The 144179-nt window shown below is 33.9% G+C and overlaps 6 protein-coding genes across 15 annotated transcripts; 4 read left to right on the top strand and 2 right to left on the bottom strand.

Moving 5' to 3' along the window:
- The first annotated feature begins 2997 nt into the window (after positions 1-2997).
- On the top strand, positions 2998-20590 carry LOC148306912 (uncharacterized). 2 transcript variants are annotated; one of them, XM_088264222.1, is made up of 5 exons: positions 2998-3260; positions 8700-8922; positions 15315-15371; positions 18556-18707; positions 18943-20590. In XM_088264222.1, exons 2-5 carry the CDS (start codon positions 8700-8702, stop codon positions 19774-19776), a joined length of 1266 nt encoding a protein of 421 aa, XP_088120348.1. In that variant the 5' UTR covers positions 2998-3260; the 3' UTR covers positions 19777-20590. The 2 variants fall into 2 exon arrangements, with proteins under 2 accessions (XP_088120348.1, XP_088120349.1); XM_088264223.1 differs by lacking the exon at positions 2998-3260 and adding an exon at positions 6796-6979.
- Positions 20591-22202: 1612 nt separating this feature from the next.
- On the top strand, positions 22203-50698 carry SCAP (SREBP cleavage activating protein). 4 transcript variants are annotated; one of them, XM_088264243.1, is made up of 22 exons: positions 22203-22418; positions 26659-26841; positions 28093-28244; positions 29672-29791; positions 30395-30503; positions 31335-31521; positions 31807-31952; positions 32036-33561; positions 34250-34421; positions 35268-35355; positions 35474-35634; positions 37930-38012; positions 38876-38922; positions 39152-39315; positions 39418-39910; positions 40551-40695; positions 40777-40926; positions 42597-42718; positions 44691-44838; positions 46460-46605; positions 47177-47300; positions 48441-50698. In XM_088264243.1, the coding sequence occupies exons 2-22, from the start codon at positions 26720-26722 to the stop codon at positions 48581-48583; spliced, it is 4548 nt and encodes a 1515-aa protein (XP_088120369.1). In that variant the 5' UTR covers positions 22203-22418; positions 26659-26719; the 3' UTR covers positions 48584-50698. The 4 variants fall into 4 exon arrangements, with proteins under 4 accessions (XP_088120369.1, XP_088120372.1, XP_088120370.1 ...); XM_088264246.1 differs by having other exon boundaries at positions 26699-26841; positions 28093-28217; XM_088264244.1 differs by having other exon boundaries at positions 22210-22418; positions 26699-26841.
- Positions 50699-53920: 3222 nt separating this feature from the next.
- Positions 53921-62763, bottom strand: Burs (Cuticle-tanning hormone bursicon). The gene is made up of 4 exons (XM_088264247.1): positions 62733-62763; positions 62444-62553; positions 61216-61341; positions 53921-54173 (listed from the first exon to the last, which is right to left on the bottom strand). The coding sequence occupies exons 1-4, from the start codon at positions 62755-62757 to the stop codon at positions 54039-54041; spliced, it is 396 nt and encodes a 131-aa protein (XP_088120373.1). The 5' UTR covers positions 62758-62763; the 3' UTR covers positions 53921-54038.
- Positions 59837-87043, top strand: LOC148306915 (uncharacterized). 5 transcript variants are annotated; one of them, XM_088264238.1, is made up of 27 exons: positions 59837-59895; positions 64171-64210; positions 64377-66053; positions 66134-66216; positions 66524-66572; positions 67949-68049; positions 68692-68790; positions 69314-69412; positions 69987-70085; positions 71381-71479; positions 73825-73923; positions 74709-74807; positions 75376-75474; positions 75795-75843; positions 75928-76022; positions 76551-76650; positions 77419-77482; positions 77862-77945; positions 78027-78149; positions 78306-78362; positions 79179-79235; positions 79347-79403; positions 81485-82900; positions 83640-83696; positions 84473-84538; positions 85093-85124; positions 85816-87043. In XM_088264238.1, exons 3-26 carry the CDS (start codon positions 64432-64434, stop codon positions 85114-85116), a joined length of 4797 nt encoding a protein of 1598 aa, XP_088120364.1. In that variant the 5' UTR covers positions 59837-59895; positions 64171-64210; positions 64377-64431; the 3' UTR covers positions 85117-85124; positions 85816-87043. The 5 variants fall into 5 exon arrangements, with proteins under 5 accessions (XP_088120364.1, XP_088120366.1, XP_088120367.1 ...); XM_088264239.1 differs by lacking the exon at positions 59837-59895 and adding an exon at positions 60720-60922; XM_088264240.1 differs by lacking the exon at positions 79347-79403.
- Positions 87044-90792: 3749 nt separating this feature from the next.
- LOC148306916 (uncharacterized) lies at positions 90793-94977 on the top strand. 2 transcript variants are annotated; one of them, XM_088264258.1, is made up of 4 exons: positions 90793-90969; positions 93362-93425; positions 93544-93756; positions 93976-94977. In XM_088264258.1, the coding sequence occupies exons 1-4, from the start codon at positions 90909-90911 to the stop codon at positions 94373-94375; spliced, it is 738 nt and encodes a 245-aa protein (XP_088120384.1). In that variant the 5' UTR covers positions 90793-90908; the 3' UTR covers positions 94376-94977. The 2 variants fall into 2 exon arrangements, with proteins under 2 accessions (XP_088120384.1, XP_088120386.1); XM_088264260.1 differs by having other exon boundaries at positions 90794-90969; positions 93544-93747.
- Positions 94978-96745: 1768 nt separating this feature from the next.
- Positions 96746-113458, bottom strand: LOC148306917 (pyruvate dehydrogenase phosphatase regulatory subunit, mitochondrial). The gene is made up of 15 exons (XM_088264210.1): positions 113018-113458; positions 110929-111141; positions 109240-109403; positions 105301-105537; positions 104852-104962; positions 104552-104721; positions 103970-104162; positions 103281-103433; positions 102893-103050; positions 102664-102812; positions 101511-101808; positions 100111-100290; positions 99078-99275; positions 97727-97833; positions 96746-97229 (listed from the first exon to the last, which is right to left on the bottom strand). The coding sequence occupies exons 1-15, from the start codon at positions 113269-113271 to the stop codon at positions 97112-97114; spliced, it is 2703 nt and encodes a 900-aa protein (XP_088120336.1). The 5' UTR covers positions 113272-113458; the 3' UTR covers positions 96746-97111.
- Positions 113459-144179: the final 30721 nt, after the last annotated feature.

Genomic DNA, 144179 nt, shown 5'->3' on the forward strand with positions numbered 1-144179 from the left:
CCATATGACGTCATAAAACGTTCGATGACGGAAATTTGATGACGTACGTTTCGTATTATAAAAATATCTAAAGTTTAAACCCTCATATCTCCCTTATTTCTCTACATATTTCAATAAGAATGCTACCGATAGTCTTGTGATTTTTCATATTAATTTATTAGCCAGTGATCACATATCGTGATATTTATCCATTTTCCTGTTTCGATGCGCGAGACGCGCAAGTACCTACTCATGATTAAACGATCCAGAGAAATACTCTGAAATTCAGATGTAATTCGATTTTCTTCATCTTCTTCTTATTCTGCTTCTTCTTCTAGGTGTAGGCCTTGTGGCCTGTTTTTAAGAGGCCACAAGGCCTTCTGCGATATCGATTTCCAGCTGTCAGTCTATTTCTTTGGTAGTCTGCCCGAGAGTTGTCTACCTTGGGGTTGGCCGTACAGGGCAATGTGGTTGGATCCTGGATGGTCCTTTCTCCTCAGATGCGCATTTAGATATTATTCGATTCTCAAAAATACGTTTAACTACTTCAAAGAATTATAAAATCAGTTAAACCTATTCAAATAGATGCCGCCGGTTTCTTAAAGTGGTGACTGACCGGAGCCATTTGGTCGTAACGTAATACGTTACGATGCGAGCATTTGTATAGTCAGTACGGCGAGCCGAGCGCTCCATCCATAGTTTCGGATGCTCGCTGATGCTCGCCGCGAACGATGTTACGACGTTACGTTACAACAAAATGCTCCGGTCAGTCATCACCCTTAGACACCGATATTCATAAATTACATAGTTTCATTCACACACAGTGGAACTACACGGCTGTCCAAACTCAAAACACAGTAGAGGACATTTTTTGCAGTACGTTTTTTTTTTGCATTTTCGGACTAAGTAGATTCTACTTAGTCCAAAAATGCAAAAAAAACGTACTTAAAAAAAAGTCCCTTACTGTGTGTAAAGTTTGGACAGCCGTACAACTATCCGAATCGGTGATTACCCGAATAGCTTTTAGAATTTCAGAAAAAATACGGAAAAGTACTGTTTCGCAAAATAATATTACATTTTTATCCCTGAAGTAAAAAAAACACCAAAACTCTCTTTGAAAGAGGGTTGTAATGTGTTTTTATTGTTGATAATGCACGTTGTCAATTGGTTCGGACAGTTGGATTTCAACTCTACATGTATTTCTAAAGGTATTTTTCGTACTAAAAACAGTATACCCTTTCCGTTTAAGAATGATAATAGAGGAACACCAAAAAATTAATGGATGCTGCAGACAGACACACGCATGTTTATATATATATATATATATATATATATATATATATATATATATATATATATATATATATATATATATATATATATATATATATATATATATATATATATATATAAATATATATATGTGTGTGTGTGTGTGTGTGTTTTATGTTGCAAATTGTTGAAATGAGTTGAAGTTTTGCTATTGCCACAGAGATACTCGGCGGTTGTAATTACATATTCCACAGGCTTGATTCGAAGCCACCATATAAAAAGATCGGACATTAACATAACGTAAACCCTTCAAAGTTTTACTCGTTCGCAAGATTTACCAGTCCTGCGCCATCCGCCACGCTTCGTTGGAGTACAGAGTTTCTCAACATTTCAGGCGGTATAATCGGTTACATTAAACGTAATTGATTTTTTTGCTTAAAACACCGTTTTTATTGATGAAATAATAAGTTTTTCTTCGAAATAAGTATGTGATTTTTAAAAGAAAAGAGTTATTGAATGTTTTTAAAAATATATAAAAATATTTTTTTTATACACATTTAAAAAAAATCTATTTCCAATATTTATACTTTTAAAAATGTGAGCTGACACGTGTGGCTCCTCACGCTGCCAGTCGTGTACTGAATTGTATATTTGAGAGTTCAACCTTAAGCAATGAGTTAAAATATTTTCATGTGTAATTTTCGATACGTTTTTGAACTTTGAAAATTGAACCGGTGGAAACATTTTTTTAAAAATATCCACGGATGAAAAAAAAATTGAATTACCCGTCTGCAGGAGGACTGTCCTCCCGAAACTAATAGTGTAAATTAAAAATATTACAATATTAATATTTTAATATCAGTCTTTTTAATTAATTCTTACTACTGTCTTATGACCTCTACACTATTTGAATTTGGAAAGCAGTAAAAAAAGTAAACAGTTATTAATTTTTAAAGAAATTTTTTAAACAAAAAAAATCATCAAGGCATAAAATTAGAGAAAAAAAATGTGTTTTTATACCATACAATTTTCACGATTCCACGTAAACAGCGAACATACGGAGGTAACCGACAATGTGCCTTTAAGAATTATTCATTATTTATATGTTTCGATTCGATAATCCATAATTGGACGAGAATTCAGAGTAAAATTTCAAGAACGCGTCACGTTTGTTCGGCACATTTCGTTACGTGAGAGAGAAGAAAGATATAACGTAGAGAGAAGGAGAAAGTGAAGTATACATTCCGACGCCACGGGAATAAAGCAAGAGAGAGCGACATATACACAACGAGACAATGAGAAAGAAAAGTATAGTGTCGCGCATGCGCGCGTTGTATATGTACACGTCAGACGTTATTTTTATGAATAGCTGGGATCTCAGCTATTCATAAGTAGTAAAGTTGTATAGTATTATATTAGCTAGCTATAATGATAGTACCTTTAGTATAGCTATTTACATGTAGTATAACACAATATTTTTAACACCACGCGTTGTGTAAATAATATTGTGTTTTGTGATTATTTACGTCACGGACATACATCTCATATTTGAGATTTTACAAACCATTAATATCAATATTACTCTCTCTCTTTCTCTCTGTTTTTCGCATCAAATCTCTCTTATTCTGTATTTATTAATAAATTTAACATGTATCACGTGTACGGTATTTCATGTGAATTTATTTTCACAACCACCTGTTGCCCACAGTTTGAGAGCTACTGAGAAAACACCTTAACTATTCGCTCATACACAGGTCCATTCTCTACCGACTTCAATTCAAACACAAAAAAACTTTAACGTTGTAGGCTGTGCAGTGCGCTCATTGTGTTAGTCGTATCAGTTCATAATCTAAAAGAAATAAAAACTTTATATGTTAACAGTATCCCATTGCAAATAATCGGTCTGACAAATGTGCAAAAAACCCATTAAAGTTTGTCGAATTATGTGATTTTGAAAGTACTCGTATAATTTCGAGTTTCACTTTTTTGAAAGTTCAAATTATTCACTAGTAAGTACTCGTAAATCTACTTTACTTATAACTTATACTCAATTCAAAATGTTACTGTGTGATTTTTTAAAATTTATATTAATTATATTATTTTGTGTTACTTTTGTACCTGTACCATCTACCTACGAATCTTCTGACAATAGCAAAATGGCGATTATTCATACAAACGCAGGTAGATGGATACTCCCTATGTTAATAAATTATTGACATGTTGAGTATAAAACGGGAAAATTTTATGTATTTTTATTATATATATTTTTCATGGAATGTGAACGATGATATTTTTAGTTTTATTTTTTAAATTGTAATATCTACCAAACAAAATGTTACTTTCTAGCAATCCGAATCCATCTTGAATCTTTTAACCACGTGATTTTCTATCATAATACCAGATTCAAATAAATTATGTTTTCTAGGTGTCTTATCTTGATAAGCATCTATAGTTTTTTATATGAAAAAATATAGAAGTCAGAGCATCCCATGGTTTACGATCTGAAATTTGGACGGATCAAATGATCACGTTATACACTTGTGTAACGTTCACAATTCTGCCCATTATTGAACATCCATATCGTATTGGACAAATTCTGTCCGCCTCCGTGCTGTGAAGATGTTGGAGGTCCCTGGTTCGATTCCCAGGGGGGGGGGCGAAAATAAATATAAGTGATTTAACACTCTAATATGTACTTCAATTACCCTGGACTGGTCTCTGAAGCGCAGGAGTGATCAAATTGCCTTCATGGGCTAGAAGAATATTGCGCTAATTTTTTTTAACTTGTACATATATATATATACAATATTGGCGGCAAAACACCTTTCACATTTTTCTACATATAAAATAAAGTGTCGGGTTGTAGTCCCGTGGTTAGTGTCGCGGACTCTTAAGTCGGAGTTTCTCGGTTCGAACCGAGAAACTCCGACCAAGGAGTTAACTTCTAATAATGAGCTGCTTAGGCTCACAGAAATACTATGAAATTAAAATATTTGTGTAAATAATTAAAACGTAAATATTTATCTTTTAAATAAAAAATAATAATACTAAAAATATTGATATGATTGTATGGTGAATAATCCAGTGTCTGTAAATAATAAATTATTAAAATATTTTCGTAATAATCTTCAGAATAATTGCGCTTAATACCTACTTACAGAATAATCACGGAACGTCATTGACTTTCTAAACGTACAAATTAAATATAATATGATACCAAACAGTACGTACATTGTAACTTATACGCGACGTAAATAAATTGTAATGTTCATTAATATATTTACATAAATATATATATATATATATCGATCCATTCCGTTTGATCATTAAATCACAATGTTTATGACGTTCGATTAATGATACAAAGTATAATCTTGGAACCATAAGAGATAACAGTAATGTCACCTTCTTACATGCTACTAAAGGACGAAAGGTCTGACCATATACATAATAAACGGAGCTATTTAGATAATACATGCATATATGTACACTGAACTCTATATTTATACAAATTCTCGGAATAGAATTTCCAAGAATTTGAGTAGTGTGGTTGTCAATAATGGGTAGAATTGGTGAATGTTACACGTGTGTAAAGTGATCACTTAAACCAGCCTATGACAGTCGTCAGCCCCTTAAGTGCCCAGACTTCCATATTCTTCTTCATCTTTGATGAGATGTCAAAAAATAACATCGTGTTATATGTTTAAACTTTAAAAACGTTCTCCTGAAAAATCAAGTTTTTTTTATTTATGACGTTTTTGAAAGGAGTGAGCGATGTGTGTAAAGTTCAATGCAGTTTTGTTATACTTTTTAATATTCCATAGTCGTATTAAGTTACTTCTTCGGGTTACTTCTTCATTGAAATTATTTTAGTCTCTATTGCATACGTCTCTATACATTATAAACAAACAGTAACGTTCACAGAGTTTAATCCGAGTAGACCAGCGGTTCCCAAAGTGGTCTTACGAAAGACTCCCCAGGGATCTCCGGGATCTTTCAGGTGGTCCCTGGAAAATTAAAATAAATTTTATTATTTAAACCTCAAAGTTCGACAGAGCTATACAGCGCTATTATGTATGGTTGGTATTACTATATGGCTCTGAGACCTGGATGCTAAAGGCGAATAGACAGGTCGGAATATATTACTAACAAATCAATGAGGCGAATGGCAGAGGAAGGCACGTACAGGTATGTCGAATACTTGTCAAATAATCGACGGATATGTATGAGGAGATGCATGAACGTGGAAAATCAAGATCAAAGACAGAGTAGTGTGGCGTTCTATTCTCTCTGCCTGGGTAGGCAACCATCACGCCGCAGACCCCTGCGGCGTGATGGTTGGTTAGTTAGGAATGTATAGCTCTATTTCTCCTTCCCTAGGTTAGATCTTTCTTCTCTCTCGTGTAATGAAATGCGTCTACTAAACGTGACGCGTCCTTCACATTTCACACTTAATTCTCATCCAATTATCGATTATCGAATCACGCCTCAAAAGATTCACTCCAAAAAATTAAGTTTAAGTTATATCAGAATGAAATAAACATAACTAGTATTTATCATGAAAATATAAAAAAAAAAAAAAAAAATATTTTAAGTTGTATTTGGTAAATACTACTATTTATTCAAAAAAAATTGTGATACGTATTTTGATGCATTCTGCATCATTTTCAAACACATGCGGCGCAATAGATTTTAAGAAATTACTAAGCAAAACTTAAATTAAATATGGATAGATTTTACCACAAAGCGACTGCCGAATCAATTAAAGAAACAAAAATAATGCTCATGCTATATACAAAGTAAATAATAATATGTTAACTAGGAATGATCATATCGCTGTTCTTTATATTTATTTACTTATTTCTTTAATTTTATCATATACATAATTACAAACTGCAATAATAGGCCCTCACTGGGCTTTCCCGTGTTATAATGAATGAATGAAAAAAAAAATATATATACATATATATACGAGTATCTCTGCGGCAATAGCAAAACTTCAACTCATTTCAACAATTTTCAACATACAACACACACACACACATATATATATATATATATATATATATATATATATATATATATATATATATATATATATATATATATATATATATATATATATATATATATATATATATATATATATATATATATATATATATATATATATATATATGTATATATATATATATATATATATATATATATATATATATATATATATATATATATATATATATATATATTCTTAGCATCTCGAATTCGAGTGATTAAAACATGCATATGAAACATGCATATGAATTGATTTAACGTAAAAATAAATGGGTTGATCCTAATACATACTTCACCGTACTCGTTTCCTCTACTAAACAAACTTGTACTTCTCGGAAAAGCGTAATGTATGGGTATGTATCTGAGGAAAAGGCCAAACACCTGTATGGAATTCGATTCTACTGTTTTTAATTTAATCGTTACCAGGCAACCATTTTCCGGCCAGGCCGCAAGGATGGAAACCTCAACCAGTTGGAATAAGATCGCAGTATGTCATGGCGTATCGTAATAGAGTAACGTAACACCGTGTGCATTGTTATTTTCTGTCATTGTTATTACTGTGTTGTACCGCGAACATCAATAAATGCATATCATTTTTCGCATAAGTTTCTGACATTCTGGATTATCCACGCTGAGGATTCAAATGAAATCATCCGTTCGCAGGACGCTCTAAGTAAGCTATTCGATCATATTCATAGAAAATTTACAACATTTTGAATATGTCCAAATACTTGTTCACAAGTCTGGATTATCTCCAATTAAGACTTATTTTTTACATTCTTGCTTGACATCTCAACAAAGATTAAGAAGAATATGGAAGTCTGGGCATTTACATGGCTTACGACCGTCTTAGGCTTGGTTGAGTGATCACTTTACACACGTGTAACATTCACCAGTTATACCCTCACTACTCAAATGTCGAAACTACCGCAAGCAAGCGCGTCTATATTTTGTTAATGTTTTGTGTTATTTATTTATATCTAAATAGTGTTTTTTTGTGATTTATTTTTAACTATTTTTATACAACGGACTTTTGGCTTTAACGGACACCACATACTTCTATTTAGTCCGTTATATCGAGGTTTTACTGTATGCACAAAAATGAAATGATATTGACGTTTTACATGTCATTATTTTTTTGCATATTCTGTAGACAATATGATTAAGATAGCATTTAAAAAATAGTTTAAACACTAGCAGAGATTTCTTGTGGCTTTTCAATTCAAATCACCCAAGAATCTTAAGGAATTTTTATGTAATGTGGTAGAATTATATTTTGAGTATGTATATGTCGATCCCTTTCTGGCAGAAAAACATTAGGGAATATATATATATATATATATATATATATATATATATATATATATATATATATATATATATATATATATATATATATATATATATATATATATATATATATATATATATATATATATATATATATATATATATATATATATATATATATATATATATATATATATATATATATATATATATATATATATATATATATATATATATATATATATATATATATATATATATATATATATATATATATATATATATATATATATATATATATATATATATATATATATATATATATATATATATATATATATATATATATATATATATATACTTTGATTACAAGTTACTAGACTGGTCCTCTTCAAAGAATTCACCTCCCCGACGCACACATTTATCCCAACGGAACTTCCACTTTTGGAAACAGTCCTGGATCGCTTCTTTTGTGATGTCCTTCAGCTCCTTCGTCGCATTTGCCTTAATATCGGGAATTCTTTTTTTTTTCAATTCAATTTATTTATTTCAATTATATATTTATATATATATATATATATATATATATACATTACAAACTGTATAAAATTTAAATGGTATATATTAAAAATACATTAAAATAAAATATGTGCAAGAACTATTGCTAAAGGTGTAGAAGAATCCCGCTTCGAACTCCTTCAGACACATGGAACAGATCGATATCCAATGAGATATTGTTCAACATAGCGGTAGCTCTTCCTACAGGCATAACCATCGGCAGGTTGGTCCTGTGTATAGGAATGTGAAACAATCTATGTCGACGCTGCCTTAGGTAACTATTGAGAACATACAGACCAATGTTCCAGATAATTTCAAGATTATCGATCATACCGCGCAACAATCGATAAAAATGCATTGATTAGGAATGGTATTGATTGATCTAGGCAAATATTATTTTTATCCCCTCCCTATGAAGATGGTGGTATTTTCGATTGTCACTCTTTGCGGTCCTTTGACCCCGATAGGGCTTCTGGTAAAGAGAGTGATGTGTGCATCCCTCCATCTCGTCTGGTCTTCCTCACTTTTCAGTTTTGTTTTTCCAGATGATGCGTTCGCTGATGTTGGCCTGCGTCGTGGGCAGTGTGCTGACGATGGTCAGCACAGCTCTGGCTGCAGGGCTGTCTCCCACAGGGCCAAGGTGCGGACAGCTTGTCTGCACCAGCGCGGACTACTGCTCAGACTCGGGAATATGCGAACCTTGCTCGAGCATATGCAACTCGGAGCACCACAACTTCGATTCGGAAACATGCATCAAATATTGTCAAAGTAAGTACCTTATCACATTGTTACGCCGCGTGTGTGCCGCGGCACACTGGTGTACCGTGGTGATTAGTTGGTGTGCCGCGGAAAAAGTCTAGTTTTGTGAAAATAACACAATGGCTCCAAATTTTGATTGCCTGTGCTCAGTTAAGTAGGCTAACATTTCGTATTAACCATAATATGGTAAATACGCACCTAAATACGAAATTTCTTAATTCGGTAGCCTTATCATATAAGTGCAATAATAGGGAAGTAAGATCTTTTCCACGCGCTGAATAGGCTTTTGTCACGATCTTGGATTATTGGCTAATAAATTAATATGAAAAATCACAAGGCTTATCGATAACATTCTTATTGAAATCTGTAGGGAACTCAGGGAGATATTTAAGTTTAAACTTTAGATATTTTAATAAAACGAAAAAACTAAATTTTTATGACGTCAAATGGCTATAGAGCTGTAATAGTATTATGGATTATTTGTTTACCACTACACTACCATTTGTCTCAGACCAAATTTTACGAGAGAGCAAAAACAAACTTGTGAAATTAAATAACTAATTTGTTTTATGTATTTTTATGTACATATCTTAATAAAATTAAACAAGTATTGCAACTACAGCTACATCCCTTAGCCAGATTATGGAAAACACTATTTTAGACATTTTGTGGAATAAACATAGAAAGTGAAAAATTTAACAGAAATACCCCTTTGCCATTACACTACATTATATAAATTTAATACAAGTGAATGCAGATATCATAGCACTATTAAGTATGTCGCGGCGCAGCACTTTTGGATAAGAATCATTTTTCATCAACAAACAGGTTTTATAAACCGCTTTGTGGTGAATCATCGCAAAGACACGCGGAGTTCGTGCTGAGCGCTGAGCCTTCGAGCGGGACTCCGAAGTAGCACGTAGTGAAGTACTAAAGTTATCTCTTTGAATTAGAGCGCTTGTGCACTACACGGAACTTCACCGTCCGGCACTTCAGTTACCGTGGTAAAACAATAATTGGCTTGTGCTTTTGTCCATCCTTCTCCGAATCGGTGCTCTTGATCGGTACGTGAACCCGTTGCGCGTAAATTCGATCACGCTAAACTGTCGTAGTCGCTTTTATTTTTCAAAACCGGACTGCCGAACGGTTAAATTCCGGGTGCACAAGCCCCCTTAGCATGAAAAAACGGATGATTGACTTGTGCACGTGTCGGTCTTTCTACGTATCGGTGCGCTCGATCGGTGCGCGATCACGGTGCGCGTGAACTCGATCACGCTAAAATCTCGTAGTCGTTTTTTTTTAAACCGGACTGGCTGATAGTAAAATTCCGTGTAGTGCACAAGCACCCTTATTCTGGTCGGGCGACCGAGTTGCTTAACGATTATTTTCCACTTACGGCACATATTTGTGGAGGTCCTCACCAAAACGTCACATTTCCATTATAAATGATTTTAAGTCATCAGGAATTCTAGCTTATAAAATGGTTACGTTTTGGTGCGATTTAATGTTTTCATATTGGTTTAACACAGGATTGGTCGCGTTTTGTCGCTACTTTAATTGAGATTTCGATTGAACAAATTTGTATTTAAAGGATTTTTTGTGCAATATTGGCAATGCAACTTTTTGGTGAGGATCTCCACATTTTACTCAACCCATCCGCATACTTTTAGAATATACATTGAAAAAATATTTTTATATATATTTTTTAATTTTGAGGGGCGAAGGAAGGATAAAAGCAGAGTAAAGGCTGTTGAAATGCGCTCTCTCAGACGAATGTGTGGAAAATCATTGTATGACAGAATTAAAAACGAAGATTATAAGGAACGAATTTAAGGCTGAACAAGGAATAATAGGAAAAATTAGGAAGAGTGCTTTAAGGTGGTACGGACATGTGGAGCGAATGGATGGCGAGAGAATGACTAAAACAATACATGTGGCGAATGTGAGCGGGAAAACAGAAAGAGGACGGCTGAAAAAGACTTGGCACGATCAGATCAATAAGAACCTAAAATCTGGTGGTGTTGAAAGTCTGCGTAATCGGAGGGCATGTATGACTAGATGTATGGATGTGAAGGAGGCGAGGAGTGTATGTCAAGACAGAAGAGTGTAGCGTTCCATTCTTTCTGAGTACACCTGCGCGGAAACGGCGTGATGGTAGTAGTATTAAAAAAATATATATTATTTGATCCATAACTTTAAATGAATAGTTACATCAGTGTTTAAAAAATACCATATGCTTCGATATATTAAGGGGGTACTCGCAAACATACAATTCAGTAAGTGACCGACTGCGCGAGGAACCAGACTTATCTCTGCACACAATTTTATTTTTTCTAGAATATTTATTTGCATTTATTTTTTTTCTAGAATGTATATTGAAAAAATATTTTCTTCCTTACCTTTCAAAAACTCTTTTCTTTAAATCGTATATTTATTTCTAAAAAAAACTAACGTCATGATGGAGGATAACGAATCACCAATCCACATTCTCTATAATTGTGACGCATTCGCTCGCAAACCAAGTCACATCCTTGGAGGACCACTACTGGACTCCGAGAAGGTGAAGCTCCTACCACCAAGACAGGTCGTGAGTTACATGACACATATAGGTCTTGAGAGTGAGCTGTGATACAAAGGGAGGTCACAATAGACCTAATATGGTCGCAGTGACATAAGGGATGCAAGATCCCTTGACCTCACAAAAAAACGTCGTGATACCTGGATTTAATGAAAATTAGGTTGCGATTTATTGTACATTTTATGCATTCATTTTTAAAACAAACACAGATTTTTTCAGTCTACCTAAGTTGTATTATATTAACGAAAGCACATAAAAAAAATTATATTGCGACAATTATTTCGTCTAGTTATGGCATTTTCAAACGACATTCGTTTGAAAATGCCATAACTCGGCGAAACAATTGTCACATTATTATTTTTTTTATGTGTTTTTGTTAATAATATACAACTTAGTAGACTTAAAAAAAACTGTGTTTGATTTAAAAATTAATACATAAATTAAAATGGAGTTCTACAAATTAAACGCCAAATCAATAAATAATTTATTGCATAACATTTTACGTTTTGCCGGAACATATGTACCTAATGGGATGTTTTCATGAAATTAAAATTTTCGCATCTCAACATAAATGAAGAAGAATTTGGAAGTCTGGGTATTTACAGGGTTTACGGTCCGTCATGGTCTGGTTAAGTGAGTAAGTTATCATTTTACACACGTGCAACGTTCACCATTCTACCCATGATTGACAACCACAATGCTTAATTTTTTGAAACTCCTAGATATATCATTAATCTCATGACGATGTACGTGTGAGTCCACTAAAGCCATTTAGGGTTGGATTGAGAAATCTTATTTTATTAAAGGACAGACCCTTTTATTTGGATGTATGCAAGATCCTAAACGAATTATTTTGCTCACTGGAAAACGTCTGAAAACATGAGAAATTTCACTCTGTATTCTCGTCCGATTTTCGATAACCGAATCGCCGCCAAAGAAACTTCACTTAAAAAATATGTTTTTCGTCGGGGGAAAATGGAATTACCTCGGTGTTTCCCTTATCCTAACATTCGTTTTTCGAGAGTAGCATCCTTCTCTCCATTCCATCTTGTGTTACCCGGAGTCAATATTAATATTATATCCGTGTTAGTTCATAAGGAACTGTCACGAGAGGTGGTATCATACATGATAAAATAATGAAGACATACACCAAGCTAGGACACAAAATGCTGAACCCTCTTCTAGTAGAACGCAAGATCTGCTCATTACAGTCAACAGTCCGCCTTCTCCTGAGGAGTGCAGCGTGGTTTTCTCCCAGCAATGTGCAAATGCTGGCAAGTTCCTGATTGACCCACACTTGATTGTCCCTCCTGTTCCCAATACAGATTGAAATAAAAATACAATAAGTTAGTCACAAGAAACAAAAATCCACTTAATGATCTATAAACCTTGTATATAATAAGCAGGTTAATAAGATTAAATAGAATGGATCATTGTCAGACGGGAGGAATATCTAATTTAACATATCGCTCACTCCTTTCAAGAACGTCATAAATCAAAATACTTGATTTTTCAGGAGAACGTTTTTAAAGTTTAAGAATATAATACAATGTATTAAAAATAAATATCAAGCCACTTACTGAACTTTTTACTGTGCAACAGATCTTTTTAGGTAAAATCTGAAGTTTCTTTCTCCATTTGAAAAATATTTAGTTTTTTGAAAAAAATAATTAAACAATGCCTTTTCTTCAAAATGCAAAAACAACACTTTCTGCCCTGTAGCGGTTAAACATTAAGTTAAAAATATGCCGCTTTTGCTGGGATATAGTACATTATCTGGGCATTCCAAAAACATGCACAACTGAAAATTTACATTTTTTTATTTATGACGTTCTTGAAAGGAGTGAGCGATATGTACTTAACCTATAAAGGATTGTATTAGACTCGTTTTGTGTTTATAACAGCCGATATAATTTTTTGATTTTTGAAACGATTTGATTCTCTGATATGAATTTTTCAATACGATCCCTGAAATCAAATTACGCTTTATTTGATTAGTAAAGTTGTTTTGTACATGACTTGATAATCGATAGTTCGAATCGTTTTATGATGACTCATCCGTAGTTGTTTTGATCTTACCTGACGTGACTCATCAACTCGAAACCATTTTTTTGCTTCAGAAATACCTACTCCGTCGGAAATAATATGTAAATCAGCATGCATTACTTAAATATTAGTGTTTGATTTTCTAAAATTGATTTTGGTGCGTATGTACAAATTAACCTTTTGGTTACCAAAATCCAATATGTCGGCTTTCTGTACTCCAGCGAGAAATACCGAATCCGTCGGATCTGATGTCATGATTTAAAAAAGTATCAGATACATTTTGGACAGTATGTTAGGGATTCCTTCAGGGTTATGCAAAAAAAACGATTTACATTTTATTTTCTTAAATTAATTGACACTCCCCCTCCCCAGCAGAGAGAAGAGCTGGAAGGACGGGGGTCAAGAAGGTGGGATATGATTTAAATTACGTAATAAAAAAAACATAAACTTAAACGTAATTTAAGCATAAGTGGCATGAGCGGCCGAGTTAAGCTCTAATATTATTTAAAAATATATGTTTTAACGTGTCAAGGTTAATAAACAATATGCAATAATTTGATACAAATATATTACATAACTAAAAAAATTAAAATTCTTTCAACGCCGGACATCGGCAATTTGTTTCATCTCCAGTGTTATGCGTACGGCGTAAAAAGGGGGTAGACATTAGACGAGCGGCATTTACTTGTTAGTCATTTAGTTCGTAATTTTTTATATTGTTGCATACATTTCATTGAATAAAATCCAAAAGATATTTTCGTCGCGCTAAAATTACGAGTAAAACAATGCACAGAGTTTAAAAATTATCAAACACATTTTACATTTAAATTATTTATGTTTGAATCGTGGTTTTTATGGCAAAGTACCCCAAAAATCCTAGTAATTACTTATACATTGTAACATTTTGAGTGTGTCCAAATACTTGTTCACAAAATCTGGATTATCTCCAATTACAGGAGTTATTTTCATATTATTTTTTGACATCCCATCAAAGATAAAGAAGAATATGGAGTTACACGTGTGTAAAGTGATCACTTAAACCAGCCTATGACGGTCGTCAGCCCCGTAAATGTCCAGACTTCCATATTCTTCTTCATCTTTGATGAGATGTCAAACAATAATATGAAAATAACTCCTGTAATTGGAGATAATCCAGATTTTGTGAACATGTATTTGGACACACTCAAAATGTTGTAAATAAATTATCTGGTCAAATTATAAGCTTAACAATAAAAAATGAAAATGGTATTTTCTGGCGTTTCTCATGTGTGTGATTATATTCCCGGATTCGGATCTCACATACTAATATAGTTTCTGCTTAGTAAAAAGCTTCTTTACATCTCACCAATAGATGTCTCTAGTGAAGTTCTAGTGATTCAAAAACAAGGTTTCTAAATTGGTTCATATATATAGAACTTCCAAGAATTTGAGTAGTGTAGTTGTCAATAATGGGTAGAATTGGTGAATGTTACACGTGTGTAAAGTGATCACTTAAACCAGCCTATGACGGTTGTCAGCCCCGTAAATGTCCAGACCTTCATATTCTTCTTCATCTTTGATGAGATGTCAAAAAATAATATACATTGTAAATTTATACAAGCCCGTATTCAATATTTAAATAATACCTACATATTCCCACAATGAAAATAATTATCGCCGTATGGTTTTATTTTTCAGTTTTCTTAGTGAGTTTTAACTTTTTTCCCGATAGCTTAAAAAAACAAAAAATTACCACAGTTTTTTTATTAATTTATAATATGTATTTTTTTTATTTCAGATTACTTACATGATATGCTTTTCTCCAAAAAGAGTGATGATTTCACTGCGTTAAAAGGTGAATATATTAAAATTTTATCCATATAAATTACTGCGCATTTAGTTTTATGAATAGGTACTAAATGAATGCCCCTATCTATATAATATTCGCGTAAGTGTTGTGTTGATTAATATTTTTTATGAATAACATTACTTCCCCTTTCATTTTATACGAGAATGTGGTTGAGTTGGACAACAGTTTTAGGACATTTTACGAAAACACTATTGGCGATCAACGTGTTAAGAACTGTATGGAAAATATTAAACGTGGAGACTGACCGGAACATTTCGTCGTTACGTGTTACGTTACGATGCGAGCATTCAGGCAGTCAGTACACCGAATCGAGCGCTCCATCCATAGTTTCGGATGCTCGGTGATGCTCGCCGCGAGCGATGTTACGACGTTATGTTACGATGAAATGCTCCGGTCAGTCTCCACCTTAAGATTTATTAATGAAACTACTTATATGTTTTTGTTTGTTTGTTGCTCTATTATTTTTGCGAAAAATATTTATAGTTTTTGTTGAATTATTGCTTTTTTCACCCATTATTGTTTTTCAGCCATGTTTAAATGATGTAAAAACCCTATCAATATAATTTCAGTATATTTGTTTGTAAAGCCTTTTTGGCTTCATCTCTGTAATGTACTCTTAGTATTCTTTAAGCATACAATATTTCCTCTTTTCACTTACTAAGATCAGTCATTCCTCCTCCATTTTCTTTCCTAAATAGCAGTAATACCCTTCACTGTTACCTATCAGTCACTCACTCATCAGTTTCCCATCAACTATATTACATTCCTTTTTCTAATATGATTACTGATCAAGTTAACAACAGTGTCAATCCAGTGCATTCATTGCCCTATCAATTTACTTATTTGTTTGAGTTTATATATATTTTTTATTGTTATTATCGTGATTCTTATTTTTAACTAAACTAAGGAAAATAAAACTGTATAAAGAGGCATCACAACATACTATTTTGACATGGCGCTCATTACTTTCAAGAACGTCATAAATCAATAAACTTGATTTTTCAGGATAACGTTTTTATAATTTAAAAATATAACACAATGTATTAAAAATAAATATCAAGCCATTTACTGACCTTTTTACTGTGCAACAGATCTTTTAAGGTTATAAAACCTGAAGGTTTTTTCTCCATTTGAAAAATATTAAGTATATTTAAAAAAATAATCAAACAATACCTTTTCTTCAAAATGCAAAAATAACACTTTCTGCCCTGTAGCGAGTAAATATTCAGTTAAAAATATGCCTCTTTTACTGGGATATAGTACATTTTCTGGGCATTCCGAAAACATGCACAACTGAAAATTGAGGATTTTTGATTTATGACGTTCTTGAAAGAAGTGAGCGATATATTTATTTTGCCAAAAAACAGCTTTACTTACGAATCATGTATTTTTAACTTTGATAAAAACAAATGCATTGGAACCTCTCATAACGAACATAATTCGTTCCAGAATCTTACTCATTCAGTGAAACATTTTTTTAATTGATATTAGTAATGTTAGTAAATAACCACTCACCGACTACTTCTGTCTACCGGTTTCGAGACGTACCCGTCTCTTCGTCAGGACATACACTACAATTTAACAATCATGCGAACAACACTACACCACACCCACTTAGTACTATTCACATACACTATCACTACACATGCAAAACATGCAGAGCGAGTTGTTAGTCCCACCATGCTTTTGGGAAACTGTTTCCCAAAAGCATGGTGGGACTAACAACTCGCTCTGCATGTTTTGCATGTGTAGTGATAGTGTATGTGAATAGTACTAAGTGGGTGTGGTGTAGTGTTGTTCGCATGATTGTTAAATTGTAGTGTATTTCCTGACGAAGAGACGGGTACGTCTCGAAACCGGTAGACAGAAGTAGTCGGTGAGTGGTTATTTACTAACATTACTAATATCAATTAAAATGTTTGACCACAAAGTAAATGCTTTGAATATAAATAATAAACATTTTTTTGTTTTGACTAGCGTGTAAGTCGCGGCTTACAAGTGAATGTTGTGAAAAAGGGGCTTGCCCTTTCTATGTAACTCGTAATGCGAATTATTGCTCGTAAAGGAAGCAAATTATTCACTATTTTTTGGCTCGCTATGCGAATTACTTATTATGAGATGTGTTCGTTATGAGAGATTCCACTGTATATATTTGTAAATCCAAATTAACTAATATACTACTATTATGTCAAAAGACCACTGTTTCCAAATTTTTGAGAGTGCAAATATTGCTCACTCCTTTCAAGAACGTCATAAATCAAAAATCGTCAATTTTCAGTTATGCACATTTTCGAAATGCCCATAAAATATACTAAATCCCAGCAAAAGAGGCATATTTTTAACTTAATATTTGCCCGCTACAGGGCAGAAAGTGTTGTTTTTGCATTTTGAAGAAAAGGCATTGTTTATTTATTTTTTCAAATATATTAAATATTTTTCAAATGGAAAAAGAACCTTCAGGTTTTACCTAAAAAGATCTGTTGCACAGTAAAAAGTTTAATATGTGGCTTGATATTTATTTTTAATACATTGTATTATATTTTTAAACTTTAAAAACGTTCTCCTTAAAAATCAAGTTTTTTGATTTATGACGTTCTTGAAAAGAGTGAGCGATATCAACAATTTTGATAAGATACAATATTCGGTCTTGGTAGCGGTGTATTAATGAAATTTATTTACCTGAATAAATTATTTCCCAGTTTTTAGAAACTAATATTATAGATATATAATCTCTAACTAAAGAGTTCATGGTTAGTGAAAATTCTATAATATACTGTCCCTTAAATTGTATGAAAGAAATAAGAATAAGAGAGATTTAAGAGAAGAGAGAGACAGAGAGAGAGCATCTCAAAAGAAATCATGGCGAAAGCGGTACCTTAGCAATTCACATATAGCATCTTAGTGTATATTTACAATGCGCGCGTGTGTGACACTATCGTATTGTACCTCTTTGTATTGTTGTAAATGCTTCATTCTATTTTGCTCCACTACCATAGTGTCGGAATGTGTAGCTCTCTTTCTCCTTCCCTCTACTTATATTTTTCTTCTATCTCATGTAACTAAACGTGACAAGTAACGCGACAACCTTGAAATTTACATTGTATTGTCTGTTTTAACAATATTCATCCTTGTTTCCGAGTTATTCACACATATTCTCTTTTTGTTACAGGAACGGTTGATCACCTCAAGTTTGAAGTATCTGTTATGACGACCATTGTCGCCTTACTGCTTTCATTTTTGGTAGCATTTTTACTTTTGTGCTTTTTCCGAAACTATAAGAAGTACTGGGGTAGGCTCCAAAAAGTATTTCAGAGTAAAAAGGTAAGCAGGAGAACCGCAATAATTAACAATTTTTAACCAAGAACATGTTGGTAATTTTTTCCTTCAAGTGTTTAACCTTCAAATGTTGTAAGAACAATGAATGACTCTGGAATCCGCATTCGCCCTTTTATAAAAAAAAATAATACACACCAAAATTTGATAACCAATATGAACGACTCAACTCTGACTGAAAATTTTTTAAGTTTTGTAATAGCCTTCTTTTATTTATTTACAGCATGCTCGTAACTTGGCGGGTTTGGAACTGACACATCAAAATCCACACACAGTATCTCCTGTACAACCACGTAGAACAAAACCTCCAACAACCCAACAGCAAGAGCAGATGACCAAACAGGCTGATGAAGTACAAGTCCCTCAATCACAACCGATTCAGCAAGAATCATTGCAAACACGACAGTCGGAAATGAATTTGTCTTCGGGTAATACAGGTCAAGCAACTTCATCACTTTCACGTCTATCAAGTGTTATAGAGGAAGAGAAAAGAGTACTTCGAGCGCAACAGGAGCAGACTTTGGATGCATCTCGACTTCAAAACTCGGCAACTAATAGAAATATGCAGCATAGAGGAAACAGTTATATTCCTCAAAGAGATATACCCAGAGAAATAATTGGTAGACGCATACCCACAACTCAACAACTTTCATCCGAACTAGTTGATGAAAATAGTTCCGAAATGGAAACTATTTCTCAAAGTGCCACCACACTTACAGATGCGCGTTCCCCAAGTGAAGATTGCCTATTGAGTTACGGGGATAGTGACAATATAACTTACACAACTTCAATGCCTTTTACTCCACCTAACGGACCAAGCAGGATCCCAGAACATGCGGGAGGAACATCAGATGTTTCTCAATCAAGAATAATGAACTCAAATACGAGTAATCATAACTCATCTCCTAACCACACCAATGTTCCACCAGGAAATGCGTCGGATACTGAGTATCCTAATTCATCTAACAAAACCGGCAGTCAGTATTCTACGATCTACACAACATCTAGTAGCTCATCTTCAGGACATGTAAATAACAATTATGAAGCTTCACAGTAATTTACAAAATGAACGTAAATACTCAGAACTTTGTGTCTAAGATTTCTTGTCAGTTGAAATAGTAAACTTAAATTGTACTTAAATTTACATCATTAGGAATAAGTATTATGGTAGTTTTATCCAGTATTATTATTTTTTAATTTATTCTAAAATAACAAAGCAATATTTTTTCAAAAGACCATTCATAATTTACTTAGCTCAAAAGACAGATTTTTTCTAGTCCTACAGAGTTCAGAGATGGTTAGGTTCTAATACTTTATTTTGAATTTTATTCATTGAAATAGTACTTATTTCAATCATCTTTATTATTAATCTAAAATATACAGTAGGGCATACAGTAAAGGTATATTTAAAAAATAAATTATTGTAACATAGATTAATCTGATAACCATGTCATACCACACCAGAATATTTGCAAGAAACTCACAATCTGGAGTAACATTCTAGTTTACTTAAGTCCATTCTGAATTCTGAAGTAAATCATAAGATTCTGAAGTAAATTGAATTGTAACGGCACTGGCCGGTTCCGAATACTACGGACTACTACCAAACACTACGGACTGGCCGGTTCCGAATGATCATGGATCGTTCGATTTATGGAAAAAGAAAATGAGCCACGCACATAAGGGAAATGTCGGAGAAGAAGTGAGCACTTTGTGCAACTTAGGGCAAAACTCTACAATTTCTCTGCTATTACCGATAAAAGATGCGGTGCTGATAAATCGTGACTAAATCAATAAGGTTTACCTTATTACCTCTATCTCTACTTTAGTAGACCATCCAATTAAGAAAACATGATTGATATAAGAAATTTTATTTACTGTTTTTATTTTTTATTTTATCAGACTCGAAAAAAATAATGAAAAAAGAGAATTTTAAAACTTTTAATTATATTCTATGTTTAAGTTTAAAATATTAATAAAATAGTATTAATCCTCGGCAAAGAATGGTTAGACGTTATGTTCGGTCAGTACTTAAATCGTGGACCTTCAAGATCAGCTCTATGATCTGATTAGAGGGATATGGTATGTGGGTACATCGTAGAATACTACGCATTCCATGGACCAATATGGTCAGCAAAGTAAATGTGTTCCAAAGAGCAAGAGTAGGAAGACAGTTGCTGACTGATATCAATGTCCAGGAGAAGTCCTATCTGTGGCATGTACTTAGAGAGAAGTATGCTATTGCACCTTATCACAAAATAGAAGGTCGACAAGGTGTGGGTAGAAGACAGATTTCTGGCTCCGAAATATACAATATTGGAAGGGGATCAGAACCGTCGAGGCACTGTTGGAGCTGCCCAAGACAAGGACAATTACTGTCAAGTTATAGTCGATGTCAGAGGGACCTGACATAACACGCACAGAAGAATACTCAATACTTACCTCCTCCCCAAGGATTTCGGAAACAATCTTTCAAAATCGTGTTTTAGGATTCAAAATACTCAATACTAATCCAATCTCCGTCATTTAATGCATATTAAAAAAAAACATGTTATGATAAATGTTATGTAGATAATAATATGTTAGAAATTTTAAAAATTTAAAATTAGAAATTTAAATTAAAAAATTATAAAGAAATATTACCGTTGAAGAACAGAATAATGTTTTATTAATAATAATATTACTTTAAATAAATATTAATTTATGAATCTGTAAATTCAGAAAGGGCAATAGAATTTAGGATAAAATATAATGAAATCAACAAGAACTGCTAACAATACCAGAAAAAAATGATCATACTACTTTTTAGAAAAAAATCCTAGTACTCTGTATGTATTACATAAGGCTATGAAGTAATTTTTTAAATAAGAATAGTCATCTGTTAAGAAAAAAATTGTAATATATATGAGAATTTTTTTTTCAATAAATATTTGTAAAATATTATGTTATTTGTTGTTTTACTAAAAATATCACATTTTGGCCGCCCATTCAGACATCAAATACAGTACTAAAAAAAAATCAGCAGTCGAATCCACAATACAGACTGTAATGAATACTTTGAATCGAATCCTGGTCCGGGTACCGAAAAAGTAAGTGCGTTTGTGCACTACACGGAATTTTACCGTCTTGCAGTCCGGTTTTGAAAAATGAAAGCGACTACGACTGTTTAGCATGATCACGCGCCGATCAAGAGCACTGATCCGAAGAAAGATGGACAAAATCACAAGCCAATTATCGTTTTAAAACGCTAATTAATGTGCCGGACGGTAAAATTCCGTGTAGTGCACAAATACCCTACAAGCACTCGGGTGAGTACTATGTAAGTACTTTTACGAGCATCAAGACGCGGTATCTTCTTTTTTGTCTTTATAAGGCTGTTGAGTATAATTATCAGCTGATTTTTCTGCGTAGGCTATTTTTTAGTGTGAATAGTGAGAATATCTATTTTCTCGACACAAATACTCGGTCCCCATTATAATCTTTGGTTATCAGTATCATATTCATTTTGCATCGGTGTCGGAGAGGTACCTGGCGATAATTATATATATTTGTGCAAGTTTCACCCGTGTATTATGCTTGGTGGTTTTAATTGAATCCCAAGATACCACGCCGCAATCTTCTGATTCGCACGAGAAGTATATTTCGCGTAAATATATATAACATATGATAATATTTCTAAAAAAATACCCAGATTCGTAGGTAAGAAGTCAAGGTTATGTTGTCGTTTTTTTCAATTGTCTAATAAAATTGTTTTATATGAGCTATTTATTAAATGCGAAAATTTAACGCGTTCAAAAATTTATAAAATTATCTCTTAATGTTTTCTATGCATCATGTTAGTTAATAAATATATATTTTTAAGTAATTAAATATCAACATAACTCGTAAGAATTCAAAATGTACCATCATAATATATTGTATTCTGAAAGATTTGTATTGTGTATTGAAAATAGCGTGTATCTTTCATGTGTCGGTTGTATTGTAAACGCGGTATGAAATGTTCGTTTCACAGTAATATAATTTTATCGTTTTTTTCCCATTCACAAAGTTGATGAGTTATGAAACTTAATAATTTAGTCGTTGGATGGAACGGATTGACAGCTGTCAAAAAAATGTAGGAAGAGAATTTGCGCTGCTACAAATTTGCCTGCTCGCATTTTTTTATTTAAAAAAAAAATATAATTTTCATTGAGGTGTTTCGGCCACTGCACAAATTCACAAAAATACACTTTTCAATTTGTCACATCCTACTTATAATCCAGCTTATAATGGATACATTTGTTTAAAGTTCACTACTGTATCAGCCCAAAGAAGGGGATCTCTGTTTCATGTTTAAACCGGAACGAACTTAAGGATGTCGTCTGCAATATTATTTTTCATCAGTTGGTGGGGAAGAAGAGGGTATTATCAGTCACGAGGAATGTCAGATTTAACATGTTCCATGTTAAACGAAGCAAATGTCTTGGCTAAAAATTATTTTTGATGTGAAATTTGGCACGATAAGGCAATTTGGCCTAATCAGACAAAAAAGTGTAATGTTTCTTCTACAAATCCGACCCGCAGCTAAAAGAAAGAGTGGGATTCTCACCGTCACATACGTCATAGACAGCCTACAAGTATACCAGAGGCGGCACATCCCTAACTTCAATTGTGTTGTGCAATTTAAATGTTTAAATGATAGAACTGGATGAGTATCTACCTATAGAAACCCCAATAGCATTACTCATAACATGGATATAAATGTTCATCAAGCCAATGCACTGGGCTTACTGAGTATGGGATTGGCGACATTCGTGCAGCGAAATGTCAATAGGATAATTATTATGGTGGCCATCTATGCAAGAGTTAATGATATCATTGAATCGTTCACGAAGACGTATTGGCCTATTGAAGGTGCAGCGTTGTTGGAAAAGGACTGGACAAAACATCATGGTGATTTCAACATCAACTCAGACGAAGCTCAACCATTGAGAAGACTTTTGAATGAAAATTTAAAATTGAACCCTGACAAAGGTCAGTCTACAACCAGATAAGGCACTGCCATCAACTCCGTATTCTCTGGTTATTAAGAAAATTTATATTCTTAATTATTTGTAGCATCTTCAGCAATCATAAACCTATTATTTCTTTCTTAGAGTTTGAATAAATGGAAATTGATGAATAAAAGAAATATATCATTTGATTAAGATAGATTTTCCTCAATTAAATTTCCCATAACCAACTTCTGATTCTTAAGTGATAAAATCGTCAACAAATGAAAAGAGCGCAACCCAAATCAAGCACTTTTAGTACCTAAAAAGTTTCACTTCTAACGCGCATATTTTTGTAAATACTGACCTCGGAGCTTCATAGCTATTCCAGCTGGCAAGGGACTGATAATACAAGGAGAAAGTGGAGTCACCCATGCCCAATCACAGACACCGCACATCAATAAGAAGACATGTTAAATGATTTATTTGGACTCTTTTTATATATACTTCTTCTAACCCTTATCCATACCCAATGCTGCATAGGACACTGGATACTGTTATCTTAATCACAAATTACATGAAGGCAAGTTTATTAGTCCTCCGCTACCAGTCCAAGAATCGTTAGCTGTTTCCAATCGCTTACAAAAGATAGGCAGATGGACAGACGCAGATGTCAGATATACCATATGAGCTGAACGAGATCCAGTTGGAAAGGTGCAAAAGCGCACTGAAGCATTGCTTGAACAATAAAAAAAAGAAGTCATTTTTGCATCGCATCGTTACTGGGGATGAAAAATGCGTATATTTTGAGAATCTAAAGCTCAAAAAATTATGGATACCTTCAGGAGAACCGTCCACAACAATGGCGAGACCGAAATAATTTGGTGGGAAAATGAAGCTCTGTGTTTGGTGGGTCCAAAAAGGTGTGGTCTATTATGAGCTCTTGCAGCCTAGTAAAATGGTAAATACCAAACGCTACCAACAACAATTGATCGATTTGAATCGTTCACTATTTGCAGAATGTCAGAATAGGAAACACAAAATGATGTTCCTCCATGACAATGCTCCCTCACATATGGCAAAACCAGTTGGTGGCACATTAGAGGCACTCAACTGGGATGTGCTACCCCATGCGGCTTAGTGACCAGGCTAGGCTTCTTGTTTGCATCGATGGGCCACATACTTACTGAGCAGCTATTTAGAAAAAAATGGATCGATGAATTGTTCATGGCAAATAGGAAGATTTTTACTGGCTTACTATTCTTATCCACAAATTGAATAATAAAAAATATAAAATAATAAAATATATTTGATTAAACCACCTTTTCTCATTTTTCCTAATTTTACATTTTTTCTTTGAGAAAAATCCAAACTTCATATTGTACACCTGGTAGATATTTGCAGTGATACAATGAAAAGAATACTAACAATCTGACTACTGAAAATATTATAATATTTAAAATAATAATAATAAAAATAAATAAGCATATTTCAATAATAACAAGTTAAATGAAATGCTGGCATTGCATACATTTTTAATTTATTCCATATTATTTTTTATGTAATTACAGTTTATCTCTTCAACGGTATGGCCTAGAAAATAATCGTGAAATGTTACAAAGTTATCACCGTTTCTGTTGGTGATTATTTAAAAATGAATACATATACAAGTGGTTTATGCATTTATGTTTGTTTTATGTTGTTACGTAATACCTGTTTTTAAAATAATGTTGTTTGTTTGACTTGTTTGCGATTGTCATTCAATGCGTAAAATATCTACCATTTAAAAAAGAAATATCTGGTAATCAGTTTATATGTATGTTTAATTTTAGTTTATTTTTTTATTTATAAGTAATTTTGGCCAGGTTAATATGATGCATAGCAAATATTTATGCTGTATTTAGTCTGAACCATATAAATGAGCAGTACAGTGAAACCTCTATCTATCGTTTTTAAAGGGATCCATTGAAATAAGCTATCAATGCGGGATTGAGAAGTCAATACACAAAGAGATACGATCGAGTAAAGATACCGTCTTGTCAATCTGTATTACTATTGGTAGGTTAAAGTATTCAAGAATACAAGTTTTAGATGTAAATAATGTATATATATATTTTAAATACAGCGCTGAACAGAACCAAAAAAATATTAAAGTTTATTGCATTGTAAATAATCTGTGAATGACATTTGTTTTTTCCACTGTTTTATTTCCGTAAGCTGTATATTTTCGGCTTTGCAAATAATATTTTTTTCGGCATCAGTTATTGAATGTGCGTAGGAGAAAGTGTTCAATCTTTCAAAGATTGTGCATGCTTCTGAAAATGAAGGTACATATGGCTCCTCTTAATTAATATTGACCTCTTTTGTTATATTTTCAACCTTGCGTCACACGAGCTTTCGATAATTTTCTCACACTTTAGAATATTGTCATCAAATGCAACATAAATGAGAAAACTGAGAATAATGTAAAGAACATAGATAAAATATATTGAATATGCAGCGTAATTTCAACAATGAATGGGTTTAATAGTTATATAGAAACAATCGATGCGATCTATTTTTGTATGAAATGAATTCATGGTAGAAGAAATAAACAACACATCCTGGAAAACGATTATTCAAGGAACGATAAATAGAGGTTTCACTGCAGCTGTTTATCTACTTGACTAAATTTGTCTAAAACTAAGTTGAATGCGCCATTAAATGTTTAATATTGTATGCCATTAAGAACAACTAACATGCCACTTCACCTAGGTTGTTAATTTTTAGGGGAAGTATTAGATATGTATTGTTAATCGCTTTTTATTTGGATATTTTTATGTTGAAAAAAAAATTTAAAAGCATTTTTAAAATTATGACCATCTGACAATTTTGGTAACTACGAAATTCAGTCGCTGGTCAAATAAAATAAATGTGTACAAAGCTATTGAGCTGTTGTTTTATTTATTATATAATATCTGTTGTTTCAGGGTTGGCAATGCGATAATGACAACACTTGTTTGTACACAGATCGCCATGTGAAATGAACCTATGATGGGAGGACCTAGCTTGCCGGATCGAGTAGCACAATATTATTACTCTCACGCTTTGTTCTGTTCATCACACCCAATCGTCACGATATTTGTGGCCATTATCAGCTTTTTATTATGCTGGTAAGAATTTTTTTTTAAATTAGATTTTATATAACTAAGCTGTTTGCTGTAGTATGTGACAAACTAAATCAAGCTTGATTAACCTCAATACATTCAGGTTGATCTAGCTTGTTGAGCTGTTAACCGGGCAGGACATATAAATACGTCAAACGTTAACAATATCGGGTAGGACATATAAATATGTCGTTGAAATATCTGTTGCGCCCTGAAATGGGTGGGACCTATATTTTCCAACAAAAGGTAATTAGTCATTCATACATGTCTAGACATTAATTTAAGACATGGAAGGAATCAGCATTATTTCGCTAGTGAGAGTGTTAGACGTCTTCTGGGTGAGCAGTGACAGTCACGTACTTACAAATTATTCCAACCTTTTTAACTGAGTTCTGGTTCCAACCCTCATGTATGGAAGTGAAGCATGGAGTTGGCAAAAGAAGGATGAAAGCAGACTGAATGCAGTCGAAATGCGATCCCTCAGACGAATGTGTGGCAAAACGATTTTTGATAGATGTTCGAATGATGATATAAGGAAAGAATGCAAGGCTGAGATAAGTATTATCCATAAGATTAAGAAAGGTGTGTTGAGATGGTTTGGACATGTGGAACGTATGAGTGAGGAAAGAATGGTTAAACAAATTTATGAAGCGAATGTAGTTGGAAAAAGAAGCAGAAAAAGACCGAGGAAAACCTGGCACAATCAGGTATGTCAAATACTTGAAAGCGGCCGGGTCAGGAGTCGTAATTTAAGTATCCAACAAAATTTGATGATTCCATTTTTTTTTATATTCTTTTCTATTTGTTTATAATTTTGTATTTATCTTTGTGATTTATATATAAATAAACGAAAAAATATATATTTCATAGTCTTACGTCCACCGGGCGTGATTGACACATCCTAGTGAAAGAGTTTGCACCCGTTGTACGTTGCATTAATAAAAAGTGAACTCCCTGATTAACAGGTTAATATTCAACACTTAAATACAATTATTTTTTAATAGTTTCCAAGAGGAGAGTCGGATACCTCTTCACCTTAAAGAAATGTCAAGAAAAATAATATCTCATTTTTGTAATTTTATTAAAAATAAAAAATAAATAAGTTTCATTGATAATTTCAATTTGTTCCCTCACGGTTGCAAGTAACGCACTTTTATGAAGCTGTAGTTGTACTATTATGGTCACAAAATAATTTATAAATTTTTGATCAAATATTTTAAATTATTATTAATATTTTATATCATTTTGTTTTTACAGTTATCCACTTCTGAACATTCCTTTGCCGGGAAGCACTCCGACGAAAATATCTCTGCCTTATAATTCAGTATCTCCAGTAATCAACAATGATACTGGTAGCACGTTGTTTGGAAATCACCAGAAAAGTAATTCCAACATTAATTTCATATTTGGTTTGTCTATTTTCTTATTATTGATAGAATCTACGCCTGACTATACTAGTTTATTTTTAAAATACAGTGGAACCTCTCAAAACGAGTAGTTTGCATAACAAGCAAAAAAAAGTGGCTCCCTTACCGAGCGATATTTTGCATAACGAGAAAGGACGAGTCCCCTTTCCACGAAATTCACTTTTGACTTCCGCGCGGCGACTCAACGCGGATAGCAACGATATTGAAGACCTTGTGAAAGAGCATAGTCAAGCTGACAACCGAAGAGTTTATGGAGTTAATTCACAGCAAGAAATTATGGAGAAGAGCTTGTTAATGGAGGAGGTAGAAGTAGCAGAGCAACAATCTTCTAGCACAATAAGAGAAATACTGACAGCATAGGAAACTATTGCATCGTATGTGCCATGTGCCAGGTGGCCATTCGTGCTACAAATGTATTCAATGATAATGCTGTGACACATTTTTGCCAAATTTTAAAAGCATCGGTAAAAACAAATGTCTTAAAACAGTTTTCTAGTCAAAAGGGATTAATTATTTCTTTTAAATTCATATTTGTATTTACATTATTTTTCAAATCTAAATTAGTTTTTAACTCCTGAACAATTTATAAGTAATTTTATTTGAATAAACGTTACAAAAATATTTTAAAATTTTCTTTCGGCCTGGAACGCATTATCGTATTTGACATTGATTTGTATGGGAAAAATGTTTCGCTTAACCAGTGTTTCGCTTATCGAGTAAGATGCTGGAATGAATTAAACTCGTTACGAGAGGTCCAACTGTATCAAATAAAAATATAACATATTATTTTTTGACATCTCATCAAAGATGAAGAAGAATATGGAAGTCTGGGCATTTACGGGGCTTACGACCGTCATAGGCTGGTTTGAGTGATCACTTTACACACGTGTAACATTCACCAATTCTACCCATTATTGACAACCACACTACTCAAATTCTTGGAAGTTCTATATATATGAACCAATTTAGAAACCTTGTTCATGAATCACTAAAACTTCACTAGAGACATCTATTGGTGAGATGTAAAGAAGCTTTTTATTAAGCAGAAACTCTTATATTAGTATGTGAGATCCGAATCCCGGATTATAATCACACACATGAGAAACGCCAGAAAATACTATTTTCATTTTTATTATTAAGCTTATAATTAATGGGTAGAATTGGTGAATGTTACACGTGTGTAAAGTGATCACTCAAACCAGCCTATGACGGTCGTAAGCCCCGTAAATGCCCAGACTTCCATATTCTTCTTCATCTTTGATGAGATGTCAAAAAATAATATGAAAATAACTCCTGTAATTGGAGATAATCCAGATTTTGTGAACAAGTATTTGGACACACTCAAAATGTTGTAAAAATATAACATGCGCGAGATAGAAGAATCTTTGTTATGTGACATGATGTTTCAGGTAAACAACCTTCGAAAGCCTTTAAACTGTCACACATTATGAATGAAACTTCAAACCTACCGTACATTTGGGCCAAAGATGTTCCTCTTGTCTACATACAACAAATTATTCTAAAAACAGGTGACAATAACCAAAATATAAACTAATTATAGTATCAATTTCAATGTTACATGTGTTCCCTCTTTCAGGCCAGAAAAGGGATATACTAATCTTCAAAGCGCAAAAGAGTGAATTAATTTCCTCAGTAATTTCTACAAAACTTATCGTATAGCGAAACTGCAAATCGACACTTTAATCTTGACCTTTCTAAAAATATATTTATTAATTTAAAAATTATCATTTTCTTGGATAATACCACTAATTGATAAACAATATGACACGCAATGTCATTTTCAAACACCAACAATACACTGATAATAATAAAACATAGTTAATAATTTGTCAATTTTACCAAGCAAATCTTGAATTTTCAACTGCATAGATATTTATATATTAAATGTTGAGTTCATTGTTTGATTTTAACATTCAATATAAATTAAAATGGAGTTCTACAAATTAAACGCCAAATCTATAAATAAATGCATAGATATTACCAAAGTGACCATATTATCCAATATTTAACAAATTTGCAAAATTTCATTGACACCCTAATATTGAATATTGAATGAAAAAGAAGCAAATATTGAGTGATTACTGTGTTGTTAACACGTGTATTTATTTTAGGAGTGTGGCCATGGCGAGAAGAGCTCAAACTGAGTGATGCATTTCGAGCTCCCCTCCAAGAAGTATTCAGAGTGGTCGATCTCATTAGAAATCATCAATTTCCTAAGACGTAATATAAATTATATTTTTTAAACAAAATTAAAGCTATTAACCTGTTAAACTGCCAAAAGCATCTTAAGACGCATAATTTTCTGTGAACGGAGCGCCGCTCATACAGAAATTATGTCTTAAGATGCGCCGTTTTAAATGGGCTTGGGCTTTTACTAAAGACAATCAATTATTTTAAATGTACAAATATATTGAACAAATAGTGACATCTATTGAGAATATCTTTGCATACTTAGAATTGAAACAGAATTTATTTTTACCACTTTAAACGTAAATTAAAGAAAGCTTTGTTGTCGGAACAACTGATGACGCTCAGGGTTGTCCAATAATCCCCAAATTGCTATCGATGTTTTGTGTAAATAATTTTTCGTCTACAGAGTACAGTTTTATTTCGTGATTTTTATTTTTATTGATTTTTATTCTGTTTTATTTTTGTTCTGATTTTTATTTCTGTTGAATAAAATTATTCATAATAACTTTATATATAATTTAGTTTTCATATTTTCTATGACATATTTTGTGACAACCCTGCACCATGAACAATTAATTTTATGATTATGGACATATGACTACATGACTGGCGCTCTCTTCATTTATTTGGTAAATTTTATAAATAAACTTTATTACACTTTTAATAACGATATGTTTAGAAGGTTTTATTTTTGTCGTAAAATTTGCGGCGTGCTGTGTTCCGCCGTACATGTACCTTCCGGCAGTTAAAAGGTTAACAGTGAAATCCGACACTGATTTATTCACCTTGCTGTATACTTCGCAGGAAACTACATTTCGTTTTATGAAATACCATTTTAAAAATAAGCATTTCTTTTTCCAGGGGTACTAACCTAGGACATATTTGTTACCATGTGGAAAATGTAAAGAGAAATTCTGCAGCTCATAAAGCCTCACCGATTTTACCTGAGTATAGTTGCCTTGTTTTATCACCAGCAAACCTTTGGCAGCAAAACTTGGAAAAGTTTTCTTTGGATACAAATATAGTAGGAACTGTATTCAATTACCAGGTATAAATCTGTTTTATTTGTCAAAAACAAGTCTTATTTGTAACAGTGTTATTTTAGAAGCTCTTGAGATAGGCTTTATGCCACAATGTATGGAAAATAATATTGCCAGATAGCCACCGCAGCTTCCCTTTATTACAAATTCCTTACTTAGCTTGGCCGCAATCCTTTCCAAAGACCCTATAAGTATATTTATTTGAAGAAATGCATAATTTATAATCCGTTTAACTTAAGTACCATAGATAGTAGTTAAGTACTATACTCTAATTATTATCGTTTTTTTTTAAGAACTTACAAAAAGGAAAAGTTTCCATGGCAGATATGGTTTTTGGGATGCAAATGAAGGATACTGGAATCAAACGATATCCACTACGAGCTAGAACTCGCACCATACAATATGCCATCACATTGGTTTTTAACCAGCTGCATGAAGGGTAAGAAATGATTTAACATTTTTTTTTCATTTTCAATATAATGCAGAATTAAATAGTTGTATGAATTTTTTATTTTATTTTAGGTACATCGAGTCTTTAAAAGAAAAGCTTTTATCCATTTATCCAACTCAACAGAAAGTGGACCGATCTCTGAATTCAATGGAGATTAACTTAATTTATTACCCTGCTGAATTTAACTATTACGAATTTGTTCCTTTATGCTTATCTTTCTTTGGACTCTTTCTTTATATATATTTCTCAGTGAGGAAAATAGAGTTTGTGAAATCAAAAGTGGGATTGGCTATTTCAGCCGTAGCCTCCGTGGCAGCTAGTCTAATCATGTCCATTGGATTTTGTTTTTTTTTTGGTCTTACATTAAGTTTCCAAGGAAAAGAAATCTTCCCGTATCTCGTGATTCTCGTTGGCTTGGAAAATGTATTTGTATTGACCAAAAGTGTTATGTCAATAGACTCGAAACTCGACGTGAAGATACGTCTTGCACAAGGACTGAGTAAAGAGGGTTGGTCAATAACCAAAAATTTGCTGACTGAAATAACCATTCTTACAATAAGCTTGTTTACATTTGTCGCTGTGATACAACAATTTAGTATATTCATGATTGTGAGTCTATTAGCTGATTTTCTATTACAAATGTTTTTCTTTGTAACTGTTCTTGGAATAGACATTAAAAGAAAAGAATTATCCCGAGACCCACCGACATCTTTTGAGTTTTATGTCGGCCCAGGAAAATATGTCAATCAGGACTTTAATAAAGATCAGAAGAAAAGATTAAAGCCAATTGATTTTTTGTCCGAAAATAATATTCAAACACCATCTATGGCCAGGTCTAAATCACACCCCAAGTTGAATGGATTAGTAAGCAACATGTATACAGATGTTGTAGTCAATGACTTTCAGAATGTTGCTGCTGAAAACTCAGTAAAGTCAGACACAAAAGTTCCTAAACGTATAAGGATTGTCAACATTTGGGCGAGAACAAGATTCTTCCAACGGGCGTTTATGGTTTGGATGGTAGTCTGGATATCTATGATTATTTACAGTTCGGGAGTTGTGGAGACATTATTCTTTAGTGAAAGTATGGGATTTCCAAATGAACACAGCAAAAGTCATCACACCTCTAATCCAGGATTCTCAAAACCTGGGGGGAAAGCTGAGAGCGCTGTCAATAGCAAGAAACCTGGCAATTCTGTAGTTGGTCAGTCAAAGGACACATATAATATATCTGATGACATTAATCACAGCCTACTTAATTATACGCCATTTACTAACTCGTCCAACCCTTTATTGACAAGCGTAGACTTCAATTCGGAATTTTTAAACAAAACTCTCCAGTTCTTTTCTCTAAAAAACTTTGCCTATTCTCAACCTTGGAGGAGGATGTCGGAATTCCATTGGTCGTCAGTGCTGTCCCAATACAACATATCAATATGCGGTCGCTACATAGCAGTGCTGCCCCCGCTGCTTCTCCGGCACCGTGTGACTCCCGACATGGCTGCTGCAGTCCATAATCCTGCAGAAAAGGATAGTTTTCTTCCTCCATCACGATGGAATGCCTTGGCAGCTGCTTTAGATCCTCTAGACTTTACAGGTACTGTTAAAAAACGATTCTGACATACTTATTTTAAGTTTTTGGCTTTTCTTTATAAACTTTATTAATGTTAATAGTGCGTATGTAAACTTGGTTCAATGAGGTCATCAGGCACCAAATTGGTATTGTATTACCACACGTTGATTGAATCCTTTGTTACAATATTTGATTTATTACCTGTAACATATACCACAGTGGTACAATGTTCGTGATTTACATAATGTTCAAGCTGTTACTAAAAAAAAACATCATTTTTTGCACAGCATTAATTTGGTTTTATTTTTTGACATCTCATCAAAGATGAAGTCTAAGCATTTGCGGATCTGACGACCCCGTAAATGCCCAGAATTCCATATTCTTCTTCATCTTTGATGAGATGTCAAAAAATAATTTTAAAAAATAACTCCAAGGATTTGGACACACTCAAAATGTTGTTAATTTGGTTTTATATAAAATAATTATTTTTTTCCGGTGGATCTTAAACTATAACATTTGTTTGGATCTTAAGGCTGGTATTTTGATTAAAAGTGAAATCTGTCATTTGCATACTCATTTACTTTCGAGTAGATATCACTACATAATAACCCTAGTTTTCAGATAATTTGGGTCAGTGAGGAATTTCAAAATAAGGATATTACAATTGGCAGATACACAAACAGTCTATTTAAAATGTATCATTCATTTTCAGATTTTGAAATCGATGACTCTATACAACTTCCTTATTTCCATGGTCAGGCCAACTCTCATTCAGAATCTGAATTACCATATTATCCGACTTCTCCCATGGAGGTCTTTCTGCTTACGATGTTGTGTACTGTCAGTTCGTTGGTTATTGCTTACATGATGGTGGTTTTATATAGGTAATTATATTACATTTATTATATTGCTTGTCCGCTTCCGTAGTGCAGCATGCTCGCCTACTGTTCTGGAGGTCTCGGGTTCCATTCCCAGGGGGAGGTTATATAAATATATCGCTCACTCCTTTCAAGAACGTCATAAATCAAAAAACTTGATTTTTCAGGAGAACATTTTTAAAGCTTAAAAATATAATACAATGTATTAAAAATAAATATCAAGCCACTTATTGAACTTTTTACTGTGCAACAGATCTTTTTAGGTGAAACCTGAAGGTTTTTTCTCTATTTGAAAATATTTGGTATATTAAAAAAAAGAATTAAACAATACCTTTTCTTTAAAATGCAAAAATAACACTTTCTGCCCTGTAGCGGGTAAATATTAAGTTAAAAAATATTCCTCTTTTTCTGGGATATAGTACATTTTATAGGCATTCCGAAAACATGCACAACTAAAAATTGACGATTTTTGATTTATGACGTTCTTGAAAGGAGTGAGCGATATGTGATTTTTTCACTCTAATATTTTTTAATATTACCCTGAAGCGGAGGGCTCACCTTTCCTTCATGTGTTAACAATCAAAATAACACTGTTTTTATATGATGCAGTGCCCTATGCACCATTGGGGTGCGAATAAAGTTTTGAAGATTATATTGCTTACTCTGAAACTTAAACTTGAACAGGAAGTTACTTGATTAATACTGGTATACTACATTTCCTCTATCCACAATTTGTTGTATGTGAAATTTTGAGCAACTATTGCTTTATTCACAGATGACTCTGTCAAAATATGAATACTAATATTGATATTAATTTTCATACTCTTATATATGATTTTTTTTATTTCAAAGGTGTGTTTGTACTAGAAATTACGCTGAATGGCGAAGTAGCTGGACAAAAGATGAAAAAAAGTCATCGAAAAATCGCCAGGCTTTACAGGTTAGCAAAAATTTACACATTTATCGAAATTCGTTAACCAAATTACATGGCTGCATTCTTAGGTGTACATAAAATGGGGACCAACATTTTGGGACACCCTTTTTGCTTCTGCTTTCAGATTGTCATGCAAGCTGTTCCGATAGTGGTCGCTGGACACAACCAAGAAGTGGAGTGTTTAGTGACGGATGGCCAAAGGGTGATAAGTTCATGTTTGCAAGGCACAATCAAAGTATGGGACAATTCTAACGGAGATATGATTACCAATATCAATAGACACATGTAAGTTTATTCTTTTATCATATTTGGAATTAAATTAAGTCTTTTCAAAGAATCTGCATATTTTAATTTCAGTTTACATTACAAGTGAATATTTAGGTTGATGACACTCAAAATAAGTTAATGCTTAAGGGGATATTCCAACTAACACAGAATTTATTCCACCGGAGACCACTGGAGAGATCACATATCGCTCACTCCTTTCAAGAACGTCATAAATCAAAAATCGTCAGTTTTCAGTTGTGCATGTTTTCAGAATGCCCAGAAAATGTACTATATCCCAGCAAAAGAGGCATATTGTAAACTAAATATTTACTCCCTACAGGGCAGAAAGTGTTGTTTTTGCATTTTGAAAAAAAGGTGTTGTTTGATTATTTTTTTAAAATAAACTATAATTTTTCAAATGGAGAAAAAACCTTCAAGTTTTACCTAAAAAGATCTATTGCACAGTAAAAAGTTTAACAAGTGGCTTGATTTTTATTTTTAATACATTGTGTTATATTTTTAAACTTTAAAAACGTTCTCCTGAAAGATCAAGTTTTTTGATTTATGATGTTCTTGAAAGGAGTGAGCGATATCTGTTCACGCCCCATTTTTTTAAAGAATGTATATTGGATATTTTTTGTTTTTTAAAATAAACATATAAAAAATATTATATATTTTTTAACTCATTATTACTTATAATCCTTATCCGCACCTAATAATGCATAGGGCACTGCATCAAATTTACGCAGTGTTATCTTGATCATTACTTACATGAAGGCAAGGTGATCACTCTTGCGCTTCAGGAACCAGTCCAGGGTAATATAAAATAAATATTACAGTGTTAAATCACTAATATTTATTTTCATCCCCCCCTGGGAATCGAACCCGGGACCTCCAGCACGGTAGCTAAACATGCTGACCATTACACCACGGATGCGGACAAAAACTTTTAACTCATTACCTTTCAACAACTTTTCATTTCAAAACCATATAATTCTCAGCAGTTGGCCAGCGAATGAGTTTTGCGAATATCCCCTTAAGCATGAAAAATAAATTTCTTTCCCTTGTGTTTATTTTCTTCCACGGATATAAATACACGAAGTTATGAATGATTGACATAATTATGAATATTTGAAGTTTATTTGCATGCATAAATAATCTTCTTCAGTACAAAACATATCATTAAACACCTACCTTCGGGTTATTTTTAGAAATATCTTTATAAACAAGCAAAAACATCACAACATTTGTTGTCACAGAATATTGTCAGGTATGACACCTGACAAAAATTTGTCAGTGTATCCGGTACGCATTAAATATTTTTGGAACAGATATCTTTTCTCTTAGCGCGTAGGTCATACGGGTTACTGCGGAATGGTAAAGCAAAACCGCGCATATCACGTACGCTCATATGTGTAGGGCGGTTAACTTACTAGCACTAATTAGTAACTATAACTAATATTTCTGTTTTAAATTATATCTTTTGCACTTTAATTCTAAAATTCTCATATATTGTTAGTTTTTTTATGTCGCCTTAATCTTCCCCTCCCGGTGATATGTATTTACTAAAACTCGACTTTAAAAATGTGAATATCAATATAAATTATAGTAGATACGGGCTCAGAATGTTTGTATTCCTCCATAATACTTTTACGTGTTACATAAAAGTAATATAATATAAACTTATTCTTTTGCAGCAACGAAATAAATATATTGTAAAAAAATTATGGATAGAATCACCAATACACAAAAGTTTCTCAGAGTGTGCGTGTGTGCTGTACTTTACGTATACGCCCACGCGGCTTCATACTATTTTCGACGATCTCATTTTAGTTGGGCAGTTGGGTCGTGGTTTGGGGTGGTCGTGTCGCTACACTAGCTACGGTGGCAATTATGATGTACTTACCAGACCTTACATAACATTGTATATTGATACATTTCAACTTGAACTATGCTCAATAAAAGCAACGTTTAGGAATATTTACATTTTTCCCGTTTTTAAATCACATTTTCATGTGGTGGACAAAATACATATCACCGGTGCACGCGGAAGTTTTTAGCACCATAAGAGAAGGGTTAACTCATTTCGTTTACATTTCTAATTGTTTGGACTGGCTTCTTTCTGCTTAATGCTAGCTAATAAATATTATATCTCTAAAACTACAAAATTTATAATGTAGGTGTGAAAAAATCCTTCCGTAAACAATTTTAAATAATCAGATTTCAATTTTGTTCAAACCCTTTTTCTAAACAAATATTTTATTGTTATATTCTTTTTACTCATGTCTAATTTAACCTTAAATCTTTGTATAGGTTTTTTGAACTTCAAAATGAAGCTTACACCAAATTACATTCTGAGAAAGTCAACAAAAGTGAATTCTTCAGTCATGATGAAGGTAAATTGTATTGTAAATACACACAAAGTAATAAGTGAAGCATATTCAGATCTAATCCCTTGTTATCTATGGGCTTTTTCGCATTGTCACATCGTTGGCAAGCTCCTTCCTGTGGTCAGATATCTTCGTACCTTGTCCGCCTCCGTAGTGTAATGGTCAGCACGCTTGGCTACCGTTCTGGAGGTCCCGGGTTCGATTCCCAAAGGGGGTAAAATAAATAAAAGTGATTTTTTCACTGTCATATTTATTCAATATTACCCTGGACTGGTACCTGAAGCGGAGGGCTGATCACCTTTCCTTCATGTGTTAATGATCAAGATAACACCGCGTTTATATGACGCAATGCCCTATGCACCATTGGGGTGCGGATAAGGGTTTTATTATTATTATTGTTTATAGACATCTTAAACATGAAGTCATGTTTACAGACGTTAACTTTTGATGAATTATTTTTACTTTACGAAGACGTCCATATATTATGTCCTTTGATATTCAAGCGTCGTCTATAACGTATTCTGTGTCCAGTTATTCAAGGCAAACATAAAATCAGGCTACATAATATTTAAGAATAGATACATCCAGAATCTTCTTTATCTTTCTCCTTCGTATATATATCTCATTGATAATAATATGATGAGAATATGTTTATTACCCAGACCAATTGAAAATAAATCTGTCTTGAATTTATTTTGCACTTGGCGAGAATTGAACCCGCGACACCGCGATTGAACGAGCGTCTGCCCAATTACGCTACAGCGCCTGTTGTTAGCGACTATTAACGTTAGCAAACTAAGTAACTATTACGTAATAAATTATAAACTTTGTAAAATATAATTCATCTCACAAAACCTCTTTTTTTCCAGCTGAAAATGATGGTAATATTTCACAATATGATGGTAACAAACAAATGGTAAGGATGTGTTTATATAAATACTTTTATAAAATATATACCCATATTTATATATACACACAAATATATATATATATATATATATATATATATATATATATATATATATATATATATATATATATATATGAATAAAAGTATATATACATTAATGTATAAAACATGTAGACTTTTATATGATAAATAATTTAATACGTTAAATTTTCATTTAATTTATTTATTAACTTAGATTTCAGATGATATGTGTGTACTAAACAGCAAGCCAAACAGGTTGGCGCAATCAACGTTTGATTTTAAGAATATCTCAAACCTTAACAAAGCCAAAAGCCAGCACCAATATTCGTCAGTCACAGAAAAGGAAAAAACCATGTTTGAATTCGCATCACAATACAGGTATGTGTCATGTTACCATATATATTATATGTCTATGTAACCATATATATTATAATTATATTTTTTTTGCTCCATGTCTTTTAATAATCATTTTATTTTCAGAAATCTGTACGAAGGCAGCCTAGATAAAAAATCATCACATATTCTGGAAAACAAAAATATGTTTTCCTTACAGCGGGACACTTCATCACAGCAGGAAACAAATTTAAAAAACTGCAACTCTTTGCAAATGGATAAGGATGCACATTTAATGAGTGATATCATAAAGCCAAGCGAAGAATGTAAAGAACATTTTAGAAAGAATGTTTCATTTTTGAACAGTGAGAACATGTCGCCTAGTAAATCAACAGATTCGATTAATAATCAACTACCTTCTATGAGATTTATAAAATCGTCCAAGCAATATAGCCAGTCATCTCATTTGGGTAATTCCAACTCGACTAGCGGTAGTGATTCTCAGGACAAAATCCCCGATGATTCGAGTTTTGTATCTCCTTCTGCTATTTGGTGCATGGACCTGATGGAAGACATTATAGTTGTCGGATGTTCCAATGGAAGACTAGAATTTTGGGAAGCCTCAACAGGAAAATTAAAGGTTTTTTTTTTGCAATTCTTAATTTAAAACATGTCCTTCTCAGCACCGACAATATCCAAATGGAAATATCATTTTAATTTTTACAAATTCATTTGAGAACATGGAATTATCAAAATAAGGTGAAATAAGGAAGGAATGCAATGCTGAGATAAGCACTATCGATAAAATTAAGAAAGGTGTGTTGAGATGGTTTGGACATGTAGAACGAATGAGTGAGGAAAGAACTGTAAAACAAATTTATGAGGCGAATGTGATTGGAAAAAGGAGCAGAGGAAGACTGAGTAAAATATGGCACGATCAGGTATGCCAAATACTTGAAAGTGGTCAGGTTAGGAGTCGTAATAATCGGCGGGTATATATGAGGAGATGCATAAACGTAGAAGAGGCAAAGAATGTTTGCAAAGACAGAGTGGTATGGCGTTCTAATATCTCTGCCTACCCCTGCGGAAACCCCTAAAATCTGCCACCAGTGTTGATAGACATTTGTGCCCGTTTTATCATTTTTTGTATACTGTAGCTTTCTAGTTCACAAATTTCGAATATGATTGTGTACGACTCAAAAATTTTGCCATCTTCTGGTAGGGTGATTAATTTTGTTGCACCCTGTATTAGGTAATAAAATATACGTTTTATTTTTCAGTGTATATTTGACGATGGATACAGCGGAGGAGTGAGTCATGTTCGCCTCGTTTTCGGAGAAAAATTGATTCTCATTGCAGCTCGTCTTAGTGGACACTTAGATCTTTTGCAGCTCCGTCACTCTTCAAATCCATCAAAGAAAAAAAGTAAAAACCCTCATACAATAAGGTTATACAGTATAATCACTAATAAAAGATAAAACAAATGTATTTTTATGTAATTTTCAGCTCATGTTCGAACTGGTTCAGCGGAATCTATATCAATAAACGGTGGAAATGTTTATAATAGATTTACGCAGAAATCTTCATCTAACCTATTTAGAAAATGCAATTACACAATGAATCAGGAGTTCACTGCATTTTCATTAAAAAATGAAGGTAAATAATATCTATTTTGATGAAATACCAGGTCTGTAACCTTAACAAAGAAAAAAAAAATTAAAAAATATGAAAATTTAGTATCTTAAAACTTTTTTTGACGAATTTCTCATTTCTGGTTGCTCAAGTCAAAATTGCCTTCGCTGAATATATCAAATCAATATCGGCATATCCTTTCCCATGAGGTATTGTCGGCTTAGGTCCCCACAAGCATTTTATGCGAATAGGCAGCAGATTTCTTGCAGTTGACGTAGCAAAGCGTAATTTCCCGTACATCAACTTTCATCGGCGCCAAATTCGACATGTTTACCACGCAAAAAAGTACTTTGCTGCATATTGTTGATGTTAATATGCACTAATTTTTGTTGACAGATGTCAAACCTATAAAAAAACCGTATGACACTTGATGTCACCTATAAGTAGGCTTACCAAAATTATGAAGCTCTAAACCGGGACAGGTAGGGGAAAAAAAACTAATACAGTGTAACCTCTCATAATTTGTTCCTGCATCTTATTCTTTAAGTGAAACATTTTTTCAACAAATGTTTTTGTGTATTCTTTTATTAACATTTATTTATAAATTGTTAAGGAGTGTAAAAACTTCGAATACAACTAAAATAAAAATAAAAAAAACTTTAAAAAAAAAGGAATTTATGACAAATAATAAATTCTTTTTAACTAGAAAACTTTTTAACTGAAAATGTGTCACACCATTATTCTTAAATAAATTCGTAGGATGAATAGCCACCTCCTTATTAAGGTGATGCTTCTGAATGCACAATGTAACAGTTTCTCATGCTTTCAGCATTTCTCTTATTGTGCTAGAAGATTGTTGCTCTGCTACATCCACCACCTCCTCCATTAACAAACTCTTCTCCATAATTTCTTGCTGTGAAACACAATGCAACTCCATAAGCTCTTCGGTGGTAAGCTGGACTATCCTCTTTCACTCTTCAATATTGTTGTTATCCACCACGCGTCCCGGCGTGGAAGTTCCGGCTCACAAGTAAATTTCGTGAAAAAGGGACTCGTCCTTTCTCTGTAACTATTTATGCGAAATATCACTCGGTAAGGGAGTAATTTTTTTAGACACATGATCGTTATGAGAGGTTCCACTGGTTACTCGGATTAAGTGCATCACTGTGTTGCTCGCCAAAATATTTGAATAATTGGACCCATTTATTCACATATTCAGTTTGGATCGTCGTTTAACTCCATTCTTCAATTATTTAATTTAACTATTGATGCAAAAAAAGTTTTTGTGAGCGACAGGTCATCAAAAAGATTCAGTATTAATTTGCTGTCGTTCACCTGATTGGCGTGTTTCGTTTATAGCTTCTGCAGATCTATTTATTTCCATTTTAGTACATGATGAGGTCCAATCCATGTAAAAATTTCAGCGCTACCAAAACTGTTTTTCCATAATTCTATGTAAGAAATGCACCGTCTGAATAGATAAATAGATAGTGCTCGCGCAAACCGGGACAAAATCTAAACCGACCGGGACACCGGGACCCGTGCCTGAAACCAGGACAATCCCGATCAAACCGAGATGTATGGTAGTCCTACGTATAAGATAACAGCAATTCTGAGGTTACAAACCTGGTGTACAAATATAAAGAATAATTTCAATTCAATTGGAGCTATAGCTAATAAATGTGTTTTTTCAGAGTCAACGGAAGGACTACGCTGTGTGCGCTTGGATATGTTAAGAGCTCACCAACAACCGATATCGGTATTGGAGTGTGATGACCTGAGAGTTTTGACTGGTAGTCAAGACCACACAATCAAGGTAACATTGAGTACCTTTAGTTTAACAATAATAAAATAATTATTAAAATGCATATAAAAATGCATATAATATTATTCTATGAAATTATATTATCATAGCAGAAGGTTCGATATCTTCTTTTTCCTGTTTGTTTTGATTTTTATTGAGTTTCATAAATGAAGATTGCTGCATTTCAGTCTACGTTTCAAAGCTTCAAAATTTTCTGTGTGCAAACTTCCTGTACTATTTGAGTGACTTTTAATGTTACATTCTTTGAGAACGGCTATGGTTTTATTGCTAATCAAACATAGTGCTTAAAACTTACTGGACTCAATTACGAAATATTGTTCAAATACTCAAGTTCGATTGATCTTTGAATTTTCTGCATTTACTGTACTATAACTTTTTAAAAAAATTAAGTCAAATCCAAATACTGTTACATTGATGTGTTTTAAACAAGCACAAACGCATTTTGAGGAGTTACGCACTACTTTGTTTCACAACACAGTTTCACTTCCTTCGCTTTTCCTAGGTGGACTGATTCGCAGTCGCGCCGCTAGCTTTTTTATATTCAAATTACTGCCATCTAGAAGTGAGTGGAATACACCAGAACTTCTCGAAACAACGAGGTTATTCGCAAAAAAAAAGGTATTACTAGCGTTATCTGTTAGTGGTGGATAGAGGGTACTATCACTACCCATTTCCGGGTGCAACCACCAAATGTTAACACCACGATAATAATTGAACTAGCGAATTTAGTAAGTGTGTGCTTGCTAAGGGCGCGTACTCGGGGACTAGTCTACAAATTATAAACAATGGCAGGAAACTTTTAACCCTTGGAACTTGGAGTGATCAGTGTGGCCCTAAGGCTGGAAATTTTGGAGACCCCTGCTCTAGTCTTCCATTTTATAATGAACTCACATTTCAATAACAATTAAGAACACACACTTAATAATTTATTTGTAAGGTCTATTAAAAATTGAGCTTGGTATACGTATGTGTCCGCCTCCGTAGTGTAATAGTAAGCACGCTCGGCTACCGTTCTAGAGGTCCCGGGTTCGATTTCCAAGGGGGGTAAAATAAATATAAGTGATTTTTTCACTGTAATATTTATTCAATATTACCCTGGACTGGTACCTAAAGCAGAGGGCTGATCACCTTTCCTTCATGTGCAAAACGATCAAGATAACACTGCGTTTATATGACGCAGTGCCCTATGCACCATTGGGGTGCGGATAAGGGTTTTATTATTATGATTATTTTATACGTAACTATTTATAATTTTAAATAAAGCACATGGCTACTGGCAAAGGGGAATCGCCCACTTTTGGATTTTCCCGGACCAGTCTAGCTAATGTTTCTTCCTCCCACTTTTCTCTAGAGCATAGGTGGCCAACCTTGTCAGCAGCCGGGCCAGATTTTAGAAATGAGATTTCTTACCGGACCATAAAACAAATTCCGTTTTGTTTTCTGGATACAGAATTTTAAAGATGCTCTCCAAACATTCCTTAACCATTTCACTAGATTTTTTGCTAGTATCATGGCTACTGCAAAACTAGCTTTTACATAGTATTTTGACTTTGAGTCGCTCTAGCAGCCGGTTAAAGCAGCTTGTATTCTTATCAATGTGTATTTAAAAGTCGATTCAAAATGTTGTGATTGTTTGTTAACACAAATATACCACAGAAGAAATTGTCACGGTAATGAGATACCTCTATATATGAGATATGATACGAACTACGCACGATAGAATGTTCTTTAGGTGGTTTTATGAACACTTAAAGAAAACAAGTGTGAAATGCTCTGCGGGCCACAAATAGACACTTGGCGGGCCGCGGGTTGCCACCCTTACTCTAGAGTATGGTTTGGATTAAGCAATACTAGACTGCGCATTGTGTATCCAAAATATTCTGTTTATTTTTATTTTTTGACAGATATCATGAGCTCCAGGTTTTTAAGCATGCTTAAACATTCAAAACTTAATTTGTTTCAGGTGTTTTCAATAGACAGTCTATTGAAGCTTTATACGTTACATGGTCACTATGGCCCTATAACGTGTATATTCATCGATCGATTTTCTCCTTCCGTTTGCGGGAGTGGATCACAAGATGGGAAACTTTGCGTGTGGGACTTGTTGACTGGTAAGAATACAGAAATTTAATTTGTTGTTAATATTTATTTATTGAACGGCTGAAGCCTTTAAGATAATACATTTGTACAGTATCTAATATAAAAATACACTAATGAATACACTAATAGAGAAACAAAAAGTCTTATAACATAAAATTATAATAAAATAACAAATAGTAAGCACTGGTAAATACACGTCTCCTTCAAACACTATCAGCAAGCAGCAAGAGAGAGTGAAACACAACGTTTAAATTTATCCATTATAACATGGAGAGGAAATGCTGAGAAAGTACAGATTTCAAGGAGAATAACAATATATTAAATAAATCTATACTTTCAAAAGCATTGGCTAACATGTGAAGCCGCGGAATCGGAGAGAACATGGCATAGTTTGCATTATGTACAAATACTGCGATTTTTGCCTAGTACCTCTTAGACCCACGCCAAGCTTTATTTGATTTAGGAGATCAGGGCTGTCCAAAAAATTGTTAAAATTTTATATAACAGGACCAGATCAGTAATTACCCTTCTATCACTAAGATTTATTAATTTAAGCCGCCTCATTATGCAATTATAATCTAACTCAACAATGGGTATATTTATAAAAATATATTTAGGACAAGAGCTCTATGTGCCCAGTGCCTAGACCAGGGGTCGGCTGACCTCGTCTTGCAAGGCGCATGCGACTCTTCATAAGCATCTTTCTATATTATTTTTGATATCTCAACATAGACGAAGAAGAATATGGAAGTCTGGGCATTTCCAGGGCTTACGACCAGCAAAGGCTGGTTTAAGTGATCACTTTGCACACATGTAACATTGACCAATTCTACCCATGATTGACAACCACACTATTCAAATTTAAAAAAACTTGATTCTAAATGAAATGGACATTTCTAGAAAAATGTCCATTTCCGCTAGAATCATGGGTGCCTTTCGAAGATGAAAATGTTGACGGTTTACATACCATTTTTGTAATAAAGAGTTTAATTTTTTTTGTGATGTGGCCCTTTGACATTTAACCAGCGATATATGGTTCAATTTCGAAACATAGTTCTTAAATCACTATTATTTCACTAAAATAAATAAATGCCTAGACTTCCATACTTCATCTATGTTGAAACGTCAAAAAAATAATATGAAAAATAACTCCTATAATTGGAGATAATCTAGATTTGTGAACAAGTATTTGGACACCCTCAAAATGTTGTAATTAGCGTCTCTTTACATATTTGCAGCGATGAACATTCTCTTCTGTGAATCAAATGAAGTATAAGGCAATAAGGGAATCAATCCAAGATAATTTACAAGCATTTATAAATTGGAAGCAAGTTCTTACTTAAAATTTCATAATAGTAAAATTTTAAAAAGTGGTTTGAGAAAAAGTATGTTTCATAATAACAACAATTCCTGAGGATCATTTTGTTGGGCTGATTATACTGATCTGATGGTAAACTTGTGTTTTGCAATGATTTTATTTGTTGCGGCTCTATTTATATTTTGAGATTTGGTGTGCACAATATTTTTCACTCCTCACTAGAAAGTGTGCCGACCCCGCTTTAGGTTATAAGGGGCTTATTTATAGGTTTATTTTTATTATTTGCAATATTTATTCTCAAAATGAATCTACAGGTGCGTGTGTATACAGTTTACAAGCCCACGATGGTCCCATCTCTAATATAACATATACAGCCTCATATGTTATTTCCATCGGAGGAGATGAGAAGCTTTGTGTCTGGGATAGATTTAGAGGACATCTCCTCAATTCAGTTCACATAGTAAGTAACTAACATATGCTAATTTTACGTTTGTAAATACGAGGCCTGTTCAAAAGAAAAGGTGAAGTTTGAATTTTCGTGGGCTGTGTACATTATCAAATATTTTTTTGTTATGAGGAAATCTCAATAACGTGCTCGTAATAACCGAGTTTGACTGTATCTGGATAATTAGTGACATGTATCTATTTTTGTCCGCCTCCGTAGTGCAATGGTCAGCACGCTCGGCTACCGTTCTGGAGGTCCCGGGTTCGATTCCCAAGGGGGGTAAAATAAATATAAGTGATTTTTTCACTGTAATATTTATTCAATATTACCTTGGACTGGTACCTGAAGCGGAGGGCTGATCACCTTTCCTTCATGTGTAAACGATTAAGATAACACTGCGTTAATAAGACACAGTGCCCTATGCACCATTGGGTGCGGATAAGGATAAGTATCTATTTGGTACACTATGTAGTGTCTTGTCTTTGAAAGTTCAATAAACTCCAGTCACTTTTCATATTCTTGCATCTTTATTTTGGTTTAATTAAGCTGTAATGCTCGGTTGCCAGTAATCTTACTCTTATTATAGGGCCAAGGAGCAGGTGGTTGTGGACTGCTTAGTCTGACCCATTCGCTCGTGGTGACCGGTGGGAGGGGAGGTCTCACCGTATGGGATGCTAGTACTGGAATGTCGGTCCGAAAAGTGCATTTAGGTAATTATGTGTAACTTACTTGTGACTATTGATGTCATTAAGCTATTGGAATGTATTCATTCTAGAGTAAATGAAATTGTACTGCCCCAATATAGACGTGGAGGGATTAGTTTTTTTTACATTATCTTGGCAGTAATTGATGATTATGTTATTGTGTGTTGATACTCTTGATAGCTGCCATGCAAGGCGTTCTCACATATCGGAGTAATATGTTGAAAAATTTTATCATTCTTTTTCTTCTTCTTCTTCTTCTTCTTCTTCTTATTATAGGCCTTACGGCCTGTTTTTAAGAGGGATTAGCCTCCTGCGACGTCGATTCCCAGCTATCGGCCCATCTCTTTGGTGGTCTGCCCGGGAGTCGTCTACCATGGGGTTGGTCGTACAATGCGATGTGGGGGAGTCTGGATGGTTCCATTCTCCTCACATGCGCATACCATTGTCTTCTTCGTTGCCTTCCCCACCTAACGACATCTTCGATCTTGCATATTTCCCTTATTATCATTTATATTTTATCGTTCAAGGATCAAAATCTTTGTAAGTTTAGTTGACTGCTCAGAGCTCCTAGGTCTAATATCGATAAATGTTCCAGCCAGGTTGACAAGACATTACACTATGTTTCTTATCCCCATCAACAAAAAACCTACAATAAAAATTATTGTATTCAACGTTCTTGTTTGGCATGCAACAATGAATTTAGCTATATTGATTTCACAAACACTAAACTATCTACACTAAAAAATATGGTAAAGACACATCCATCGACTTAACTTCTCTCTTAAATAATAACTTTCACTGCCTATTCCAATTCATTTCACTCTCCTTCATAAAAAAAAAATAATAATTGTATGTAATATATTATATATTTAATTTTCTGTTTTTGTTACTGTTAACGCTCATTCTGCAAAAACCTGTAATTGGAGCTGTTTTCAATAATTAAGATGTATACTTATATGTTATTGTTCTCTGTTGGTTTTCCAAATAAAATAAATATAAAAATAAAATAAAATTATCTTATCATATTAAAGTATCTCACCCTAGTGAGAGACACTGTAATAGAGGCTGAAACATCGCCTGTTAAGAGTATCAACACACTCACAAATTATTTTTGTTTATTTTTTTATAATTATGTATTATTTTCAGGTCACAATGATGGTTGCATTTTTGTCAGACAAATATTGCCTCTCATGGACTCATTGGTTTGCGACTACGCTAATCAACTACGGATCATACGTTTCCCGCATGTTTCAAAACTTGGAGCGGTTGATGCCACTAAGCGTGATTAATTAAGTTTCATTTGAAATCAATTTTCATAATTTATATACGTACTGTGATACTGATATTAGACTCTTATAAATTCCAGTTTGGCACATGGGCATTCTTATATGTGGAATGGTACTAAGAATATGCACAGAGTTCGTGATGACTAAATTACTTGAAAATTGGCATGTTTTCCTTTTTCCTTTGTAATCCAATCTTCTTATTCACATTATGAGTATTGGATCTTAAATGTCACAAGTTATTCTTTAAACAAAAACATTTTATTTGTGCTTTTTGGTAAGAGCGATAAATCACTACATATGTATTAAGATTATTAACCTTTCCGGGAGTACCATAGTTGATGTCCGACTCTCTCTGGGAAGTGGGTTCTTTTTACATGAAATTTTTTTTTTACGAAATCCATGTACTATGAAGATAGAAATTATGTAAAAGTAAAATAAAAAAAACTCATTATCTCTAGGTTTTATTTTATGAAAAAATTACATGCAAATATCCACAGATGTCATTGTTATATAAGTTACATAATATGTACCAACTGACAGACGGACTTCGACTTTCATTAATGTCGATACTCCTTTGAGGAAAATTCATACCGACGTTCATTTACGTCCATACTCCCGGAAATGTTAATTAATATTTGAAATTGTCTATAAAAGTAACTCTAATATCCTTACAATACAATGCGATTTCATGCAGTCATTTATGATCATTTTAAGATTTCTATCAACGGCAATGCGTTCTTTACAATAATTAAGTTTGTATTGGTACTCACCAACAAACTATAAAATTCTCATTTTTCTGTAAAATATTATTATCAGTTATGCAAATTTATAAATATCAATAAAACATATAATAATTATTTACAGACTAGCAATGAAGACAGTTACACAAGAATAACTTTTTCTTAGTGGCAGTTGCGACCATGGGTTGCTTTGTTCGTTGCCTTATTTCCACATTCCTCAGTTCTCACTATTAAAGTTATAATAATTATATCGTACAATTTAATTCCCAATTTTATTTAAAACTTCTTTGCTGCTTTTTTGATGGTAGAAGATCGTAAAGGAAACACAGAATACTATGTGTGTACACACAAAAGAAGGCTGCCGCTTAATATTATAATAATACAGATAGATACATCAGCTAAGGCTGCCTGTCTATATCCAAATAATAATGCAGATAGATACATCAGCCAAGGCTGCCTGTCTATATCCAAATAATAATGCAGGTAGATACATCAGCCAAGGCTGCCTGTCTATATCCAAATAATAATGCAGGTAGATACATCAGCCAAGGCTGCCTGTCTATATCCAAATAATAATGCAGGTAGATACATCAGCCAAGGCTGCCTGTCTATATCCAAATAATAATGCAGGTAGATACATCAGCCAAGGCTGCCTGTCTATATCCAAATAATAATGCAGGTAGATACATCAGCCAAGGCTGCCTGTCTATATCCAAATAATAATGCAGGTAGATACATCAGCCAAGGCTGCCTGTCTATATCCAAATAATAATGCAGGTAGATACATCAGCCAAGGCTGCCTGTCTATATCCAAATAATAATGCAGGTAGATACATCAGCCAAGGCTGCCTGTCTATATCCAAATAATAATGCAGGTAGATACATCAGCCAAGGCTGCCTGTCTATATCCAAATAATAATGCAGGTAGATACATCAGCCAAGGCTGCCTGTCTATATCCAAATAATAATACAGATAGATACATCAGCCAAGGCTGCCTGTCTATATCCAAATAATAATGCAGGTAGATACATCACCCAAGGCTGCCTGTCTATAACCAAATACATTATATAAGTACCTAATGTTAATTTATTTGTATATGGTTGGTTTTATAATGCTTTCATATTTGGGTTTCTATTCATCTTATAGTTTTTGTGATAAAAGTGTATAATCGTAATTATGATTTACTGTGTTATATTGTCAGTGCATACATACGATGTAAATAACATAATAATGCAGTAAATCAGTATAACATGTACTACATTGGTAGACAGAGAGGATAGAATCTCTCGACATTCATCACATTTTGTACTTATTAACCTATCCAATTCATACAACCTTTTATATTTATATATATTAAACGTCTTAATTACGAATAAAGTGTTTTTTTTATAAAAAAGCAATGTTCAGACATTTATTTGACATGGTAAATTCCCCCAGTAAATCGGTTGGCGACTATGTGTCGCCACTTTGTACCGTTATGTTGTTTAAATAATAAAAGGCCGGGATACGTACTAATGCAGGTACAATTCTATCCCGCCAGTTACTCAAGGTTCTTGCCAGCATTTGGGTGTGTTCCTGTTGTAAAAAAGTTACTGCACATTTTCATATGCTGTTCAAAGTAAACAGTTTTTTTATAATTAAAATGTAACTTTTTTTTTAAATTACAATATTTTTTTAAATTATAAGTTAACTATAATGTCTACCGGTTTCGAAGCTGACCGCTTCTTTATATTGTTAAGTAGATAGTGTTTTAGTATTAATCAGTCTTGATAAAGCAGTGGTTAGCTTCGAAACCGGTAGACATTATAATTAAGTTATAATAATAAAAAAATTGTGATTTTAAAACAAAGTTACATTTTAATTATAAATTGTAAAATCACAAAGTTAGTGCTTTAAATATAAATTATAATGTTTTTTTATCCGCATCAAAATGGATAAAAATATTAAATGGAGTGAAAGTGAAGATGACTTTATATTATTTTATGTATAAAGTGATAAAAATAGTGATAGTTTGAGTAATGATGACACTTTAAGTTATCAATCTAATTTTATTGGGCACAAACGGAAATCGGCGCCTCTCACCATCTAGTAGTTCTTCTAGTATTTCAAGTACCAATGTTTCTCAGGATGATGAATGGTTGGATATTTCCAACACGGATAATCCTCCAAATGAAATAAAATTTGATATTGGATCTCAAGATATTGGACCAAATGTTTCTTCAAAAATTAATGAACCAACTATTTTTCACTGAAGAATTAATTAACAAAATTATTAAAGAAATTGATTCATATGCAAAAGCCAAGCTTCAAACAAAGCTATTGTCGGCAAAATTTACACATATATTACAGTTGGCGTGATGTGCAGAATGATGAGTTCTGGGCATTTATTGAAGTGATATTGAATTTGGGAACAATGCCAGTTTCCAGTATGCAAGAATATTGGTCAACTAAACTTAATTCTAGAATTCCATTATTTGTGGATATTTTTACGAGAGACCGATTCGATCAAATATTTTGGATGTTGCATCTGAAGACGCAAGAACTAGAAACCATTGAGTCACTTAAAGTTTGTGACAACTTTAGTAGATCAGTTGGTAGGGGACTTTCGACAGATTCCAAATAGGCCGTCTACTTCTTAAACTGCGATCCGCCTGGATGCCAAACTACATGTTTTGCATATAGGATCAAAAAGGGACCGTGTGGTTTGCTCTCGGAGGGGACAAAAAGTGGCAAAGGCACGAGACTTATGAGTTTTGTGACACTTGTGCTGGGCAGCCTAGGATGCATTTGGGCGATTGTTTTGTTAGATACCATACTTTGAAAGACTATAAAATTTGAAAGTGGTAACGAATTGTCTTTTTTTTCTTAAATAAACCATTTAAATACTTATCAATTGGTTTTATTGTCAATTTACATGATACCTATTTCGAGGTTTTTTTTGTATATTTTTTTTAAATCAACTATTTTTGTGTAAATTTGAAAAAAAAGTCCACTCGACTTACTGGTATGTCATACAAAAAAAAATCCGAGTGCAAAGGGTTAAAAATCAAACCAATACTGTAGTGTTTCTTTTTTCGCTCATATATCCAGTTTTTTTTATTATTTATTTTTTATTTTAGCAATAGACAAAGTGTGGAATAATACTTCTTTAGTTAAGTTTATTATCAATTAATTAATTAATTAATCTTTTTATTTTAACATGCTTAGTTAAGATTTAAAAATATATATATATATATTCCAAGCCATATCTCTGAAGTAAAGCTCGATCAAACTGGCAAAATCTAGTATGTACCAACATTATGAGCAAACATTGATCTAGCAATATTAAGTGCTCTCATTTAACTAGGGATTCTTGCAATTCATCATCTGTCTCGAGAGAATTTGTTTTATCTGTATCATGCACACTACATTTCATTAATTTATCTCTAAATTAGAGGTTATTTATATTTTATAGTATTTCAAATATATTAAGAAAGTGAATCTCGAAATAAATGTAAAAAAAAACTAGCCCCTTACTCCAGCAGCATTTGTTTCCTTTGGTCAAGACCTAATGCGTAGCTACTAAACATTATTAAAAAAATATAAACAGGGCGCGATAGACCAAGTAAAACTAATGAAGAAACTATAATTTTGGAGTATTCAGCAGGATCTCTGTAATCCGAACCCCCACTAATCTGATCACCTCTGCAATCCGGCTTCTTAAAAGATGAAATAATAAGGCAAGTAATACAAGAATGTGAAGGCAAAAGTGAAAAAATGTTTGTAAGAAAAGTATTCCCGATTCAAGAGCGGGTTCTGCCTTAAATATTATATTTTACATGCCTAGAATGGGCCAACCAAGTGTATATTCCTGTGTTGAAGAGATACTTCTACGTAAATTGTGAGACTTAGCTTTTCATTTGCCATTAAATAAATCTCGACCAACTAAAATATTTAATTTCTTTATAAAAGTTGAATAAATACATTTGAAATTTTGTAATACATATTTGTTTTATTTAATAATAATACCCTACCGATTCTCTACTGTGATCCGAACGCTCCACTAGTCCTAACGGGGGGTAAATTTTCAGCGTTCGGATTCAGGTCCTGCTGTATTTTAGAAATTGCTTTTAAGCAAATGTTGTGATTCATGTGTTCAAATATTTGGAATCAGTGCTCATTTTATATTTTTCATCTTTTACTCGCGTTTTCGGAATATGCTATTTTTTTATAATGACTAGTTTCAAAGTGATGACACTCTTTTCACTGTTTTATAATTATTCCAGATGGAGAAGTGCATCTATTGCTACCACAAAATTATTGGAAATTCATAATCTATGAAAATTAACAAAGTTACGGATCTTTTAACCAGTGCTGTCCTGTTGGAACATATACTGTCTGGTGTTGAATTGATTAAATACTTAAGGCATCATTGTGACTTTTCATATAATTTTATGATATGTAATCTTGTCCACTTTGACCCTGTGGTCTAAAAATAGAAGCGGAGAGCAAATATGGCGCCTTAAACTGTGAACAGTGACTATGAGAAAATAGCGGTTGTTTTTCGTAACCAATATTAATTCTAATATGTTATAGATTACATACTCAATAACAACATAACAGTTTTTTATTTTATTTTTATTTCACTACATCTTGACATGTTAATTTATTTTATAGATAATAATTTGTTATTGTAACATTAGTCGCTTTTATTTATAATTTAGGTCGAGGTTTTTTTTCAAGATGATTTTCTAAAGTGGTTAGAGAGAGGCCCTTCGTCCATATATCCTGCTATTTCTTGTGGGATAACGGCATTCTCTTCAACTCCTGTACACGGTCGGCACATGCATTCCAGTGGGGCCTTTGTCGAAACCTGGAACGTTAAATACACCTTTTTTCAAAGTTATCCATCACTGACCACAATAATGCACTATTAACCCTTTCAGGTGTGGTGGTGTCAATATTGAAAGGGTAAACCAGGTTGAGTACTTGGGCAACATCATCACTGAGAATCTAGACTCCGGTATATAAATTAAATGCAGAATAGAAGCAACTTGTGTAGCTTTTAATAAAATGAAAAATCTTCTTTGTGATGATAATATAAATCTGAAGATCAGACAAAGAATGATTTAATGTTATGTGTGGTTAGTTATACTTTATGGTGTTGAGGCATGGACCCTCAATGTTAATATCATTAACCTCTCGGAGGCTTTTGAAATGTGGATCCACTGAAAGATCTTGAGAATATCCTGGACTGACATGATTAGTAACGTTGAAGTACTGCATAGAGAATATGCACAGAGAAAATTGTTCACAACAATCAATCTCCGTAAAACTTCATATTTTAGTCACATAACGAGAGGTGAAAAGTATGCCCACTGGTCATAAAAGGGAAGATTAAGGGTGGAAGAGGGGTTGGAAGAAGGCAGCTTTCCTGGCTTCGGAACATTCAAGAGTGAACCGGGTTGAGAGGTGTGGAGGAGCTATTTCATGCTGCCCAGGATAGACAAGGTTTCTCCCGAGTGATCGCCAACATCGGGGGGACCCGATAGGACACATGAAGAAAAAGGCGTAATGCTGTATATGTGAGCAAACACCAACCTTACCCTGATGAGTACTGGGGTATACCATAAAGCACTACGGCTGTCCAAATTTAAAACACAGTAAGGGACATTTTTTGTAGTACGTTTTTTTGCATTTTTGGACTAAGTAGAATCTACTTAGTCCAAAAATGCAAAAAAAACCTACAAAAAAATAATGATAAATACTGTGTTTTGAGTTTGGACAGCTGAGTAGTCTAGTAGGGCTATAATGACAAACATAATTTTTGGGTGTGTGGTTTGCAAATGTACATTATCGAGAAACGGAAGTACACAAGGGAGTCCTGGTTCCAATTCGAATATATGTAAGTGAATCATGGAGTTGGCAAAAGAAGGATGAAAGTTGACTGAATGCAGTCGAAATGCGATCCCTAAGACGAATGTGCGGCAAAACGATGTATGATAGAAGTTTAAATGGAGGAATAAGGAATGAATGCAAAGCTGAGATGAGCATTATCGATAAAATTTTAAAAAGGTGGCTGAGATGGTTTGGATTTGTGGAACGAATGAGTGGGGAAAGAATGATAAAATAAATTTATGAGGCGAATATAGTTGGAAAAAGCTTGAAAAAAAGCTATCAAATACTTGAAAGCGGTCAGGTTAGGAGTCGAAATAATCCGCGGGTATGTATGAGGAGATACATAAATGTAGAAGAGACAAAGAATGTTTACAAAGACAGAGTAGTGTGGCGTTCTATTCTCTCTGCCTACAGAGAAACGGCGTGATGGTTAGTTAGTTGGAAAAACGATTATACGAAAAAATGTGATGCCTGGAAGATATTTGTATACATAGATCTCAACATTTCCCGGTAAAACCATCTTGGAATGAAATTGAACATGTTTATTGCGTATTTTTTAAAAACTACGTTCATATACTTACAATACGATAAGACATGTACTTTGATAACAAGTGCAAGAATAGGGTCAAAGCAAAATATTATTTGTTGAAATTATGATCGTGGCTTATAATTATATATAGCTCGTGAACTAATAAATAAAATACCGTTGGTCTCGAAAAGTACGTATGTGACGCTTATCGGTGAACGCGATGGAAAGGTTATCACTGTTACAGACTATCAAGGTTATCGGAAGGTGATAATAACAAACAACAAAGACCAAAGACTAATTTGTATAACAGCCGCCGACTCCGCTCAAAATCCAAGGCTAGATATGATGTCAATTGCGCGGCTAGATGCGACTTATCCCGGCTGCGAGGGACTTCGTTCCGAAATCCACCCGCCAAAAGAATATTTTTATCATGAATTTTTCAGGTCAAATGGTATTTAAATTGGAAATTGTTGTATTAGATATTAACATAATTATAATATCAATATTACGAATCAGGTATTTCATGACTAACATTTATTTATTTTATAGTGAACAAAAAATATAAAGGTCTCGACTAAAACGCGACATTTATGAAAATAGTCCAGGCGATTAGTAATGGTTTCTTTACTCAGCCCATTTCAGTTACATTCGCATTTTTTTATTTTAATTTTTTTTAAATGAATCATGCAATTCTATAAAGTATGACGTCAGAGATGTTTGCAAATTAGTAAATAATTAATTTCAGAATCACAATGTGCACAGTTTTCCACTTTATTTTAGTTTATCGTAGTTTAAATTTAAAATGTGCGAAGTGAATGGTGCACTGAAATCAGTTATAGCAAATAAAAACCCATCAGCGAAAGCTAAACTGGCAGTACACGACGGAGTCCTGGTTGCAACCCGTATGTATGGAACGCAGTCGAAATGCGATCCCTCAGACAAATGTGCGCTAAAACGAAGTGTTGTTCGGACATGTGGAACGTTTGAGTGTAGAAAGAACAGTTAAACAAATTTATGAGGCAAATGTAGTTGGAAAAGAAGCAGAGGAAGACTGAGGAAAACTTGGCACACTCAGGTATGTCAAATACTTGAAAGCGGTCGGGTCAGAAGTTGAAATAATCGGCGGGTATGTATGAGGAATGCACAAATGTGGAAGAGGCGAAGAATGTTTGCAAAGACAGGGTGGTACAGCGTTCTACTCTCTCTGCGATAGTTAGTTAGTATTAATTAATGTATAGAAGATTCCATTAAACCAAACGCTGCCTAATACAAGCGCGAAGCCCTAAAAATAAATTCGCACACATAAAAATACTATCAATAGTATGTTTATACGTATATATAATACATATATGTGGATACAGTAACTCCTCTACTTACGTGATTTTGACTTACGTTTATTCGTACTTTTTTCGATTTTTTTCTCATTTTTTCTCAAGTATACATGAACTTTTGTTTTGATGGGATAGTGAGAGAGAAAGAAAGAAACGATACTGGCACTCCTTCCCTCCGCTTTTATTGTCCACAAGATGTGATTAAGAATTAAATCATATTTTCAATTCTTCCTTGTTAATAACGTATGAGTTGCGCTTGGGATTTTTTCAATGTTTTAATGTTTTTAAGCACTAACCCACAAATCCTAAAAAAGACTTGTCTTGTAATAAATCAGTACAAATTCAATCTACGATAATTATCAAAAATAAAGAAATGTAAATAATGAATAAGAAGTTTGTACTTATATGTAACTCTGCATTTACACATAAATAATTTTGTACGTATCTGATTAAATAAAAACATCTAAAAATATTAATGTTTTATTAAATACATTCATGAAGATCTATTCTGTTTTTACATATCACTCACTCTTTTCAATAACATCAAATATAAAAAATCGTCAATTTTCAGTTGTGCATGTTTTCGGAATGCCCAGAAAATGTACTTTATCCCAGCAATGTTGTTTTTGCATTTTGAAGAAAAGGTATTGTTTAATTTAAAAAAAATTATACACTGAATATTTTTCAAATGGAGAAAAAAACATTCAGGTTTTATCTAAAAAGATCTGTTGCACAGTAAAAAGTTCAATAAGTGGCTTGATATTTATTTTTAATACATTGTACTATATTTTTAAACATTAAAAACGATATCCTGAAAAATCATTTTTTTCACATATAACGTTGTTGAAAGGAGTGAGCCATACGTACTTATAAACTTGAAACTATCGCATATTATTACATCCCATACATAAAAAAATCACAAATATTTTTGTTTGACTTAGGGTGGTGACTGACCGGAGCATTTCGTCATAATGTAACGTCGTAACATCGCTCGCGGCGAGCATTTGAAACTATGGATGGAGCGCTCGGCTCGCTGCACTGACTATACAAATGCTCGCATCGTAACGTGTTACGTTACGACGAAATGGCTCCGGTCAGTCACCACCCTTACACGAAAACCTTTGGAACGAATAAATCAGGTAAGTAGGTGACATACTGTATATAAACATAAATACATAGATATAATATCACATGCGGTGTATATAACACCGCATGTGATCGATCACTATTAACTCAATCATTTATTGTATATGTAAAGGTTTCAGACTTCAAGAAGTGGAATACAAAATACAGATGAGGTAAGTGAAGGATCTCTTTTTGAGATTTTTTTTTAACAAAAACAAAACTGAAAACATTTTCAAACTCGCATATTTCATTATAATAAAAGGGGAGAAGGAGAACCCACCTCAGTTAACACTTTTCTCAATTTTGAAATCAAATCAAAGTTTTATCTGCCCTTTTTAAGAAAAAAATTGTAGTCATTTAAAAAAGTATAATACGGATAAAATTTTATCGCTATAATCGATGCTGCAATGGATATATATAGGCACCTATGATTTTTTTATTACGTATGATAATTGTCTACTTCTATACATATTGTCTATTGTCATTTTTCAAATAGGTTATCTCATGTTTGTCTCAATTTTTTGATGTTATTTCGTCACTTTCGTACGTTTCTGAATTTTTGACGTTTTATGAGTCGAATTTCTTTAAGGTGGTATAAAAAATATCACACCACGCATGTTATCAATAAACTGACACCTTAATTCCATCGAGATGACTTTTTCTTTACTTCTAGACCTTTATTCCAAAAACTTAAGCATTTGAAACAGGTTGTCGATCAGTATTATCAGTGGTTAGCCCGCCACAATTATAACCCATAGACTACAGCTAACTTCATGTGTGCCCTTTTTTCACACCGGTGTTTTTTTTCATTTGTGCCCATTTTTTTCTTTTTCGGAATAAATTTCTAGCATATTTTTGACATCGTCACTTTCACTTACTTCAGTATGAAAATTGACCTCCAATTCATTTTATCGCCCTTTCCATCACTTTTATTTTAATTACAGATTTTTTCTCTACTTACCTATTTTTATGTTAGTAAATTAATGCCAACTCTGTATTTTAGAGTTAAGTGCGTTTGGCTGTCATGCTTAAGGTCTTTGCAATTTCTAAGATGGTAAAAAGTGGTATTTATTATATTTATTTTACATTCCCCTGAACCGGTACATGAAAAAAGAGTCCTAACACTTTGCCTTCTTGTTTTTAACGACCAAAATCACACTCCATCGATACAATGCAGTGCTTTATGCAGAATTGCATCTGGATAAAGATTTGATAGAGAAAAAAATAATGCAATACTAAAGCGTCAATCAAACATATACGTTTGCGTATGCATTTTGGAAATTTGTAGAAACGTTTTAGGTTTGTAAACATATTTCATTACATTTTCATTGTTAGGTTTCGAAATCTCCTCTCTAGTGCAATTAAGTAAATAAAACAGGTAACAAGCTTGTTATGTGCTTTGTAAAGTAATATATAAATGACCACTTAAATAATATCGATTTCAGATGTTTAGTATGAAACACAAATCGATTAAATAAATAGTTAAACAGCGAAATTCTGGGTACCTACCTAGGAAATAAACGAGTTATGCGTTGTTCATTTGGCGTAACTGGAAGTTATTACGGAAAGCGACTTATGGCTTATCTCGGGATGGCTGCGCAGTAAACAGGTACTTGTTGGTTCGCGACGTGCGCACTTCGCCGCTTCGCCCACAGTTATTCTTTGACTGCGCTTATCATTGAGTTTACCGTTGGTGCGTCTACTGCACGTCGGTATGTATTTGGTTTACAATTATATACTTTTATATTGAAGTCTCACCAATTTTGACTGTTAAATGTAACGTAGTTTAAACGAATTTAAATATTACATGAACTGCGCCTTGAATCGTTGTTTCCAAGGTCTCAGGGCCATCTTATGGCGCCGATTTGTTTATCGATTTGATGCGCACTTTTTGCATCCATCTTGTTTCTTTAGCTATCAAATTTACCAGTACAAATTGTAAGTAGAATTCGGTTTTCTTTCCTGTTAATTGTATATTAAACTTTTTGACAACTGGGCTCGCCTTGGAACAGGGGTAATTCCATAAGTACCCGACGTAACAAAGGAAATACGATAAATTTGATTTTCTTCTTTCTTTATTTCTCAACTTTTTCTTAGTTTACTTTAAGTTCGATATACTTTTCTCATCGATGTTTAATAGCTGGATGATGGGGATACCCCTTTGATGATAATTATCAAAAGTTATCCCACGAGCATCAAACTAACGCCATAAAATTGCCAGCATATGGAACTCTCTTCGTCTTTGGAGCCGTTTTTTTCCATTGGAATCCATTATTTTTTACTGCTTCATATCCATATGTGTGCATGTACATGTATTTATGTGCACATGTATGTGTGTATATGTATGTATGAATATGCATATGTGTGTATGTGTGAATTTACTAACACTGATGAAACTGCTGCAAATAATAATTTTATAGCCTTCTTTGGCCTGGTGATAAGAAGCTTGGAATAATTTTATACAGTATACCATATGTATGTATGTATGTGTATTGAAATTGGAGTGACGCTGTTTTAACTACTGCAAATAATAATCCTGTTGCTTTGTTTGACCTATGGGCGATAAGAAGTCTCCATCTTGGCACGGGTTTTCTCGGTAAACAATATATTATGGCAATGATTTATCAAGTAATACTGCGTACGTGCCGTTATGATAGAGAAGTGGTTGAGCTGACTGTACGATAACAACGATAATTTAAAGTTATTTATAAACCGGCAATTTCATAAAATACTGCAAAGGTGAGGTATATATTTGAATATTATTAATACGTTGATCGCCAATAGGATTTTTGTAAAATATCCAAAAACTGTTGTCGTGTATTTCCAACTCAACGGCATTATTGTATAAAATGTTTCAATAAAATTCATCGATTTAAATTTTTGACTTGTTCATTTTCTACATTTAACTTTTTTTAGATTTGTTTTTTTTTTAATTTTTTATTTAACTAATAGGGCTAATCACGCATGTGTTTTATTGTAACCTACCTATCACATTCATGAGTATATCTTGTTAATAATATAAATACGCTAACCTTTCTGAATTTCCTTTCACCGGGTTTTGCTTTTGGACAGAAGAGGGATACGCTCGCTTCCCTTTCACCGGACTCCTGGCAACACATGCAGGATCTTTCCATTTGCCAAATCTTACTCCCAGAAACCTGATAAATATGTAAATGCATAAGCAGGGTTGGTACATTTTAAACATAATCCATCCGAGTAATGTCAGTACAATAAAATATTACGCAAAATTTGTTAACATTTTGAATATTTAAAGCATTAACTTTGTGGATCATTGTAATAAATTATTTGGAGAAATAAAATGACTTTGTTTTTTTGATCCACTCACTTTTTTTTATTAAAAACCAACTGGTTTCGGCAACAACCTATTGCCCTCTTCAGGGTTTGTTTTATAACTAAGTTATAAGTTATAAAACAAACCCTGAAGAGGGCAACAGGTTGTTGCCGAAACTAGTTGGTTTTTAATAAAAAAGTGAGTGGATCAAAAAACAAAGTCATTTTATTTCTCCAAATAAAATTTGTTAAGATTAATTAATGGTGTGAACATGAACAGTATGATTGTCAGCTCTATATGGTATGCCAATATTGCCGTGCTTCTTGCTAGTAACAAGATATTATTTGCACTAGGAGAGTAATCGGTTGATGAATGTCAAATGTCAAAAGTTATCGTTTTTGAAAAAGATGAGAGATATGTTAATGAATATGAGATTGTGGTAAATCAGCGAAAGCAAGACTAACAATGCATGTTAGTGTGCTGGTACCAACTGTAACATATGGAAGTGCCAACTGTAACGTATAACATTAGTAAAAGAAGAAGAAAGGAGACCGATTGCAATCGAAATGCCTTGTCCCAGGCGTGTGTGTGGCAAAACGTTGGATTATAGATGTCTGAATGGTGAAAAATGGGAAGAATGCAAGGCGGCTATCAATAAGGTAAAAAAAGGAGCAAATAAGTGACGAACGTACTGTAAAACAGTTTTACAGCGCAAGTGTGGTTGGCATGACATGGCATGATCAAGTGAATCAAAACGCTTTCCCAAATACTTGAAAGTAGACAGGTCAGAATTTAGAACTATCATTGTGCATTTATAAAGAGATGTATGGATCCGTAAGAATCTTAGCAAGTCTGCAAGGACAGGTGTTTGGCAATCTATTCTATTTCCCTACCCCCTACATAAAGTAGTGCTATAGTCAGTTAGTTCAATTTCTCAGATTAATCCGGGGGGAAAAAGTGTAACTTACTTGTAGATAGCTTGCGCATTTCCCAATGCAGCCAAATGACGGAATCGGTTTGGGAACGCATCCTGGATATTGTAAAACATGTATCACTGGGGTAACTTGGCATTCATCACCTGTGAGAGTGCATTCAAATCTGTATTAGTGTGTAGAGTACATATTGTAAAGAGTACATATAGAGTAAATATCAGATGCAACGGCAAAAATATATATTCTGCATCACGCGCTAGCTCAGTTATCTTATCTTTATTTGTCTACCGACTGTTGTTTATTAATAAGTACACAGTTCACATACCCGTTGCAACTGTCTCGTTCGCCATTGCCGGTGGTATTTGTTGAATCGCAAATATTGTCACTAATAATATACTTAAATAATGGCTTACATACTTTCCTTGCACCATTATTTATATTGTGCAGCGGCCCTTATAAGCGACTGCTTCCCGTAAGATCTTTTTATTGACTGACTTTATAAACCATTCATCTTTCCTTATATAATAAAAATTCCCCCGATTAAGGGTGACCAGAAAATGTTTATCCAATTTAATAATAGAATTATGCAATTGTCTAGTAAAATAGTTATTATTATTTTAAACAAAATATTGCTTTGATTAAACTTTCATTTTGATGGCTTTAGTTTTTTTAAAATTGGTATTAACATTTATATTACCTACCCTAGTTGATATTAAGAACCGACCTAAACATATGCTGTGACCAACCGTACCAATCGTATATTCTCTTCGCCAGCCCAATTAAAAGAAATAGTTGTATATAAAAGTTAAATAAAAAAAGTTGTTACTGGGGACCGCTCATAATTTTTGTCCTTCGGAGAGATGAAATCGTGTTGTGTTAAGCATATTTTTGTTGTATATATATATTTTTTTTGGAATTACTGATCGCTTAGACTTACAGCTTTACACCGTATTCCGATAAATATGTAGGCTTGGGATCAGGTTGTTAGTTTATTTGCCAGGTAGCCTAAACAAACAAATGAAAAAATTAGTGAATATTAGTATTTTAAATTTGCATTATTTCAATGATTGGTTTAATTGAGAAAAATAAATTATAAATTCAACACAAGCTTTTGGACTAGGCACAGATTTAGAATAAAGTTCTTATCTCTTCAAATCCGTTTTTTTTAGATGTCTTGTTATCCCGATTATTATATATTTAACATAAAATATAGCTTATTTTTAGTAGTGTTTACAAAAAAATGAATTTTTGGTTAGTTATATACGGAAGAAAGAACTCGCACATTAAGTGACTTGGTCTGTTGGGTTCACAGTAGGGGAGGAAATTGTAGTTTTCCTGGGGTAGATCCATTAGTAGCATGGGCTACTAATGGATCTACCCCAGGAAACTACAGAGGAGGCCACTGCAGGCCGGGGGTCCAAGCCAAACACAGTAAAAGCATTAACGTACATATTATTTGAATTCTTTTTACACATCATTTAGTACTCAATCCATAAATCACAGTCGATGAAATAAGTTGTTATTTTAACCACTTAAGTATATTTACATCATTTTCTGTAATGAGAGCTTACTTGTATTCCCATGTAACTTGTGCGTGTACCACTTTTTTGGAAAGTCTTAGTTGATATTTCATTCAATACGTGGGTAGCGTAGACCAACTGGCTTTATTGTAAGTTTAAGTCTTGATATTGAACAGTTTTATTGCATGTATTTTGTAGATTTGAAATACAAACAACGTATCTAATGATAACTATCTTTTTCAGATTGGCAGTCAAAAAATGATATCCCCGGTGTAGGAAGGAGGTAGGTTTGCTAGTAGAGATGCTAGTTTTTTTATATTTTTTTATTATTATGTTGAAATTTATTGTTAACTACAATTTTAAATTTCTACAATTACACCATTTGTATATGTATGTATATATAGGTACCATTATCTTTTATTATTTTTTATATCCTAATTTTCTTTCAGGTGATAGATTTAATGAAGAATTTTCCAGAGGTTATGGTATCTTTACCATACTAGGATGACGGAACCGATGGATAGTACAAATGATCCGAGCAAGATCCGTGCAGAAAAAAAAGATTCTGCCAATTCCAACAGCAAACGTAAGTTGGAGAATATCGGTAAAACCTCTAAAAAAGGTACAAACCCGAAAAATAGTAAGACAACAGAGCAGAAGGATAGCGCGGATGAATCCTCCAATTCTAGCTCAACGCTAGTCGGGGGAAATGAGTCAGTAGGGTCGGGGAACCCCGCTAATGCCAGTTCTGCGACAAAGTCCACTTCACCCGGCCAGGACCGGCCCGAGAAAGCAGGCGAGATGCTTGCAAAATCTACAGCAATTAGCTCAGCTGGTCCGTCGTCGGTGTCGCTCCCCGCACCGCCTACCACTGCGGCCACTAAGCTACCAGTCAAGTCGTCCACCGCACTGCACTCTACACCATCCTCGACGCCGCCAGTCGCGTCCTCTGCTGCGCCGCCCTCTATGGCACCTGTCGTCCCTCCCTCTACAGTGCCTGGCGTGCCGCCCAAAGTGTCAGAAGCGCCGCCCGACGCGGGGCCTGACAAGCCCAACGCGCCACCCCAAGCGCTGGCTGCCACAAGGCCCGCTGCGTCGCTCGCCACGCCGCCTGCTACGCAGGCCGGCACCTCGCCTGCCGCGTCGTCGACTACGACGCCCTCCACACCGCCCGTTGGGCCACCTACTATGATAATTAGTACGCTGACCACTTTGCCACCCATTGCGATGCATACCATGCAGGACTCTACACCGCGTACTATGGTACATACCATGTTGACCTCAACGCAGCCTGCTGTCATACAAACAACGCTGACCACAACACCGCCAGCTATGATACATACCACGCCAACCACTATTCCACCTACTATGATACATACCACGCTGACCACCACACCACCCGGTGTGGTTCATACAACACTGAACACTACGCCACCCGCTGCGGTGGCGGACACGCAATCCACTACAGCACCTGCTGCGATGCCCACTGCACCGCTCGATCCATCTTCTGCTGCTCCAACTGTGACACCCTCTGCTGCTGTGCCCGGTGCATCACCTGCTGCAACGGCCAGTGTACAGGTCTCTGCAGCACCAGCGGTACAGCCCGTTGCTCCGCCAGGTGTACAGTCTGCTGCGCCGCCTGGTGCAAAGCACACTGCACCGCCCACTTCACAGTACGCTGCGCTGCCCATGGCGCAGCACGCCGCACCGCCCACTGGATCCCCCGCTGCACCGCTCGCTGCGCAGTACGCTGTTCCTCCCGTTGCGCAGCATGCTGCCCAGCCCGTTGCTACTGCCGGACCATCAAGCTCCCTGCTTGTAACAGCATCTGCTGTCCCGGCCGACTTCGACCCACAAAAGCCGCCGCCTGATTTCAAGAAACTTAAAAAACCAATTATACTGTGTCATGAGTTCATTAATACCGGAAGAAAGCGATGCAGCTTCGGAGATAAATGCAAATATGTTCATGTCAAGAAGGAAACGGATGAAATTTTCTTTAAGAAATATGGTAGACTTCCTCCTTCTTACGATATGTCAGAGTTGACATCCACGCCGGCTGTCCGCCCGACCTCAACTGCAAAGGCGGTGAAACGACCCGCTTCTGATGAACCCTTAGGTCCATACAGGTAATACACTGCAATTTGAGTAAAGATTATATTTATTTATGGTTTATCAACTTTATGTTCATTTTCTCGTTTATTTGTAGTGTGGCTCCTCCACCAATCACCACAAATGATTCATCCAAACGCCTTGACCCATCGACGCTAGCCAACAACTCGGCCGTTGCCGGTATGTACAATATGTATTATCATTTGATATTTTTTGGTAGATGGTGCATAACTTTCCTACTCTTATATAATTATATATCATTTAATACAGCAGATTTTCACTTTCACGCTCATTTCATTTTAGACCCTAATCTTAGTAGTAGAAATAATAATCTGTTTGCACACAATATTTACAAACACTGACCTCTTCTTATTTATCTTATTGCCATTTACGCATGACAAAAGTTGTGCATTTCATTTCGTGCCAATGTAGGTACGATATGTATATTTACATAAATAAAATTTCAACATATTTTTATTTATTTAAGGACCTTCATCTGGTTTTGGTGTAGCTCCTCCGGATATAAACTGGAAAAGGTATGTAAAGATATTTGTTATTAATATATGATTAATCCTACTATAACTACACTACCTCGTAACATTCTTCACAGCCCTAGCGCACCCAAACAACTTTACGTATTATACTTTGGTCTATTCGTCCACTGTTCTCAGGAAGGAATATTTCCTTTCTTTGACATAACACTTCGTTCTTCATGATTCCTGCTCTGTACAAGCTGCAACACTATGGAGTTATTACAGAACTACGTGAATAATGCTTTTCTGATGACTTTCAAGAATTTACATTATGGGTGTGTCCAAATTCCAATTATAGGAGTGACATCTCAACATGGATGAAGAAGAATATGGAAGTATGGGTATTTACGGGGCTTACGACTGTATGCATGTGATTGTAATCCAGGATTCGTACCTCACATGTAAATGAAAGAGTTTCTCCTCAAAAACCATCTTTCATCTCTACCATAGATGTCTCTAGTGAAATTCTAATGATTCAAACTTCGAATTTGAACAATATATATAGAAATTTTTAAGAATTTGAGTAGGGAGCCCTAGCGGGTACAATAGCATTCTCACTAGCATTTTTCCTTATGTCATTACATACTATTAATCTCTGTAGGCACATGGCTAATGCAGCTGTTTATTTAAGTAAAAAGATGTATTTGTTAACATATCGCTCACTCCTTTCAAAAACGTCATTTAAAATTTAAGAATATAATGAAATTATTAAAAATAAATATCAAGCCACTTATTGAATCTTTTTAGGTAAAACGTGAAGTTTTTTTTTTCCATTTGAAAAATATTAAGTATATTTAAAAAAAAAAACAATACCTTTTCTTCAAAATACAAAAACAACACTTTCTGCTCTGTAGTGGGTAAATATTAAGTTAAAAATATGCCGCTTTTGCTGGGATATAGTACATTTTCTGGGCATTCTGAAAACATGCATAACTAAAAATTGACAATTTTTTATTTATGACGTTCTTGAAAGGAGTGAGCGATATGGTAAATCAACCTATGGATGGGCTGAAAGCTCCATCAATGTCTGAATGCCGTAGAATGGTAGGCTGTGTACAATGGTAGAGTGCTGACCCTGACATTTCATATATACTGGTACATATTAACCTGTCTGGGAGTATGGCCGTACATGTACGGCCGATACATAACATGATTCATATCAAAACATGTAAAACATGATTTATATAAAAATTATCGATGTTTCAAAATTATCATGTAAACTGATGTAAATATTTAAAAAATATATACATAACTTATAGTCTCGACTGTGATATAAAATCATAAAACGTAAAAAATAGCAAAAAAAAACCCCAGATAGAGTTTTGTCCGTAGAAACTCACTCTCGGACAGGTTAAGCAATATCTTTTATTTTTTTGTAGCGTGGTTCCTCCACCCACCACCACTACTCATGATTTATTGAAACGGCGTAAGACTGCAGATTTTGACCCTACGTCACCGGCCAGCATTGCTGCTATTCACGGTATTTATAATATTATAATCATTTTTATATGTTTACTGTATTTATAATGTCCGCCTCCGTAGTGTAATGGTCAGCACGCTCGGCTACCGTTCTGGAGGTCCCGGGTTCGATTCCCAAGGGGGGTAAAATAAATATTAGTGATTTTTTCACTGTCATCTTTATTCAATATTACCCTGGACTGGTACCTGAAGCGGAGGGCTGATCACCTTTCCTTCATGTGTAAACGATCAAGATAACACTGCGTTTATATGACGCAGTGCCCTATGCACCATTGGGTGCGGATAAGGGTTTTATTATTATTATATTATTATGTATTTATAATATTGGGTCATATAAAAAGTCTCCGCGGTTTTTTAGTACATTTTTTAACAAAATATTTGGATATTATTTTCAAACGCAGATAAAAATACAATGTTGACATTGTTAATCATGAAAACTATTTACACACCAAGTTCGAGATCTTCATTAAAATAACTAACCTAACAAATGTATGATCATATGAGATTTAATTTATTTGTGACGAAAAAGATTTTTTTATTGAGTCACATGACCCTTCTGACAAATTTAGGCCTCTTCCAAAGAAGTGGCATGGCACGGCTTTGATGTTGGTACACCTGTATATCTGTACTTTCCCTGTTACAGGATGCACTGCCCTGCACAGGGCTGCACAGGATGGGCACCTGCCTATTGTAAAGACCCTTTTAGAGAAAGGAGCTGTTGTCGATCAGCAAACTAATGATGGTAAGTGTATTGATACTTATAATCAATATTTATTTAATACCCCTATTTTAAATATCAATTGATAACACTAAAGATGTATAAAAATAAGAAATAATATTAATAAAAAGAATGCATATAAAACCTATAAACCTACAGCAGGATTTAGCAATTATGAAAAAAAAACAAAGATTACAAAATATTAAGGAAGTCAAGATGTAACATAAAATAGTCAAAACAACATTTATGTTCAATTTGCATTAGCAAATATATGATAAATTAAAAGTCCTTTTGTGTGGCACACACAGCGTATGTCCAACACACCGCTAGACTGTAATAGGTGTGGCTGCGTCTTCTCCGCTCCGTCGCTCTCTGAATGTTGCACCGTGTATAAAGTGTTCCCTCAAACCAGCCAATATGAACCCTAACTTCCATATTCCCATCCCGGTAACTTGTTGGTGTCCGCTGAGATATTATTAGTACCTACTTTGCTTAAGTTGCTTGTGTACCGTTTGAACCTCTTTTATAAACAGTACATCTGTTACAGGATGGACCGCGCTGCACAGAGCAGCACAAGCGGGGCACAACCACATTGTGAAGATATTATTGGAGAATGGAGCTGCAGTAGACTACATAACTGGTGACGGTAAGTGTAACTAGTGTAAATAATTCGACACCAGATGGCATCACCCAAACATGAAACATTTCTGTTACTTTAAATACAATGGTGCATGTCACATGGTTTATAAAGTGAACCATTAAACCAGCCAATAAAACTGACTCCCTATCTTGATAACTTGTTCATATCTCAAGATATCAATAGTGCAGGTCCCATAATGTGGACTAGCATTTGGACCTCCTCTAAAGATATTGGTACCATAAACTAAGCTAGGACACGCCGAACCCTCTTCTAATGGAACGGAAGGTCTGCTGATGATAGTCAACAGTCCAGCTTCTGAGGAGTTTTACGTGGTTTTCTCCCGGCAATGAGAAGATGGCAAATGATGAGATGTTCCTGATTGGCCCTCACTAGATTATCCCTTCTGTTCTTAACACAGATTAAAATAAAAAAATTTTTTTTCAAGTTTGAAGAAATAAAAATCCACTTTATAAATCTATAAATCTTATACATAAAAAGCAAGGTAAATGATAAATGCAATTCCCATCTAAGATATCTGAAAAAAAAACCTCCTGTAAAAGCAGTACATTATCTGTTACAGGGTTCTCTCCACTGCACAGAGCTGCACAAAAGGGGCACCACCCCATCGTTACGACACTGTTAGACAAAGGAGCTACTGTGGACCTGAAAGCTAGTGATGGTAAGTGTAATTAGTACAGTGGAACCTCTTATAACAAGCAAAAAAAACGTGAAAAAGTTGCTGCCTTAACGAGCGATGTTTCGCATAACGAGTAACAGGAAGGGAATGTCCTCTTTTCACCACATTCACGTTGTCAAATGTAACTGTGGAGTCAACAGTTAACGCGATTGTGTCATTAGCCAATATCATGGGACTCGAGATAGATAACAACGATATTAAAGAGCTTGTTGTAAAAGAGTATAGCTAAGAGCTGACCACTGAAAAGCTTGCATCGTGTTTCACAGCAAGAAATTATGGAGCCACAATCTTCTAGCACAATAAGAGAATTGCTGAAAGCATGGAAAACATTAAGAACCATCACCCTAATACGTGTTCACTTATTCAATGATAAAGTATGTCGGGTTGTGGTCCCGTGGTTAGTGTGGCGGACTCTTAAGTCAGAGTTTCTCGGTTCGAACCCACTCTACCACAATTTGATACCTACTTCTAATAATGAGCCGCTTAGGCTCACAGAAATAGCATGAAATTGAAATTTGTGAATAATAAAAACAAATTTTTCTCTTTTAAAAAAAAAATGCTGTGACACATTTGTGACCAAACTTTGAAGCGTCGGCAAAAACAACAAACTTAAAACAGTTTTCTAGTTAAAAGGGATTTATTATTTGTTATAAATTCATACTTTTACTAATGTTTTACACTCCTTAACAATTTATAAGTAATTTTATTTGAATAAATGTTTAAAAAATAATGTAAAAAAATTTAATTTTCTTTCGGCCTGGAAAGCATTATCGTATTTTACATTGATTTGTACGGGAAAAAATGTTTCGCTTAACGAATAAGATGCTGGAACGAATTAAACTCATAATGAGAGCTTCCACTGTATTAGTAATTTAATACACTGAAGGCAGAAGTGTGCATTAAGTTATAAAAACATGTTCTTGGATACTGGAGTTTAAAAGAGAGAAGTCACACTACCGTATTATTTAGAGACTGTTATTCTATCATTGCGCACAGCAAATTTGTTCCGCCCTCAACACGTATTTTGACATTATAAGTACTATTGGATTTAAAAACTATCCTGATGTAATTAATTACCATTTTGATAACTTGGTCATGTACCGTTTCAACCTACTGTATAAACTGTACATCCTCTTATTATTTTTTGACATCTCATCAAAGATGAAGAATGAGATGTCAAAAAATAATATGAAAATAACTCCTGTAATTGGAGATAATCCAGATTTTGTGAACAAGTATTTGGACACACTCAAAATGTTGTACATCCTCTGTTACAGGCTCCACTCCACTGCACAAATCAGCCATAGAGGGGCAACTCATTGTCGTCATGATATTGTTAAGTAAACAAGCGAAGGTAGATCAACTCTCCGGTGATGGTAAGTGTAACTGCGAGGGTTGTCTGAAAAATTTCCCACCTAACAATGATACAAGTCTTTTTTTCTTCAGATTTAATTTTATTTTTCTACAAAATCTCCTTTTACATATATACACTTCTCCCAGCCATGCTCCCATCTCTTCAACCCGTCCAAATAATATTTGGCGTCTTTTCCTGCAAAATAGTCATTTACGAAGGTGATAGCCTTCTCATTCGATAAAAATCTGTCCTCCGACCGCAACTTTTAGCCTAGGGAACAAAAAAAAAGTCGCTCGGGCCTAGATCTGGTGAGTAAGGAGTTCAAACCATAATTCGTGAATTTTTGCCATAGCAACCGCTGAGGTGTGAGAAGGCGCATTGTCTTGATGAAACATAATTTTCTTCTTCTGCAAAGTCTGACCCGTTGCGCCTAAATTGTGTCAACAGAGCGGTGCAAACATTCATTCTAACGTGTTTTTGGTCCGGAGTGAGCAAACGCGGCAGCCACCACGTGGACAGCATTCTCATCCCTAAATCTTGAGTATGCAACGAACACGTTTTTTCGACATCTTCATAGACTCTGCTATATTTTTAACCTTAATCTGACGGGTTTCCAACACCGTTTGATAAGGTTGAGCGATTTTATAGTCAGTGGTTGCATTTTTTGGCGGTCCAAAACGTCGTCATCGTCCACGTTTAAATTCTGCTGCCCAAAATTTTACAGTGGTAAATAATGGAAAATAGTCTCTGTACACAGCGTCTAACTCGTTTTTAATTTGCGTAGACGTGTTGCCTTTCAAAAACAAATATTTAATGACTGCTCGATACTAAATTTTTTAATTTTTGAATAAACACTCACGGGACTCACTCAAACGACTGTCACAAAAAATAACTGCGTTAAAAGTGGTTGAAATTTTGGTGAGTACCTTTCAAAACATGCCCAAACACATACATAAATTTTTATCGACAACGAGTGCCATCTTCATGTTGAGGTTGGAAAATTTTCAGACTACCCTTGTAGTATAAGTAGTAATAGAATGAGAATATTGATATTTTCCCTCAAAGTACAGGCGGACCTCAACTTTCACACATGATTGATTCCTGAAAATGTGTGCGAAAGTTAAATGTTCCAAACTAGAAGAATGTGAAAAAAAATAATGTACTTAAAAATTTGTATTTACAAAAATTACTAACCAAGTACATATTGAATAAAAATTATATTTTCTTTATAAACTTGTCAAGAGTTAGTTGTATTTTACTATTTTTTTTTCTTTTCTTCATAGAGAGTTCTGTAACATGAAGTACTATTATGGATCGCCCTACGCACTTAAGATATCGCTCACTCCTTTCAAGAACGTCATAAATAAAAAAACTTGATTTTTTAGGAGAAAGTTTTTAAAGTTTAAAAATAAAATACAATTTATTAAAATAAATATCAAGCCACTTATTGAACTTTTTACTGTGTAACAGATCTTTTTAGGTTAAACCTGAAGGTTTTTTCTCCATTTGAAAAATAACTAGTTTATTTAAAAAAAATAATTAAACAATACATTTTCTTCACTTTCTGCCCTGTAGCGGGTAAATATTAAGGTAAAAATATGCCTCTTTTGCTGGGATATAGTACAACATCTGGGCATTCCGAAAACATGCACAACTGAAAATTTACGATTTTTTATTTATGACATTCTTGAAAGGGGTGAGCGATATGTGTTTTCCATTCGGATCACATTCTTCCATATTTTTTAAAAATGTCTACAGATACGTAAAAGCTCCGTTCATATTTTTTATTGTTAGGTCTTGATGCTTTCTTCAGGTTCTTCTTCTTAACTTTCAATATGTATATTATTTTCATTCTCTGTCGGTTCATTAGAAATTAGTCATATTAATTAGTCAAGGGTTCATAAAGAGATTCAATCATCTCATTAACATCTTCACTGTTAGAATCCAGGTTTACTTTGTTAATTAGGTAAACTATTTCAAGTGTGATTGTTTCTGGAGTTTCATCAGAATTTAAGAAATCACCTATCATTTGTGGCCATAGTTGTTTCCATGAACCTTTCATTATTGGCTCTTTTATTTTAACACATGCGTCTCCAATATTGTTTATTGCATTTCATGTGTTAATTCAGTACGCACATGACACTTTTCACAGGACGGACCCGGTTCATACGCATTTCATAGTGTGAAAGGGAAACAACTGCACGGAAACAAAACATTTTTGCATTATTTCCAAAAAAAAAAATTTAATGTGCGAAATAGCAAATTGTGCAAAAGATGAGGTCCGCCTGTAATATGAACAGAAATATTGATTTATTTATTAATGCATTGAATTTGGATAGGTATGAACAGTATTCTTTTTTGTTACAGGCCTGACCGCATTGCAATACGCAGCGCGTGATGGCCACCTCACCGTTGTGAAGGCGCTAATAGAACACGGTGCCGTGGTGGACTATCAAACTAAAGACGGTGAGTATAAAATAAAAGAACTTTTCACCTTTATTGAAGCACATGACAACTCACAACAATGAATAAACAGAATATTTTTTTATGTAAATTTGTATTTCTTTCTCTCTCTCACCTACCTGATTTTTTTTTCTTATTTGGATTTATACTTAATACCGGAATAGTCATATTTTCACATAAAAAGGTTTTGTAAATATTTTTTTTTAAATGTCGACCGTGGTTAGACATCTCAAAAAAATATAGTGAAAATTTAATTTAAAAAAAAAGCATTTTATTCTGGCCTAAAATTCAGTTGGTAATATTTTTTTACTCATAGAATTTCGAGTTGCATTAATCGTTATGAAAATCAGCCGAGGGTCGAGGCCTGTTGTCCTTAGCAAGCACTTTTCTATTGGTTAGACTTTAACAGTCCCAATGAGAGATTGCATCTCCTTGGGAGTAGACCAGTGTTAACCGTTTCAATGTTTAGGACAAAGAGATACCGCTCTTCGGTTCTTACTGGAGAAGAGTAAATAAATTATTTAAAATGTTTTATACTGTAACTTTCTTTTCAAATTTAAAATGAATTGTATCAATGTGAAAAACAGAAAAAACAATGCATTTTGTGACTGATTGCCGGCGTTTGTGGAATGCCTGTGAATGTCTCGGTACCATGCAGCTCCCGGGCAAGCAGGGGTCGTCCAGCACTTTAGTGGCGAGGCGGGGTCTGCCTCTCACCCAGCTCATCAACTTTGCACCGTCACCACATACTTAGAAGATACTGTATACATAGTAATACTCTGTTGCAGGATGGACTGCTCTGCATAGAGCTGCTCAGGAAGGACATGTACCTGTTGTGAAGTATCTCATTGAAAGTGGAGCTTTAGTAGATCGAAAATCTAAAGACGGTAAGCTTAACACTAGTTAGTTAATACTGATATGTTATATAAAAGCTCTTTAACCCTTCTGTCCTTTCACATGTATAACTGGTATACATTGCTTTGTTTAAATGTATTATCTTTAATAATGTATTATAAATACTGGTATTCTTATAGAAACTCATTTTAAAATAAAAAAAATCATAATTTGATTACTCCTTGCGCCATAATAATTTATATAGGAGTAGAATAAGCTTGGGGTACGGATGAAATAGGTGCAGGAGGTCAGGATGAAGATACTATGGCTAAATTCTATATGGATAAGGTAATGCTGGAGGAATAGAAGGTACTAAAGGAGAGGAAAAAGAGTATGGCTGGGCATAAGTTCCCTGAACATATTTATATTAGTTTGGCCAAAGTAAGAAAATTAGTTGGAAAATGAGGAGATATTAAATCACAAACATTAAAATACATTTATTTACAAGGAAGAAAAGGTAAAATCTGATTGCTGAATAGGTAGTGAGGCCCTGTAACATAGACTTGTGTTGGTCGTTCGGCATTGAAACAACCTGTATAAATGACCCATGCCTTATTACAGGAGTCACTGCTCTGCAATATGCCGCTCGGAAGGGAAGGTTCTCCGTAGTGTCAACACTCATTGAGAATGGAGCTGCAGCAGAGCGTCAGTGTGGAGAAGGTAAGTGTTACAAGTATAAGTAGCAATATGGGAAACATCGCTTTATTATATGTGCTATAAATACAAATAATAAATGCTCCATAAATATGTGGGTTGTCGTTTAAGTTTTGCATACAGGGAAATAGAGGGTGTCACGAATCAAATGTCATCATTAAAAATAAACTGTTGATTGAGATTATTCATACATAATCTAGTAATTTAAAAGCTAACCTTTTTTAACATTTAGAGACCAAAGACAAGCTACAAATCTTACTGACTAATGTCATTTCAGATGATACTGCTTAAGAAAAAGTTTCATAATATATTTTATTTGGTTCTAGGAACGTCCTCTTCTGCCATTAACACTTTTGATGTAAAAAGTTGGAAAAGGTGTGTATTAACATTTGTTTTAGTCCAAGTTTATTATTTGTTCCCACAATACACAATTGAAATGTTTTTCTTGCTTATTTTTAGTATACCTCTATCAAACTTCGAACTTGATCATCCTTTCAAACGGCCAGGGAATGGGGATCTTGACCTTTCGAAACTGGTCGGTGGTAATGGGCGTGGTATGTATAATATTGTAATTACTCTCGTTATTTACATTTTTTACCCTATCAATATTTAAGATCTCTTTTGAACTTTTTTGGATTTGTGTTTTTATAAATTATATTTTTTGATATATTTGGTTTAGTGAAAATGTAATTTGAGTTTACTTAAAATGCCGCGACAAAGAATCCTTTAGTCTCCACCGGAAGATATTGAAAATAAATCATAATTGAAATATCGCATTCAGTTTTTAAAACATTTTTCGTTTCTTCACTTTCACATTCCTCACTTTACACCGCTTTTTGACATTCTTCCTCGAAAAACATACAAAAGGGGTTTTACTATTATCACACAGTAAATTCACAAACCTCTTTTGACAATATCTGTATGTGCACTAAGAGATAATAATAATTTAAGTAGGGTATTATTATTCACACACATGGTTGTGAGTTTTTAATAATTCTCAAATTGTATTATAATGCCACTATTGGTGGAAAGATGTTATTGTATGTTAAATTCACGATTGCCTCTTTGCATGATTTTCACAGGTGGCGAGGGGAACGGTAATCCTGATCCCAACAGAGACCCGCACGCAAACAATCGTAACAAGGACCTCAATGCTGAAGAAATACGTAGGCTAACAGAGAGGTTTGTAATATCGGTTTTCTGTATTAATCTCAAAAAGATTCAGATTCTATTTCACGAATAATTTCCGCCTTTTCACAAATTGAGAGATACTCTCTTATTAGTAGACATGTTTATAATTGGAGGGTTCATTTTTAACTGACCTACTCTAGAATTGATCTGATATTCCCCATTTCGTAATGTTAATTATGCATTTGTCATTTGTAAAAATCCCCAAAACAAGCGTGACTTTCATAAACTACAAAATAAGTTATTTATCGTAAAAAAGTGCAGACGCTGCCTTCGGCGCTAGCAAGTACCTTTTGGCTTTACAAGGCTTGAATGTTTTGGCATCGATTTTATATTTTATATATGCCTTATATTTAGATAGTATATATACACTAAATGAGATGTAGGCAAGGGTTGGGTTGTTGTATTAAATCATAATTATTTATTCATTATATATAAATTGTATAAAATATCCTTATGTTATAGGTATCTCAACTTGAGATGAGGCATCTGTCAGTTTTGTGTAAAAGAAGATGTCTTTCCATCCCAGGACTTACTTACCAGGGATGCTCAGATTTCTATCTTCTTTTGTATAAAAACAAAATATATATATATATATATATATATATATATATATATATATATATATATATATATATATATATATATATATATATATATATATATAATATTGATATATCATCCATAGAGTGAATAATCCAGTATCTCAAAATATATTTGAAGAAAACTAAAAGCCATTTTAACAGATTGTTTTTTTTTTAGATGCATGGCAGTCGAGAGGAGAGACTTTCAGAACATGCTCTCCAATAAGGAATTGGACCATAAGGCAAGTAGTAGTCTACTTGAAATATAAATTATGTACTTTATAAAATTAGTTAACTTTGTTTTCACCACTTTTTTTTATTAATACAATTTAACCTACCGGTTTTGACAAGAACCTTGTCATCATCAGGGCTTATTTTAATTAAAAAACATTCAAATACTCTCACCAAAAACTTCCACACACTCCGTAAAAATCCTAAATGACAAGTTTCTTGTCAAAACCGGTAGTTTAAATTCTATTAATTAATAAAAAAAGTGGTGAAAACAAGGTTAATTACTTTATAAAGTTTATAAAATGTGCCACAGAGTATCTGCAGAAAACATTCAAGAAATAAATTATGTAGATTATTCAAACCCTTATGATATATTCATTTTTATTTTAGTGCAAAGCATTAGAGGCGACTGTAAACCATTTGATTAGAATGCTCAGCCAGTTCCAAGAAGAAGCCCTCAGAAGCGTATTATTGGTAACATATTTTATCACCTTTATGCATTATTACATGTTTGTGAAGTGTTAATGTTCCTTATCCACATGAATATTTTTAAAGCCAAACACAAGCACGATGGTCACAAATGGCCCGAGTACTTCCGCGGCTGCCCAGGTCCAAAATGCTGCCATGAATAATGCCAACCGACAGAGAGCCGTCGTGAATGGTGGAGTTATTCCAACTGTGAGTACAAGACATCTTTATTTTTACATAAACGGAGGTTTTCCAAATCTGAACTTAAGTCACCTGATTGGATACATTACATTTACTTGGTGATATTATTGCAATATACAAAGTTGGAAAGTGATGATGTATGTACTCATAATGATGTTATTCTAGGGACAAATCCGGACAGTCACTCTGGGATCTTTAATTGAAGAGTCAAACCGTGTACAGGTAACCAAAATCAAATATATTCTTAATACTCTTGAAGTGTTTAGACCAGTGGTTCCCAAAGTGGTCCTTATGGATCCCCGTGACCATTCGGGGAGTCCGTGAGAAATTAAAATTGATTTGAGGGTCCCTGAATAACGTCAGGAAATCTGCGTAAGGTTTTATATAAAATAAAAAAAATTGTGATGAACCAATCTAGAAACATTGCTCTTGAATCACTAGAACTTCACTAGAGACATCTATTAGTGAGATGAAAATGAGCTTTTTATTGAGCAGAAACACTTATATTAGTATGTGAGGTCCGAATCCTGGATTATAATCACATACATGATAAACGCCAGAAAATATCATTTTCATATTTTATTATTTTAGCTTATAATTTGACCAGTTAATTTATTTACATTTTGAGTGTGTCCAAATACTTTAAATAAATTATAAGCTAGTTTTAAAACAAATTTTGTGAACAGTAATAATCCCATCTTCCTCACTCTTCATATTAATTTTAATCTGGAGTAAGACGCCGAATGGGCAAAAATTGGAAAATAGGCATTTCGAAACATGTTTTGAGGAATATTTTCCAATTTCGGCACCAGAGAACATTTATTAAAACAATAGTTGGCGAGTGATGTACATTGATTTTGTTTGTATCAGGTATAAAGTCAGTAGTTTTTCAGCCAGGGTCCGTGATCAATTTTGACTATGAAAAGGGGTCCGTGGGCCAAAAAAGTTTGGGTACCACTGGTTTAGCCTTTTTTTTTCAAAATATTTTATATTGAAATAATACATTGACTGATAATACCACTAACCACTTAATGTTAGGAAATGCGGACTGTAACTCTGGGATCTTTAGTCGACCAGTCAACACGTCCTTCTCAGGTGACCAAAATTAATTGATTGTTAATACCCATAAAGTGTTTAGACCTTTGTTGAATGTTTTATATTGAAATAATACATTGACTGATAATACCACTAACCATTTAATGCTAGGAAATGCGGACAGTCACTCTGGGATCTTTAGTCGACCAGTCAACACGTCCTTCTCAGGTGACCAAAATCATATCTATTGTTAATACTCTGAAGTATTTTGACATTTGCTGAATGTTTTATATTGAAAGAACGCATTAACCGATAATAACACTAACCGCTTAATGCTTCAATTCTCTGTTATTCAAAATTTATAGTGGGCAAAGTGATTAAAAGTTTCTTAAAAACCATGAAATGGTAAAAGCGAGTCTTATCCTTAAGCATTCACCGCCTAATAAGGAGGTTTCTCTCGGTAAAAGTAGATATGCAGTTGTCTCTGAAGATGTCGTATTATGGGAATAGGGTAATTGGGAAGGAATTTACTTATAATGCTGTGTTAGTGGGGTATCAGTTATTATATACTAGGTGTATGCAGAAGTCTTTTCCGGTTTCACTAAGAGATGGCGCTACCGAACACTACGCGGTGTATGAATTTGACACTGTCAGTTTGTTCGTCTGACATTAACCTACAAATGCACATAAGTTGAGTCTGCCAAACAACAGCGTCTGTGTTGTATCGTTCAGTGATAATGTTGACGTTTATGCCTGAAAAAGAACATTTGCAAAAAGCACGCATTGCTTTTCTTATTTTATCAAAAGAAAAAGGTAGTGGAAAGTCTTCGTTTGCTGGTAGAAACATAAGGTAAACACACTCCATCAATTAGAACATGTGAAACGTCGTTTTGACAATTTAAACGTGGTGATTTCAATGTTAATGATAATGCGTGCTCTGGTAGACCACAATAGTGTGAAGACGAGCAATTGATGACCCAACTTGAACTCAAAAGGAATTGGCAAAAGCATTAAATGTGTCATGAGGAACAATCAGGAGACGTTTACAAGCAATGGGAAAGATCATTAAACTTGGTAAATGGGTCTCACATGATTTGAATGTACGGCAAATGGGAAATAAAAAATTCACTCGAAAAATATTGCTTCAATGTCATGAAAGAAAATCATTTCTGTACTGAATTGTGACGGGTGACAATAAATGTATAAAAAATAGGTGACAAAAAATGGATTGACTTTGGAACCTGAAGAGGCAAAAATTGTGGCTGTCACCTGGTGAAGCTGGCCCTTCAACACCAAGGCCAAATTGCTTCGGCAAAAAGACCATGCTTGTGTCTGGTGGAACCAGAGCGTTATTGTATACTATGAACTCTTGAAGCTTGGAGAAACCGTTGACGCACAACGCTATCACCAACAAATGATTAATTAAAATCACACATTGATTGAAATGGGCCAGAAGACATGGCTAAGTGATTTTGTTACACGACAATGCGCAAATCTCATACAGCAAAACCAGTGAAAGACACCTTGAAATCGCTTGGATGGAACATCCTTCCGCACCCGCTATCTTATTATCATCTCATCACATCAATGGGGCACGCGCTCGCAGTGTGTAGAAGCCATGCCTAGTATTTTGAATAAGTAAAAAATAAATTTCCCTTGAAAATTGCGTATATTCTTTACCATGAAAACTGGCAAAAAGTTATGCATACACCTGGTATACTTCTGAAATTTCTCAGCTGATGGCGCCACTATCATTCGTGCTTCCAAATTTATCAATTAAGAACCAGCACATGAAAGGAATATACCAACATTGCATATATACATGTATACATAATGGGTACAATGGTAAATAAAGTGATCACTTAAGCCAGGCCCTTGGTTGCTCAGACTTCATCTTTTATATAAGAATAATAGATGTCATCCGAAATTGAGACACCATTTGTTTTGATTAATTTGAAATGCTACTTTCTTGTAAGAATTGTACGATAAACATTTTTATAATAATAATAAATTTGGATAATTTATAAAGCGGTATTTTCGTAAAATACTACCAATAATGTTATTTATAAATACTTTTTATCATCCGCTTTATTTTTAATGCTATTGTTCTCAAATCAGCCATCTATTTAATCATTGGTGTTTCGATATAGGACACTTAAAAAAATCATGTGTATTTATTATCTTGCATTATTCCCAATAATGCTTTTCTGTACTGCATTGAAACTGCACTGTTAACATGGTCACTGATTAATAATTCACAGTCCAGGCTTTCGGGATCCAGTCTATAACTTCTTAATGTATTATTATAGGTCCATCATGTTAATCGGTTTCCTCGAGCCCAACCACAACCACAGCACCAAGCCGCGCAACAATATGGACAACACCTCCAACAGCACGTACAACAGCATAGTCAACAGCATACACAACAGATTGGTCCACAGCACATTCAACAGAACGGTCCCCAGCACGTTCCACAGAATGGGTCACAGCACGTACAACAGAACGGGCCACAGCACGTACGACAGAATAGTCCACAGCTCATACAACAGAACGGTCCTCAGCATATCCAACAGAACGGTCCGCAGCATGCTCAACAGAACGTTCAACAAAACGGACAACAGCACGGACAACTTGTTCAACCACTTGGACAACAACATCGTCTACTGAACGGTCAACAGAACGTTCAACAGAATGGTCAACAGAATGTTCAACAGAATGTTCAACAGCACGTTCAGCAGCACATACAGCAGCACGGACAGCAGCACGGACAGCAGCACGGACTGCAGCATGGACAGCAAGTTGTACAACAACACATACAACAACACGCCCAACAACACGGACCACATGGGCAACAACACAGCCAACAAGTACATGTACAACATGTACAGCAACATGGACAACATGTACAGCAACATGTACAGCAACATGGACAGCAACATGGACAGCAACATGGACAGCAACAGTTACAGCAACATGGACAACAGCATTTACAGCAACATGTCCAACAACATGTCCAACAACATGTACAGCAATATGGACAGCAACAGGCTCAACCTCAACCACAATTACAGGCTCCACAGCCACAACTACAGGCTCCACAGCCACAACCACAGGCTCCACAGCAACAACTGCAGGGTCAACTTCTGACCCAACCACAGGGTCAACATTTGATCCAACCACAGGCCCAGCACCTGGCCCAACCTCAGCCTCAACTCCTGGCCCAACCACAGGCCCATCATCTGGCCCCACCACAGGCCCAACCACAAGCCCATCTTCTGGCTCAACCGCAGGGTCAGCCTCAGGCCCATCTTATGGCCCAACCGCAGGCCCAAATTCTGGGGCAACCTCAGGCTCAACCACAGCCACAGCCACAACAGGCTCAGCCACTGTCACAACAGGCTCAGCCGCAGCCACAACAGGCTCATCCACAACCGGCTCAGCGAGAGCCCCAACATGCTCAACCACAGCCACAACAGGCTCAGCCACAGCCAGCACAGGCGCAACCACAGCCACAACGGTCTCAATTACAGGCTCAACCGCAGCCGCAACGCTCTCAATTACAGGCTCAACCACAGCCACAACAACAGGTGCAACAACTCCAGTTAGTACAGCCACCACATCTTGCACAACTGCAACTTCAACAACAACAACACCATCAACAACTGCTACTTCGACGACAACTACGACAACAATCACAAGGAACACTACAACTGCCACCAAGACAGGTAAAGGCAATTCTATTATATATTGGGTGTTTGAAGCAAAATTAGAATTGCATTCTTTTAAATATGTTTGGGACCTAGTCTCTCAAATCGCTTGCGTTAATTGTTTTTTATTTATTTTTGTGTAAGCTGGTAGTGGCCAATGCTATTAACACACTTAGGACATGAATGGTATTTCCATCCATTCGGTCGATTGATGCTAAAGGACAGGAAGGGTATTTTTACCTTCTGCGCCGGCCTCATTTCAGTCAGAAAAGAAGGAATTATTAAGTATATCGCTTCAAATTGAGCCGATTTTGAAGGAGATTCTATAAATTGAAATGAATAATTCAAATTGTGCTTTATTTTATTATTCCCTAAACATATTTTCACAGAATGTATATAAATCTTTTAAAGTATGTTAACACTGTATCATATTTGATTGATAGTTGTTCAGATACATTTTAGATGTCTCACAGATAAAAAGAAATTTAAGGTAATGGAATATGCAAAAAAATATTGTTATAAAAAAGTGCATTCCAAAAAACAAATGCATTTTCGAGTAAAATTTAAGAACTATGCATTTTTATAATTTTTTTTTTCGAGAATATGTCAAAAGCTCTTAAATTCTAATATCCTCGCACACAATATTTAACTGGGAAAATAGATTACATTTGATCATTGCATAACTTTGAGACATATACATACTCGGATGCTTTGATATTACTGATTACAAATTGCCACTTCATTGTACCATTTACAGGTTAACAACGGGCCGCGAGTCCCGGGAGCATATCAATATGCTCAAGCCGGAAATCAGGTATGAATTTCTAATAACATTAAGTCCGCTCAATTGCATAGCATAGTGGTCTGGCATAACAGTTAGGAGACTCGAGAAATGCTAACCAGGCGGTACCTAATGCAAACGATCATGGTGAAGGCAAGATGAGACTCAGTTTGAGTCATGAGAATTTGTTTGGTTGAGTTTACGTTTGCTAAGAGATGATTAGAGAGGAGTGAGGTGAAGTTCAGAGATGTAGTGGGGTTCGATTGAAACGATAAACAGACTATTAATTTTATGTAATTTTGAGACCTATAGCAGAATCAAAAACTGTAAATATTTTGATTTCACCCGCAAATCATATGCATATTAGTTATTATAGATTCCATCTTAGGTGTTACTATTTACATAAGCATACAAATATAGTCATAAAATATTGAAGACTGTTCAGGTTATGACATTTTATTCCTATACAATGGGTTATGTTCTTAGTGTAATATCACGTAAAACAGGATTAAAAGCAAAATTAAATCTTTAACTCGAGTATCAGTTTCTAATTGTATTTAGTTTATTCTCCTTTCACCTAGCTTTCTGATTGGTTGGTAAAATTTGTCCAAAGAAGCGCATACACCACAGTTCAGTATAGATTTTTTTTTATCTTAGATTCCCCATTTTATTTTTAAACATAACAAAGTACTTAAACTGTTCCTTGTTTCCAATATTTTTTAGTCCAAAACAATTATTATTTTAAAAATCTTTTCTTGCAATATATTTCAACGTAACACCTCATTCAAGTGTGGGATTTTTTCTTATAGGTACGAATGCCACAACCACCGAATCCGCCTCGATTGCCAAATGTGCCATTCCAGATGCTCACGCAGGTACGTTTTATTAATAATGTTATTGCATCAGTATTGTGTTGATGATATTAGAAATACTTAGATTGTCAGCGGTCTTTGTAGGAACGGGAGGGAGGCTTTTAAAGAAAAAACGTTTTTGTCATGTCTATACCAAGGCCAGGACGCTAGGACGCCGACTACGAGTTAAATCGTAATGTGTTTATTTGCCATATTTGTGCAGCTACAATATAAAAGTCCTAATATATCAGTGCTAATATGGATAGATGGCGCATGGGAAGAGAACAAAAAATCAATGCTGGCCTTACATGAATATGTATAAAGTTCTCCCAGTTTGTGCTATTTGCATCGGTAATAAGCCGCTCGATATTGATGTTAGAACATTTCCCTTAGGTCACCATTTTCTGTTTTCTCACAGGAAGTACAGATAGGATAAGAATGTTAGATCATCATGTGAAAAGCCACTAGTTGTAAGTTGGTTGTGGGAATTGGCCGTAGATCCAAAAGTGATCTTTTATTTTGTACAATATAGAAATTAAATATAATCCATTAAGTAACCAGGCTTTTGTTTGTTTCAGATCAATCCGAATGCAAAAAAATAGATGAAATTGTGAGTATCTATGTAATAATAAATATCCTTTCTTTTAAATTACATCCACCTAAATCTGCATTTGTCATGTTTTTGGTAGAAGTTGGTAGCTAACATTTTACCAGTTACGACATTATTGTATTGTCAATTTCAAATTAGAATTTCGACATCTTAACATAGACGAAGAAGAATAAATACCCAACTCAACATCTTGAGATGTCAAAATGGAAAAATTATTCCTTATTGGGGAAACCCAGATCTGTGAACAAAGATTTGAACGCACCCAAGATGTTGTGAATTCAAATTTTTGTTAAAATATGGCTAAAAAGCAAACATTTCAAAATGCAAATTTTACAGGGTGAGGCAAACTGTTTGTTTTTATAGTTTACATAATTAACTGGCTAACCATTACACCATAACTTGGACCTTAAGCTACCGTGCGGGAGGTCCCAGGTTCGATCCCAGGGGGAGGGTGAATATAAATATTAGTGATTGTACACTCAAATATTACCCTGGACTGGTCCATGAAGCGCAGGATTGATCTCATTGCCTTGTGTAAATAACGATCAAGATAACACTGCATAATACGATGCAGTGCCCCATGCACCATCGGGTGTGGATAAGGGTTAGAAGAAAAAGACTTAACTGGCTTCTAAAAGAGTGCTCAGTATTGTTACTTTATTGAAACGTTTATGAGTATGTTTGTTTGCAGGTTTTCCCGCCCAGCAGCTATTGAACAAATGCAGCGTAATGCGGAAATCTTACGACGGATTTGTTTACTTTATATCATTTTGTTTTATTTTATTCGATTTGTTTACTTAATTTCGTTTTATTTTATTATTATTGATTCTCTAAACTCGTGTTTAGTAATTACAGCTAATCTCGAATCTTTCAAGTGAATATCTTCTGGTCCATATTTTTAATTTTTGTATTTTTTTTATCATTCATTATTGCGTTTGATGATAATGAACCAAGTCAAGTTTACCTTGATGAGTTTGCAAGCTTATTGAGTTTCTCAATAGCGAACTCACATAAATATTCTGAATTAAATTTAAATAACTTAATCATAGGCTTTGAAATACATAATCATATGTTTATATATACTTGAAATGGTATATATATAACAATGATATGTATAATTAAATAAATATTCATACTCAAGTACTATAATATGTTTAGTTAAGTTCTGTTGGAATCTATTTGATCCAGTTCTGTTAGGAATTGTTAAGATTTCAATTGAAATATTTCCTTTTTTAATTTTTTTTATTAATTTTTTATTCCTGAGTTTTGTATTCCTGATAGTTGATAGAAATACATTTTTTTTTATTCCTGAGTTTTGTATTCCTGATAGTTGATAAAAATACATATTTTTTATTAATTTTTTATTCCTGAGTTTTGTATTCCTGATTATTGATAGAAATACTGTTTTAAAAATCCAGGTTGTTGCATCTCAAATGATAATTCATGTTGGAATTAAAAGACCATTATGAATGATGCCAAGGAACCTTGAACTGCTCGAGTTCATATCAACAATTAGGAGATTCTCTAAACTCACGTTTGGTAATTACATCTAATCTCTAGTCTGTTGAAGTAAATATTATATTTTCTATTTTTTCATTTATAAAATGATTATTACGTTATGATGATAATGAATCGAACCATGTTTACTGTGATGGGTTTACAGAGCTTATTGAGATTTCTCAAGTAAACTTATATAAATATTAAATATTACCATATTTTACCCAACTTAATCTTAGGCTTTGATATGCATAATCATATGTTTATATATACTTGAAATGGTATATATATAACAATGATATGTATAATTAAATAAATATTCATACTCAAGTACTATAATATGTTTAATCCTTGAAATCTGTTTGATCCAGTTCTGTTAGGAATTGTTAAGATTTCAAATAAAAATATTTTATCTTGGTGTATTTATTTATTTTTATTCATTATGTGATCCTAAAACCTCCAGAAATTATTATTAACACTAAGGTGTTTGCTCAGATGTAAACCCCATATAAATGTATGAGATATACGCTTGTGACCTCACACATCGGCAATTTGGTCCCAAAATTCATCTGTGATAAACAAAGGCAAAACCATCTACATTTTCAGAGTTTTCTGGAAAATGGAGTTCCACAAAAGCTCTGATTGTTTTGTGGAGTGTCGGTGTCTGACAAGTCCATATCATCAACATCCCTGTCAGAATCATCTTCAGAATCACTCAAAACCATTAGCATAACCCGAGGACCTCTTCTCGAGCTTCTCTTATTATTTCAGAACCACTATTCACTTCACTGTCACTTCTCTCAATATCACTAGGATCTTCTGAAAAAATATCCAAACAAATTCGGTCGGACCATAAGAAATATCAAAATATCCAGGTAGAATTTCGTAGTCATCAAATTTTTTAAATGAGATACCAACGTTCATGAAATCAACTCAGATATAACACGAACCTTTTTGAGTAGCGTGAATTTATTTTCGAATGGACAAATATCTTAGATGTCATCGAGTTTGACTACTTGCACAAATGTGGGACCGGTCCTTAGCGGTCAGTTCAAATTTCTGCGCAAAAGCTGGATAGGTCATTAAAGGGTCATAGAAATTCAGGTTTTTACACCACAAATGTCAGTTTACTTGAAATGATATTTTTTTTTGTATTTCATGGACCGTTGTGAATAATACTAAGGATCAAATGGTTTATCATTAGGAATATTGAAATAAAGCATACAATGAAAGGGATTACAATACAAGGCTCTTCTACCAGGAAATTCCGTTTTCAAAGAGACAACTGCTTTAGCATAATTGAGTGAATTCACTTCACTGCAAAACTAGTGGTTGTGAGTTGATATTTCTTGAAAAGAAAAATGTCCATGAAATATTAGTATAGGTATTTATTTGTATAAAATTTCTTTATTATATGGGAGGATTCTTGGATTACTCAACTATTCCATTAATTCAGTCTAGTAAAAATATTTTTTAGATTCAATTAAGTTTACTTAGAAATCATGGATAGCATTAAACAATATATGTATACACACATTTTATTCTGGGTGAAACAGATTCTGCAACAACTCCCTTTTATGTACTTCTGAGTGGTTTTGATTGTCTTCAGGAAGTAAATACCTCCACTCAACGCAGCAGGATATCATAATAAATGTGATCAACATATTGCAGTCAATGTAACAGACCTCGGACTCTCAGATCACAAACTAGTACATAGCAAACCAACTCCTATCTACAGATCCTTCACATCAAGGTCATGAAGGAAACTGTAGATTTTAATCAATTTAAAACCGACATTACCAACTCCCTAATTGGTCTGGACACTGATCGTTCAAAAAATTTTGAACATCTGGGTGATTTTTACAATGATGTACTTTTCAGCTTGATAGACAAACATGTGACTTTTACCATGAAAACCATTCGTAAAGGGAAATAAGATGCATAGTTTGATGCACGACTGAAAAAACAAGAACTGTAACGTTTCAAATGTAAATATAGAACGCTATTGGTTTCAGATCGATTAAAACTATTACAAACTGCATTTCGATTTTTCGTTCAATTAAAACAATCAGCATATTGGTGTTTGAAGATTGGAGAAAAAAGGTCTTCGAAACTCCTGTGGCAAAGTCTAATTTGTCCGCGGAGATTGCATACTAAATATAACTAAATTGGCTACTGCTTCCAAATTTGCTGTTTTAACAACAACAAAAAATGAGATCAAGAATCAATTTCATTTGTAAAAATATCACAATATATTATAATGTCTTGCATTTTTTATTTTATTTGACAACAATAAGCGAAGTAACAAAACTTATTCATGCTTTGTCCAGTAAACAGTGTTTATTGGACCCACTACCAACATGGCTTTTTAAAGAATGTGTCAGCAAAATTGCTCCATTTATAAGAGTACTAATCGACATATCTTTTGAGAAAAGCATTATTCCAAAAGCCTTTGAAAAAGCTAGTGTTACATCTCTTACGAAAAATTCTCAGCGGGACTCGGAGGACCTTTCAAGCTATGTACTACCTGATTTCCAACCTTCCTGTGATATTAAAAATGCTTAGGAAAATTGTTGCCCATAAACTGACAACATATGTTGAAAAAAAATGTTTTCAGAAATGCAATCAGCATATAGGCGATACTGAAGCAATCAGCACATAGGTGGATGCTGGTGACCTTGTTTTAATTTTCTTTTTGCTGCTTTCGACCTGGGTGACCACAATATTCTCTTGGGATGCTTGAGGAAGACTTACGGCATTTATGATAGGGCACAAACATGATTTTGCTCATACCTTCGAGAAAGTGAATATTCAGTCACAATTCAAAATTTTAAATCCTCCAATCATTCCGTCTGCAGGTGTAACGTAAGGTTCAGTCCTAGGTACTTTTCCTGAATGTTAAGTGTTTGCACAACTAACATTTACATTTTTATTTTCAAACACAGATAAAGGCATGCACATTCAAATGCAATGTTGTATCAAAATTTCAAAGCAATCGGTGAATAACTTGAGAAGATTTAAGAATTTGAACAACATAACATACCTTTTTCATAGATATTTTAAAGGGACTTTTCATCCCTTATATGGATATGTTGATTGGGAAATACAAAAACTGTAATTATTGCTGAATATTTATTTTGTTTATAAAACACTGGGAAAATACAAATGATTTCATTGATTGATTCCGCTGTCACTTTGTGGTAATATCTACCCATTTTGAATTTAAGTTTTACTTGGTAAATACCACTACTTCTTAAAATATATTGTGACACGTGTTTCGATGCATTCCGCATCATTTTAAAACACCGTATGTGAAGCTAAGTCTAAATTTTGAGGGTAGTGTACTTGGAACCTTGAAGGATGATGAGGGGTAGGAGCTGTTTCTTATTTTTATTTTATTTATTTATTTTCTATCAGTGGGAACAAAAACAACATGGGGAAGCTTTAGTCATTGTCATATTGTTAACTATGGGTTAATTATTTTTATTTTTATGAATTATACATTATAGGTAAAAATAAAAATGTTTTTTTTATTTTTAGGACAGAATCCACTTAAGAATGGAGTAGAATAAAATATGGATATACAAAAATATTAATAATAGCTTACATTAAAGATAACAAAATTACAGTTATGGTGATATAAGTTTTTTTATATGTGCAATTATAATTTTTAAACAAAAATTTGGAGGGAAACTGTAAATTACGTAAAGCAGTAAAACAATATGCAACCCCGATTCTCACTCTTCTTCGATTTGCAATCGCGCTGTCGTACAAGATTGGCCAGAACCTAATTTTATTAGACCATAAAGTTAAATATAAAAGGAATATCTGAATACAGGTTTTATCTCAATTAAAGTAATCACTCAAATAATTTATATTTGAATACCAACAATAGATCTGTGCACCAGAAAATTACAGATTAGCACTATTACCGATATTATTTTTAAATCATGCTCTTTCAAAAGGGAATGTCTGGCCTTGTAAAAGAATTACCATAAAATATAATATTTTTGAGTATGCTATAGTCGTTGAAATAAAGTTCAACTTATCAAATAGAAATTCTTTCAATATAAATAAAAGATTCCCATGATTAGTAGAAGTAAGTACCAAAAGAAAAAGCAAATTTAATGGCAACACTGCAAAAATATAACGGATGTGACGCAATGAAACAATAGCGTGCCTGTTCCACACATCGTCACGTCAAAGGACTGAAGAGAAGTCAACAGCTCGGAGAGGTAGAGGAGTGAAATAACATCTGTACCACCGTCATCCGTCGCCATTTACACCATGGCAGAACCCGATAAGACTCCCCAACAACCCAAGCCCGCAGCGGCCAAGACTATCATCGGTAAGTATACTAGTGTTCATTATCGAATAAAGCCGGTCTTTCGATGCAGGGAACGCCATTTTATATCGTACTTTCGTTCGCACGTGGTTCTTAATATATGATTTTATGTATATTTTTGTTTATGCCGCGCAGTAATAACAAATCCAATCATGTTGTATATTTTGCACAATATTTTAAAATTGCGCTTTCTGTTCCGAAGGTGAAGGGGCTCGGCTTTAGTTTTATTGATTTTCCTGTCGTGTGACTTGCGCACATGAAAAGATGCGAGTCCTGTACTCCCCTACAGGATTGATGGATAATATGATATTGCATTTTCCCATATTATTACATGTTGCGACCCACTATTTCCTTCTCCAGCCTAGTTAATGACCGGAAGCGCTATTTGGCGCGTATAATTTTTCGCCAGCGATCCCTAAAAATGTATTATGGCATACTTATAATGTATTTTTAGTTTTTAAGGAATTCTTTGTCATGTGTTTGCGTCTACCTCTTATTGATTTTTTTCATTTAATCGTAAGTTTTATCTCGCAATAATATAACACTTAAACGACAACGAAATGTAAACATTCAATTGATATTCCTTACATTTCGTTAGTTATCAAGGCTAAAAATAAACGCCCCTGGAATAACAATTGTCCCGTTATTGATTTTTTAATACAAGTGGAGTGGACTTCTACCAGTGGGAGGGTTTCGGATGTAACATTAAAATTTTCTACGAGTATTTTTTCTTCCCAGAACCTATTAGTTTCTATCCAAATATAAAACTTTAGTTGTGTTAATATTTAAGCCAAACTAGTCACTTTTAACTGTGTCAAAGCGGGGATTCTAAACGGAAGTTATTGATGAAACTACGCAGTGTAGATAACTTTATTAATGTTTTTTTCTCTTATATTAACTAAATTATAATGATATGCTGTGCAAATATATTTTACTTAATCTATAATGCTATGCAAATCTTTAAAGTGCCTGCGCCCCAACTTTTTCTTCTTCCAATATTAAAATTGCCAAACAACAAAGCAGAGCCTATAGCGTTCAGAATTGTGTAGAACAATATTAGTCTAATAATAATAATAAATAAAAACCCTTATCCGCACCCCAATGGTGCATAGGGCACTGTCATATAAACGCAGTGTTATCTTGATCGTTTACACATGAAGGAAGGGTGATCAGCCCTCCGCTTCAGGTACCAGTCCATGGTAATATTGAATAAATATTACAGTGAAAAAATCACTTATATTTATTTTACCCCCCTTGGGAATCGAACCCGGGACCTCCAGAACGGTAGCCGAGCGTGCTGACCATTACACTACGGAGGCGGACGAAAAGGAAATTAAATTAAGTGGATAAACTTTCCTATTATTAGTCTAATAGGAAAGTTTATCCACTTATTGTCTTCTCGATGGGGTGAACTTTGGTTGTTTACTACATTGTGTTGCAATCAGGACAAAAGGTCAAGTTATTATAAATTTTCCGAGAGATATTTATTGACTTATTCAACAAGTATTTGATAAAAAGCATATAAACATTGTTTTGCATAGATATGCGATTTCAGAAGAAAGTCTTTATCTTAATGTTTATGTCCCAGATTTATTATTGTTTCAGTATGACTACTCTTATCACTTATAATTACGTTCAGATAAAATGTTTGATTTATATTTGAAAATGTGGTCCATAAATCATAGCAAATTAATTTTAATATTGTTGCAATCGTAGGGAGTTTTCAAATAGGCTATGCAAATAATTGTAGTTTGTTGCCATAAAGATAGTTGTGAAATTATATTATCAATTTGTATAACCTCGTGTGAACTTCTTATCTGTGTTGCTAAAATAAGAGCGGCATAATTAGCAGGGGATTTTAAGTTGGAAAACAACATGTCACAGAACACGTGCGAACACGGATGGATAGGGAATATTTGCATGTGAGAATTCACCGTGGGTTTGAGGAATATACCCGTTGCACTGGACACTAGAATCCCTAAAACCATTGCAAACCTCTTGCTTCTTTACTCGTGTATCGATGCATGTACATAATCAAAAGGTACATGGTGATGAATCGAATTTACAAGTTTAAATTACCATCAAAATGGATTTTAATAAATATCATTATTGATAATTTATATTATACCATCTTCATAATTTGCAAGGGTCTCAAACGCTTTGAATTTGAAACAAAATCTTCCAAGTTATTATACTACTCAGAATTTGGGTATTTTTAATTGCAATATTTTTTTTGCCCTTGTTATTTGCAACAATTGGGAAATGATTTTGCTTAAAATTTACAAGCTTTTACTGTATGAATTTATAAGAAAGTCCAAGCTTTATTTGAATTTATATTTCTCTGCTGTAGTTTAAAAAGTATTCCTTTGTTTATGTATCAACATTTTGTTTTCAGCTGAAAAGGTGCCGGGAATCGTTAAATGGTTCAACGTGAAAAGTGGATATGGGTTCATTAACAGGTAAACACTTATTTTTCATATAGATGTAGCAATTCCTTTTGTTACAAAAGAAAATACACATATTGCAACACATCATGTTGGGGAGGTGTGTATAGATGATCGTGTGGATTGATTTCAGGAACGATACGAAGGAGGATGTGTTTGTACACCAGACGGCCATAGCCAAGAACAACCCACGTAAGCTTGTTCGCTCCGTGGGAGATGGAGAGGCTGTGGAGTTTGCGGTGGTGGAGGGAGACAAGGGCTTCGAGGCTGCTTCAGTCACCGGCCCCGGGGGAGCCCCTGTCAAGGGGTCGCCTTACGCCGCCGAGAAACGCCGAGGGTACAGGCAGTATGTTCTATCCCTAGTTGACGTGAAAGGGACGCCTGTCTGTCCGTGTGACTGAAATGTGACCTTCTTGTAGTCATATTGATAGAGTTGACCGTATAACCGAGTAAATTCTCTCTCTCTCTACCGAGTACACTCTAGTGTGGTGAAGTGTAATGCAACCCTTGATTCATTAGATCAGAGGTGTCTGTACATGTAGGGTAAAATGATGTTTGGTAACAGGTTCTATCAGCGCCAGCCGGGTGGGGGGCGCGGGGGTGAGGGTGGCGGAGGACGCGGGCGCGGACGCGGGCGCGGAGGCCCGGCAGGAGGCGCGCCGGGCGGCTCGGGCGAGGGCCGCGAGGAGGGCGTGCAGCCGCAGCGGCGCTTCTTCCGCAGCAGCGTGCGCGGCGGGCGGCGCGGTGGCGGGCGCGGCGGCGGCGCGGGGGCTGGCGCCGGCGCGGGCGAGCCGGGCGCAGAGGGCGCGGTGGGCGCGGCTCCGGCCGGCCGCGGAGGCTACGTGCGCCGCCCGCGCCAACCGCGCGGAGGCAAGGCGCCCGCCACGGGCGGTGCTCCTGCCGACGGAGAGAAGAACTGGGAGGGCAAGGAGGTTGCCAACACTACCACCGAGAGCCAGGCCTAGGGTGCCTCCTACTATCCGGATCATGGAATCTCCAAATTTTTGTCGAGTTTAGGAGACCAAAATTTTTGAATGCTTGACTCCAAATTTTTTACTGTATAATTTTATATGCGTAACAAACTCGCTTTTATTTTAACTAATATTCCAGAGATCTTCCTGGTTACCAGGGTTTTTTTTATAATGTTTTTTTTTACACTACTTTTTTTTTTTTTAAACTTTATTACTGTTTTCAATTACAAATTCCAAACAATTTGAATCAATGAAATCACGTCGATGAAATTATTTTTCATCGCGTTACAATCAGAGCTTTTTACAATTCAATAAATCATCTTTCAAGGTGTACAAAAAGTTTACAATTCGTGGATATAAAATATCTTAGTCAAAATTAGATGACGTACCAAATGGTAAATGACAAATGCATAAATATTATTTCAACTTATTTATTATATTAAATAATATTAAAAGTAATTTGGATGACTTAGAGAAAAATGTTAATTGTTCTAAATACATACCTGGTTATGTGACCACATAATTATTTCACCTTTAAAATGTTTATTTAAGAAACAATGTATGGTGATCAAATAAACAAACAAAAAAATGTATAACCTGTTTTATTCCTATCCCAGTTACACTCGACTCTTTACATGTATTTGTTTAAAATTACACCGTCCTAAATTACACAGGACCAGGCCTGAGGAAAGTAGTGATGAGGAGAAACGAAGTCCAATAATGCTGTATTCAATCTGAATGCCCACAACTGCCTAGTGAAATCCAACGTTATTTTATTACAATCACAAAGTAAAACAAGCTCCACAAATTCAACATGATTCGTGAACCAAGAAAATTAATCATTTCAGATGAAACCTCAATTTAAAACAAATAAAATGTGTGAGACTTGAAACATAAAATCAACCATTTCTAGAACTAGAAGTTTTAGAAACATTTGATTTTATGCTTTGCTCACTTTGCATTTTTGATAATTTTATTATTTCAGGATTAGAAAATGATTATGCGGAATGTAATTGAAGAAAATTTTCTTAATTGAAATATTTTTATTGATCAATTTCAATTCATACTCTAATAAGTAGGCTTACCATATGTCCTGGTTTGACCGGGATTGTCCCGGTTTCAGACACGGGTCCCGGTGTCCCGGTCGGTTTTTGTCCTGGTTTGCGCAAGCACTGTCTATTTATCTATTCAGACAGTGCATTTCTTACATAGAATTATGGGAAAACAGTTTCAGAAGTGCCGAAATTTTTATATGGATTGGACTACATCATGAAAAGAAATAGAGAGATCTGCAGAAGCTATAAACGAAATACACTAATCAGGTGAACGACAGCAAATTAATACTGATAGTCATTTTGATGAGCTGTCGCTCACAAAACTTTTGGATCAAAAATTGAAGAATGGAGTTTAACGACGAAAATTAATACGTGGATAAATGGGTCCAATTATTCAAACATTTTGACGAGCAACACATTGATGCACCTAATCTAAGTAAGTCAAACAATATATTATATGCCTACCCGGGACTTTCAACACTTCTGGGGCGTGTATTCTCAATAGTGAATCACAATTGGTCGGATGACTGCGGCCACAAGCTGGAGTCTACTGTAGGAGTGTATTAAATCAATGAGTAAATTAAATTTTGGAATTACACGCAGTGAAGAAAAAAAAGACAGAATATTAAAAACAATTCTCTCCAGCGAAAAGTACACTCGGCACAATAACTAATTTCTTAATTTAAATAAACAACTTTTGGCATTAGATTTACAACGGAACCTCTCATAAAGAGCAAAAAAAAATCTGAAATTGTTGCGCCCTTACCGAGCGATATTTTGCATTAAGAGAAAGGACGAGTCCCCTTTTCACGAAATTCACTCTTGACTTCCGCGCCGGGACTCGAGGTGGATAGCAACTATATTGAAGACCTTGCGAAAGAGCAAAGTCAAGCGGACAACGAAAATTTCTCTGGAGATACTGAATTATAAATTCAGTATTTCCAGTAATCAACAATGATACTGGTAGTACGTTGTTTGGAAATCACCAGAAAAGTAATTCCACTATTAATTTCATATTTGGTTTGTCCATTTTTTTATTATTATTGATAGAATCTACGCCTGACTATACTAGTTTATTTTTTTTTTCTGTGACACATTTACGCTAAATTCTGAAGCGTCAGCAAAAACAAATGTCTTAAGACAGTGTTTTAGCTAAAAATAATTTATTATTTGTCTCAAATATTTTTTAATTATTTTTAAAAATCGTATTCAAACATTCGTAAAAAATACATAAAAATGAGTATTCTTTCGGCATGGAATGCATGGGTTTATGGCGTTTATGCTACAAATAAACAAGGTATGATACAAATGTTTTTCAAATGTATTTTATTTTATTTTAACATACATATACATATTATTATGTTTAAAATATTGACAATTATCACTTTTTTGAAAATTAGCTCAGCTTTTAGAAGCTGCAAAGTAATGTGTAATTTTTGCAGAGTTGTCTTGGGTTATTTTTCCTTTATGTGGGTCTTTCAAACTTATTTATATGGGTCTTTAGAGAAAATCTTTGAAATGATGAGAAAATTCTCATTCTCCCCTCAGTAATCTACCCACAGCCTTCTTATTCTCGTTCTTCTGACGGGTGTGTTCTAATCTGTAAATCCAACCTGGATAACTGAGGTTTAACTGCACCGTGTAAATGTTACTTGCACACAGTGATTCTCAAAAATTAATTTAGTATTGTATGATCATCAATTTTATCTCTAGTTGCTTTGTAAGCCTCTCTTTCTTGATCTGGATATTTTGTTGGTAGATTAGGGGAATGAAGATTTACTTTGGCATCGTATCTGGAAGAAAAGTGTGAATTTGATGTATTCTTAAGAGTGCAAAATCATAGACAATAATAGCAAAATCTACTACATATTTGAATTATTTTGGGGCATAAGAAAAAAATTAATGAACTTCAAATAACATTAAAATGGCGTAAAAAATAACTGGATTTTTTGTTCCATAAAGCATTTAAAATGCCAAAATTAAAAACCTAAATACTGACCAGTATGTACAGTATTATAATAGATGGATTAAAGATTGTTTGTTCACCATCTAAGGATCATAAAGAACACCAGAATAAGAGAAATATGCGAGATTGAAGGCGTCGTTCGGTGGGGAAGGCAACAAAGAAGACAATGGTATGTGCATGTGAGGAGAATGGAACCATCCAGACTCCACTGCACTGTGGGAATCTACTGCAGGAGGCTAATCCCTCTTTAAAACAGGCCACAAGGCCACCAAGAAAAAGAAGATCAACTAATAAGATATATTTTCGATATTAATATTGACATACCTTATTCCTCCTATATCAACTTCATAATCGCCAGACAATATATAATCATTTTTCACAGGTTGGGCTACTCCATCAGAATTAAAGTTTTGTATGAAGCCGAGGCAAACCTAAAATTAATCAATTAGAATACAATGAATCAATCAGAATACTATTTAAGAAATACCACCAGTCAAATGTAATTATGTAAAACACTAGAATAAATTGAATTATTATATGTTACTAGTGTTTCTACCTAATAGTAAATGAAATTATATTACAGAAATAGTCTAACAATAAGTTGATCTGGAATTCAGGACAATATAAGTCGTGCAAATATTTCTGTAAGAGGTTTTGACTCTCAAAATAGTTTTTTTTCTTCAAGTTTTCAAATTTTCATTTTAAGTTTTTATAGTCTCAAAGTAGAGGTGCGGTTTATTTGAAAGGTTATCAGGCAAAAGTGTGTGTGTTTTTTTTAAATAACTATGATTTCTGAAAAAAATATGTCAGAATATTAACGATCCTTAACGAGGAGTAAATAGAAAAACATTCGACTGATCGAAGAAATTTTCGCATGGATAGGGTGTTCCATCTTTGACTCTTTACAGCAGTGATCCGCAAAGCATGTGCCGCGACACACTGGTGTACCATGGTGAACAGTTGGTATGTTGCGGAAAAAAATCTAGTTTTGTGAAGATAACACACCTACAAATAACTGAATTTGTGCGAATCGGGTTTTCGACTCTGATTACTATTAAATTAAAAAAAAAAGAGATTACCCGAGGACGATTAACGAAGAGATGAGAGCAGCATTATCAACAATTTTCACACATTTCTTTTAAACATAATATGTTTTCGCATTATATTAATCTTAATAATAAATCAATAGTAAAAAAACATTGCTTTTCTTTAGTGTACCTCTAAAATTTCTTGATTTGGTAGGTGTACCTTGAACACAAAAAGTTTGCAAACATTGCTTTAGAGCAGAGGTTCCCAAACTCTTTTATCTCGTAGACCCCTTGCCTTACCTGATATTGATTTTTATCAAATTCATTAACTTCAAATATATTTTTGACAGCCGGTATATGTAGTGTTATTCACTTTGAACCACACATGTTAGGTTTTATACATTTATATTTTAAATTCAAATTAAAACATAGACCCCTTGCAAGTTGTCATAGACCCCTGGGGGTCGATATAGACTACTTTGGGAATCACTGCTTTAGAGGACCAATATACATGCAAATATTATTTATATATTTTTTTTACAATACTTTATACAATACTGTAATATATTATACAATATGCTTGTGTTTAATTATCCAAAACGTAATTATTATGGTTTAAATTACATAGTATGATTTCATTTCAGTACCTGCTTTTGAAATGTAAACCCGTAACTGGTAGTTGTAGTTTGGCCACAATATTCTCCATTCCTGTAAATAGGCTCTCCTCCCCAACTCCACGGGTCAGTTTCATGATTGTGATCATTCAGAAGTAATTGCACATATTGTCTCTTTATCCCTTCATCTCGTTGTTTCATCAAGGCTTCTTTACCAATGAAATCTTTTTTCTAAAAATGTTTCAATCAATATTTACCTATAAGTTTTGTATTGACAATTCTTGGTGGAACTGCATTTTACATAATAAAATAACAACTGTATAATTTTCTCCATATTTATTTTATTTTGGTTTTGTCATTACTCACCAGTCTACTGATGTCGGTAAAGACGAAACCCGGTAACTGGTCAATATAATAAATGTGGAAAAAACTAAAAAGTAGTTTTTACTTACAATATTTATCGTATTTATATCTTACAATCAGTGGTGTGCACAGATAATTAATTAGGGTAGGCAGTAGAGGTATGTAGTAAAGTAATTTAGGTACTACTTAGTATGATAGGGTAGGTACTGGTTGCGTTTTTATATGTCACGCGGGTAAGTTAGGACTTTTGCTTTTCTGTCTATATGGAATGCACGCCCCTGCTTACAATATACTATACAACTAAAAATACACCAACAATAGCTCTCCCTTACTTAAGTCAACAAAGTTGATGATCAAAATTAATAAGGTAGACAACGGTAATCGCTGATTTTAAGACAGTCCTGAGCTACATCTACCTGGCCCCATTATTACCAAAACCGGAGGTTGAGAAGAGCAGATTCAAAGGCAATGCGATCTGTGGCTGAAAACCTTGACTCTGATCTTTCCAATATTTCCGTGTGGAGCTAAAAGGTAGATGCAAGTAAGGAAGTAAGGCTAAAGACACATGGAAAAATAGATGCGCGAAAGACAACTTAAAATGGTACTTGGTTAGGATACAAAAAATCTGTGAAGAGATTAACAGTACACAACTAATAGTAAGATTATACAAGTAAGCTAATTAAAATAACACTTCTTTACTCACATTAAACTTGACTCTCCACGCTCGTCCACATTCTAACGGTGTTGTCATAGTATCTAAATCCTGTCCCCAAAACGCGTAAAACTTTTCTACTCGTAAGGATCTCATCGCATAATAGCCAACATGTGCGAGTTCATACTTCTCACCGATTTCCATCAACCGGGAGTAAACATGGAGTGCAAACTAAAACCAAATTACACGGTCACATAATGAAATATACTGTTTTTTTAATATATAAATCAGTCATTTATTTTTTTAAAACTTTACCAGGATATAAATAATTGAGGTTGTTGCATTTTTTAATTTAACCGTTAAATGCACCGGTCCCATACATGACCGGTGATTGTGATGCATTTCGCTATTGGATTACACTGATTTATGACAATAGTATTCAAAATATGAATATTAGCTTACATAAATGATGTCTTTGAGATACCGATCCATCATTTTATTAGATTTATATTATCCACTGACACTTCGTGATGGAATTGCATTTTTAATTTATTATTAGATTAAAACCAATATTTTTAGCTTTTCCACTTTTTTATTTGACCAGCGACCGGGTTTCGTCGTTACCGACATCATCAGACTGGTGATGGTGACCAGTCTGATGATGTCGGTAACGACGAAACCCGGTCGCTGGTCAAATAAAAAAGTGGAAAAGCTAAAAATATTGGTTTTAACCATCATTTTATTTTTAGTTCCGATAAATAATTTAGTCAAGATGTGTCATACATATTAGTGTTTATACTTGCATTAAAAGATTGACTCTTGGGAGGCGTGTTGTGTTTTATTAGGCGGACCTTAATTAAACAAAGCTGCTTTATTAAGGTCCTGCTTTATTACAGTAAATAATAAACACTCTTTTATTTTGAAAATGTTTTTTATTTTACCTAAATAATAATAATAATAAAACCCTTATCCGCACCCCAATGGTGCATAGGGCACTGCTTCATATGAACACAGTGTTATCTTGATCGTTTACACACGAAGGAAAGGTGATCAGCCCTCCGCTTCAGGTACCAGTCCAGGGTAATATTGAATAAATATTACAGTGAAAAAATCACATATATTTATTTGACCCCCCTGGGAATCGAACCCGGGACCTCCAGAACGGTAGCCGAGCGTGCTGACCATTACACTACAGAGGCGGACAAACTTACTTAAATAGGATGATTAATTTTAGAAATATAATTATTTTTATAACAACTACTCGTAGGTACCAAGTTGCGCAAATATTTCAAAAAATGCTTGGGTAGGGCGCTACCCTTATTGCATGCGGCGCATGAGGGTCTAATGGTTTATTTGCAGAAAAGTATAAGTTAACAACATGAATATCTAATTAAATTACTAAGAGCACAGATGCTGGGTTAATACTTTCCCAGGACTTGAAGTTGACATACCTCATTAGGAATATAAAGGACATATCCTAACTCTCCAGTATGCGTGAGATTCAATGCTCTTATCCCATTGGCTAGGCCAACGTCGAGTTCTTTAAACGTGAAGAATGGAAAATTTGTAGGACTCAGGTCGGTGTCAGTTAGTTCAGAGAGAAGCACCCTGGTGAAAGGACCCATTAGACAAATAGCGGTGTACATCGATGTCACGTCAGTCATGGTAACAGCTCCATTTGACGGCAGTCTGTGGCTTATCCACACCTTGCAACGAGTTTGTTGTATCGTGGGAGCAATCATCATGTAACTGAAAAATAAATATTCATATAGATAACGGAAGTCAAATGGGAAAAGAAAATAATTTTATCTCTCTTACTTGAGGGAAAATAGCAACTGAAAGTGACTTTGATCAATTGGACACCTCTACAGGTGTCTACAGGCGCCAAGATCACATGGTTAAATGATCATCTACACTTGATAAGCCAAGCCACCTCGACCCCCTTATTGTAACTATGGAACTTGGAACAGCCTACACTCTGGAAATTGCTAGAAGCCTATCTTACTATTTAGAATAAGCTCCACTAGTTTTCGAAGCTAGTGGAGCTTATTCTAAATAGTAACTAACTAAATAACCATTACACCGTTTCTCCGCGGGGGTAGGCAGAGGCTGTTTCAGGGCATACAACTCTTGCTGCCCAGGACTTCTGACAATTAGCTGGTGGATTAGGGTAAGTAGGTATAATAATGCATTTACATATACCTACTGAGAAAGTTCTCCCCTGAAAATATTTCAGACCACGCTAACAACTAAATAATTATTTTAAGACAGAAAATAGGCAATAGGTTACAAAATTGTACATTTAAAAAATATTTTTGGTAAAACTAAAATTTAGTGACCATACATCCATCCATATAAATTAAGGGACTATGTATACATTGTTTTTCACTCAAAAATAATAAATGAATTTTTTCTATTACTTTCATTATAAAGAAGTTTGTTTTCAAAAGGTTTTTACAACTAAATATGCAATAGCATCATTTAATCCGTCTGAGATTTGCACTCTAAAGTTATTTTTCCCCATTTTCAATTATAGTTTTGATTGGAATTAAACCTCGTATACATATATTCCATAAAAAAATTAAACATTCAGAGAAAACTTACTGATTTTCAGAGAGTCTAGCTAAAGAGCAGTCATTTTCATATCCTCCATGAATATTTTGCATTCCTGTGTGAATAATGCTTCCAACAGGTACATCTACATTATTCGAACAGATATACTGCAATGTGTCCACAACTTCGGTTCCCTTAGACTGTAATAAAGGAGCAAAATTAGTATTGGTGATCACATACAAATATAATAGCAACTTAAATAGATAAAGTAAATACGTACCCAAAGATCAATCTTAGTAAAGGATGAATAGTCACACAGTCCGACTCTCTCTCTGCAAGCTGCATATTCTCTGGCGACTATGTTGAACCATGGCGGTTTTCCAAAGGTATTAGTTTCCGCAATTTTAAATGGTCTTAAGCCGTTGCCTTTTCTTTCTTCTAAATAAGGGGGAAGAAAAATAATAAAAAGCATACTTGTAGTCTCGTTCCTGATCTGCACACGGATGGTGCATAGGAGCTGCATTAACCTCATCAATAATTATGGAATCTAGATTCTTAGAATATTTTTGATAGAATATAGAACATAAGGTGAAGGATATTTCACTATATTGGAAAGTAAACTACAGCTGTGCGCTGTGTTGTGGACTCGGAGTAAGAAAAACACATACCATTTGTAATTTCAAAATATGCTGGTCTTTCATATCCCATAACTTGTCCAAATACAGCTCCTGCTTCCTTGAGCACCGGATATATCGGTGACATTCTTAAATTCCTGCCGGTTTCGTATTCATGGAAAGGATATGGGATTCTATAATGAACACCTAAAACAGTTAATAATAATGTATATTGCACATAATCAAAAATTTTTTTAAATTAGTTTCTGCATGTACTATTTTGATAATGATTAGTTAATGTATCATATCTGTTATATCTAGAAAGAAATTACGATTTCACAAAGTAATTAACAAAAATTATGCCTAAGAAGAAGGTACTATGTAAAATAATTTAAACAATATATGAGAATGGACATGGTCGATCAGGTGGAACCATGAGTTAGAACCTAATGTGGTGAACTAGATATCTATCACTTTCAAAACCAAGAGACCACAGTGGGGTTGGCATGGCAATGCCTGCTTTAAGGTTTTCATGGATGGCGTTGTGTCAGATGTTTCTAGGTTCCAGACAACGGGGGAGACATAAAAGGCTAAGGGTTATAATATCCAAAAACCCGAAACCAAAATAGGCATTCTTGATGATAGTCTATGTGAGCAAACGGCAAAGGAAGAGGTTGCTACTAGAGAAGACGTTAACTCTCAATTAACCTGAGAAGAAGAATAAATAAATTTAAAAAACTTACCAGGAACTTCACGTACTCTGTCTCGTAAGAACTTTCTGTTGTTGTGTAAACCAAGAAATCTTGATATATCTAGTTCATACACGTCAAAGCAGGTGTATCCATCTACGATGATATCAGCGGTTGCTAATCCCACTCCTCCCGCTGCCGACACACCGACAGTCTTCATTCCAGCAGCCACCAAGTAGTTTGCTATCTATGGAAATAGTTATTAGACATTTTATCCCATTTATTGTAACTGCAGACAGTTGGTAGGATATTGAATTGTTAAGTAATATATCTAAATGTTCAATTTCAATCCAATACACCTTGTTTAATTCTGGATATATAACCCAACAATTCTATCCCATGGTGAAATTACTTTGTTCTATTCAGTAATCTAATCATAACCTTTACGGTTTTATTCTTCACTTGAAGTATGTACTAAGTAACTGTACAGTCAAGAGAAAGGTGAAGGAGTTCCAAAATGTTACCAAGAACGACGCTTATCTCACAACCTGCCTGTGGAAGAGATTACCTTCCCTATCATAAAGACCAGGTATTGAAGAACAGGATGAAGACTCGATATGTCGGGTGTTATAATACCTCTGGAGCTTCACCAAGAATCCATTTGCAGTCAGGTGAGAATGCTTCCGGACAGTTACACAACTCTTCTAGTGTGGCTCCTTTCAGAGATGGGACACGTGTAAGTAGTTGCTCCAAGAGAACATGAAAATGGTCCCAGTCTTCTGGTAGGCGTCGGTCCTTTATAGTTACTGAAAAAACAACACCATTTAAGATTATAAAAGTATGTAGATCCAAAGTTTAAACTAAAATAACATTACAAAAATTTACAAAGATATGCCAAAAAGTTAATGTTCAGAGGTGTTAATAAAAAGTAATTACGGTTCCTTTCATCATGTTCATATATAGGTTTAGCATTAGGTTCAAACCCTCCGGCCAGAATCCTACCATTATTTTCTCTAAAATAGATATGCCCATCTGGATCTCTTATCACTGAAAACAGAAATAATGGATAAATTTCATTATAAAATAAAGTGAGGTAGAGAAAAAACAACCATTTAAAAAAACCTATATAATTATAGAACACTTTTTTAATGTTAATACTGTGCCAGCAGATCATGAGAATTCTCAGGAGAATCGTTATACATAATAATATAGTCTGGACTGAGACCACAAGTTATAACAAAACTATTCCAAATAAATATTTTGTTATCATGTTTTCACAAATAAAGGAAGAAGGGTAAAATGAATTCTATTAGTGTGATTGGAATGATAGTATTCCAGTAACTAAATTACTATCAATTGAAGGAATATCAAAGAAGTTAGGTTACCTGGGGTCATGGGATCAAGTCCCTCAATGGGTTTAGTGTGAAGATAATAATGCTCGGTAGCATGGAGGGGGACTTTGACAACTGGATGAGAAAGTTTCCCGACATCTCGTGCCCAGAATCCACCACAGTTGACGAAGTAGTCACATTCGAAATCACCCAGAGAAGTTTCCACCAAGTTGACCTTTCCCTTTTTGCATTTGATACCTTGCACGGTGCAGTTTTCCATAATATTCAATCCTTGAATAAAATAAAATACCTTAAGTTTGATACAGTGCTTACTGTAATATGAAATTTCAATGATTTTATGTTAGTTTTACCCCTCTAGGAATTTGTACTCATTAGCATTGACTAACTCACTCAAGCAATAACAAGTGCCCTAGCCATTGCTGCTAATCTCCTTTTCCCACCCGCTATTCCTCCACCACTCTTTTTCACATAAAACAGTAATGCACCTACTGCGCCTCAACTCGTGTCATACGTATCCCATATTCTGCACCAACAATTTGCAGCACAAGACTGATCACATTTGCTTCATAAAATTGGATGTGAATGGGGGTCAGTAGAAGAATACATATTTTTTAATATGACATCAAACTAAACCATTTTTTTTACACACTTGATATTGCATCAGGTATTCACCAACATAAGGGAAAGTGGAGGGCCAAAGGGAGAGGGAGGTAGAATTTTTAAGTAAGTTGAATTCGATATACTAGGTAGAGATGAGCGATATTTTGATACCGGTGACTTTTACTAGTGACCCGATTCTCCACGAAGCAGCGACCTGAGTGCCGTTTAAAAATTCCCCGCGACTTTGCGATTTTTGTTGTCGCCCGGAGGATATTGTAGCGGCGCGTTGCATGCCTATTCTTGACATTCTTGTTCCGAGTCAGAACGAGAGCAGGCATGCAATGCGTTCAATGTTATTTTAAAAAAAAAGAAGATTGATTGTGTGTTGAAGATTTGTGAGTTTTTTAATTACTTTTTGTTTTGTGTTAGATCGGTGTGTTTTATGTTTGGAGTGCTTTTGTTAGTGGATTTTTTAAAATGAAATTTTATTTTATTTTCCCTACTTTTAGGACTATAAGATATTAAATACATTTTTAAAATGCTCTTGTATGTTGTATTTAACCCGATGGTTGCCAGAGACGAGATATCTCGGCAAATGGCGGAGTGCCCGTATGGCCAGAGACGAGATATCTCGTCAGTACTTTTGATGACGTATTACTCCGCAGTTTTAACTCATATTGACAATCTGTCAAAAACGGAACATACATTGCCATCAGTTGAAGTTGTCACAAAATATTTTATAAAGTTTTTAAATACTTTTAAGTGATTTATCGGTATCACTTTCAGCTGACAGTTGACAGATGTCATTAGGGCTACCACTCAAACCACTTGAAATATTGATTATTTTAATCGATTGTTTTGAACGCCAGGGGTTTTTATTTTGCTCAATTTTTTTTGTGTTTTTCTTATTATTTTAAAATATTCCATTGATAAATAATAGTTGTGTGTTAATATTAAATTTAATAAAAACTTGCGTGTGCGACTTAGTGTGACAACCCTGAAAATTTGAAACTGGTTTAACTTCAAGAATAAAACTCTAACAATCGATGCGGGATATAATATTTGGTAAGTAAATTATAATTCAATAAAAACAACAAAAAAAAAATCTTTAGACAACTTTTTTTTTTCAAAAAAATACTTGGCCTGTTGAGCACTGCCGCGTAATTTATTTGCGGCTATGAAAAGGTTAAAAAAAAGCATAATAATAACTTTTCGTGTTTACTTTTATATATCTGTAATAAAATATAAGGATACCTAGTTAAATCCTCTGTAATACGGTTATAAGGCTAAGGACAATCATAAAATATTCATTATAGCTAAATCTATCTATTGTAAAATATAATAGCACATTATAACTAAAAGAGATCGTTAAATAATGTGATATAAAGACACACGTGGGAACAGACGAAGTGAAACAGCGACCCAGGCGCTGTTAAACGAAGTAGTGACTTACAAGTCACTGTCGCCAGTATACTGGTAACTTGGAAAGTTGCTGTTAAGCTCATCTCTAATACTAGCTTTTATTCACTTACTTATTACCATTACCTTTTACTGTAGAATTTTATGGATAACCTTGAAAATTAGTTTACCAGGAATTTATTTTTCTATCCGTCCCAGTAAATATAAAGTCTGTTATGTTTTTAAAGTTATATGTTTTCACTAAAAAGTATTGAATACTTTTCGCTCTTTGTATTGTCTGAATGATGGAAATACAGTGAAACCTCTATCTATCGTTATTAAAGGGACCTATTAAAATAAACTATGAATGCGGGAAAACAATGAATACAGGATTAAGAGGTCAATACGCAAGTAGATATGACCAACTAAAGATACCGTCTTCCCAATCTGTATAACCATTCATAGGCTAAAATTCTAAGAAGAATACAGGTTTCAGATGCAAATGTATTTATTTAAAAAAAATACAAACCTGAATAGAATTAAAAAAAGAAACGTAAAGTTTATTGATCAAAATTTGTATTTTCACTGTTTTATTTTCGTAAGTCAATAGTATTTTTTCGGCTTTGCAAATAGTATTTTTTCAGCATCGGTTATTGAATGTGCGTTGTAGAAAGTTTTCTTTCAAAGAGTGTGCATGCATCTACAGGTACTGCAGTGGCTCCTTTTCATCAATATCGACCTTTCCTGCTATCGGTTGCAAGCTTTCGATAGTTTCTATCCCATATGTTGCCGTTGAATGTAAGAAAATTGAAAATAATGTAGAAAAAAACAGACAAAATGTATCAAGTATGCAGCTTAATTCGAACGATAAATGCGGTAAATGGTGATAGAGAAACGATCAATGCGGTTTAGTTTAGTATGAAATGAATTCGGGATAGAAGAAATAAACGACACATCCGGGTAAACGATTATTCGAGGAACGATAGATAGAGGTTTCACTGTATTATAATCTGGATTTAATACAAAGGTAATCATAGAATGCGTGTAACATAAAAAGTTGATGTGGGTGATAAATGCCATACTAAATTGTTACTAAGTGACTGAATGTAAGAAGGTTAGAAACTTACCAGTAGCATCATCGGGAAATTGAAGGGAATTAAATAGGATTTTGATGGCATATATGCAGAGAGCTCTGAAAAGGTGGACATTGGGAGGAAATAAGTGAATATTTTTTAAATTGGTAATGGGTTTTAGTTTAATGCTTGCTAACATAAACATGTCATGAATCCGTAAGAAGTACCCGCAAATAATAATAAAAAAAACTTTCATCAGTCACATATCGCTCACTCCTTTCAAGAACGTCATAAATCAAAAATTGTCAATTTTCAGTTGTGCATGTTTTCGGAATGCCCAAAAAATGTACTATATCCCAGCAAAAGAGGCATATTTTAAACTTAATATTTACCCGCTACAGGGTAGAAAGTGTTGTTTTTGCATTTTGAAGAAAAGGTATTGTTTAATTATTTTTTTAAATAAAGTAGTTATTTTTCAAATGGAGAAAAAACCTTCAGGTTTAACCTAAAAAGATCTGTTGCACATTAAAAAGTGCAAAAAGTGGTGTGATATTTATTTTTAATAAATTGTATTGTATTTTTAAACTTTAAAAACGTTCTCCTGAAAAATCAAGTATTTTGATTTATGACGTTCTTGAAAGGAGTGAGCGATATGGTAAAAGAACTGGAAAACTAGAAAGCATTTTAAATATGGTACTTTAAAAAAAACAGTATTCAACATAATACATGACCTGTGATTTTTTACATAAGAATTTGTTTACTGTCCAGTAATAACACTAATTGCAATATTTAAAAAATACATTTCAAAAATAATATCTGCTGTTACACGGTAAACAACCGTAAACCCAAAAGTTGAAACATTCAGGAGAAAAAAGCAATAGAAAATAATTTAGGTATTTACCTAGTTTCATTGCTTCATTTATCAGTGTTTTACAAATTAAAAGTGGATCGGCTACACCATCCCCGGGAACCCAGAGTCCACCCAGAAGATCATCAGTGTAAAGAAGTGGACACATTTCTTTACATCTCAGAGGAGTAACTAATTCGCATGGAATATTCCAAGCCCTGCAACAAGATACAATAAAAGAACATTTCTTCGCACTTGTACATAACTATGAGAACAAAGAACATGAAATAAATGTGGGACATTATCAAGGCAAAACTTCATTAGTGATATAGTAAAAATATGTACAAATTAATAACAATAACGCCACAATTATCAGCTCTGATAATAAACGCAAAAATGAAGTTTGAAATGACAGCAAAAAACAAAATAACACGGAATAATAACTCTAAAAAGTTATAGTAAGATATATCTAGTTTAACCCTTTCCACTCTGACCATTTTTTCTCATAACTAATCAGCTACTCTGATCAAAAAAATGCGACGTTTTTCTACCATTCAAATAAATATTTTGGTTCCTTAATTTTGGCAATTCGCATGACCATGTTAGTTAAGATTAAGTGTATTTATCTGAAATATTTTTTGGTAGAATATACTTGGGTGATAGAGAAATCAGTGATTAAAGTTATACCTGCGCCGGGCCAGACATTGTGGCCCACGGAGCTGCCTACTAGAATCATACGGGCCAGAATGTCTGGCCTACAGAGTGGTAAGAGTTAAGGAAGCAGCAGACATATTTCGGCATTTATTATCAGGGTTTACTTTGAAACACTTTCCTTCTCTCCTCTCATTTCTCATTCTAATAAAGAAAGCTATTTTACTATTAGTATTTATTTTGAAATGTATTAATTGTAAGAAATAGAATAACCATACTGACAACATTTATATTATTTTTACATTTGGCGTTTAATTTGAAGAACTCCATTTTAATTTATGTATTAAATATTAAATCAAACACTGATTTTTTGAGTCTATTAATTTGTATTTTATTCTTTAAAAAAAAACACAGAAATCAATTTTGTGACAATTGTCTAGTAAAGGCATTGTCACAAAATTTATTTTTAACAATAAAATACAACTTAGTAGACTCAAAAAATCAGTGTTTGATTTAACATTTAATACATACACATTTATATATTCATGCAAAAGTGTTATTAATGCAATGAACACTGTTCATCATCAAGTCGCAGATTTTAATAATATTATTTGTGAATAAAACACAAACTGTCTCCAGGCTTTTCAGTCGGCTGCCAGCTCCTTTACATCCTCCCAAGTCAGATCCGCGTCCCGAAGTTCTGACGAGAACTGCCGACGAATTGTCAGTAGTGGTCGTCCTGGGCGGCGCGAACCAGATGCCTTGTAAAAGAGGCAAGCTTGATTAAGGCTCTCAGGAGGCATGCCGAGTACATGGCCAAGCCAACTGAATCGCTTTTTCTTGACAACAGTCGTGACCAAGATTTACTGCGTCCTATGCCTTTCTCTTCATTCCTCACAAAGTCAAATCACCGCACGCCTAAAATTCTCCGCAGACACCTATTCTTAAAGCTTAGTACACGGCTGCTCTGGGCCCTTGTAAGGTGCCATGTTTCACAGCCGTATAAGAGAACAGGAGCAATGCAGGCATTGTGTAGGCGAATATAAAACTATAAAACTAGCGAAAAGAATTTAAAACAAGAGTTTTTCTTACACAGATTGTGCTTTCATTCTCCTGTAAACATTCATCCGGTCTCTCGATCTAGCCAAGAGAAGTGACCCACATTCTTTCCATCCTGTCGGAAGGCCTTGGGATTCTAGATCTTTCCAAAGCCGTATTGTGGTTTGGGCTAGTTTCACTTGTGACAATGATGGCTTGAAAGCTCCAACGAGGCCCGATGAATTCCATCCTGTTCCTCCTGCAATTCTAATTTAAAAAATAAATTATATAAAAAAATTGCATCGAGAAAATCAACACAGGAGCATTTATGAAGAACAAATAATCAAATTTTAAACCTAGATATCTTCCATGATTCTTTGTGTTGATTTTGAAAGAAAATAAATACATTTCATAATTTAAATTCTATAAAACTATTCATCGACGATATAATTATAGTATTTCTACATTATTTGAAATTTAATTCAAGTTGTGATCTTACTTAAGCATTTGTTAGTATTCAAGTCAACACAAAATTCATCTGATAAACTTCCAATATATAGTGGGTATACTGGAAAAAAACCTTAACTCAAAAATATGCAATTTTGACCTATATTATAAACGGAAAAATTAACTAAATAGATTGAAATATCATATTTATATGGTTTTACAAGCAAATTAAACTTTAAGTTTAATAGCAGGTATTTTATTCAGGCTACAAGATATAAATAACAGGGATTATTCAAACAGGGATTTTAGAGTTCATGTTTTTCCCAGTATACCCACGATATTATCAAATTTGATAAAATAAAATATTAAAATTTTCACATAAAATTATTAATGAATTTATTCTTATCCTTATTTTAGATATTTTCTTTGATTGTTTTCCGCCTATTTATTCAGTTTACAATTATTACAATTAGCTCCATATCATAAGATAAATTGTACTTTATCGTACAACCACACATTGGGAATTCATATGTGGGATTTTTTTAAGTAAAAAACGAAATGATGAGGAATAAAATACAAACAAAAAATTATAAATAAGTAATACAAATTTATCCGTTTCTGATTTTTTGAGCTTTTGTAATTGGAATTATAACCAGAAACTATCCTGTAAATAAAGAGCGCAATGGTAGGCTGGCAGGCCTAACAGAACAGAAGATCCTGGATGCAGTTAATGGACGCAGATATGGAGAGAATTATGTATATTTTTTTATAAAGAGAAATATTTGTGTTTTTATTATTAACAAAAATAAAATATTTTACTTAGTAAATACCACTATTTCTTAAAATCTACTGTGACACGTGTTTTTGTGCATTCCGCATCATTTTCAAACACCGTATTTGAAGCTAATTCTAAATTTTAGAGTTGGGTCCTTGAGACGTTGAAGGTTGAAGAGGGGGTAGTAGCTGTTTCTTATTTTATTTATTGATTTAAGTTTTATTTTTATTTCTTTTTTAAGGAATAGTGGTATTTACTAAGTAAAACATTAATTAAAAATGGATAGATTTTATCACAAAGTGACTGCCGAATCAATTAATGAAAAAATAATATACTTTAATTTCATACTATTTCTGTGAGCCTAAGCGCCTCATTAGTAGAAATAGGTATCAAATTGTGGTAGAGCGGGTTCGAACTGAGAAACTCTTTCTTAAGAGTCCGCGATACAACCCGACACCGAATAATAATAGCTCCCAACTCGCCCCCGAGTATATTGTCTTCATCATGTGGGGCTATCTATGAGTGCGTGTGGCTGAACATGCCAATCTTGGACACACTCGTCACTCCTGTTGTGCCGGTAGCCGCACGCAGAGACCTCGTGAACACCGTTCACGGAGCTTCTTCATCCATCTCTGTCTCTAGCCTGCGATTCCCAGTCACCATCAATCCCTCCCAACCTTAACGATACTAGATAATTTTTGGATACCTATTGCATCTCTAATAACCGTCCACAATTTTTAAAGTCTTTATTTAACATAACACGGTGTTATATCACCTCATTCATTTCAGACATCAATTCCCATGGAGCCGATAGAACATATTCCTATAGATGTCAGGTTTATGAGACCTTGTTAACGCATGGAGAGAATATGGATTAACATTTACGCGGACGTGTCAATCCTTAGAATGTTCGTTGCTTACATGTCTCTCTCTATCAGAAGGGTTTTATCTCCCCAGCCTCTCTTGGCGAGTTGGTAGGCGACAGCAGCTCCCATCAGTCCGCCCCCGCAAATAACGACATTCTTCGGTTTGGAATTGTCACCGGAGCCAGCTCGTCGGCTCAAATGATTCCTGTCTCTATTGCTATAATCACTCACAGCCCGTTCATTTATACTGTGAACAATTCTGCCGTGAAAAGCAAGTTTGAAATTTAATACTCTTCGGCACAACAGCATTTTGGCAGTAAAAGTATATCTTGATTAACTAACTTAATAATTACTATGGTAGCAAAATATTCATAGTACAAATATTACGCGCACGTAATAATAACATTAACGAGAAAATAAATATATCTACATCATTATAAATTATTTTGACAGCTGTCAAATATAAACATTGACAATTTTGTCATAGACAAAAAATAAGGTAGGTACTTGTTTGTTCACGGTACGACATACCTACACGGTTAGTCCAGGCAAATCAAACATTATTTTAGATCAATCCTCTTTTTTTCTTCGTCGATTTTTCGCAAAAGTTTTCCTTAAGATTTTAGAAGTGTCTCCTCAAAAGGCCGGCCCCACCCCACTATTCAAAATCCTAACCATATTTTTTTTCTCAAAAACGGTTACAGATTTAAAAATATTTGAAAAAAACTTAAAACATTATTGACTTCCTACGTTTTATTAATGTAATATGCTTCGGAAAACAACATTTTAGTAAATGGGCGACATTAGTAATTAGCATATATGTTTTCGGAAAGATTGTGACAATGCCGCTAAAACGAATGCTAAAAAGATAACATTCTCGTTAATTTCCGCCCCGAGTACAGTACACTTCAGATTTTCCGAGACGGATGGAGAAAAAAATCCCGTATGATCAAATTCCAGGTTAATCTGAAAACATGAAATAATGTATAGAAAGAAAAATTTAAAACTGCGTTATATAGCTATTTTAAGACTAGAGACAACTTACCTAAAACTGGATATTTTGCATTTGAAAATGATTTAAAAATACATACTATACCACAAAGTATTGTTTGGATTAGAAGTGGTTATGATCCGATGATTGAGAAGATTCGCATCAGTGAATCCGTACTTTAATACCGAAGCAATATAGATCTGTCCTCGGATAAATTGTACCAATAAAGCCGGAGAATTTTAGGTGTATGCATATGAAACTGTTGTTTTTTTATTGATAAATTTAACCATTATTTTTGGTATCATAAGTATTATAAAAGTATTCTAATAATATTATATTCTAATATATATTTATAATAACGTTATTATTTTATCCTTAAATAAATAAATTGTTATATTTCCGTCGCTAACTACTACTTTCGCCCGTTTTTCTGGCAAATACGGTATCCGTTTTGGAAAAAATCCTGGTCTCTTAATGAAATCTATTGGATTATCTAATTTTGAACTTTTTAATGCATTTTTTAACATCCGATAAATAGAGTAAAACCGTATCACAAAAAATGTACATGTAAAATAAATGTTTCCACTACCGAATCAATTAATGATATTTATTTGTGTTATGTATTAAATGTTAAATCAAACGCTGATTTTTGAGTTAACGAAGTTGTATTTAATTGTTAAAAAACACATAAAAATCTATTTTGTGACAATTGTTTCGCCTGGTTATGGCATTTTCAAACGCGATTGAAAATGCCATTAGTAGGCGAAACAATTGTCACAAAATTGATTTTTTTGTATTTTTTTTAAAACGATAAAATACAACTTAGTAGACTCAAAAAATAAGTGTTTGATTTAACATTTAATACATAAATTAAAATAGAGTTTTACAAATTTAACGCTAAATCTATAAGTAAATTTATTTGTTTTTATGAAACGTAAGAATATGTAATGTGGTATCGTTTAGATGCTAAATATTTCCCGTGGTCAACCACTTGAAGCCTGGGTATTGAAGTAGCGGACAAAGCGTTACGTCGAGTGAATTTTCTTAAGTCGCTGCCTCCCAAGACAGTACATGAGCGTGTGCGGAAAGCCAATTCTTGATTAGTATGAGGATCGCGTGGGTTATAGGCACTCGAGCCTCAATATATAGGAGATAACCCGACCTCTACATCCTGCGGATATATATCCCGGCGCTGCCTTCTTATCTGCGAGTCTGGAAGGCAAACGTGCCGCCCTGGCGAGAGGCCCTTAAGCACGAAGCTCACAAACTAAAATTGCGGCGCACTCGCAGTAGAATCCAAGGCACGCTACTCAAATTTTCAAAAGACCAAAAATTCACTAATTATATTTTTAGACATCTGTTTTTATTATTTTAATTATTTTAATTTTTTTGTTATTTTTTGTTTGGCAGTCACCCAGTGAAAGGATGTTTCTGCCAGTGGAAAGTACTTATTATTTTTTAATTACAAACAAAAAATTAATAGAAAATAATTAGACATCTCAACAAAGATAAAGAAGAACATGGAAGTTCTATTTACATATATGACCCAATTTCGAAACATTTTAATTTAATTACTAAACCTTCACTAGAGACATTTTTTGTGAGATTACGCAGAAACTCATACTTTATTATTTTTGGCTTATAATTTGACCTCTCACCAAAGATGAAGAAGAACATGGAAATCTAGGCATTTACGGGGCTTACGACCGTCATAGGCTGGTTTAAGTAATCACTTTACACACGTGTAACATTCACCAATTCTACCCATGATTGACAACCACACTACTCAAATTCTTTAAAGTTCTATATATATATATATATATATATATATATATATATATATATATATATATATATATATATATATATATATATATATATATATATATATATATATATGATAAAACAAAGTATTGTAGCCAATATTTAAATGATATTTGACTAAGTATATATTTTTTCCTAAAAAGCTTGACATGAAGTGAGTTCTGGGACCTTTTTTGTAAAAAAAAACCCTTGTGAATGTTTTTAGTATTCATTCAAATTAAATTGAATTCAGTGAAAAAATATCTAAAACGCTAGAAAGATTATGAATAATAAATAAATCTCTAGGGAAATAAACTTGGAAGTAAAATAAGGATAAGCATTTCAGTGGGCGCATGTGTGAATAAAAGCGCACTATCTAGCTTAGGTTCTATGAATTCCTTTTATTATACAATAACTGTTTCCCTACCCTACCCTTGGGAAAGGGATTCGAATAAGTATTCTTTCAAAATGGACTTTTGCATTTTTACAACGTATTGTTTTTCATTTTGAACGCAAAAACCAACTCTCCTATATATTTCCCTTTTGAATTGAAACTCGGGGTTTATTTTTTATTTTCAAAATATATTAATAGGCCACAAGGCCTACAACAAGATGAAGAAGAAGAAGAACAAATATTAAGGCAAAATAATATTCCGCGTCCGTGGTGTAATGGTTGACGTGTTTGGCTACCGTGCTAGCGCTCCCGGGTTTGATTACCGAGTGAGGGGGTAAACGAAGCGCATCACCTTGCCTTAAAATAACTCTGGGTCAAGACGATGCAGTGCCATATGCACCATTGGGTGCGGATATGGGTCAGAAGAATAATAAGAATTAAGTATCTTTATTGAATAAATTAAAATAAAAATATGAATAAAATAAAAATATGAATAAAATAAAAATATGAATAAAATAAAAATATGAATAAAATAAAAATATGAATAAAATAAAAATATGTCCATGGAAGCCAAACTGGCGGTTCACAATGGAGTGCTGGTACCGACACTGATGTATGGAAGCAAAACATGGAACTGGTAAAGGAAGGGTGAAAGCAGAGTGAACGCTGTTGAAATGCGCTCCATGTAAAAGTTTACATGATTATTTTCTTAAAACACCGTTTTTGCATTGATAACATTTTTTTCCTAGAAATAATTATATGGCTTTGAAAAGAAAACAGTCATTGAAAGGTAAGGAGTTACAAAAAATATTTTTTTTTCTATTTATGTTCTAAAAAAACAAAAAAATCCAAAAAACATTCTTTGAAAAAATCGGGCGCGAACAGACATTTGAACTCTCCAGTGGAATGAATTCTGTGTTAGCGGCAGCAGTGCAATCCTGAAAAATGTTTTTTCAGCAATGAAAAAACCGTCAGAAAAGTTCTGAATGATCGTGATAACCTGAATACCGTTTAACAAAATCTTATCAGTACGAACTGACAAAATTATTTTTGAATCATGTAGGATATTTGAAACTTTTGAAATGCTTGCTTTTATAGGAAAATCATATCAAAGTACTTGTAGGAATTTACGATTTTACTGTTAAAATGGTTTGTTTCTTGGCTAAGTTTTCCTTTACGTAATGTACAACAACCCATAGATGGCAGTATATTGAGGGAAAAATTCAACAGCTTTACGTGTTGATATTTACTTCATAACAAGTTGTTCCTCAACTTCCAACGCTTTTACCGGGTATTAAAAATGAGCAAAATAAAGTTTTATCTAACTAATTTTATGAAAATAGAGACATTGTGCAAAACTTTAATATTACAATATGAGAAAAACATTTAACAAATAAATAAATAGTCATATGTATATGAAAAAAGGAATTATTGGCACCTTATTCAATACTACAGTATTCCGTTAAAATGTGTTAACGTAAATATAGTGTTTTTTTTAGAGGTATACAAATTAAAATTTCCCGCAATAAATTGATGATGACATCCGCCGTGTGACATGTTACGCCATCTTGTTGAAGCCAAAGCTCTGTCACATCAATTTCATTCAACTGAGGTTCGAAGTCAGTAATCATGGTTCTATGGCGCTCTCCATTGACCGTAACATTCTGGCCAGCATTGTCTTTAAAAAATTTGGGCCAATGATTCCAACTACCAAAAAAACGCACCAAACAGTAACTTTTCATGGACGTTAGGGCGTCTCGACAAAGGCTTCTGGGTTTTCTCCACACCAAATTCGGCAATTCAGCTTATTGAAATAGCCATTTAACCAATAATGTACCTCATGGGTGCAAAAATTTTTATTTTAATATTATTTTCGAACCTACGACGCGCATAATGATCGTTAAGGTTCTGACTACAAATTAACTGTCAAATATCAAATTGACAGTCTGTAGATACAATGTTGCCAGTTTAAAAACAAAACCTCTAAAAAACACCCTTTATCAATTTATAAATTATCTATTTATAAATCTATCTATTTATAAATTATCTATTTATTATCTATTTATAAATTAAGTAATATTTTTGTTCTGCAAAACTCTACATTCGCGTTTTTTAAATAAAAATGTAATTTAAACTAAACGATACTTTTATTTTTTACACAACGATTAGCTTCATTTATAACTTGAGCACCCTGGCATTTCATGATCGTGCGCCCCACGTTGGGAAACACTGGTGTAACCGATCAAAGCAAAAACATTATTCAATTAAATCCGTGAACTGGCCTAGATCGAGACAACGCGATGTGTATCCAGTAATCTCGCTGTACGAAGCACGTGACAGGCACGTTACAAGAGATAAAAAGAATTAAGTTTATACGCTGTATATCATTGCGTTGTTTTGCTGTCACACCATTCGTAGGCATTTTTATTTCATATTTGCACCACCGCACCGCCCCAAACCACCCCGCGTCGGGGGTGAGAGTTGCGGTTGGCACTATCCCGTAAAGGTTCAACCCGTTACTTGTTGACAAAAACATATACTGAAAAAAGGTGCCAGAACGCCATTCCACTGCGTTACATGGAAAAGAGCTCTGTACATAAAAATAAATACAGACTTATATCATTAATTATATCAGTAGAACTATATGATTTTAGTAATTAATTGTCTCAATATTTGTATTATGAAAATACGAAGTATATTTTAAAACAAAAAATAACCTCAAACGAAAGTTTGTAGCATCATTTTGCAGCTTCGTACCCTGAAAACGTATTTAAATCATTATATTTCACTTTGACTGTGGTAGTAGGTTGTCAAAGAATAAATTTGCAAGTTCAGACTCAATTTCTTCTCGCTGAGTCGTTCTCTTTTTTCTGGCGTTTATGATTTGAGAACGAGCTCAATTGTGGCGGTCTTCACCAAAAAGTTACATTTCTAATATTGTACAAAAAATCCTTGAAATCTTAATTAAATTTGCGACAAAACGTGACCAATCCTGTGTTAAACCAATATGAAATCATTAAATCGAACCAAAACCTAACAATTTTACAAGGTAGATTTACTGATTACTTAAAATGAATATAACTCCTGTAATTGGAGATAATCCAGATTTTGTCAACAAGTTTTTGTGGACACCCTCAAAATGTTGTAAATAAATTATCTTCTCAAATTATAAGCTTGAATAAAATGAAAATGATATTTTCTGGCGTTTCTCATGTGTGTGATTATTATCCAGGATTCTGACCTCACATACTAATAAAAGAGTTTCTGCTCAAAAAAAGCTTATTTTCATCTCACCAATAGATGTCTCTAGTAAAGTTCCAGTGATTCAAGAAAAATGTTTTTAAATTGGTTCTTATATATAGAACTTCCAAGAATTTGAGTAGTGTGGTTGTCAATAATGGGTAGAATTGGTGAATGTTACACGTGTGTAAAATGATCACTTAAACCAGCCTATGACGGTCGTTAGCCCCGTAAATGCCCAGACTTCCATATTCTTCTTCATCTTTGATGAGATGTCAAAAAGTAATACTTAAAATCATTTATAATGGGAATGTAACATTTTGGTGAGGACTCCCACAATTAGTGTTATGGACTTCCCCTTAAAATACAAAGCCAGGATCTTCTTAAATACTGGCAATTCCGTGATTGGTCGGGATTGAAATGGACACTCGATAGAGAATTCAAACGATTTGTCTATCACCAAACCGTTTTTTTTATTTATTATTTTAAAATTATTGTTTATTTTTATTTAATATAGCTACAAGTTACTGTCCACCTCCGTGGCGTAATGGTTAGTGTGTTTAGCTACCGTGCTTGGAGGTACCGGGTTCGATCCCAGGGGGGGGGGGTGAAAATTAAGATTAGTGATTTTACACTCCAATATTTATTTAAGATTAAATATAACCCGGACTGGTCCCTGAAGCGCAGGAGTGATCACCTTACCTTCATGTAAGTATATAAGTGACGATCAAGATAACACTTTGTCAATACGATGCAGTGCCCTATGCACCGTTGGGTGCGGATAAGGGTTAGAGATGAGATGATTACGAGAGTTTTTTTTAGTAATTTAATTAATAATCTAGACATTTCTTAAATTACAATCTTGAAATTAATAACGCAGTTCTCTCCAATAAAGAGACTAAGATCTTGTGCTTGAAGAGGGACTTACACTTTTAATTAATTGTTTATGTATGTGGGTGAAATAATTTATGTTAATAATATTTATTCAATATTACCCTGGGCTGGCCAGGAACCCTAAAGTGGAGGGTTAAAAAGAAAAGGAGTTAAAAATATTTCTATTTTTTTCCTATATATATTTTTAAAAAAAAACTAAAAAAATCCTATATAATGTAACATGTATTTTATTTTTAAAAATCGGGCGTGATAAGACGTGTGACCTCTCCGGTGGTCAACAAGTAATTGTTTGCTCTTAATAGTTACGCGTTAGATAGTCTGTATGGCGCATCCGTGTAGACTGTCTATGACGTGTGCGACGGAGAGAGTAGAACCGACTGTCCCACTCCTTCCTTTCAACTGCCGCGGCAGTTGAATTCGGTTGAATTCGGAGAAAGGAAAGCGTTTCTCTTTTTCGTCTGATCCAGGTCAATTCGACCTACTAAAAAACATTCACTTTACAAAATCCTCGCTCTTTATCAACTGGTTGGCGATGCCTGACAACTGCTCGCCATTCCGCGTCGAGATATGAACATGCGCCCCTGACAGACGTAACAATCGTTGTGATTTATATAACGCGATTAAAATTGCGGTACGTGTGTGAGTTTCCAAAAATATAAACCGTTGCGTATACATGTATAATACGTAAAAGTTGACTCATATATCAAACTTATCTCCGTTTTCCCCGCCAAACAGATATTATTCCATTTCTAAAACGAACAAAAAAGGTTTGTTTATTTTTTACATAATCTTTTGACAACATTCTGAGTGTGTCCAGATACTTTATCACAAATCTGGATTATCTTAAATTATATTAGTTATTTTACAACTCACCAATAGATGTCTCTAGTGAAGTTCTAGTGATTCAAGAACAAGGTTTCTAAATTGGTTCAAATATATATAATAGAACTTCCAAGAATTTCAGTAGTGTGGTCGTTAGCGCCGCAAATGCCCATACTTCCATATTCTTCTTCATCTTTGATGAGATGTCAAAAAATATATTTTTTTGATACGACAAACTCGAAACATGATTCCAGTTTGATCAATATATCTAGGAGTCTTGAGAATTTAAGTCACACATCGCTCAGTCCTTTCAACAACGTCATATATAAAAAAAATTTCTTCAGGAGATCGTTTTTAATGTTTAAGAATATAATAAAGTGTATTAAAAATAAATATCAAGCCGCTTATTGAACTTTTTTACTGTGCAACAGATTTTTTTAGGTAAAACCTGAAGGTTTTTTTCTCCATTTGAAAAATCTTTAGTATATTTCAAAAAATAATTGAACAATACCTTTTCTTCAAAATGCAAAAACAACACTTTCTACCCTATAGCGGGTAAATATTAAGTTAAAAATATCCAGCTTTTGCTGGGATATAGTACATTTCCTGGGCATTCCAAAAACATGCACAACAAAAATTGTCGCATTTTGATATATGACGTTGTTGAAAGAAGTGAGCGATATATTCCTGATGAAGATGGAAGCATTTGTAGCTTGCGAAACTAGTCGTAACAGATGTCGGGTTGTGGTCCCATAGTTAGTGTCGCGGACTCTGGAGTCAGAGTTTCTGGGTTCGAACCCACCCTACCAGAATTTGATACCTGTTTTTAATAATGAACCGCTCAGGCTCACAGAAATCGCATGAAATTTGAACAATACTTTTTAAACCGATAATATACTTAAAAAGAGAAAACATATTATTTTATCATACTATTTTATTATAAAGTGAACAACATGTAATCTATTATTTACAAATTGGCAACGGCTGTTAATAAAGGAAAAAAATGAAGTATTTTTGTAAATTATAAAAACAAAAATATTTATCTTTTTTTAAAAGTAAAAACCAAGTGGTTAAAAACAAGTGTTTTATATATAAATCAATAATAATAATTATTATTTGTATTACCAAATTTTCAAGTTACACGAATACATATTTATTTATTGATTTGGCATTTAATTTGTAGAACTCCATTTTAATTTATGTATTAATTTTAAATCAAACACAGATTTTTTGAGTCTACTAAGTTGTATTTTATTAACAAAAACACATAAAAAATTATATTGTGACAATTGTTTCGCCTTGTTGATTTGGCGTTTAATTTGTAGAACTCCATTTTAATTTATGTATTAATTTTAAATCAAACACAATTTTTTTATCAAACGAATGTCACATTCGATTCAGAGACATTCGTTTGATAATGCCCTAACAAGGCAAAACAATTGTTACAATGTAATTTTTTATGTGTTTTTGTTAATAAAATACAACTAAGTAGACTCAAAAAATCTGTGTTTGATTTAAAATTAATACATAAATACATATTTACATTAATTCAGCTCTTAATATTTACCATTGTAACAACTTCAACTACATCCAAAATTAGGCTTTTCTTTTCCAATTCCTATTCTGTGGCAACGTTCTGCATGAGAAGGTTTTTGGTTCCGGTTTCCTGTGTCTATCAGGAAATGTTTTTTCCCGTAGCGATTTCACAGAGCAGAATAATATTAGGGAGAGAAAATGCTAAAAAGGAGCTTAACACATTTTATTCTTATTATTTTTAAAGGTCATCTGTCCATAATTTATAGAGAAGAATTGTTATAACTTGGAGATTTGTTAAATTGCCGATAGTCTTGGAAGATCCATTGTTGATTGTTGAGTGTCAATGATTTAGTTTAAAAAGAAAAATAAGAATTATTCATATAACTAAAACATTTCGTTTTTTACCACTTGAATTTTATTATAGACTACATGTTTCAGAAGTTAAACTTCCATCATTCATATAGTTATTATACAGACCTGAATGATGGAAGCTTAACTTCTGAAACATGTAGTCTATAATAAAACTCAAGTGGTAAAAAACGAAGTGTTTTCTTTAATTATTGTAACATGTCTTACCACAAAGTTAATGCCGAAACAATAAATAACTAAAACATTATTGTAAATGGGATTCGAAATTAAATAATTGCAATTTTCATTTTAGCTTATTCAATATTTCCATGACACAATGTGTAATTTATATCAGTCTGAAGATTACAATCAATGAGCTTTCGCTCATGATGAGATGAAATCGACGGCCCCTACGTAAATTACGCTATCTGCAAATCTGTTACTTTACAGGAGAGACCTAAGATGATTTTTTCAACGTATTTTTTTTCATTAATCAACGGTTTAATCTGAAATTCCAAACTAGTATTAAAAATTCAAAAACACGATAAAATAATGTATTAAATCGTTTTAAAACTTTGTGTTTTCTAAAAATTATTTACTTAGCGTTTTAGGAGTTCAATTCATTTCGAAAATTCGTTGTAGAAGGCGTTTTATACGCTTGAAAACTAGGCATAACTTTTTATATTATATATGTTTTTACTTTTTTTTATATTTGTAGATAACAATCAGTTGATAACGTACACCAAATATCTCAAAATTGACAAAAATGTAGTTAGAGCACTTTACGTAGGGCACGTAGGGCACGAAATAAAAGAGGTTGTCGTACGTGTTTGCAAACGATTGTTAATTTTGAAATTAAGATTTTTAAAATTGAGTAGGCACGTTATTTTACCTTAAATTAAATCACCATACTAAAAATAGTCCGGTACTCGACACTATACAAATACCAGATAATTGGCTATCTTCTATTATAGCTACATACATCCAATCTCATTCATTTCAGATAGATATCGTAGTCATACAGGAGAAAGTGACCAAGTGCAATTATTTACAAAAACGTGATCATTGACTATTTGATATCTTAATAGCTTAGTATTGCCCTGAAAACATCCCAAAGGATTTTAAACTTAGAAGTATAACATATTGACTTCGTAAAAATGACTAACTGCATTGGTGTTTATTTTTTTGCCAAGCAAAAGTGACTTAAATGGCCCTCTTGAACATTTTACGTTTTGGTAGTTAGTCACTTTCTCCTGTATGACTACGATATGGTTAATATTAACACTTTACTTATCATTCATCTTTCACTTTGTGTAATACCACTTTTATAAACTTTCATTCGCGGTTTACATTCTTAAAATTATAAATTATATTTTTTTACTCAAGTGGTAAAAAACAAGTGTTTTCTTTAATCATTGTAACATGTCTTACCACAAAGTTAATGCCGAAACAATAAATAAAATATAAATTGTATGGTGAATATTTTTAAGGTTCATATCGTTAGGTTCACCCAAGGTTCATCCCAGACCGAATTTTATACGGACACTTTATCGAGCTGGATATATCATCAATGCCCTAGTTCACGCATGCGCACTGCGTTTATTTTATTTGTTTTTTTTTAATGCTCCTATATTCCTTTATTTATTGTTCATCAAAATTGGTCAACGATAAATATGCGAAATTCGTACTCGACATTGTCAGCATTGCGATCGCGTACATAGTACCTACATAGTAAGTTTATATTTTTACGCGGTATCATTTATATTTAATGTTACAAATACCTGTTTTTTTGTTACACATTATTGTAAAAGTATTTATGTAACTGTTCTGTAAAATTTCCAAATAAATAAATACAATAAAATAATTGGTCACCCGTGTTATTTATGGAATGAAAACAATATGGTGATTTCTTAATTTTATTAATGTAGATGTTTAGTTTTGTTGTTTCTGTGCCTTATTTCAGCTCTCGTTCAATTTTATTTTAATTTTAGAAATAAATGCGCCCTTAACATGCGGTCAATCAAAAGGTACAGTAAGGGCGTTTGTCCACTACACGGAATCACACAGAATTTTACCGTCCGGCACGTCAGTTAGCATTTTAAAACGATGATTGGCTTGGATTAGCTTGTGCTTTTGTCCATCTTTCTTCGGATCGGAGCTCTTAATCGGTGCGTGAAAACGTTGCGCGTAAATTCGATCACGCTAAACTGTCGTAGTTGCTTTTATTTTTCAAAACCGGATTAAAACCGGTAAAATTCAGTGTAGTGCATAAACGGCTTAACTCCAGAGAGGAAAGGACCCAAAAATAGTCCAAGCACTAAGTTTGATTATAAATATTGCAAAAAAGTAAATAGACACTCTAGGAAGCTTTTTTATATATAAACGTAAAATAAACAAATCTTTTTCGATCGTTTTCTAACCTTTGATGAAACATGGGTCCACCAATTTGAAGATGAGACAAAACGTCAAATATGCAATGGAAACACAGGAGATCTCTATCTCTCAGCAAGTGTCGGGTCCAAACGTCATCCAGCAAGATGAAGGTCTAAGTCTTCCAGGTTGCCGCAGGGTATTCGCTAGTTGGCTACCTCTCAAAAACAGCCACGGTAACAGGTTTCTTTTATTTTGTTGACATCTCAACACAAATGAAAAAGAATATGGAAGTCTGGGCATTTACGGAGCTTACGATTGTCATAGGCGGGTTTAAGTGATCATTTTACACACGTGTAAATTATGACAGTCGTAAGCTGACAAAAAGCTGACTTGGAAATTCTATTTTTTTATGCACATGTTTCGAAATTTCATCGTACATATAGAAGTTCCAAGAATTTGAGTGGTGTGGTTGTCAATCATGGTGAATTGGTGAATGTTACACGTGTGTAAAAGACATCACTTAAACCAGCCTATGACATATTCTTCTACACCTTTGTTGAGTATAAAATAATTGAAAAAAATAATATAAAATATATGCATACGAGTTCAAGGGGACTGCGCAAAAAAATACGGTGAGGCATATCAATCAACCCTCGTCAATTTTTTTTAATTATAAAAATTTCCTAAAAATATAAATAAACCTTTATATTTAGAGAACCTAACTATTGACGCTCGTAAGTTGAGCAAGCATTTGTATATATCCAACGAAACGATTACGTATGATAAGTTTGGTAATAAAGGCATCCTTGTAAGCTTTGGAAAGAAAATACCCCATTTTGAAACATATTTTCCCCTTGATTAATGGCCCGTTTCTTTTCCATTCCCTTATCTGGTTTTACAAAGCCTAACGTATCATTAAGGATTGTGACATTGGTAATCTTAAATACTTGCTGTTGTACAAATTTGCCGTTTGTAAGTTTCAACGGGATTTTTCCTAATATTGCCGTAAACTCCAAGAAATTAATTCGTCAATTCTATTTTTGTCCGCCTCCGTAGTGTAATGGTCAGCACGCTCGGCTACCGTTCTGGAGGTCCCGGGTTCGATTCCCAAGGGTGGTAAAATAAATATAAGTTATTTTTTCACTGTAATATTTATTCAATATTATTACCCTGGATTGGTACCTGAAGCGGAGGGCTGATCACCTTTCCTTCATGTGTAAACGATCAAGATAACACTGCGTTTATATGACGCAGTGCCCTATGCACCATTGGGGTGCGGATAAGGGTTTTATTATTATTATATTATAATAATGTTTCCTGGCCTAAAAAATGTACCAATTTAGGGCAGCAAAAGTTGAAATACTCACAAATGAGTTATACCTAAACCATATATCTATTGAATAAAGTAGTTTTAAATTTTGTTTATTAAATATGTATTTATAGAGCTAGCGGTCTTTGAGGTTTGAAATACTAACTACCTGTCTATAATTGCTTAGACATTAACCGATCGTAGATAAAAATAAATAATGCATATTAGACGAAAATAGGGGTTGCCGTAAAGGCGTGACCCGCCGATGATTAGAGAGATTCGAATAGACATTAAGAGATATCTGCCGATATAGTATTCGATGCAGCGATCTGCGGCTCAGGTCGTGGAGCGAAGTTTATCAATTTGCGCGATGAAGCGTCCGGTTCCGTGTATCGGGCGGCATCGCAGATATCTGATGTTCATCACGACTCATCACTCATATCGTCGTTTCGCCCCCCCGCCCCTCCCCGCCTCGCCGCCCCCCATTATCGGCAGTATCATCCATCTTTATTGCTCCTTCCCCCAGCTGTAATGCCCAATCTGGACTGTAACGAAAAGCGCGCGTATAATTCAACGGTGATCGATGGATTTTAGCCTCAAAAGTGCCGTTAGATTCAGGAGGGAAAATGCTAGATATTTTTTGCCTCCGTGGATTATTTTGTCAGCCATTTTTGACGCGCCATTCCGTTAGGGCCGGGCTAGGGTTTGTACCCCACACAGTAGCTCCCTTCGCTAACGTTCCAACTGAATGATCTCATCCCTTACATTAGAGCTAGTAAACCATTAATGTCGAATCCTAGAGCACTGTCTCTGATACGCGTTTCGTGTACGTAAAATGCACGGACTACCCGCCCTAGTATTTAGTGCTGGTAGATCTTTGTATGAAACAAACATGTGATTATGTGTATCGTATCGTGAAAAGTTTAGACGGGAAATAGCTCCCTTATATAATAAACATCCGAAGTGAGAAATACATTTAAAGTGGAACGAATTGTTTGACAATGAATAAGAAATCAATATGTCGAGAAAATGTGTTCCCGTGCCAATAGTGGGCGACCAGAGGAGCTGGCGCCAGGCGGCCTCGCTTTAGTTAAGGCCTCTATTTTTTCTTGTCAGTTCCCCTCCCCTGCGCTGGAACCATCGAAATTTAGACTTCCGATGGGAAATTACAGAAATGCCGGCAGATATCACTTTATAAAAAGTCAACAGAGAGTAAACAAACTGAATTTTTTACTCCGCGAAACGGAATCGCAAACGGCTCGCGAAAATAGTTTCCCTCCATATCCGGAATGAGCCGAGGATCCAATAGACCAATAGACCAATTTAGTATTTCAAACTGGATGATCTCGGAATAAATACTAAGATTGAAAATTATTTTTGGACAATGCATTAACGTACGCTTATTGGTTGTCTCAATTTATTGATCCAATAAAGACAAATTATACCCAAGAAATTCTTCAATATATTGTACGAGTACCTACTATGAAACGTCTACTCGATAAATAAATGAATTTATTACTTTCTTCTAACATCGAAAACAACGCTTTCTCGAGGGTCAAATAAATAAAATTGATTTTTTCACTCTAATATTTATACAATGTTAAACTGGACTGGGACCTGAAGCTGAGGGCTGATTACCATTCCTTCATGTGTTAACGATCAAGATAACACTGCGTTTTTATGATGCAGTACCCTATGCACCATCGGGTGCGGATGAGGGTTTGAATAAATGAATGTTTAAGAAGATATCCTAGAACGATATTTGACCCGCTCTTATGATAGAGAAGTAATCGATTTGATGCTTTCTGCTCCATTAAACTGGCATGACGGCCAGAAGAAATACGTTTATAACTAACTAACTAACTAACTTACCATCACGCTGCTTCCCCGCAGGGGTAGACAGAGAGAATAGAACGCCACACCACTCTGTCTTTGCAAACATTCTTTGCCTCTTCCACGTTCATGCATCTCCTCATACATACCCACCGATTGTTACGACTCCAACCTGACCACTTTTGAAGTATTTGGCATACCTGATCGTGCCATGTTTTTCTCGGTCTTCCTCTGCTCCTTTTTCCACTAACATTCGCCTCATAAATTTGTTTTACCGTTCTTTCCTCACTCATTCGTTCTACATGTCCAAACCATCTTAACACAGCTCTCTTAATTTTATCGATAATGCTTATCTCAGCTTTGCATTCCTTCCTTATTTCACTATTCGTTTATACAAATTGTTTATGAAAAATTCAACTTTTCAGTTTGATGTGGAAAAACATTACAAACTAGAATTGAATAAATAAAAGATTTGATTATGATTTAATTTAATGAATTCAAATTATAACTTTTACAAAAAATCAGTGGAGAACTTTTTAAAAATTTGCGAAAAACACTAAGGTTGAAAGGGAATGTTCCCTTTTCTAATATATAGCTCACTCCTTTCATGAACGTCATAAATAAAAAATCGCAATTTTCAGTTGTGCATGTTTTCGGTATGCCCAGAAAATGTACTATATCCCAGCAAAAGAGGAATATTTTAAACTTAATATTTACCCTCTACATGGCAGAAAGTGTTGTTTTTGCATTTTGAAGAAAAGGTATTGTAAAATTATGTTTTAAAACATACTAAGTATGTTTTATATGGAGAAAAAAACTTCAAGTTTAAAAAACCTTCAGGTAAAAAGTTCAATAAGTGGCTTGATATTTCTTTTTAATACATTGTATTATATTTTTAAACTTTAAAAACGTTCTCCTGAAAAATATGACGTTCTTGAAAGGAGTGAAGATATATTTTACACTTGTTAGACTAGTACATCTTTCCAGACTATTTACACCATTTCTTCTTCCAGCTTAAAACGATCCTTTAAAAAATTAAACACTTTTTTAAAACCATTTACAATCATCAATTCAATCTACGAGTATTTTAAAAAAAATCAATAAAAGTATGAATAAATTTAAATGCACACTTTCTCATTATAAAAACAGAATTGAAAAATATTTCATATTATTTTTTGACATCTCAACATAGATGGAGTAGAATTTGGAAGTCTGAGCATTTATGAAGCTTACGACCGTCATAGGCTGGTGTAAGTGATCACTTTACACACGTGTTATAATCTCCAATTCTACCCATGATTGTCCGAATCCTGAATCATAATCACATACATGAGAAAAGCTAGAAAATATCCTTTTAATTTTATTATTTGAGCTTATAAATTGACCGGATAATTTATTTACAACATTTTGAGTGTGTCCAAATTTTTGTTAACAAATCTGGATTATCTCCATTTATAGGAGTTATTTATCATAAATAACTCCTATTATAGGAGTTTAAGTGACTTAAACCCCGTAAATGCCCAGACTTCCATATTCTTCTTCATCTTTGATGATATGTCAAAAAAATATTTGAAATATTTAGAGTATGTCTGATTGGAAATGTAGCATTTTGGTGAGGACCTCTACAAATAAATATGTTACGTAAGCTGGGAGCCAGGACAGCCGGCGCTCGGAACGTTTGACACGGCGCTCGACACCTAGTCGGCACCTCGTCAAAACACATTTCGCCAGCGATCTCCCAACGCTGGGAATGTATTGTTCGCTTTGTGTGAGCCGTTTCTTTCAGCCTGGCGGTGGGGTGAGGGCCGATAGGGTGGCGGCGCCAGTAAATCCCGCGGTAACAAGTTCAGCCCCAGACACAACAGGTTCATCACATCAGCGACTTCCTCGCGGCTCAGCCAGCGGTGCGCATGGGTAGAGAGAGTCACAAAACTAAAATCATCCACGCTGCTTTACAGTAAGAACAAATATTTTCCAACAACATTTTCAGTGTGTCCAAATACTTGTTCACAAATCTGGATTGTCTCTAATTATATGAGTTATTTTTCATATTATTATTGTCATTATTTAAAAAAAAAAGATATATATATATATATTTGTATATATATATATATATATTTATATATATATATATATATATACATATATATATATATATATATATATATATACATATATATATATATATATATATATATATATATATATATATATATATATATATATATATATATATATATATATATATATATTTATATGTGTTTAATGAAATAAAACTCATTGTGGGGTATAATACCAGTGTTTAATTTAAAAAAAAAAATCAATGTTAATCTTGAATGTTAATCAATCCATAGGGGAGACGACCCTACCTTGGACAGATCCGTACCTTGTTCAATCGGTTCCCGTCGGCCATCTACGTAAATATTCGCAAATCGTTTTTAATGTCAGGACGTAATTATGTCCTTTAGCCATTGCATTCTAGTTGTGACGCGGAGATGCTACTAAAATTTAAAATCTATAGAATACAGTTGATACGCAGTGATTAGAGCAATCACTTTCCGAGTTTACTAACCTCAAAATCGTAATTAAATCGAAGAAATTTAATTGATATTTAAAAAGTCTTTTTCTTTCTCTAAATGGTTATAATAGCATTCAAAGAAGTTGTAGGCCTTTAATTATTAAAAAAAACTTTGGAAATATAAAAAATTATAATAATATAAATAGTTTTACTGGACGATTACTTTATATGACCAAGATACGGAACCGTACCGTACCTTGAGCCAAGAGAATAGGTTTTGTAAAATGTCATTCCCATGTATACCATACATGATAAGCATATGACATCATATAAAAATTTGATTATAAATAACCGATCTATTCGGTTCAATAAAAAAAAATACGTACTATGTTAATTAATCATTTTATGAGACTTTGAAAAAAAACGGCCAAGGTACGAACCTCTCCCCTACTTGTTACGCGCGCTACGGCGTTTCTGTTCATATATTTTCTTGGCAGTAACTTCCGACGCGGTGGCGTCATTCACATATTATGTACGAAGATGCAGTCGTCTGTTGTTATATCGCATTTACATATTTATATAAATTCAATTCAATCGGGAATAACAAGGGGCTTGTTTCCATGGAGTCTGTGCAAATGCCAAACAAAAGGACTGTCTAAATACCACTTTTTATTAGTGCAGAGTAGAAGAAAATACATTTTTATTTCACTGTAGACATTTGGTTGTCATTTGTATTTATTCGCATCTATAGTCTACACCAGTGCAGTCTACAAAAGCGCTACTTCTACAAGTAGCGCTTTTGATTACGGCACACGCTTTTGATTTTCTTACTGTTTTTTTAGCTATTTTGCGTATTTGAAAGGCATTAATTTTTTAAATTATTTATTTCAAATAGTTCTACATTACATTTCTACTTAAAAACTAAAATTATAAGATTGTACAGAGTACTTAGTAATTAAAATTATTTACAATTCTACTTAATACAATATTATAATTTTAGTTGCGCTGAGCCTCTCCAAAAAAGAGACTGAGCTCTTGTGCTTGGAGAGGGATTTTTTGTTGTTGATAGTTTAACGTTATGCACTTAAAAAAATGTATTGCTAGAGAACATATATTTTTATGCGGTACGAAGAGTTATTTTATTTCGCATAAATGATTATTTCCCTGTTAGTTTTATTTCTAGCTTAGTTTTGCCATGATTGAGGTATTGATACTTGATTTAAGGCAATCAAATTTACAATCACGTTGAAACAATGTCAACCTCTTTGATTTTGATGAATGAAATAAGGCTTTTTATCACGTTTTTCATCAAATCAAAATTAATTTATGTAATTGTTATCTCTTCCTTTTCCGATATTTTCTCTACTTCTACATTCCACTACTTCTTTCTAAGTTTCCTAAGAAATGTGCATATGGTTTTGTGTGAGGAAATAGAAAGATATAATTAAAGTAAAGTCCCGAAACTCCTGTGTTGACCAAAGTGCGATGAAGTTTCTGAAAGTATCGGAATTTGGTTTAAAAACAATAACTACGAGTATTTCCTCATATAATTCTGTACTGTACTTGTATGCATTGTTTGCTTGAGAATTCAATAGAGAATAAATTGTCTAAACATCCTTACCCAAAGAAAAAGTACTTACTTCATTTACTACATTTTACGTATGAGGTTTTACGACGTAAAAATTAATAAATACAAAGTGCGCAGTAATTTATCTGATACGACGGAATTCGGAAAAATACTTCATGAAGGCATGGTCGACTAGTAAACTTTACAAAAACTGCCTACTTTAAAAAAAGTCATATTTCTGCCCGATTTAAAACCGTTCCTCATTTGTTAGTTGCTTCACGAAAGTTTTTTTTTATTATTCCAAAGGTCTATCATATTATGTGAAGATCTTCATTGCCAATCAAGGGATATACTGTAAGGGTGAAAAATTAAATAAGATTTTTTTTTTCTTTCTACTTTTATATGAGTGAAATCGATCAGCTTTGCTTTGGGAGATATGTATACCCAATCTCTCACCCTAAAACTCTCTCTCCTGTTGGCGTTACACTATATAGTAATGTGTAACCTCTAGTATCCAAGAGGGCCCCAGGTCTTTCCAATGAGAATTTTTTGGTGTGACCACGTTATTACCTATTGGTTACCTAGTCGATATAATCATGAATATATTGGTATATTATTTAAAAAGAGTATATTTTTAGTATAATCGTAAAAATATTTTATTATTATTATGAAGTACAATAGTCGGTTTGCGGTGCCGTGGTTAGTGTCGTGGACTCTGAATCAGAGTTTCTGGGTTCGACAACTTGATACCTTTTTTAATAATCAGCCACTTAGACCCACAAAAAAACGTATGAAATTGAAATACTTCTATATACAATAAGAACGTAAATATTTTCCTCTAAAATAAGTTATACGCTTTTTCCAAATTGTGAAGAGAAAATGAGAAGAAAGGACGTGAAAGTACGCTCGGGTATACGTTGAAATTTACAATACACATACGTAAGGGCACCGAGATTGCCGCAACGAATTTCAGACTGTAGCACAAATTCGCTTCACGGAAGCATAAGAATCTTAACACAGCTGAAAGCGGACCATTTCAGTAGAAACGCGGCAAAACGACGCACTCACCTGTACTTCCATCTCATTTTTAACATGGCTGCGAAGAGTGCGGCGATAGGTGCTTTTACTGTGGAATTTCCGTGCTCACCATCGTTTCTGTACGCAAAATTTCCTTCAGCATAATGGCGAGAGCAACAGTTTATTTTGCTGATGTACTGTGTGTAATACGATCCCGATCTACCTACCCTGTACGCTAGTACACATCTAGTATGGGTAGATCGTGTGTATGTACAAGACTACGGTACACGAGTCTCTATACTCTGTATACAGAGGCGAGGTCCCTTCGGACGTTTGTTTGTACCGGTGATTTGTGGAGATATATGCAAACAATTGAGGACGCTTGTTGCGGGGAAGCTCGTTTTACAAACGTATTGACAATTCTTATCTTTAGAGGATACCTCCATCCGATGTTATAAACACACGAGCGAGAAGGGTTTAGCTTAGCAATAACCAAAAAAGCCATTTTTTTATTTGATTTAATTTTGTACTTATATTTCTTGGTGGAACTGCATTTATGTAATAAAAAAACAATATGTAGTTTCTTCCGCACGAATTTTATTTGATCAGCTACCAAATTTCGTCATAACCAACATCATCAGACTGGTGATATCGGTAACGACGAAACCAGGTCGCAAGTCAAATAAAATTAATGTTGAAAAAACTCCATAAGTAGTTGTTATTTTATTCTATGATTCAAAATCACTTTAAACTTATGTGAAATGTGCGGAATGCTACAGCAATATACAAATAATAAAGTTAGAATTTTGCATTGTTAGTTGTACGAAAAAAAAGAATGTACTTGAAAGATTCACGAAAGAAAGATCACAAAGAAAATGTATATTTTCTAAATAGTGTATTTATTGTTTTCACTGCAGATAAATTTTGAATGAAAATCAAAACGCTTGAATCGAAATAAACATAAATTATTTATTGCAATGATTAAAGAAAACACTTGTTTTTTACCACATGAGTTTTATTATTGACTACATGTTTCAAAAGTTGAACTTCCACCATTCAGGTCTGTATAATAACTAAAATATAAAATATAAAATTATAGAACAATTTCTGAATGATAGAAGTTTAACTTCTGAAACATGTAGTCAATAATAAAATTCAAGTGGTAAAAAACAAGTGTTTTCTTTAATCATTGTAACATGTCTTACCACAAAGTTAATGCCGAAACAATAAATAAAATTATTTATTGATTTGGCGTTTAATTTGTAGAACTCCATTTTAATTTTTTTGAGTCTACTAAGATAAGGAAATTCGTTTGATAATGCCCTAACAAGGCGAAACAATTGTCACAATATAAATTTTTATGTGTTTTTGTTAATAAAATACATCTTAGTAGACTCAAAAAATCTGTGTTTGATTTAAAATTAATACATAAACATAAATTGTTGAAAATATGCATAATTTTGTTATTACTTATAACTATTTCTTGATTCATTATTGTCAAAGTCGAGAAAATAACTATAAAAATATATTTAAAATCGTAAATGATTATTAAAGACACGATTAATTGATATATATTCTTAAACGATTTATGGATACTCAAAAAAATAGTTTTATTTTTTGGTGTAAGTTCTTAGGATTCTAGATGAATCTCCCAAAAGCTACTGTCCCTACGGCATCCGCTGCCCCCTTCCCCCTTCCCCCCCGCCAAAAGTTTGTCTTGATCGTCGTTTTCTTTATTTTCCACAAATACGGAGCTAAATAAAAACAGCTAATGGCAAAAATAATGCTTTTTTGTAAAGTAAACGATCAAATTGTTATGTACATTGTTTATAAAATTGTTTATTCGTCTACAATTTATTTACATCAAAGCACAAATTGAATAAGTGAATTCACGAAAATAACGTTATTTTTTGGCACCTCATCAAAGATGAAGAATATGGAGGTCAGGGCATTTACGGGGCTGACGACCGTCATAGGCTGGTTTAAGCGATCACTATACACAAGTGTAACATTCACTAATTCTGCCCATTATAGACAACCACACTACTCAAATTCTTGAAACTTCTAGATATATTGATCGAACTTGAAACATGGTGTTTGAATTCACTATAATTTCACTACAGACATCTATTGGTAAGATGAAATAAGCTTTTTTATTGAGCAGAAACTCTTTAATTTGTATGTTATGTCCGAATCCTGGATTATAATCACACACATGAGAAACGCCAGAAAATATCATTTTCATTTTTATCATTTAAGCTTTGACTAAATAATTTATTTACAACATTTTAGACACACTCAAAATGTTGTGAAAAAACTTTATTGACTTGATAATATGTGTTACGAATACTGGGCCTAAAGCAAGCTGTAGTAATGCTAACTCGAGGAAATGTGATTCATAGTTGAATATTTAAATTATAGATGAGTTTCTTGTTTCATTTTATATTTTATTTATTGTTTCAGCTTTCATTTTGTGGTAAGACATGATAAAATTGATAAGAAAAGACTTTTTTTACGACTTCAGTTATTTTTATTCTAACGACTAGTTTCGGAAGCTACTGAAAAAATAAAATGAAACACTTATTTTTTTACCCTTTGAGTTATATTTATTTAATTTCAACGACTAGTTTCGGAAGCTACAGATGCTTCAATCTTAAGGTCTAAATATAAAAACATATCAAATTTATATTTAGACCCAAAGATGGAAGCATCTGTAGCCTCCGAAACTAATCGTTGAAATAAAATGAATATAACCCAAGTTCATATTATTTTTTGACATCTCATCAAATATGAAGAAGAATATGGAAGTTCGGGCATTTACCGGGCTGACGACCGTCATAGGCTAGTTTGAGTGATCACTTTACACACGTGTAACATTCATCAATTCTACCCATTATTGACAACCACACCACTCAAATTCATAAAAAAAAGAAAATTAACTCCTATAATTAGAGATAATCCAGATTTGTGAACATGTATTTGGACTCACTCAAAATGTTGTAAATAACGCAAGTTGTAAAAAAACAAGTGTTTTCTTTTAAATTTTTATTTTATTCATTTAGTATTATTAATATTTCAATGCGAGTAAGGTATGAAAGGAACTGCTTGTGTACCTATATGGAATTTTCTTCTCCATCTCATTCCTCATTACTGAGGGTTGTGACCCTTGTGGAAGCAATGATTCTTCTCCAGTTATCTCTTGACTGCGCTGCGTGTGGCGCTCCAACCACCGAGGTACCTGCTGCTGCCTTAACTCCATCGGTCCATCGTGTGGGGATCTTCTTCTCCCTCTCTTTCCCTCCAGGCTCCAGTCGTTCCAGGCTATCCTCATCCAAAGAACTGAAGAATCCATCGTGTACAGACATTGGCCAGAGTAAAGCCATCCAAGTGTAGTTCCTGGAGAATGGACTCGTTGGTGCATCTAGCATGCACGACTCTATATGTGTAAATACATACAGAGAATATAATACATTATACATATTATATTGTCTGGTATGGCCTTGCATGTCATATACACAGATGGTGGCTTCCATGGTCAATCGGTGTAAGTCCATGAATAGCTGAGTAGACATAATTAGAAAACTAACCTACCATCACGCCTCTTCCCCGTGGGGATAGAATAGAATAGAACGTCACACTACTCTGTCTTTGCAAACATTCTTCGCCTCTTCCACATTTATGCATCTCTTCATTCATACACGCCGATTATATCGACTCCTCACCCAACCGCTTTCAAGTATTTGACATACCTGATCATGCCAAGTTTTTTCGGTCTTCCTCTGCTCTTTTTCCCAAAACATACTCCCTGTACATTTGTTTTACCTTTCTTTCGTCACTCATTCGTTCCACGTGTCCAAAACATCTCAACATACTTTTCTCAATTTTATCGAAAATGCTCATCTAAGATTTGCATTCTTTCCATATTTTACACGTGAATCGCATTTCGACTACATTCAGTCAACTTTCATCCATTAGGGTAAGAACCAGGACTCCGTTATGTACTGCCAGTTTACATTTCGCTGCTAGGTTTTTATTTGCTATAAAAAAGAGATAATCAGACTTTTAATTAACGTGTTTTAACAATTGAGAATATAAGTATGTATTTTTTATGAGAAAAAAAGTATTACAAGTTTCTACAAATAATAAAATTAGATTTTTGAGTATTGAATTACACATTTTAAGTGGTATTGAACTTTTTCATTGTGTACCACTGTATCTGCGCCACTGTGTTTAGGTTTATTGGTCGTTATCGGTACCGGGTTTCGAAATAATCACGCGATCGCGTAAAAAATAGCCAAGCCTCGGTTTCTTGTTTTTTTTTTCACGAAACTCTAAAATATTAGTAATTAACGTTGAATCTAGAGGTTTTGCTTTCAAGGTAATTCGTTAATTCGAAATTATTGACGCATAAGGTCTTAGACGTGTCTAAAAATATTTCCTTTTGAATTTATTTTTCTAGATATATAAAAATAACTAGTTTAAAAAAAATAACTAGACAAAAAGAATTTTAATATTTCCTGACTTGCTTGGTACTTGTTTTGTAAACTGATTTAGAGGAGATTTGAGATGTCAATTTGTTTGGGTGTCCACCAGGATATAATCAGTGGACGTCTAGATAGTCCGATTTTCAGGAATCAAATTTATTTATTATTTATATATCATAGTATCGTAATATTAAATAAACATCAGGGTGTAAAATCACTAATATTTATTTTCTCCCCGCTCCTGGGAATCGAACCCGGGACCTTTGGTACGGTAGCTAAACACGCTAACCATTACACAACGGATGTCGACTAAAATTTCTAAAAGTAAGTTGATACAACTTAAGAAAAAAATTAAGAAAAAAGTTAAGAAAAAATGTATTACCTATACTGATTGACCTTTGAAGTCTCCATATGTACAAAGTGTGGCGAGTATAGCTCCGATGTATTCTGATTGCAGTTTTGGGGCTAAGCTAAATAACATATTCCTCCCCTTTGACCTGTGGATTCTATTTTAACGGGTCGATTCGTCTCTGTCACGAGCACTCCTATCAACGGGGAGATGCCAAAATATCTATCAAACGTAGGCACATGCGGAGTTCGGTAATTCCTTCTTGGTCCTGCCAAACTGTTCCCCAAAAGGTTAAATTAATATTCGAATATTCCCAAATACAGTACACCCCCTTTAGCGTTTAGAAAAGTACAGCGTTATCGGAGTAAACGTTATGGAGGGTAAATGTTTTAAAATTGAATTTTAATTTAATTGCGACTAATTTCAGAATATAGAATGTAAAAATTCAATTTAAAACGTTTATTAATTACTTTGCATTTGTTGACGATTTTTTTTTAAAATAATTATTTTAGGATTACAAAATGGCTATTTGAAATTCAATTGAAGAAAATCTCTCCAGATGAAATTAATTTCTGAGATATCGTTTTTTTAAATAAGCGATTAGAGTTCAGTGGTTAGAACTTTTTATTATTTTCCGAAGGTCCGGGTTCAATTCATACGGGAGTCAAAATAAAGTTCAGTGATTTTTAAACATAATGTTAATTTAATGTCACCCAGGAATGGTAACTGAATAGTCGTTCGGTCATGATAATACTGCGTCAATTCATTGCAGTATCCTATACACCACTGGATCCATAGAACGATTCGAATAAGATATAATGAGAGATGAAATATTAATTTTATATTGTAAATGAGAACGCTTGGTTTTTAATTACTCGAGTTATATTTATTTTTAACAACGACTAGTTTCGGAAGCTACAGATGCTTCCATCTACAGGTTTGAACTAAAGCATAAATAATTGTCTATACTGTAAGTGTGGAGGTGGGGGGGGGGGGGTATGATAGAGGGACGGGTGAGTTAGGGGGTGGAGTTTGAGAGTAACGGGAATAATAAATAATTTATTATTCATTAAATTATTATTATAATTTATATTATTCATTATTTGGCCTTTGTGTGGTAATGGGTGTAATAATTTAAGTTTATGTGAGTGGAATGAGTGATTTGTATCCATTATGTGATTTGCGAATTCAGAAAAATAGTTATTAAAAAGACCGCTACGATGATCTTTTATATTTCTCGGGGTTACGCTCATATTTTTTTTAATCGGAAATTTAAATAAAGCTCACTAGGTAAAAAATAAGCATTCTCATTAACAATATAATCATGTCTTACCACAAAGTAAATGCTGCAACCACAATTAAATTATTAATTTAATAAAGTGAGATTCTTTGTGGGGTTTAGGATTTGTGTGTAAAGATCACACATTCAAAATATTATTGAAAAACAAGTTTTTTGTGTAATGAAACATTCTGAACTAAAAAGTGAATACGAGTCACTTTAATGATACACGTTAAAATAATCATTTCATTACGAGGATGACTCGTTTTGATTACACAATGGAATGGATAACTCATTTCATTGCTTAGTTATAATGTAAGCCATGTGAAGTTGACTCAAACTTATAGCCGATCAGTATAACCGAATGAAGAAGTTTGCTCAAAGTGTTAAGCCGAGTTTGTAAGGTTTAACTGGAATATTTAAAACATGGGCCCGGATTTAAGTGAAGAGCCGAGTGGAGTCGAGCGCTCTCCAGCCAAGATAAATGTCAGGCATGTTTGATTTAGAAATTAATTTGAATATTCAGGATCTAGACATGTTTAGCTTCCACGTTAAAATGTAAAATTTCACGTATTATATTATCGAATTATGCAAAACATGACGACGTCGCACGAGAAGGCACGAAGGTGGATAAATTTCGTGTAAAAAGCTTTTGTAATCTTTCTTTTTGTAATTTAACACATATATTTATCTCTATTTTATTATAACGCTATTCATACTTATGCGAAAATATGCAAATGAGGATGTTAGAAGCGGTATTATAATTATCTAGTTAAATGTTAGCGAGAAGTGCTAAAAAAATAAATATAACCGTATTAATGCCTCAAATTTAGAAGAACACCTCATTATGGATGGACATTCGTAGACGCCATCAAACGTTTTGTTGCCAAGGCGAATTTGTAGGCACTAGGCTGTGTGGTCGCTAACATAAAGAAGTTGTGGCGCTGTGACGTAGTTAGGAAGACGCTCGACTGCGAAACTGGAGTTGTGGGCTCGATTCCCGCCAAGTGCAAAATAAATTCGAGAAAGATTTATTTTTAATTGGTCTGGGTGTTTGTGATGTATTTTTTCACATTTGCCTTCCCTATTCTTACTATCCTAACTACAGATAGGCCTTTAAAAGTAGGGGTTTGGCGGGTTATTCCTTTAAAAACAAACAAACAAAAAAATTGAACGAGTGAGCAAGACAGAGCTCGAAGTGAGTATGTGCCGCGAGATGGTTCGATGTGGCACTAAGTCAACTGTTTAGCTAGTGGTTTTATCACTATACCAGGATAATGGTTTTTTACAAACGATTATCACTGGATTGAGTACGGCCTTATATTGATTTTGTGGTATCGTATGTTATTAACAATATTTCGAGTGTCTCCAAATACTTGTTCACAAATCTGGATTATCTGCAACTATAGGAGTTATTTTATTTATTGTTTCGGCATTAACTTTGTGGTAAGACATATAAAATTAAAACACATAAAAATATTATCAATAATAAAACTCAAGTGGTAAAAAACAAGTGTTTTCTTTAATCATAGGAGTTATTTATGATAAATAACTCCTATAATTAGAGATTATCCAGATTTGTAAACAATTGTTTGGGCACACTCAAAATGTTGTTAAATTATTATTTGGTTATATAAATTATATTGTCAAATTATAAGCTAAAAATAATAAAATGAAAAGGATATTTTCTGGCGTTTCTCATGTATGTGATTATAATCCAGGACTTCGACTTGATAACAAACGCTTCTTTGTCTCACCAATAGATGTCGCTCGTGAGAATTCAAGTGATTCAAGTACAATGCCAACGAAATTGGATCATACGTATAGAATGTATAGAACAAAGAATTTGAGTAGTGTAATTGTCAATAATGGGTAGAATTGGTGAATGTTACACGTGCGTAAATTGATCACTTAAATCAGCCTGTCTAATTGACGGTCGTAAGCCCCGTAAATGCTTAGAATTCCATATTTTTTAAAATCTATGTTGAGATGTCAAAAAAATAATATCACATGTTATGCATGTAGGTACGAATATAATGTGAGGCAGCATTGATGACTAGATGTACCTACTCGTGCACAGGACGGAGATTGCAAGAGACTAGAGTATCTAATTCAATCTTCGGAGTAATGCCGTAGGGACTGCAGCTTGCAGGCCCTGACTTAAATTGGATAACACACTTTCTGATCGGCTCTTTAGTTCACGATTGGGAAGTATACTAGAGAGAATGAAAATAGGCGGGGTCACTTGGGTGGAAAGCGGAACGTGCAGCCGGAGTCCCAGCTGGGGGGATGCGGGGACTAGGTCCCTCGTATGCTTCTCAAAATGTGAAACCGATAGCATTTCAAAGGATAACTACCAAACACCCTCTCTGGCATGCAAATACATAAACTTTTCGGGGGTTTCAGTTAACGGCCCCGACGTGTCTGCCGACCCGTTAGGAGCGTAATCTCTTAAATTCTACACGAAAACAAAACTAAACTTTTTGCGTTCATCCCCACCCACCCACTCTGTACAACGCGTCACGCCGCAAACTAATTTATAATTTCGCTAACAATAAAAACCAAAAAGGACTCGTAATTATCGACGGATATGTACGAAGAGATGCATGAACGTGGAAGAGGCGAAGAATGTTTGCAAAGACAGAGTGGTGTGGCGTTCTATTCTCTCTGCCTACTCCTGCGGGTAAGCGGCGTGATGGTTAGTTAATTAGTTAATATAAAAACCAAATGAAACATCGCTGATTGGTGCTTCAATTCGTAATACTGATATTAATGGTTTGTGATTAACTTATAAATAGTATATATATATAGTATATCCGTGATTCAATACGTTGAGATAACGAGAAAAAATGTACCTAATAGTGAACTATTGTACATAGTTCCAGATTTTGTTGTTGATTCATTGGGTTTGTAAAATACCATGACAAATATTACTTACGCAACACTTGGTACCAACTGTTCATATATAGCATCTGATGTGTACGCGCGTATGCGCGGTAATATTTTATTTTTTCGCTTTGTATCTTTGTGTATACATCGCTCTCCATCACAAGTGCAGGATTATCTCTAACTAAATAAAAAAATCACTTTAACGTAAACAATTGTATTATTTGGTGTTTAAATACAAAATATTTTTTTTTGTATGTTTCGTATTGTATTTATTTCGAGATGCTCTCTCTTTCTCTCACATTAAATCCCTCTTAGTATTTATTTTTTTACCTTAAATCTATCCATTTTTTTTGCTAATAAATATAATTTTTAACCTTGAAAGGTCATTAGTTAAAAAACAAATGCTTAATATTTGTTTATATGATAAATCTCGAAAATAGGGTTTAAAATCTAGATTAATTAAATAACTGATACACTTTGAGAATAAATGAACGGTTTCAACTTAACTAGGGTCGATTGAAAAGATTCCCAAAAAAAGACCTAGCCTGAAATAATTTAATGGCTCATTGTTTAAATTGATTCACGTCAAATATTTGCAAGAAGTGACGCATTGTGCGTTCTGGGAGTACTGGGAGAGATGTTTATTTATATATATATATATATATATATATATATATATATATATATATATATATATATATATATATATATATATATATATATATATATATATATATATAAATATATGTATATATGTATATATATATATATATATATATATATATATATATATATATATATATATATATACATATATCTTCTTCTTCTTTAAGGACTAAGTACTGTCACTCTCCGGTCATTATTATATAGTATAATATTTGATTTGCATAAGATTTCCAAGGAATTAATCATAAAAAAAAATCGTAGTAAGAACTTAGTGAGGAATACTTTTCGTTTGATTGATGAAAAAGTATCAATGGTTGTAAGACCATCGTAATATCATATATTTATGGATGTATATATACACATTATATATATATATATATATATACTCGTATATATATATATATATATATATATATATATAATATATTTATATATATATATATATATATATATATATATATATATATATATATATATATATATATATATATATATATATATTTATATACATAAATATATATATATATATATATATTTATATATATATATATATATATATGTATTATTTCATTCGAACCCTTATCCGCACCCCGATGGTGCATAGGGCACTGCATCAAATAAACGCAGTGTTATATTGATCGTAAACATATGAAGGAAAGGTGATCAACCCTCTGCTACCGGTACCAGTCTAGGGTAATATTTAATAAATATAACTGTGAAAAAATACTTATATTTATTTGGCCCCCCTGGGAATCGAGCCCGAGACCTCTAGAACGGAAGCCGATTATGCTGACCATTACGCTACGGAGGCGGACAAACTAATAAAACAAAAAAATGTAAAAAAATAAAATATACATTTTACCGAGTATATCGTAGTCGTCCAGGATAAAGTGACTAACTACCAA

The sequence above is a fragment of the Brachycentrus maculatus genome, unplaced genomic scaffold, assembly GCF_059751285.1.
Source record: "Brachycentrus maculatus isolate JH-2025_06_01 unplaced genomic scaffold, ASM5975128v1 h1tg000221l, whole genome shotgun sequence".
Classification (NCBI taxonomy): Eukaryota; Metazoa; Arthropoda; class Insecta; order Trichoptera; family Brachycentridae; genus Brachycentrus; species Brachycentrus maculatus.

What these genes read in the sequence shown, in the direction of transcription:
- LOC148306912 (XM_088264222.1), top strand. Translation starts at nt 8,700, where the DNA reads ATGATGCGTTCGCTGATGTTGGCCTGCGTCGTGGGCAGTGTGCTGACG. An exon ending in ATGCATCAAATATTGTCAAA is followed by an intron (nt 8,923 to 15,314) that starts GTAAGTACCTTA and finishes TTTTTATTTCAG; the next exon opens with ATTACTTACATGATATGCTT. An exon ending in TGATTTCACTGCGTTAAAAG is followed by an intron (nt 15,372 to 18,555) that starts GTGAATATATTA and finishes TTTTTGTTACAG; the next exon opens with GAACGGTTGATCACCTCAAG.
- SCAP (XM_088264243.1), top strand. Translation starts at nt 26,720, where the DNA reads ATGATGGGAGGACCTAGCTTGCCGGATCGAGTAGCACAATATTATTAC. An exon ending in ATGATGGTGGTTTTATATAG is followed by an intron (nt 34,422 to 35,267) that starts GTAATTATATTA and finishes TTTATTTCAAAG; the next exon opens with GTGTGTTTGTACTAGAAATT. An exon ending in ATTTTCATTAAAAAATGAAG is followed by an intron (nt 40,927 to 42,596) that starts GTAAATAATATC and finishes GTGTTTTTTCAG; the next exon opens with AGTCAACGGAAGGACTACGC.
- Burs (XM_088264247.1), bottom strand. Translation starts at nt 62,757, where the DNA reads ATGGCGAACGAGACAGTTGCAACGG. An exon ending in AATGCGCAAGCTATCTACAA is followed by an intron (nt 61,342 to 62,443) that starts GTAAGTTACACT and finishes CATATTTATCAG; the next exon opens with GTTTCTGGGAGTAAGATTTG. An exon ending in GTGAAAGGAAATTCAGAAAG is followed by an intron (nt 54,174 to 61,215) that starts GTTAGCGTATTT and finishes TTAACGTTCCAG; the next exon opens with GTTTCGACAAAGGCCCCACT.
- LOC148306915 (XM_088264238.1), top strand. Translation starts at nt 64,432, where the DNA reads ATGACGGAACCGATGGATAGTACAAATGATCCGAGCAAGATCCGTGCA. An exon ending in TACAACTGCCACCAAGACAG is followed by an intron (nt 82,901 to 83,639) that starts GTAAAGGCAATT and finishes TACCATTTACAG; the next exon opens with GTTAACAACGGGCCGCGAGT. An exon ending in CATTCCAGATGCTCACGCAG is followed by an intron (nt 84,539 to 85,092) that starts GTACGTTTTATT and finishes TGTTTGTTTCAG; the next exon opens with ATCAATCCGAATGCAAAAAA.
- LOC148306916 (XM_088264258.1), top strand. Translation starts at nt 90,909, where the DNA reads ATGGCAGAACCCGATAAGACTCCCCAACAACCCAAGCCCGCAGCGGCC. An exon ending in GGATATGGGTTCATTAACAG is followed by an intron (nt 93,426 to 93,543) that starts GTAAACACTTAT and finishes GATTGATTTCAG; the next exon opens with GAACGATACGAAGGAGGATG. An exon ending in AAACGCCGAGGGTACAGGCA is followed by an intron (nt 93,757 to 93,975) that starts GTATGTTCTATC and finishes GTTTGGTAACAG; the next exon opens with GTTCTATCAGCGCCAGCCGG.
- LOC148306917 (XM_088264210.1), bottom strand. Translation starts at nt 113,271, where the DNA reads ATGCTGTTGTGCCGAAGAGTATTAAATTTCAAACTTGCTTTTCACGGC. An exon ending in AAATGAAGCAATGAAACTAG is followed by an intron (nt 105,538 to 109,239) that starts GTAAATACCTAA and finishes ATTTTATTCAAG; the next exon opens with GATTGAATATTATGGAAAAC. An exon ending in GCTAGACTCTCTGAAAATCA is followed by an intron (nt 101,809 to 102,663) that starts GTAAGTTTTCTC and finishes TTTATTTTTCAG; the next exon opens with TTACATGATGATTGCTCCCA.